The sequence below is a fragment of the Enoplosus armatus genome, chromosome 13 (genome assembly GCF_043641665.1).
Source record: "Enoplosus armatus isolate fEnoArm2 chromosome 13, fEnoArm2.hap1, whole genome shotgun sequence".
Taxonomy (NCBI): domain Eukaryota; kingdom Metazoa; phylum Chordata; class Actinopteri; order Centrarchiformes; family Enoplosidae; genus Enoplosus; species Enoplosus armatus.
This window is the reverse complement of record NC_092192.1, coordinates 10,585,150-10,720,720: the sequence shown is the minus strand read 5'-3', so window position 1 is coordinate 10,720,720 and position 135,571 is coordinate 10,585,150. Positions and strand designations below refer to the sequence as shown.

Genomic DNA, 135,571 nt, shown 5'->3' with positions numbered 1-135,571 from the left:
TTAATAAAGTAGTTAAAACAGAGCATAAGATGCTGAGAAATAAAGGGTCTGTCCAAATAACCACACTTGCTGTCTTGAGCGCTGAAGTGCTGAACACAACCACTACACAGGGGTATACTGTGAGTGAGTACTGTGAGTGTGAATCACAAATCACCATGGTCTACTGCACCACACCAATCCAGCTGTTGATGATATGAACTTGGTTTAAGTCTGACAATAATCAACAGACATCAAGAAGTTGAAGTTTATGACATGTTGAGTAAGCACTACTCACACGCATCGCTAGTACTTGGGTGAAATATTGGAACAGATCCGAAATACTGTGAGTGGGTTTCGAAGCTTAAAGTTTAAAAAACATTTTATTTTGTAAACTATTAAACTATAAAGACTCACATGATGTGTGTGGCTGCCACCTCATCAAGCCTTTGTGTGCATTTCTTAAAAATATGGTTAGTATTTTAAGAGAAGCTAAATCAGCTGTCGAGGACTGTACCAAGATGTTTGAATCTTTCTGCAGTTCAAGTGAGTTGGTCATCAAGTTTAACAGGCCCTGTTGTTAAATCCTGCTTGGCACAAGTAATAATGTCCTTAGTCTTATCAATTTGAATCTCCAGCGGGGATACTAAAGGGGAACTCCACCGATTTTACACATCAAAGTCTGTTCACAGGTTTTGGGGAGTGCTACAGCATATGTGAAAAAAGTTGTATAAAGCCCTTTGTGGCGGCAGAGGGAGCTGTGTGAAGTCTGATAAATTGCCTCAGGCGATGTCACTTGAGTCCGCGTTGGTTGGGGCTGAAGACTACAAATTCGAAAAATGAAAAAATCTATAATCTATAAAAAATCTGTAGCCCGCCCCTCCTCTCTGCTTGAGGCTACGTTAGCTGTTACTAACATCAACACATCTGAATCTCTGTGTCGGTGGTCGAGTTGCATTGTGGGTAACGTAGGCGTCAGGTTTTGACAAGGAGGAAGAATCCGTGGAATAAAAAAAAGATGATGTCTCCGGTTCTGCTGCATTGATTTTGATACTTTAAAAATTTCTAAATTGATGGAGTACCCTTTTATTCACTATGTTGACACGGTCCAGGTACTACGCTGGGTCCTTGAATTATTATTGGGAGACACTGGGAAGATATAGAAGACTTAAATGCTACTAATATTTCTATTGCTAGACACTGGCACTATCTATCCCCACTGTTACTTCCCCATGTCTAGCCGAACTTGTCCTCTTTCATATAAACATCTGCCTGAGCTGTAATGCTCTAGTATTTATGGATCCTTAACATAGACGTTTAGCAATCTCTGGGTTCACATGTATGATGAGTCCTACCAGAGTTAGTATTTGGTTGAGTCAGAAGTGAGAGTTCTAACGGTTACTACTCTCCACTCAGACAGTGTGACACTGTCAAAACACATGACATCCTGTCTTTTCCTTGGCCTTCACACCACACTTCCGTCATACAGAGCATTACAAAGTGCAGTTGCAATATGTTCTCACTCTCCTGCCTCTAACTACATTTGTTGTCACGGCTAATGATAGCGACTGTTTATTCCATATTTTTCATGCGAGTGAAAGTGAGGTGAGTGTGTCACTGTGCTCTGTTTATGCTCATGTGCACAGGCCTCCATCTGTGCCCTGACAGACGCAAAGCTATTACATCAACACTGGGTGCTCAGGGAGAGGGGCATTAATCATCAGTCTAATTCCCCCCCGGGGATCAATAAAGTATTTCTGATTCTGATCTAGTATTTACCAAAATAATATCCAGCTCTTCTGGATGTCATGCTGAGAAATGAGCCATGCTGTCTGTCTCTTTGTCTATCTGTATCTCTGTGATGATGGGAGAGGCACTGCATGTATGATTAATCTTCAGAAACACTGACATCTCTGAATGCCATATATACAGGATGTAGTGGGAATGTTAATATAGTGTACCTGTGTTGACTCCCACAGGTACAACTTATTTTATCATAAATGCTCCCCGCGACCCACTAAGGATAAGCGGTAATAGATAATGGATGGATGGATTACGAATGCTACATTTGTGCAAGATTAGACATAAAAAGGAAAAAAAGGACTGAAAGGACATAAGTTACATCATGACTTATATTGTCTGGCTGCAGGCAACAGTGTTTTGGACATTGGTGAAAGATGTACTCTGATCCTTCAGGCTACTTAATAGTTACTTGCATAGAAGATGTAATACCACAATGTACAAATACTGCATTTAATTAGTATTATCAGCAAACTGTACTTCAGTGTAAAAAGTACTGATTATGCGGAATGAGCCCTATCAGAGTATATTGCTGGGTAGCTTCATGTATAACAATGCATCATGTTGTATGAGCTAATGATTATTCATGTTTTGCTTTTAAAGTCCCAATCTGCAAAATAAATGTAGTGGAGTAAAATTACAATATTTCCTGAAATGTTTCCATTCCTGTTAAATGTGGAAGAATATTAGCACAACATGAAAATATGTGATTAAAGTATAAGTGAGGTGTTCTGTGGCCTAGTGGTTAAGATGCACAAAATAAAACTTCAACTTTCCTGGTTTGATTCTGGCTGGAGACCTTCGTTTGTTTTCAATATTGTACTTGAGTAAATGTACTTTCTCCCGCTGGTATTAGGTTGGTTAACCTTTGAAAACCTTTTGAAAAGGTTTGGCTGGCCATCCTGCACCCACTTTGCAACTGAAGCCAAAACAGCATTTCTATTTGGTCAGTACTGGTTACAAGTTGTTGTAGTTGTGGCGTCTTGGAGGCTGAGGGGTTTAGGATGCTGAGCATGTACTCGCAAATTCCCCAGTCTGAGTGGACCTTTGTTGCATGTCAAAAAAGCATGTTTCATATACAGTGCGTTGGCTACAAGCTGGGGTTGAGTGGAAGGTGTGACACAGAGGCAGCTGAGTTATGTCCCCCTGCATGTAGCGGCACCAGAGTCATGTTTAGTGCCATATGTTCTACCACAAACACACACTGAACATTAAAGTAGGTCATAGGTAACAATATGGTATCACTTTGGCTAATGTGCTGTAAATTAAACATCCAAGTCGGGGAGGGATTCAGAGATATTCCCCGGGCAGTGACATCATCTCTTCCTGTCTCCGCTGCCAGCCCCCTGACCTTGTACAGTGCGTGTTGTAAGCGAATACTCTCTCTAAATGGAGCGTCAAACTGTTGGCCCTCTCCAGGTTTCATAATGGGACTCTGTGGTTTGACGTAGGTGATATCCTTGTCAATACCTGTGGCAGAAACACATGAGGTATTCCTGCTTTTGCTGTGTGTCATACTTCTGAGAAGGGCAGACAGAGCGTGTGAAGGAGGCATGTTATCGTAAATCCCTCCGTTATAAGATGTCGTGCCGACAATATGGTTCATATTTACAAATTCATGGCTCACGGTCAAACAATTTGATTGGGTTTATGAAGTCTTTTCCCCCAGAAATCCAGGCTATATCGTTAATACAAACATTGTGATCTCACAAACACTGACAGACAAAATTGTAGGGCAGAATAACATTTGGTCTTCCCATGCACGCAGTTAGGGAACAAAATAACAATAAAAAGCAAAGGGCTAAAAAGGGACCACAGACTTCAATCAACATCCCTCTGATACAGTGTTGACAGAAAACGTAACTCTGTGACCTGAATTCCAGTTGTACCTCATCAGTCCAAGTCTTTGTCAAATGCCAAACTGGAGGTTAACCAAAAAGTCTGAACTGTTTATAAGAAACTATGTACAAACCATATGTGAACATTTCACCATTCTGGGCAACTTGGAAAACGTAAATTTTACTGAATACAAAGAAGGCTGTGAATGGTTTGATTCTTGGCGTATTTGTTGAAAAAACAAAAGCTTATTTCATCAATCATGTCCTTTTGTCTTCCTGACTTTCATTTCTGTTGCCTCCTCTTGTGCTAGATGTCTGTAACATTTTTCTGTTTAGATTCAAAGTGGGGTGCGTTGTAAATCAATGGAAAATCATTTTTAATAAACTTTCTTTAGAGGTTAAATTGGTAGTGTTCCAAAACTGCAGTTTGATTGACATCTATTAGTGCATGCCTTGTACAATTTCCTGTTAGAACAAAACAGTATCGACTTTATTTAAACCTGTAATAACAGATTGTTTTGGCCACCTGGGGGCAGTGGAAACAAGATGTGAACATCACCTCTTAACCTTTTCTTTCAGGCCACCTGGAGAATGCAAGTTCAATATTCCCTCTCTTTTAGCTCTGTTTTTGGTCTCTACCAACTCCTGAGGGACATATCTGGCTCTTTAGCTGCTAAATGCTCCTCTGTGTTCACCAGCTAGTCACTAACTGTGTCTGTCTGCTGTTTGGTGCTGAGCAGGTATGAGAGCTATGAGAGCAGTGAGAGGCCGGACAGCTAAACAATGAGCTGAAAGTCTATAAAGCTCTGTAAAGCTGAGGGGAGCTGCAGATTTGGGTGATAATTGTCTGTAGGTTCATCACCAAGAGCAACCCCTTTCACAGTCACATTGTTCTCACATTGTCATTTGATACATTATTATTATAAAAAAAATAATTAATTAAAGCTGCTGCTTTACTCTACCAGGATTGAGTATTTGATACTCAAAAGATAGTTTTCAGAGGAGTGGTCCTTTAAGAGACACTGGGAATCCCAGCCACATCCACGTGAATCCCAATTACACTGACAGAGGAGAAACATGATTGAATTAAACAGCGATGGAGGTCGAACGCCACGGACATTTCCCACAGTGCACTGAGGTCATGGTTTTGGCTGAAGTCTGCTGGGACCTCTGCAGATAATTGAGCTCTATCTCTGAACACATGATGAACTTCAAGTCTGGCTTGTCTGTTCTACAAACTCAAGCCGAAAAAAATACTCATGGAGTAAATACGGAGCGCATTTACAGAGGCAGCCTGTTAGACCCGAATGAGCAATGATTGCTACAGAAACATTTAAATGTTTTAAATATGTGCCAACAGCTGGGTCGAATCGAGCTGTGTAGATATTTCCATTCTGGGGAGCATGAACTGAACTTGATAACCCACTCATAATGTGTTCATTCAAAAAAGATTTCATAAATCTCTACCTGACGTGAAGAACTTTCTGATTACATCACGCCAGACAAATGTTTCAGTGTTCTATCACTTTTCTCATTTTTGAGCTACATCAGATAACTTCCACAAATTAAAAAAAAAGCTTCCCAAGAAAAAAGCACACATAATACAACATCAATTGTTTTTTCTTTCCAATAACTGCTGTTGAATCACTGCTCTTTTTTCCAGCTTTTTTAAGTATAATTTCTAGTATTCTGGCCACTGCATTCATAACAATGAGGGTAGGCTAAATATTAGAAACACCTGTCAGAATAACACAATACAATTCAACAGCATCACAAACACCAGCCTCTAAAATGACCTTAAAGTTGAATCAACATCTCTCTGCAATGGTACTAAGTACTGTTGTATTAGACTGCATTAGCTAGGTGTACCTAATAAACTGGCAACTGAGAGTATTTTCCAGTATAAAGGAACAACATACTCAAAATAGGATTGCAGTTTAGTACAAAGTATGCTGTTGAGACACAGCTCCTTCTTACAAAGTAAGAAAAAGAAATGTCTCCAGGAAACCAAAGGATAAAAGCAATAATAGAAAAGCATCTCCATGGCCACTGTTGCCTATCAGAATCCCCCCCAAAAAACTTCCCGGTGTATACTTACAACACTGTACATCAAACTGAAGTTTCCAGCCAGCGAAGGCGTTCTGTCACCATCTATGATTAATGGCACAGCCAGATAGTCTATAAAAAGATTACAGTAACTTCATTAGTTTTATTTTCTCTCTTGCCTCCTAGAAACACCCTCATAGTTTCAGCATTTAGGTCACAGTTTCAGCTGCCAAAATGTCTCAACTCAATATTTTTATCATGGCTGCCTGATTGTGGCTGATTCTATGTATGGTCAGGAGGAGAGGACGTATTGCAGGTATGCACCACAAGCAGAGCTCATAAATCCTGCTGCCAAAGGGCTTGAGTGGCTGCTCGGTCCACTTGTCTCAAGTCTTTCTCTCTCTCTCTCTGCAAAGTGATTAAATTGTCCTGTTGCAGTTTGGATGTGATTCAAACATCAGACACTTTACAGTCATGGCTGTGGCATGCACAGGCAACACACACACACACACACACACACACACACAGTTCTGCACAGCACAGACATCCATGTGCAGAAGACAAGTGAGTTTTATGTTTATGCTCTCAATCTCATGCCGTCCAAGGCTCAGGCCATCAGACTGAAAAGAGATAATTGTAATTGCTGCATTAAGTCATCTGACAAGCTATGAATCTAGTCTGGAACAGTACAGCACAGATTTAAGTCAGTTTTTTCATGACATCATTAGGTACATGACTGCCTTTGCCCGTTGGCCCTCTGGGTAAAAGACAAACTTTCTCAACTCAGAACTCTGGACAAATAACAGCATTGTAAGCTGAATTTCCTGTATTTGTCACCTGGTCGTCTGCTTATGTATATGACATTTGTTTCTTATTGATTTATTTCTTATTGAGACAACACATCCCTCTCTGCTCTGCATAATCCCAGTAATGACTGTAATTACTGTGTTTGCAGTGGTGTAGTCAGTGCACAGGTGAGTGGTGTTGTTCTCTCACACACACAAACACAGCAGCATCCTTTCAGTGTAGCAGTCAGACGCTGTCTGACTCAACACAAAGACGTTAAAGTTATGAGGCCTGTAAGGGGGGCATCCCAAATAAAAAAAGTCATAGGTTGGAGCTGAGACTGGAACTGAGAGAACACGTTTCCATTTAATTCACTTTTATTGTAATTCAGTTAGTCTATTAGACCTTTATGTAAAGCTATACTTATTTATTTCACTCGATTAACCAAATCTACTTATACTGCAGCCTGAATTGTGCGTGCAAATGTAAAATTGTGCGTGGCCAGGGGAACGTTTCTGAAAGACATGATAGCACATGTCAAACATAGACAAGCTGCATCAAAAAGGAGCCACAGTAACAGGATAGCTGCTCACTGCCACAAAACGGAATAACCACAATATGTTGTCAGCTACACAGTTGGTAAATATGGCAGGGTTTAACATGGACACGAGGCACAGCATTTGCTAACAGTGTAGCTTTTAGGCTTTACCATTTTAGAGTTTACCATTCTGACACCAGCTGATTGCATGTCCTGTTGAATGTGCAAACAGTGAAAAAGTTAACCGGTCAGATGGTATTCTGTCACCCGTTCTCCAACATCTACACAATATAACCTACAATATATTCTGCCAACAAGAGCTCACGATACCACCGTGTTTTGTACACAGTTTATTTCAAGATTTTGGGTTCTGTCCTGTGCACAAATAAATTCAATAGTTAATAAATGTTGGTATGATGACACAGCAAATGAATATGAGGAATTCTGCTAAATGATATCGTACAACTTCACTCAAAAGGAATTGTAGTTCAGTCATTTTGTGTTTGTTAGGGGGTTAGGGTTAAAAATCACATGCAGTTTCATAGAGGTATATTAGAGTTGCAGTTTTTGTAAAAAAAATGATGCACTAATGTATTATGAGCTATAGCCGCCAGTTTAGGCAGCAGTAATGAAACCTATTCACTCATTAAAGAATAAAAGATGACTGTAATGATTAAGGATACAAGTAAAATGTTACCCAAAGTCGTGTTTCATGTTAATCTCTTCTTAGTGTCTTTTTGACTCACGTATATAAAAGTAAGCATGCATGGAGGCACATATATCCCACAGCGCACACTTATATGTATGTATGTAATATATAACATATATAACATGTGAGGCATTCCTTTTGTGCGATCACATTTCATCTGCACTCTGTCTGCCAAGATGGCAAGAGGGACTCAAGCTGTGGTGGTCCTGTTCCATATTAGCTCCGTAAGAGTTTCTCACTTCGGTCACGTCTCGCCTCGTTCACTCTAGCCTCTTTCTTTAACGTGTTCCTATCAAAAGTAAAGTCTTATCATATCTTTCTCACAGTAGTTAAGACAACAATAAAACAGAAAGCGAAACAGGTTTCAGTGCCAACTAAAATGTCTCAGCCCAAACGATGCATGTGCTGTATGTGAGTAATGTGGACAAGATATGAGAGCCTGTGAGACTGTGTAACGTCACATGTGACGGACCCACAGGCCCTGCCACCTGTCCACTGCAGCAGTGGCGTTCAGATGACATTAATCATGGCGATAAGAAGCTGACACTTGCAGGCCACTTGGTTAGTGTACAGTCAGAATACAGGACAGTGTGAACATGTAGGATTTGGCCAAGTTACTTTTCAAAGTTGAGGAGATGGTGATGCTATATGGTACCGCTGTAGCCAATCAGTCAGTCGCTAAGAGCCAAAGACGTTCTTGACCACATTGAGCATCGAGTGACGTGAAATGGCCGTAGAGATTGGGAGCATTAAACTGCAGTATATCAGGCATTGCATTTAATAAAAAAAACAGTCACTCTGTTAAAAAACGTTCTGTGCTTGTCCTCATATTTACACTTTTCTGTCCATGTCATGATGATGAAGTGATTCCAGACACTAAAATTGTTGGAGGAAGTTTAAACAAACTTTATAGTTACAAGGTTCCAGATATGTGAGTGGTCCTCTGTGAGGTGTGCATTTTTTTCTTCCATAGGCAACAATTTTGATTTGAAATTAAATAAATAAATAAACAACAGGATGTGAATAGAAGAGAAACATATATGCTGGGACCTCAGACGCCATTTTTTTCATCTTCGCTCTTTCATAAAGTGCACTCACACTCACACCTTGTTGCTCTCAAACCGGCATGAAAACACTACTTGTCTACATTTTTGTGTCGCAAACAAAGCTGGACTTGCATGTTCATTTTCTGGTGTTGGTAATCCTGCAGCAACCTCTCTGACCTCTTTATGATATTTTACCTTCCTTTGTGTTTGTACCCTGTAAAAACATGTGGCAAAAAAAAGATTAATATGTGCATCATGAATCTTTTTTACACTAGACTTTCCAGCATGAGTAATAACCGGCTATCAGATGTCAGAGTCTGCCTCCTTATGCCTGTAAAACGGTGCGTTTGAGGGCAATTTCCTGTAGCTATTACAATTATGTTCTCACTGCTCATGAAGTGCACCACAGTTCACTTGGAAAAGGACCAAGAGCTATGTTTTCAGGTGGTGTGGATACAGATTGATTGGCATTTTTAGCACCTGACCAAATGAAGAGAGCCGAGGGATGAACTAATGTAAACCATTTCAAACGGGCTTGTTGTGAGAAAGGCCTCAGACACAAGCACACACACTGTTTGCCCTCACAAGACACACACACACACACACACACACACAAACGCCGACTGAACGTTGTCATTGCAGACCTGAACAAAGCCCTGGAATTGCACTCCTCCTCATCGTCACATCACCATACTCATCATCATATCTTAGACTGTGACCAATCACAGAGCAGCTGCAGAAAACTCCATAAAACAATTGAAGGAGGTGAACTGCATCGTCTGAGGTCGCATCAGGTTTTCACATTCAGAAGTGTAAAACGCTATCTGATCAGGTAAGAGGATGGATGAGCCTGCTGTCTAATTGGCCCCCTCTTATGATGTCTGCAGGAGAATGAGATGATTTCCGCGTCCAAATTGCCTCCATCTGGTTGCCTCGGTCCTGACGTTGTGGTGATGACAGCGATGGACTCATCATCAGGGTCCTCGGTCGGGTGATCCTCGCTAAAAGGGGGGCTGCATGACCTCAGATTGCATGACGGGGGTTCCTATTGCTGGGATGTAATGTTACATTTCAATCAGTTGGGACTTCATGTCTGCTATAGGCCTGACCCATGCATGACTCTGGATGGATTACAGTCCTGGCACTGGGTGTATCTCTGCTGTATAAACATCTGCCACTGAATGTGGTGAAACAGGGAAAAGGGCAGGAGGTTAAAAAGTGAAAGCTAAGGAAGAAGGGAGAAAAGTAAGGCAATATGTGACAGGCTGTGTTGAGCATTTGAGGAGAGTTACTCATTAACTACAAGATATTTTCAAGTAGAATTCATGAATTTGTTAAAGGTCTAGTTTAATTAACTTTTTAGAGGTTTGGTCCTGTAGCCACCCTTCCCTGTATCTGATGAGATAGATGAAAAAACCATCCTTTTTTCAAGGCCTTGAAGCTCTCTGACGGTATTTTCTTGCTGAGCTGCAGTGGAATCAAGAAGGTCGTGAAACGTACTGCAAAAGGCCCTAAAATCTATTTAGTATTTACAGTATGAATAAAATTGCCTCTGCATGTGCAAACACACATTAGTTTACATTAGAGTGATGTTTTCTATGAATATGTGAGGGTTTACATTACGTGTGGCGTGTGTGTGTCATGTCAGAGGACGTCTGGCATGAAGTGAAGTACTGACCTCATCATTCCTCTTACATCAGTCTGCCTGAAGAAAGTGCAACACAAAACATCTGAGAGTGACACACACACACACTCCATCGTTCACTTAAGTGAAGAAACTTGGCAGGAAATAAGATTGTCTCGTTTTCATGTCCCGGTATCTGATATCCTATCTCTGACATCACAGAGAAATTACCTTCTGATTTATGCTGAGTTCACAGCCTCGCTGCAGAGCATGTGTGACTCTGACACTCCCGCACAATCACTCTCTGAATCTCAGCTCAAGTATTCACAGTTGACACAGGACGCTGCTGCTGATCCCTTGCACGCACGCACACACACACACACACACACACACACACAAAGTGATATGACCACTCAGGCCTCTCTCCTCTCTGCATGACCTCCTAACACAGCTAATAACTCTTTTTCCTGAATCCCTCACGTCTTTCAGTCTCTTTTTTTCCCTCGCTGCACACTGATGGATGGTCCCCTCTGTATGTTACAGTACAGCAGTGTTTATGTAAGGCGCTGCTCTTTTGGTGTTGTTTCAACCCTCCAGGGAAAAGAACCCCCACAGAGATGGTCGTTATGAGTCATGGGAAGGGGCCTGCCATACTGCATAACTCATCTGATGTGTGCGATTATGTGCCTTTGTCTACTTGTGTGTGTGTGTGTACACATACACTATTCGTATATATTCTCCTTTGTCTGTGTGCATCTGTGTGAAAGCAAGAGGAGAAAACAGTTTTGGGGATTGTAAGTGTTCCCATGCTATCATGATGTAATTCTACCTCAATGACTTAATTAAGTCACTTAAGCAAATGCTTACTGTCTTCAGTTTAAATGCTCTGCCACATGAGGGATCACTACTAACTGGGGCATGCCCCCAATTTCTGTTTCTGTGTTTTTCTCCTAAATGTAGTCATTGCCAATACATCTTTGTCAGTCTCTGTCATTGCGGACCCATCTGTTGTCCTGGGCAGGGTGTAGGCTTTTATGCGCCCCCCGATAACACATGGTAGTCTACAGCCACAAGCACCACACCGCAAGCTGAGCTGTTCTTTTTAATGGCACGAGGAGGAGTTTCACTGAGAGAGCATAATGTCATCAATAAGATTAATGTTATAAGATGGCCTGTAGTGTTGAACAAGCATCCTGAAAACTATTACAAGGACAAACTTCTCTCTTCCCCCACAGTTTAACCAGTTCTTTGTTTTGGGCGAGAGCTTCATTGCTCACTAGAGAGCGTTCATTAGGACGTACCATGTTTTGGAAAAACTGGCTGGGCGGTTGTGCCTGAACTGGAGATGAGCTCTCTGGTGTCCAACTGTTGTTTGTTTGGCCTGATTTTAGCGCTGTACATGAATCCACTGGGAGGGTTATTTGCCTTTAAAAGTCATCGATTACAGTATTTATGCTACTTTCTACTCTTGAATGGGAGCACCGGTACTGTACAATTTCCCCCCGGGGATCAATAAAGTATTTCTGATTCTGATTCTGATTCTGATTCTGATCACCATGCCAAGTAAGACAAATAAAAGTTTGTGCTTGTCTTGAGACCAGCCTTTTCTTAAAGAAATATCCTGCTAACAGACAGACAGATACACAGAATGGGGTGAAAAACATCTGACACACAGCAACACCGGAGTACTTAAGAATGCTGTTATTAGTTTGACATCTTAAGTAGTTTCTCATGTCAGCCTCTTCATGCCGCCCTGCGTTACACAGTCCAACGCTGCCTCGTCACTCATATTGCTAACAGCTGCTAATGGAGCAGTGGTGAATCAGCTCACCCACTCTACACCAGCAGAGACCTGCATCAGCGTTGCCAGGTGCAGAAAACCAAAAAATCGTACAAAGACTGACTCAATCAGTGCAGTGGCTCACAATGAATCTATGGGTTCACAAAGTTGACTGCAACAGGCTCCAACTACAGGCTAGTGTTTTTTATGCACGCTACAGGACACACTATCCCAGCATGTAACGTAAGCAAATAAGCTACGGGAAGACAGTGACAGTAGCTGTTTTGCAAGATCTAATCACAGATGTGATTGGATCACTTAGGGCAGATCTAGGGTCTGTGCTGTAACAAATTATTGACATAGTTAATGTATGATGAGTAATTTGGCTCGTTCCAAAATCAGCTCCAAACCATTTCAGTTGAAAATAAAATATATATATAGACGAAACAATGTCTTGTGGTAATTATCTTACATTTAGCTGTTTTGAGAGTTACCGATTGTACATCTTACAAAGGTCAAAATGATTGTATATATCATAAATCTCGTACACCTGGCAACACTGGCCTGCGTTGCCAAACCTCTGTTAAACCAGTCAGACAGCCTCACTGGTGATGCAACACTGTGGACAGTAAGGCCACAAGCTGACTAAAACTAATTCGTCATGTTAAGCTTTTACAAGGAGACAAATGATTCCCAGTTGGACCCATCATGTACTTGACTGCATCCCACTGTGCGGCGAAAGATGAATTATTTCCATGGTTCCATTTTAAGGGGTGTGTGCGGCCTGTGGACTTGCCAAGAGATTTGCAGATGTAATTCTTTGGCACAGATCAGTAGTGAAAGTCAATCCTACCCAGACCTTTAGCCTGATATTCACCAGCACTGCGGCCAGTTTATCAAATCAAACAAGTGCACGTCTGAGCGTGCATGTCTCTCTGTTTTTCTGTCTGTCTGGGTCACGCCTTTTCTGTCTCCCTCTCTTTCTCCTTCTCTGCCTTTACCTCCCTTATTTTCCTCTCTATCGCTTGCTTTCTTTCCCTCCGTCACCCAGAGGGGTAAATTACCAGTCTGGTAGGAGGGAGTGAGCAGCCCTCCACTACACACACGCCCATATATAGGCAGCAGACGTTAGGTAAACGCTAGGTAGACATTAGGTAAACTCAAAACAGGCACTACTCAGTCGGCTACTTTATTTGTAACACCGATACGCTTCTCAGAGCTGGCAGAGATGAGGGCACTGCAGGTTGTGTGGATGGATGTGGGAAGTGGACAGCAGGTGTATGAGAAAGAATGTGTGTGTGTGTGTGTGTGTGTAGTACGTGTCTATGAATCACACTATTTACACATATTACCACACTGATGGCCATATTCATTTAAGGAATAACACCTTAACTTTGGTTTAAAAAAAAAAACTCTTGGCAATAGGACCTGCATTTCTGTGCCCTTTTTTTTGTTGAGGGGTATTTTTTTGGCCAGATGCAGACAACATGATGTCATGTCTACATGTTTCCACTGTAACTACAGTACAATAGAATTTGATATAATAATAGTAATCCATTTAAATCGATCCAGACTTTGTCCCAAAGTTAAACCCGAGGAGGCAGAAATCCTTTGTAGAAGAAGCAGGAATCAGTTCTTCCACCTTAGGTGTGTATGCCTATGCTCACTTTTCTTAACTGGAAATATTTTTGCCGTCTTACTCTTAGTATGCCATCACTATTCCTGTGTCCCACATGTGTGACCCATAACTAAATGCATGAAGTCTAAACTCTCAGCGCATTGCATAAATATCACAGACTGGAGATCTGTTTGCACTATCTAACAGTGAAAGATATTTTATCCTTTGCTGTCTTGTGTTCTTGTGTATGTGATGATTTTTTATAAATAATAGCTACTCCTATTCAGTCCAAAAGAAGAGGAGGGGAGTTTTGAAAGCTGAAATACCTCTTTGGTTCGTCACTGTTTCCAACATTGTGCTGTATTATATGACAGTTATGGCTTTGTTTTGGTCATTACTCTGTTTTTTGTGTAAGACATGTTTGACTTTGAGGATATGAACGGCTGCCTGTGAGAAAGTCGGCTGCCATTTTCAAAATGTTCAAATGTGACGACACTCTCCCATCTTCAACCATAGGTCAAGGTCAAGGGCAGCACAGGCGTATCCCAGCATGCATTTGAAATGATGTAGGATGATGCAGAGAATTAATAAGCTCACATTTACAGTTTCACACTCTTAATTGAATCAGATTTGGGGCATAAACACACATTAACATCGGGACAACGTGCACATGTTTGTTAATGTTTCTCTCTGTGTTTACATGTGCAGGTGTGAGTATGATTATGTCACTGCGGAGGATGTAGCTGGAGTGGAAAGTTGCACTCAGAATGAATAAACAGGTCTGATTTTCTCATTATACAAACTAACTCTGTAACATGCTGGTTCCTCTGACTACTTCCACTGTTAGAGGCTCTTTGGGACTCATTTTGTTACTTTCAGATATCACTCTGAGGGAATGATCTGACATTTTACTTCTGGCACAAGGAAATCAATTCATCTTTTAAGTGTTTCTTCTTTTAAACTGTTATAAAAGCCGGAAAAGACGGTCTATGTAAGCAATACACTCAAATGTTATGTTACAGTTATGGAAAACGAACATCAATTAAATATCACACGCAACAATGACATATTGAGAATTATGTCTCAGAGTGTACTATGTTTATCAAGTCTTGACTTCACACCTGTATTAATGACCACAAGACTTAAAAATGTATATGGCTCTAAGCATATAGTTTTCATTTTTCCCTTCATTCTTCGATCTTTTTACCCCAGTATTAGTTCACTGCATAACTATGTAGTTCCATCAAAGCTGAACACAAAGCATACCAGGTCTGAAAACAGAGCAATAAAACTACACTTTAAGACCAATTATGGGTGCTCAGGTAGCACTGCCTCTCTCCTTCTTTCTCTCCAACACACACACATACAAATGTACATACACAGCTAAGCAGTGCAGGCACACACTCCTGCAGAAATACAAATATACAATACACTGCTTCTCTAATTGAGCCATTTTGGACAAAATTCAGAGCCAAAGGTTTCTACGTGATCACATCTCAGAAACATGCGCCACATTCCAGGCTGGTGTAACTCACGTCAGCCTCTGCTGCTGGTTCAGTCAGTCACTTGTGATAAAGTATTTATCATTTCATGCTAGAATCTCATGACTGAGGCAGCGGCCATTGTACAAGACTGAAAACTGCACTGCAAGTGGGGTTGATAATGAGATCCCTTTTACTGGCCACTTCTAGCCCTGTTTGTCTTACCCAGGTGGCCATGAGGTCATAGAGGTGAATAGGATTTATAAAAAGAATTGATATTCATGTCGTCCTCCCAGAGATCGGTACAAAGGTCAGGCTACATTCTTCGGCCAAAGGATGAGCAAAGAACTCTCTGTAAAAGGCTTCAAGTGTTTCTCACAACCTCAGCCTCTCAGTGTTTAGGTGCCATTAGCTCATATACTTCATCTGTTTCCAGGCCCATTACCTCCAGACAAGGAATATGTTTCAGAATCTTGCCAGGTTCAGACATCGACCCTCAGGAGCTGGGACCAGGACCAGCCAGCCCAAACATGGAGAAAAAGCCCAGCGATACCTCTGGTCTGAATAAAAACACTGATTGTTTCCAGGTATGCTGACTGATGTGTCTCTGCTGGACGAGGCTTTGTGGATACATGTCCTCAAGTCCAGAGGTGACTCACAGGGCAGGTGACATCTCTGAAGATGATGCAACATTTTCTTACTAAGGCATAACCCCCACATGATGGCCCCATGGTGTAAGTCATTAATAAGAGCCTGGCACTGCAATGCTGAGAGGAAGGTACATCACATTATTTTAGCTTTTCCTTTTTTTGCTTGCCTATTCTTTGTCTATACCTTAATTTTCTTCCTTCCCTTTCCTGTCTCTCCTATACTTTCTTGTACTTCTTCTTCTTCTCCCCTCCTAGAAGATGGTATGATCTGACTTCACAGGGATTCACTTGTTTCAGGTATTCTTTTATTTGACCAGTCTATGAAGAGCAGGTTTACATTTTAGGTTTTATTTCTATTGACATGACTTAATTTTTTCTGTGAGCTCTGATGTGTGGACGCTTGCCAGACTACCACCACCCCCCTTTGTGTGCGCACACACACACACACACACACACACACACACACGTTTCAGATAATAGGCTACAACTATAATGTTTGTGTCTCTGTCCATCATCCACGTTTATATTTACATGTCAGTCTCACAATATTTATGTTATCATTATAAGTTCATTTTTTGTACCATGCAGACTAAGTTGTTCACATATGGACCGTTTAAATTAGCCAGTTAGCTGGAGAAACCCTGGCTGATGAGAAAAAAGCCCTTTATCAGGATAAACTGTAGGCATGTAGCAGTTCTTCTCAGTGAAAACTTTCCACATGAATATGTTACATGAAAGAATATAGAAATACTTTTAATGTTGCAATGTTTTTGCTCTTTTGTTTTTGTATAGATATTACCAGAAGATTTTGTATAGCAGTATCTTGTAATGCCATGTGGGATGGGCCAGATGTTTGGCAGGACACAGAAATAAAAATTAAGCTAAGCTAAACTAAACCATGCAGAGGAGCGTTTATGTAAGCAACGCATGCATTTTTCAGCTACATTTCATAAATATATATCTAAGATTCATAATATATGCCTTATTGAGTCACTATAGTTAGTGTTTCCCCTCCACTTAGACATGTTTTGAAATCCATAAGGAACTTCTGGCACAGTTCCTTTTTCTTTTTGATGTGTCTGGAAGGAATGAATAACAGGGACCCCAATTTTTACAATTCATAGACTCTTGCCTCTCACACATGTTCTCTCTGTCTCTCTCTCTCTCTCTCTATGTCTCTCTCAGCCCCCCACCCACCCTTCATACTCCCTCTTTTTGGCAGTAGAGAACCAAATAAATGCAGCCCAACAGTCGTTGGGGGGTTAGAACAACCCATTTGGTTTAATGAGGTGATCCAGTGTGTTTTCTCAACGCCCCCACCCCCCACCCCCCACCCCCCTCTCCTCGTCTATCTTTCTCAGTGTGTCTCTTAGCCAATTACACAGTGTCCTGTCTTGCATCCTGTCCCCCTTTTTTTCTGCTCTCACTCATTTTCCCTCCTTCTTTCTTAAGGCCTTATTGAGTCCTGATAGGCTTGCAGGGGATAAAACCTGGAGCTTGGGAGAGGAGAGGGACATTTGTGAGCGAGATGGCGAGAGGGATGGTGGCCACGTACCTGCATGGAGTCCTTCTCCTGGCTCTGTGGAAACCTTCACTGCAAGGAGGTGGGTCCCCTTCACTGCATGTGTGCGGCGCTCAGCAGTGCAGCACCTGTGGATCAGGTGTCACATTAAGTTTATGTAGCAGAGTTGGCAGGAGAGGGATGCATGCACTCAGGTCCTCTTTTCTTTACTGGTAGTTTAGTGCATTTTCTATGAGATTTATGGTTTGAGAGATCTTGTGAGCTGCAGCAACTATGGTAATGATGATGATGATGATGTAGAAATTGGCTGCTGCAGATTATTGATGATGATAAAAATGACCTATTGCAGATTTGCAAACATCTGCCAAAGTGTTGGCAGATATGAACTTGTTTCAATGTCGTTTCACTGAAGAGAAGTGACAATATATTTCTTTGCAGTATTACAAACAGTATCACTGACATCATCACTATCATTCCTGCAGTCCGTTTTCATCTCGTCTTCAAGTCTCTGAGGATGTTATGAGGTTGAATAATGTGTGAATGAATCTGTAATATCTGAAGCAAAGGTCAAACTGATCGTGGAGAATATTGGACTGAGCTTGTGTTGGACATACATTACCTTTCTCGTATCAAAAAGAGTACTGTCACCTCCTCTCAGTGGAGCGCTTTTTTTTCTTTGTGATAAACCAAACTTGTCTTTGTTGACATTTTTGTTGAATGATTCAAAAACCTTGTTGCCGTAACTTTCCATAGACTTTTTTTCTTAAAGATGTACAGAGAGCTACGTAGTATTCAATTCCCAGATGTTTGACTGGATGACAAACCACAGTGTAATAACATTGCTTGTTCTCTGTGACTTCACAAAGCCCAGGTGTATTTTTCAGCTCTTCCTCCTTTTTAGGCATGAGGTCTGGACAACAGGGTTATAGTTAAAGGTTTTAATGAGGTGCTTCACCTTATTGAAAGCTTTAACTATTAACTGTGTGCTCCAGACCTCATCCCTCCAGATCCTGTCTCATTGTCTTGTCTGTTTAAGCTCATCCTCTTCCTCGTCTCGTTAGAGGAGAGAACAGGTGGTTTAAAAGGCTGTTCCAGGCTGTTGTGTAATTTGAATTCATATAAGGGTCAGGCTGAACCACTGCACACTTTTTGTGCTTAGTTTAGTTTCTGTGTTTTGGTTTTACTGAAGCGGACAGGATGAGTATTTGTACTTACGTCTCTATATTTCTGAACAGCAAGCTTGTATCATAAGTAAACTGAAAACCTTGCAGCACAGAATATTCAGCAACGGTCAAACTGTCTGAAACAACAGACTGTGTGATGAAGATGCAAAGTGCCTTTATTAGATAGGACTCAAATAGGTAACGTTGCGATTTGATGGGCAGTGTCTTGGACCCTAGGCCACCAGGATGTATAACGTGACTTTTACATTTATTTATCAACATTAGAAACAATGCCGGTGCAGCTTCAACAAAATTAAGAGTGTACAGTCGAGCTAGCGGCTCTATGAGGCTGTATGGCTCACTGTAAAGAAAACCAAACTGTTCGATAGATAAACCAAAGAATTGGACACATTTAGATTTTTACCCTAGATGGCGGCCCTAGATTAAAAGTCAGAGAAGTAAAGTTCACCAAAACCATGAATGTTTCATCCTCTGGGAACCATGAATGAATGTCTGTAACACAATTTGTGCCATTCCATCCAGTAGATGTTTATTTCGCTAGATAGATGAAAAGTTTGACCTGATGGTGGCACTAGAGGAAAAATCAGGGGATCACCAAAGCCAGTAGAGTTCCCTGGGGATCATGCATGTCTGTACAAAGTTTCATGGCAATCCATCCAACAGAGTGGAGATATTTCAGTCTGGACCAAAGTTGTGGGCCGACTAGAGCTGCACCACAGAGTGGCTTTAAACAATAATAGTTACAGTATGATATCATGGACAGAGTAATAAAATGAGATAAACATTAATAATTTAGTAATGAGATATTAATGTCACTGTCTTTTCCAAACAGTGAACACTGGAAAATCTCTGTCTAATGAAAAATATCATCTTTATTTGAATACACTGTTCTAGTGTAACACATCTCTGCAGAATCCAGCAGGCAGAGCTGAATGACTGAACACCTCAGTTATTTACTGCATGTTGTTAACGTGCTGTACATGGCATTACTGTGAGATTAGTAACTCACATTCTTTAGGAATCCCTAAAGACCACATCTGGACTGTGGGATCTTAAAAAACCTTTCCTTTTATAGTTGTTCGCTCTCTGTGTTTCTATTTTTGGCTATCAAGTTTTGTGGAACAAAACATAGGTGCAGAAAAGTGTGAGAATTATGACCAAAGAAGCATGCCTTTTGGATGAAGGGGCGTTTGTTATCACCTACAGAGAAACTCAAGACACTGAGCGCAGGGCTGATAATCGCTGTACACGAGCGCACACACACATACTGAACGTAAGGACACACACACATTATTTTTCCTCTCAGCTTGTGTGGCAGCTGATCCTAACTGTAAAAGGAGATCCTTGTTATTTGGACACATTAAATGGGTTTTATTAAGTGCTGGCAAAGAGGAGAAAATTATGCATCATTAGCTTCGAATGATGACTCACAAATTCCACAAATTCTGTCATCTGTTAGGAGTCCAAAACAATGAAAACACCTCTCACCATTAATCTGTTTTGTGTATATTTTATAAAAACAATAGTGTCATTTTTAAATTCATAATACCAACTATTTGTTTTCTTTAACAGAAAACTATGAATAACTTCAAACCATTACAAAATCATATTGGTTCTGTGCATCAGGTGTTTATATACCTGCTGGCGGCGCAGCAGGAGGAGCTGGAGCCGGCATAGGAGCTGGTGCAGGACCTGGAGCTGGATTCGGACCAGGTGGGACTGGAACAGGATTTGGCCCTGGAGGAGCTGGGACTGGATTTCAACCTGGTGGAGGAGCTGGACCAGGAGCTGGTGCTGGTCTAGGAGGCTTTGGACCAGGAGCTGGTGGCGGTGAATGCCATTTGTGTTTTCAGTTAAATGTTATAAACATTGATTATGACTTCAGTTTGAAGTTGTGAATATGAGGACTGACATGTTTAACTGAGAACACAGTGAATTATATCGCAACTAACATACATGCACCAGCTTACAGATGCAGTTGTGCTCATAAAAAAATGAAACTTAAACATTTAAGACTGAGTCATCACTTACAGAAGTGCTATATTTTAAATTTTCAATATGTTAAATATGTTTAAAATGTAGTTTAAGTTCAGGTTACAAGGCAGGCAAAACAGAAGGTGTGTTTTTATATCACAAATAATAAATCCCACATGTTGATTTCAACTACAAGAAACAAATCTGTCTATAAATAAATTTGTATACAATGTGTTGCTGCTTTCACTTTCTGTGCCAAGATCTGGTTTGTACATGTTTTCAACTCACAACTGCATTCCTCAGGGGGCTATGGTGGTCAAGGACCAGGAGGAGTCGGACCGGGAGGACTTGGACTGGGAGGAGTTGGACCGGGAGGAGTTGGACCAGGAGGAGTTGGACTAGGAGGAGTCGGACCAGGAGGAGTTGGACCGGGAGGAGTCGGACCAGGAGGAGTTGGACCGGGTGGTTTCAGGCCCAGTACCTTTGGTCCAGGCAGTGGTGGACTGGGAGTCGTACCTGGAGGTGTTGGGGCTGGTAAGACAAATATAGCTGACATGTGGATGATCTATTTATTCCACCATCTGTAGAGCAAAGTCTTTCCATTCTGCTGCTGTTGATTTAATTGTTATGATTGCTTTCTTCTTACAGGTGGAAAGCCTCCAAAAACAGGTAAGAGTTTCAAGTCTGCCTGTTGTGTGAACAGTGATTTAAGATTGTGTTTTGTAGGATCCCCAAGAATAACATTTTTGTATTTTATTAGGAAAAAAAGAGGCTTCTCAAAGACAGTAGAGCTCAAATGTCATGAACTATATTCACGGAAAATGTCCAGTTGTTTATATGAGGTGTGTAGGAACAAACCTACAGACCATCATGATGGCTCTAACCTCTTAAAACAGAGCAAGTAGTTCTGGTTTTTCTTTTCTTTTCTTTACGTTGGTCGTGGAGGAGTGACCGGAGGGTTTGGAGCAGGACAGGGACCAGGCGGAGTCAGGCCAGGTGATGTTGGTCCTGGAGGCTACGGAACTGGGCCTGGAGGAGTTGGTCCAGGTGGGCGCATTGGTCCGGGTGGCCAAGGCACAGGTTTTGTTTCTCTTTGGCCCATAAACATATTTAATCATAAATATTAGATCTTCAGTTTCCTGGAAGGATTAAGTTGTAAGGTTTTGTCTTTCTTGTGCACAGGAGCTGATATAAAAGACAGTCAAATAAAATACAAAACACTCACTGAGCACATACTCAGCTACATCAAAATTTCAGTTAAAGTGACATAATTAATAATAGCTAGTACTGTTTCACCCTTGTACCAGTTACAGTGCACACAGCCAGCCTGATCCCTCATGAGCACCAGAAAAATGCTGGTAACTTTTGATACCTGGTCATTTGTTCTATGGAAAGACTCATGCACAAAACAGCCTTTAAAGATAGTACTATATTATTAAAATCTTAGTAAGCTCGTTACCTACAAACAGATCACCTGCTAAGGTTTACTTGTATCATGTGACTTTCACAGTAAGAGGAAGTTCCCTGCTCTGAACACATGGATCAGTGGTCAGCCCCTGTACTGTAAATATTGTTCCTCTGGTCAACTCAATGCCGCTGGATAAGGATTGCATACATGTACCATTATTTCATTTCCTCATTACCTCAAGGTTATAAGCTATTGTTGAGGGGCCACCCACCCTCGTGCACACATACAGTGATTAAGGCTAATGCATTAGGCATGGCAGGTCCCTGATAAAGGACGGAAGTCATCACGTCAGTCAGAAAGACTGATGTGCTTTGGAATTTCAGGCCTCTCTGTTTTTCATCCTCCAAACATGCGAGTTGCCTGAGCAGGATGAGGAATGTTGGTGATAATATCCAAACGACTCTTAGAGGTTAAGCCTCGGGTTTGTGGAACCTTTTGAATTCAACTTATTATGCTGGTGGGTAGAAAATGGGTCAGTGTAAGCACAGGAAACAGACTCATATGTCACACTTTCCAGTTTACCAAAAGTCTGGCCGCCTCAGCCGAGCACATTTTTTCATCTATGCTTCACAATAATGCCCACAAAGTGTGTTTGTGTTGCCCTGCTCCACCCTGAAGAGTAAGACGCAAACATCCTGGTTCACCTGAACAAGCAATGAGAGGCATGCATTTATAAACCCTGTGCTGTAATTTCAAGCAAAAATCCACAAAAACTGTGCAAACTGTTACATGAACACAGTTAATTAAGACAACATCTCAGGAAGAAATGGATTTATTCAACCAAATGTGCAAAATTGAGTTAAAATCCTGTATTTCAATATGAAGCATCAAGTGGACCAGCTCTCTGTTAACAGGGAGTGAGAGAATTCAGTCTATAGCTTGATGTGGCAACAGTTTCTATTAGAAAGAAAGAGTCATCTTGGTCTCCCAGTGGTTTTTCTCAGTCATCTCCCCACACAGGCTTCAGTTCCCTCTCTGCAGACTTGTAATTGTTACTGACCCGTCTACAGCCAAACCCTATAAGAGATTTAGTTTTAAAGTCAAACATGCACACTTCAAACAAATGTTCAAAATCTTTCCGGAGAACAAGTTAATCCTTGAGAGGTTTCTCTCGGGCAGCCATCATACATGTATAACATTACTTTAGGGTGGAGTCGCACAGGGACACGCTGAATTCATTAATGTATGATGTAGTGTATTGTAGTCACTAAAGCAACTATAGGAAGTCCTAAGTACTGTTTCTCTTTTATCTGCTCATTAGGCCTTGGGGCAGGGGGTTTGGGTGGAGGAGTGCTTGGAGCAGGAGGCCTCGGGACTGGCAGAGGTCAGGGAGCTGGAGGGCTTGGAGCTGGAACAGGCTACGTACCTGGAGGTGAGTGGTTTTCATTTGTCTACATCTGTATCTTTATATGACACCTATTCCTATTAGGTGTCATGTAATAGGTATTCCACCTAGTCTATTTATTCTTATAAGCAAAACATGCATGGATTAATAAATGCATTAATTAATTTAGTCGATCTCCAAGTGTTTTTGATACTTTGTGGCACAAAGCAAATGAACCTGTCAAGCTGCCACAGAGCTGCTCCCCAACACCCAATAATATGGCTGAAAAATGGTTCATTTCTCCTTAACTGGTTACACACCCTACATTTCTATTCTGCTTACCTTGAAGGACATGTGTATTAAACAAACCTCTGTCTTGACCCAGGTGGCTATGGAGGCTACGGAGGTGGTTATGGTGGAACTGGTCAATACCCAGGAACTGGTCCCAAACCTCCTAAAACGGGTATTTGCTGTTTACAAATGAACATTACACAGTTTTAATCACTGAAATATGACTGAATGTTTTTTTTACTTTAGGTGGGGCTGGAACATCACTTGGAGGAACAGGTTATGGGCCTGGTGGTGTTGGATTTGGGCCTGGCGGTGTTGCATTTGGGCCTGGTGGTGCAGGGTTTGGGCCTGGTGGTGCAGGAGTTGGGCCTGGTGGTGCAGGGTTTGGGCCTGGTGGTGCAGGAGTTGGGCCTGGTGGTGCAGGGTTTGGGCCTGGTGGTGCAGGGGTTGGGCCTGGAGGAACAGGATTTGGGCCTGGTGGTGCAGGAGTGGGGCCTGGAGGAATGGGATTTGGGCCTGGTGGTGCAGGAGTGGGGCCTGGCGGAATGGGATTTGGGTCTGGTGGTGCAGGGTTTGGGCCTGGTGGTGCAGGAGTTGGGCCTGGTGGTGCAGGGGTTGGGCCTGGCGGAACAGGATTTGGGCCTGGTGGTGCAGGAGTTGGACCTGGAGGAGCAGGAGGAGTCAGTCCTGGTGGCGCTGCTGTGCCAGGAGGAGGTAGATAACATGATTTACATGATACTATACTGTATAAAACAACATATAGATATACTGAATTAAATCTACAATACAGAACAAGTTTCACATAAAAATCAATAAAGATTAAATGTATGCTGTTTTGCTATTTCACTTCTGTGTAAAAGTTCTATTTTATCTACTAAAGTGACTTTTTACTTCATTCCTGTTTCAGTTCCAGTGCTGCCACAGACTGGTACCACTGGGGGAGGACCTGGAGGAAAGAGCGGTGGTAAAGCATCAAAACAGGTTCCAGGTAAACTCCAAAAGAAGACAACCTGTTTGTTACTAAAGAATGTACAACATCAGTTCATAGTTTATAAGAACCACTGAAATAATTTTAATCTGTGCGTATAATCACACAGGAGTTGGGGTGCCTGGACTCTATCAAGGTGGATTTGTACCAGGCCAAGGTATGTTGTAACACAATAAACATATAACAAACACATAAAAACATGTATTGAACAATACAATAATATATCATTGTGAGGGATTCTGTGTGTTTACAGAAGAAGTTGTAACATTTGAGTGATTTTTATGTCTTTAATCTTTAAAACTCTAGGTTTTGGAGGTCGTGGTGTTCTCCCTGGAGTGGCCACAGGATCTGGACTTGGGCCTCAGACTGGTATGTAAATCTGGTGTAAGAAATCTTGGAACATCATATCTTGGTGTGGCCCACGTGCCTAAAAATAAAACTATTGCCTCATTCCTCGCAGGGGCCGGAACACTTGGCCAGGGGGGTGCTGGACCAGGAGGAGCAGGCAGTAAGTGTCACAAAGTCCTAAACTGACAAACTGTGTTATATTACAAGCTCATTTTTTAATGGCTCACTTGATCTTAAGTTTTAAAAGATTAATTAGCAGAACTAAATGTTATCCCAGGCTGCAATTCAGAGGATGAGCATCTATGTAATGTATTTCTCACCTTAGATGGTCGTGGACAGCAGTTGCCTGGGGTTTTTCGTGGTTACCCTCTTATAACACCAAAATCAGGTACACAGGAACCAGCAATGCAGTAAACTCTGCAGCTGCATGTAGAGTTACATAGATGTCAATGATAAATGTAAAGGAAGAAATTCCCTAAAATAGAAAATGATTTACTCCTTCAATTACAGGGGCCGGCAAATCGAAGAATCCAGCCAAAGCTTCAGCTAAATATGGTAAAGACACATTAGTTGAAGTGTCAACAACAATTAGATTATAATTCAATGTGTTGTAAATATAACTGGCATGAGGAATTAGTATGCTGTAATTATTACATACTCTGTCTTGACATTTCTGTAAGTTCACCTGTTTTTTTGACTAGGTGGAGCTGGAGCTGGAGGAGGTGCACTTGGTCAAGGAGGCGCTTTGGGGGTTGGGGCTGGAAGACTCCCTGGAGGAGGAGCAGGAGTCGCACCTGGATTTGGAGGTGGAGTTGGAACAGGAGGTGGACCCGGATTTGGAGGTGGAGTTGGAACAGGAGGTGGACCTGGATTTGGAGGTGGAGTTGGAACAGGAGCTGTACCTGGATTTGGAGGTGGAGTTGGAACAGCTGGTTTAGGTAAATCCTTTTGTTGGAGACCAAAGTGCATGATGTACCCATCACCATTTTTTTCATAAAATGTAATTTACCATTCTTGGAATATTTTCAACAAATATGTCAACAATAAAATCAATCAAGAACCTTTTACATATTAAGTATGATTTCCTAAGTAAGTTAAGAGGTAACTGTGTTTCATTTCTCGTTGTTTTGTGCCATAGGTTTTGGACCTGGCTCAGCCAAAGCACGCAAATATGGTGATATATTTGCACATTTCTATAAAATATCAAAATAACATGATGAATATGTAGTGTGTGCACTTAACAACCTCTTTTAGTCTATAGCTGAAACACACTCAAAATTCCTTTAATCTCTCCAGGTCTGCCAGGCGGTGCAGGCACTGGTGCAGCTGGAGGCCTTGGGAGGGGAGGACCAGGTGGAGGAGCTGGAGGTCTCGGCACAGGAGGGGGGCCTACCTCTGGTTTTGGTCCAGGCGGTGCAGCCACTGGTGCAGCTGGAGGCCTTGGAGGCAGAGGCATGGGAGTGGGATCTGGCTCTGGGGTTGGTTTTGGTCCAGGTGGTGCCGGCACCGGGTCAGGTGGTCTTGGTTATGGTCCTGGTGGTGCTGGCACTGGCCCTGGAGGAGCGGGTTATGGGCCAGGTAGAACTGGGTACGGGCCAGGTAGGACTGGAACTGGATTAGGAGGAGCAGGAACAGGACCTGGAGGTAATTATGAATCAGTAAACAACAGTTACAGCTCAAGATGCAATATTAACAGGAATAGTTTAAGATGCAGTACACAGTAATTCAACACACTGTATTGCATTAGCAAAGACAAATGTATAACTACTATACTTATATTCCAGTGTATGATGCCAGTGCCAAAGCTCGTAAATATGGTAAGAATAGTTATACAACTGACAATATGCAACTGTATTATAAATACATATATATATATATTTATATTTAACAAAGAATATCAAAGCAAAAAAATATGACCGTTCTTCTCATAGGCATGTTAAGTGGAGCACTTGGAGGTACAGGAACAAGTACTGGAGGAGTCAGGCTTGGTGCTGGTACTGGCTATGGACCAGGAGGAGTGGGACCTGGTGGTGCTGGTACTGGCTATGGACCAGGTGGAGGTGTTGGACCGGGTGGTGCTGGTACAGGCTATGGACCAGGAGGAGTTGGACCTGGTGGTGCTGGTACTGGCTATGGACCAGGAGGAGCTGGACCAGGCTATGGACCAGGAGGAGTTGGACCTGGTGGTGCAGGTACTGGCTATGGTCCAGGTGGAGTTGGACCAGGTGGTGCTGGTACTGGCTATGGACCAGGAGGAGTGGGACCTGGTGGTGCTGGTACTGGCTATGGACCAGGTGGAGGTGTTGGACCGGGTGGTGCTGGTACAGGCTATGGACCAGGAGGAGTTGGACCTGGTGGTGCTGGTACTGGCTATGGACCAGGAGGAGCTGGACCAGGCTATGGACCAGGAGGAGTGGGACCTGGTGGTGCTGGTATTGGCCCTGGAGGAGCGGGTTATGGGCCAGGTGGAACTGGGTACGGGCCAGGTGGGACTGGAACTGGATTAGGAGGAGCAGGAACTGGACCTGGAGGTAATTATGAATCAGTAGATTTAAGGTTTTGGAAAGCGTTGCCTATAATTATGCAACAGTTACAGCTCAAGATGCAGTATTAACAGGAATAGTTTAAGATGCAGTACACAGTAATTCAACATACTGTATTACATTAGCAAAGACAAATGTATAACTACTATATTTACATTCCAGTGTATGATGCCAGTGCCAAAGCTCGTAAATATGGTAAGAATAGTTATACAACTATATGCAACCGTATTATTATTGTATGATTGTAAAAAGAAATTGTAAAAAAAACATGACTTTTCTTCTCATAGGCATGTTAAGTGGAGCACTTGGTACAGGAACACGAACTGGAGGAGTTGGACCAGGTGGTGCTGGCTATGGACCAGGTGGAGGTGTTGGACCTGGCGGTGCTGGTACAGGCTATGGACCAGGAGGAGTTGGGCCAGGTGGTGCTGGCTATGGACCTGGAGGAGTTGGACCAGGTGGTGCTGGTACTGGCTATGGACCTGGAGGAGTTGGACCAGGTGGTGCTGGCTATGGACCTGGAGGAGTTGGACCAGGTGGTGCTGGTACTGGCTATGGACCTGGAGGAGTTGGACCCGGTGGTGTGGGCACAGGCTATGGACCAGGTGGAGGAGTTGGACCTGGTGGTGCTGGTACAGGCTATGGACCAAGTGGAGGAGTTGGACCTGGTGGTGCTGGTATAGGCTATGGACCAGGTGGAGGAGTTGGACCTGGTGGTGCTGGTACAGGCTATGGACCAAGTGGAGGAGTTGGACCTGGTGGTGCTGGTATAGGCTATGGACCAGGTGGAGGAGTTGGACCTGGTGGTGCTGGTACAGGCTATGGACCAGGTGGAGGAGTTGGACCTGGCGGTACAGGCTATGGACCAGGTGGTGCTGGCTATGGACCTGGAGGTAGGATGAAAGATAAAGATATATTTAAATAAGGAGGCATGTCTGGTTTCAATTAGCTCCATTGACTAATATAGTGCTCTTAGAAGATCTTGATGTGTTTTGCAGGTTATGCTGGAGCCAAAGCCCGAAAATATGGTAAGAATTTTTTATTTTATTTACTAAATTCAGATTTATCTGTTCATCATCACCAGTCTTGTGGTCTTTACAGTAAATCTGTGATTTCATGTAATTTGTCTCATCAAACAAAAATCAAATTAAATACGTTTATTATTAATTGTACTTATACGTCTAAACAAAATGCTTTTAACTATTATTAATGTCACTAATTATACCTATTATTGTGTATTGTATTGTGGGCTCTAAGTGCCATGTTTAGTGCTAGTTCATATTTTGTGATAAAATGCTGCTCTCTGCAGGTCTGCCTGGAGGTGTTGGAGGTGCCCTGGGTGCAGGAGGACTTGGTGGTGGAGCCGGGCCTGGTTCTGGGCTTGGAGTAGGAGGAGTGGTCCCAGGTCGAGGTGTTGGACTAACAACTGGTGGTGGACCTGGAGCAGAACAGGGGACAGGCGGGATACCTGGTTCTGGTGTTGGAACAGGAGGTGGACCGGGTGGTTTTGGACCAGGCAGTGCTGGAGGTATGAACAGAAGAACCTCAAAAATAAACAAACACAAAGATTATTAAACATATTATGCACATGTACATAAATAAACTACTCAATTACAGTTTTACACTTGCCTCTTGCTGTTCCTTTTCTTACAAGAAACAACTTTGTCAGAACAACAAACATTTTGAATACATTTCAAACCTTTATTACAGCTAAAATCCTTACCCATTTCCTCCTCCAGCACTAGGAGGAGCACTAGGGACAGGAAGAACAGGATTTGGACCTGTTGGATATGGACCTGCCGTTGGTTACGGACCAGGTATTGGCTATGGTGCAGGACCAGGAGCTGGATATGGAACAGGTTCAGGGGACATTTTTAATTTTGTCCAGTATAAATTTTGTCAAATTCAAACTAAGCTAAATCCTAATTTGCCAGAATCCCTACTAAATGATTTCTTATATTATTATGTTATTTACAGGCTATGGAGCTGGAGCAAAGCCTGCCAAATACGGTATTTTTTGTTTCTTTAAAACATGATAATGATGGATGTTTCATCCAAATTCCAGTGTGTCTGTGTAGTAATGTGTACCTTTCCCAGTGATTAGAAATGAATCACTTTGAAAGTGTAAATCATATTTAAGTATGAACTATTCCTTTATTGACCTCTTTTGTTGGTTAGTAGGAATTGCAGCAACTGGTCCCTTGCATTTCACCTGCACTGTAACTGAAACAAATGATGAGGTTACATACATGGTACCAGAAACACATTATCACTCACTAAAAAGCTGAATACCAACAGCAGCAAGGCGTTATGATGTAATAATTGATGCTAATAACCCATATTAGTTGATCCACCATTTTGCTGTAGTTGAAGGGTGACAATGTTTGTGCCAAGTTACATATTTTAGCTTTAATTAAAAAAGCAGTATTTTTGTTTCAAAGTTGTTCTGTTTAAAAGTCCAACTTCATAATGCAAAGTGAAATTAGTCAGCCAGAAATCTCAGTCAGGAAAAGTGATAACTAGTGTAACTAGCAGTAGTCAGTAACTCTACTGGCCACCTTTAAAAGATTATTTTTCTAATCACTGTTTTTATCACCTGAGTGGTTAATACTTATACCACATCTTATTTGTTGTGATCCTCAGGCTATGGCACAGCTGGATCTAAAGCTGCTAAGTACGGTAAGGTGTAGTTTAATAAGACTCTGTATATTATATAGTTGTTTGAACTGAGGAACAGAGCTGTTTATAAAAACCTCTTGAATTTACCAGATTATCTTTTTTATAAACTGTAGGGCAACCTGGTGGAGTTGTACCTGGGCCAGGAGCAGGCACTGGCACTGCAGGAGCTGGTACAGGGACAGTCACTGCAGGGGCAGGTACAGGGACTGGCACTGCAGGTGCAGGTACAGGGACTGGCACTGGTGTTTCAGTGAATGGCACCAGCACTGGCCATGGTGCAGGGACCACAGCTGAACCCAGTGGTAAGCTTCTGTTTTGAGGATAAACACTACATATTCAATTATTAATTATTAATTAGAAAGTCTATGTGTGATAATCTATGTCTGCTGGATCAGGAGGAGGACTTGGAGCCACAGGAGGCACGTCAGCTCCAACATCAGAAGGTATCTGTATAGCGTTAGCACAAAGTAGTTGGTGGCAAAAACACACCGCACCCCCCTTTACATACAGTACTATAATCTCAGTCCTTTTAATATTTTGCACTTATTCCAGGTGACGGTGGTGCTGGCAGTGTGATAGAGGGGTCTGGAAGTTCTGGAGGAGAAGGTGTGTTTAAATTTGCTGGATTCTTGAGAATCTGTCTTTTCTCACATTGAAATCATGCACAAATGTTGTGCATAGATGACAACAATTATCACAAACATAGACTCCATGGCAAACACCTGTGAAAATGAAGGAATAAAACTCCTGAAATTGTTCCTCATTGTTCTTTTATAGTTACACGTATTTTCTTCAATATTGCACTGTATATCCTGTTAAAGAGGGTATCCACATGTGAAAAGGCAATTACATCAATATTAAACAGGAGGTACTGGTGTAGCTGGCAGACCAGTGGGTGCAGGAGGTGATGGAGACGGCCTGGGTGGAACAGGAATCCCCATCATTGGAGCAAAACCAGGTATTTTGGCCATTTATGCCACAAAAGACATATTAATGCAAGTTTGAGCTGTTAATATGTTCTGCTACCAATTAATTCAGCAGTGTTTTGAAGTAGTAGTAAGTCATATTCGTAAAAATGTCATGTTTAATATCTCTCGATTTAGTCTTCTAGGTGTTGTCTCAGCTGTGTTCCCACTTTTATGTTTTTTAAATTTTCTTTATAAAACAGGACTCAATGGAACAGAATTTCCAGGTCAGTGTCAAGTACTGCATGTTCCTCCGTTCATGTCAGAATGCATCTGTTATGATGTAGGCCAAGGAGGCCATGTTTCAGTCCTGTATCTTCTTTGCTTGCAGTCAGTCGGACATCCCAAAAACCATTATGCAGATTTCAATTAAATTTGGTGGAAAGCAAAGGGACAGTGTTTCTTATATTTTGGTGTGGACAGTGCCATCATGTGGCCATGAATACGTACTTCACGTTTTCACTCATAACTCTGAAAAATGTATTGATTCGTTTTTTGATATGCTTCAATGTGAATTAGTTGCCAAGTCATTGTTGCTAGAATTTTCATGACATTTGTCATTGTCACCATGCTTCTAACTGGCCTAACTACTGCATGTAACATCTACAAGGGATCAACACATTCACTTGTTTCCTTTGCATTAGGAATGAGACTGACAACACTGACAATTTTGTTCTCATATCCTACAGGTTCCACAGGAGCCACCCCTGGTAAGTTGGCACGAAGTATTCTGAACACTGAGATGTTACTTGTGAGAAGTTACTAGAGTTTATTACACAGCAAAGGACTATGGATTTTGAAATAGCATGGGCATAATTTGAAATCTGACTAATATAATATAGTAACATATCACAAGATCACAAGTGCTTTTAATTTTGATGCAGATCACAATGTTTCTCCACTTGAATGCTTTCACAGTTGTCACTGGTTTGCCTGTAACTGAGAGTGAGAGTTTATCTTAAACTTCCTATCACACAACTGGCACCACAGAATACTGCATGGCAGACTGACACTAGCTAACGACTGAAGCTGGCTATTTAAAGAGGACTTTTTGAAAATGTATTGCAAAACTGTTTCTGATAAATAGCTTCCCAAGTTAATCTATATTTCTGTCATTACAGCTGGAGGTGGAGCTGTACAACCAAGTGGTACGTAAATCTCCATTAACTGTTCAGTAAAGTACACATATTGATTTTTAGGATTTCTCTTACCAGTTTTCTCTTCTTGTTTCAAACAGCTGGGACAGGTGTTGGTAAGTAGGCCTACGTGGCTCACATACTTCTATAAGATATATGAGATGCTAGTGATGCATGCACTTCCTGTAATGTTAATTGAACGGACTCAGAGGTTGTCACTCTGGTATCTCTCTTGATTTTCTCTCTCTCTAAAATTCAGGTGGTGCAGGACTTCCCTCTGGAGGTGAGATTTCCCACTAGACGCCACTATTACACCTGATTGTGCTCATGAGATATTATATATATTATATATTATATATTATAATTGTCTCCTCAGTTTCTACATCCTCTCAGCAGAGATCTTGTGGCTGAAATCAAGGAATATATTCCCTGACTTTTCTTTTAAATTTCACTATATAATTTTGCAGGTTCTGGTGGTGATCTCTCAAGTGGGACACTGCCTGGAGCCAAACCTCTCAAACCCCCAGGTGAATAAAACAAAATCCAATTTACCATTAAACTCAAGTTTTTACAACTCAAGTTTCCAGATAACTTACTTTTACCTATTACCAAACAACAAAGCAACAAGTAAAATACTGTATGAACTCCAATGAGTGGTAACCATCAGCCACCTATCAAAATCTGTTATACATTCAGAACAGCATTCAAGTCTTTTCCCCCTTTAAGGACCCATTTGTCAAAGCTGATACCACTCATAATGTTTCAGAAGAGATTATTAAGATGTAGTTTTGGCAGTTACTGACTTTGTTCTTGGTTCCAGTTTTAATTCTACATTGAAATACAGGTCTGGTGTCTTTCTGTGCTCTGTCTGCAGGTGTCCCCAGAGGTGACACGCCAGGTGAAGGAGATGGAGAGGGGGGTCCTGATGGAGAGAGAGGTGGTACAGGAGGCACAGGTGGAGGACCGGCAGGAGGTGCTTCAGGTGGCGTAACAGGAGTGGGAAGAGGAGACAGTCCTGCTACTGGAACTGGAGTTGGACCAGGAGGTGCAGCTGGTGGAGTAGGAGGAACACCAAAACCGCCCAAAGGTGCCATTTATTCCATCTGAATGTACACTCCTGTCTTACTTCTACCACCATCCAATATACACCACTGTGTATCAAACTTCCAATCTAGCCACTAGGCATGACTAACATACAGTATGTAACAAGAAAATGATCAAAAATCTCATATTTACTGAAGAAAAAAGATCTATTATATCTGTTTATTTCTTAAATGTAGCATACAGACCTGATGGGACTGTAGCAGGAGGCGCAAGTGGTGGACCTGGTGGAGTGGGTGCGGTGGCAGGAGGAGGCACTGGGGCAGTTGGCGGAGGTCCAGGAGGAGTTGGAAGAGGTCCTGGTGGAGCAGGCTTGGTACCTGGGTCTGGAGTAGGAACCGGAGCCCTTAAACCTGGAAAAAGTGAGATGCTACTATGTTTTGGTTCTGAAATGTGTATATTCATCCCAAACCTACATGACTTTATTACAATGACACAAAGATTTGTTATTTATACATTTCACATATTATCCATCATAGGCTACGGTGCTGGAGCTGGAGTTTCACCAGGTGGAGGTATGCTAACTAACACTATCCTTACCATCTAAGTTACAGCAAACAGATGACTGAAACATACCCAGTACAGTATATCTCTATTTTTACCTCTCAGGCATCCGTTACCCGACTGGAGCTGGAGTAGGACAGGGAGCAGGAAAAACAGGCAAAGGTTCCATAAACTACTTTCCCCTCTCTTTAATAAGGATTTATTTTAGCTTCAGCAATGAAAGAAGCTACATGATACATTTAATGTTTTTACCTTTCTATCAGTATATGGAACTCTTGGAGCAGGAGGCAGAGGTGGGATTGGGCCTGGCGGTCATGGAGCTGGGCTGGGTGGCTACGGTACTGGTCCAGGAGGTTATGGTGCAGGACCCGGAGGTTACGGGGCTGGCCCAGGTGGCTATGGTGCTGGGCCTGGTGGGTATGGAGCTGGGCCTGGAGGTGTGGGAGGAGGAGTAGGAGCAGGCCCCGGTGGAGTTGGTGGTGGACTGGGGGGATATGGTGGTGGTGTGGGTCCAAGTGGTAAGTTGACCTCTATGAAAATAAACTCAATTTTAATAATTAAGTTTAATTTTTATGGAAAAAGAACACATCTCATTTAAATAGCATGTAATTGAAATATTGGTTAACTGCTTGTTTTATATGCTCTGTTATCCAGGTTCAAGATATGGCACTGGTCCAGGACTGGGTACCGGTACTGGCAAACCACCAAAAAGTATGATAAGAATTGGGAGAGAGAGTTAACATATAGATACATATAGAGAATGTGAACTGAAACAATATTTGTTTTTAGGTTATGGTACTGGGGTTGGGCCTGGTGGCTATGGGATTGGACCAGGTGGAGTTGGTTCTGGTCCAGGAGGTTTTGGACCAGGCGGCATAGGGCAAGGCACTGGACCAGGTGGATATGGGCCAAGCACTGCTGGGACAGGACTGGGTGGTGTCGGAACCAGGCCAGGTAGCGTTGGCGCAGGACCAGGCAGCTATGGACCTGGTGTTTATACTGCTGGAGGTCAAGGACTGGGGACAAGAAAGCCACCCAAATCAGGTACAATGGTTATGTATTTTAACACATTTAATAAAGTATTATGTTTAAGGACGTACTCAGGCTGTTAACTCCTTCTGACAGGCTATGGATCATCCTCACTGGGTGGAGCTGGCTATGGGCAAGGTGAGAACCTTCTTTATTCTAATACTTTAACATCTTTAAAATGTACAGATGACACATGACACAGCTATGCATGCCAGTGTAAAAACCAGGTTGGGGTTTTTAAAAATCCATGCCTGTTTTCTGGGTCCAGGGGTTGGACCTGGTGGAACAGGTACTGGCCCTGGAAGATATGGGCCTGGTGGTTTCGGGCCTGGGGCTGTTGGACCAGGTGGTGCTGGTACAGGAACAGGAGGCTTCAGTCCAGGTGGTGCTGGTACAGGAACCGGTGGCTTCGGACCAGGAACCGGTGGCTTCGGACCAGGTGGTGCCAGTACAGGAACAGGTGGCTTCGGACCAGGTGGTGCTGGCACAGGAACTGATGGCTTCGGACCAGGTGGAAGCGGTACAGGAACAGGTGGCTTCGGACCAGGTGGTGCTGGCACAGGAACTGGTGGCTTCGGACCAGGTGGTGCTGGCACAGGAACTGGTGGCTTCGGACCAGGTGGCTTTGGACCAGGGGGCCAAGGATTAGGGAAAAGAAAACCTTCTAAATCTGGTAGGTAATCATCATACATGTAAAACTGTAAGGAAGGTGATAAACAAATAGTCATTGTGGTGATGGACACACTTATTTAATGTTATTGTTTCATAATAAAAGTAATTAGCAGAACTTTGACCATATCCTTTCTCATCTTTCTTTCAGGTTATGGAGGGGCTGGGTATGGATCAGGTGAGGTTTGGGATGGTACATATATTTTTATACATTTATATCATATATAGTTGTGCTTATATATTAAGAACTGTTTCCCAGCAGGAGGATTGGGAGGAGGAACAGGAGGTGGTCCTGTTGGAGTTGGAGGATATGGTCCAACTGGAACTGGGACAGGCCCTTTTGGTTATGGGCCTGGAGGTGCTGGAACTGGTGGTTATGGCCCAGGAGGTGCTGGTACTGGTGGTTATGGCCCAGGAGGTGCTGGAACTGGGCCAGGGGGTTTCAGACCTGGTGGTACAGGTGGCTATGGACCTGGTGGCCAAGCATTTGGGAAAAGGAAGGCTCCTAAATCAGGTTACGGCTCAGCGCTTGGTGGAACTGGCTATAGACCAGGTAAGATTCTCTACTGATGCATTTAAATATAGTTCAGATAATAACTAATGCAAGTTCATATTGTCACTGGATATTGGCCATACCGTGCTATTTTCAAGCAAATGTTAAAAAAAAGGAAAAGCAAACAAATTAACAATGAAATAAAACAATTGACAATTTCCATATTTTATTGTATGAGGAACAATTTTATATGACAACATATAATAAACTTGAAGCCTTGTCCCCATGATAACTGTCCTGGAAACCAGTCTCCATCTTTTAGTTTATTCATTTGTTGCAGTGAGGTAATTAACTTACTGAGACCGATTATGCTACTTGCCATTTATGTATAGTCTAATAATCTAATTTACTTCTACCCCACCTATGTTCATCAGGTGGTGGAGTGGGCGGGCTTCCTGGTGCAGGAACAGGAGGTATCATTGGAGGTGCAGGTGGGTTTCTTGTTTACAAAGGAAAATAGTGACTAAAAGATGAGTTACTTTAGGTGTTGCAGAGCACATAGTGTACAAGCACAACTTCATATTCCTCTCCAATGTACTGGTGATACAAGTCTGTCAAATCTAAACTAGTAAAGCATTTTCTCTGATAACAGTATACTGTGTGTCATGGTTATCCTCATGGGATTTTAAAGTGCTTGAATGATTTCTACACCTTTATACTCACTTACCTGTCCAGGTAGTGTAGCAGGAGGGACAGGAAGTCCTGCAGGAACAGGCCAGGGAGTAGGAGGAGGAGTGGGCGGCCTACCAGGTCAGTTTAAATGGAGTACTGATACAATACAGAACAATAAAGTAAGAGTATAAACATTTGCATATGAATATTTTGAGATTAAAACCACTGCACAGTAAGTACCTTGCCTGCCTGCTGGTGAGACTAGCCTATTCAGTACATTGTGTAAGTGATCCAGGCTGTAATGTGTCCATTATTCCAGCAGGGGGTGTTGGCCCTGGCTATGGTGGGGCGGCTGGTGGAGGCTACACAGGTAAGACACTTTGTCACATTTGAGACTCAGCATATTCTTTGTAAAGACTTAATGAATGATAAGCAATACATTCAAAATATTGATAAAACTTGTAGATACCCGAAAGGGGACCAACACACATGCACATTAAGTAGGGAAAAGAAAATGAGTCAGGCTGTGCATGGTGAGTGATTGTTTTGGCATATTTTCATTCATGTCATCACTGAGATAACAAACTGGGTAAATGAGACCATTGTAAAGATCATTGCTTGCTTATTATGACTTTGTCTTTCCTGTTATTGCCCTCTAGGATATACAGGGGCCGGGCAAAAATGTAAGAAAACTCACTGTGTCCCCTGGGATAAGCATGCTCTAATTAGCTTCAATCTCTTAACACACATATGTTGCATATTAACAAATAGATATACTATAGACACACAGTACACACTGACACATAATGACGTAAATGAAGAAAAACACTCATTTCTAGTTTCTTAAAGTAACTTTTTAATATTAGTTTAGAGGTTTTTTGACATAAGGTCAAAGGAAAAAATCTTTCATCTGAGTTTCTGATGTCTTGTAATTATCTTGTCAATTAAATAAATGAAATAAAAAAAGTAATCATTTTGAAATTTCTCATGTATGCTTTTATAATCTCTAGTGCTGGGTGTTACTGTAGCCTGAGAGCCTGTATATATCTGCAAAATAACTATCCTTTTTCATATATACACACCTGTTTCCATGTCCATTAGCCAAGGCCCAGAAGGCAGCCAAATATGCAGCCATGCAGGCCTTACTGGGAGCTGGGGGCTACAGAGGTAAAACTCATACACATTGTATTGCTTTACAGTAAGTCGTATATGTAGACTATAAAATATTGTACTGGAATTCCGTGAAATCCAGTCGAGTCAACTCAAAAGTTCTCATCATTTAGACCCACATAACTCACATTCATGAGTTCTTACGACTTTAAGTGTTGTAACTAGCATATTAGCACACTTCCCTGGCTGCACTATGATGATTAAAATTCTCCAGTCATGTCCCTTCTAGTTTAAAGAAAAGTTACATGACAGAAACGTTAACACTGGTACAAATGGTTTCTACAGAACTGGCATGTTTAAGACTTGCTAGTCTTAGTCATAGTCTAGCCACAAATACAGGAACAAAAACTGACCCTTCTGACTGAGATAATGTCACTGGGAAGCTATTCTGACAATATTTACTTTACATAAGTTGAACTAGCTAAACATGTTTTACAGTGTAATTTCTACCTATACAATATGCATGTTTATGTCAAGTGAAGAATAATTTTCTCTGTTCTGGTATTTAGGCGCTGGCTGTCAGGGTAAATACTGTGGCAGAAGGAGGAAGTGAGAGACCAAGAGACAGGAAGTGACCTCATTAAAACAACAGTGGTGCTATTGCATGATCCCAGATTGTAAATGTCTTACTTGCCATAAAAGCTAAAGCTTCAACACATCCATGTTAAACTTTTATTTTCTTAGATTTCATACAAATGTCTCTTTCAAAAAGAGCAAAAAGCAATGGTTCTCAGCCTGTTAGGGTCGCGATTCCTTCAAACAAGGCAATGTCTCTATTGTGGGTTGCTATGCAGAGTGGTGTAATTTGTCCTTGTAGTGCAGTTTTTTGAATAATTAAGCGATTTGACATTAAAAGTATTCACCATTTCACAAGAAAAAGCATAAGTTAGAGTTAGTCTGGAGGATACATTTGTTATAATAGTAATTTTCCCCCCATGAATCACCTTGTGCCTCTCTGGGGATCCTGACTACCAGGCTGAGAACCACTGAAATAAAGGATCAAGATTTCTGCTTAAATTGTGAGGCCAAGCTGTACTATAATACCGTTTTTGTTTATTGTTGTTACGTTGAACATCATTTGTGTTCCTGTGCAAGTATCACCACAAATCCTCTGGGTGAAGACTGATACCAAGGACACCCTCAGGGCAGCTCCTTCAGACCTGTCTGCATGCTGACACACAATGTTTTAAAAATATATCTCCAAGGCCACACTTGCATCCAGTTAGACTGGATTTTCCTCTGGTCTGCAGAGTGTAATGTTTGTTTTATTAATTCACTGTTTTTTGCTTTTACATCAAAGTGCAAACACTTGGATAATCTGTACAGACAAAGAAACAGACGACTGCTATTTTGGGGGAACTGTGAACAAAAATGACTCCAAGTGGAATCTCTTATGGTGTGGTGTTTTGACTGGTCATTATCTGATCCCTGAAAGCAGCTTGTGTTTAGGCCTCAGCAGTATCAACAAATGTGTAGGCTGAAGGTCTTCAGCTGTTAACACTCATGAGATTCTTCCACTCCATTCACAACGTTAAAGGCGCTGTTTTATAGCTACATAACACTAATTGGTATTGGTTAACATGCATATTTTTAATTATTAGAAGGATGTATTTGTTATGATATTATGGTGTGGCTTAGATTTGGCTTTTATATTTGCTGTTGAGGAAAGCATTCAAACCAAATGTGACATAATAGATTAGAATACATGATCATCTGAGGAGCATTGATTACTGTGTTTTTCTTTTTTTTTTTGATGTACCTCCTTTAACACTGTTGGAAAATTGTTCACGCCAGAAAAGGCGAACAGCTTTATCTATTTTGTCTCATTTTTACGAATTGAAGTGCATTAATACAGTATTAAATATTTGAGTTATTTTGTGCGTGGGTTTTAACAGTCTTTAAACTTGTACTACTATGATAAATATAAGTGCTTTTGTTTTCTACATTGTCCTTGAATATGTGCTGAATCACAATGTAGTCTGTGATGTCACTTGGATAAAAAGTGTAATTGAGTCTCATCTTGCATTTGAGTTTAGGTTTGTGTCATGTAGCTCAACATGTGTTTTTCTAACATCTGTGTTCTTTATGTGGCCTATGAAGAAAATGATGCACTTTTGTACACTTTCAGACAATGCTCTCTGAAATAAAGAAATGACAGTTGTTTCAGGTGTTTGTTGTTTTAAAGCAGCTAGAATATTTGACTATGTCACACATGCACACAGTGTGAAACCTTAAGGAGGGTTATAGGTAAAAGGTATGAGGAGGACGTTGCATATTCAGAGGCAGATGTTGGTTGGATGTGTTAATCTCTTGTGGCATTCTGATAACCACAAGTTAGGCTAAAATGAGAAAAAGGAAACAACAACCTACTAACTGGGCAGGCTAAAACAGTCAGAGCAGCAGTCAAGCTTTGTCTTTATGGTGACTCATATTGAAACTCATCCAATACTGACCAAGTGCTCACTATAGCGCATTATATTGTATTGTTCAAAATAACACACAGTACATTTTGTAATCTACAGCAGAGGTGCAAGAAATGACCCAATCAATAAGTCCTAAAACAAGTGATAAGGCTGACTAAACCATTGAAGACATATAACAAAGAATAACAGAACTGGTCCTCGCTGTGACAGAAACAAGGTGTCACAGCAGACAAATGACCTTGTCAGTTTCGTAATACCCCCTCCACACACATATATACACACCTGTTTCTGTCTTTCAGTTTGGAGGACCTGCACTACACAATGACAAAATACATCTGCTGACATGAAATACCACTACTATAAATTATAGTCTGAAGCTATAAACTTAGTGGCTGGACTAATTGTAGAAAATATACTTTTAAACAAAATATTACATATACCCTACAAGAAAACTACAGTGCCATCAACTGACTTATTACTACATTACTGTGGTGTCTTATGCTTTTCAAGCAAAATAAACAGCAGCAGAGCAGCACTCACATGGATATAAACTTCATACTGAATTATATAAATGGTTTCCTTCTCCTAGTCCTGAACTGTTTCCCATTCTTGTGCTTTAACTGAACTCTCCCTCTTTGTTGTGTGTGATGAATAAAGAGCCTTACTGAAGGATCAGGACAGTGCAGTAATTGGGGCATTCATAAAGAGATTATGCCTGTGCTGATGGGAACAGAGCTCATTTCAAAACACAACAGACCAGCTGACTCTCTCACACCACTTCTGAGAAAAACACACATATCTTAACTAATTTTCACATTGTAGACTCTAGAGCTTAACTCTAAGACACTCTGTGGGCTCTGCAGAGGAGTGTAACTGTATCTTGCAGAAGTCTACATGCTCTAAGTAACAGGAGAGGGACGGTGGAGCAGAACTTCTATACTGGGATAGGTCTGTTTCTCGGGAGCCAGCAGAGGGAGACTGGCCAGCTGGTGTCAGTGGGTCAGAGTTTTTTCTCACACAGCTACTCTGCACATTAGAGAGGGAACTCATACGCACAGGAAGCCGCAGAGTGCATGGGGAGAGAGGCAGAGAGAGAGTAAAAAAAAATTTAAAAAGACAACGCCTGCCACCGTTCACAGCAGAATACGTGAAGGATCCGCTCATGAACACATGCAGCTAATGAGCTCCTTTCTTAACTGGGAGGATTGTTTCTGAGTGACCGTTGTCTGTCGGTGAACTGAGAGGGCAGAATGTCACGACGGGACCAGAGGTTTCGGAGAGGAATGAAAGGACGGTAAGAGCTACTTACATTAGTTGGAGAGATGTGTATGTGCAAGTGAGAGTGAGAGGAAAAGAGAGAGAAAGAGTATGAAAGAGGGAGCAAAAGGGAGAGAAAGAGAATCTAAGCAAATTCATCAACATCTGCGATACTTCCTCAAACTGCGACAAACAGACACACGAGTAACCTGTCCTCCGATATTCTTTCTACTTTCACATCAACTATGAGTGTGTGTATGTGTATGAGAAGTTAATGAAACCATAACAATAACCAGGTATCCAAGCAGCCAACAGTGCAATCCATGACTAAGGTTTTTTTGGATCCCCATTTGTTTTGCTCCATCAACAACTACTCTTCCTCAGGTCTATATCAAAGCATACATACAGAATAAGCTAGAAATGCTCACACATATACTACTGTACATATATAATACCATATAGACAATATCCCTGTCACATCCAATACAATACAATTAGATCAAAGACAAATGTATCCTTTTAAGAACTACTGTTTTTTAAAGGAAATCCAGCAGGGCGACACAGACAGAACAGGGAGGAAACCATGGCAGGAGAATACGTCATCAGATTCCTAACATTTGACCTAGGTTAATGTCCTGACCTCATGTGTATTTTATGTACAGCAGGTGCTGGTGTGTCCCACTTTTAGTGATACAGGAACAGATCTTAGACCAGAAAGGAAGTTTATGAGTGGCTAAAGATAAGAGGCAACATGAGCCAGATGAGGGGAATACTTTCATGTGAAGGAATAGAGATATGTGATATGTGTGGCAGTAGAATACAGAGAGAGGATAAACTATCTGGTTATATCTTAGCGCTGATTCCAGGGTTTTCTCGGGACCAGATGTGTAGGTGGAACAGCAGATGTGAAGCTGGAAGGTTCCACATCCGTTGCCAGCAGCACAATAACAAAGACAGGAGGTCAAAAATAAACTTGCAGCTGTCTGATGGTTTTATTGCTTCATTATTTCCTCAGCAATGAATGACATGCAGGTCTAAGCTGATCTGATCTCTGACATTACATAGTGCACTACATCCCCAGCAGACATAGGATCAGTTAGGACTAGAGAGTCCTGTTAGTAACTGTATTTACCTTACTCAAGTCCTTCTGAATGAAACAACCAGGTATAGTAGTCACACCAGTGACACTGAAGCAATGTAATTAATACCAACATTTAAAAGTAGACAAGATTTAAGACTGCACTGATGATATAATTACCTATTTTCCTAACGTCATAAAGAAAAGCTTTTGATCAAATAAAACAGTGAAATACTGTCATGAAATGTCTCTTACATTGGAGGAAAGTTGAGTCTTTCCCTCCCCAGTTACTTCATTGTCAACAGAAAGGCAACCTTTGGATTCTCTATTGTAAGAACAGCATGGCATTTACAATTGAGGTTTGGAGAGAGGAAACATGGAGCTATTCTCTGTCCAGGAAGTCACCTCCCACTCCGATTGTAGTGTTGGAGAGATAAGGAAGCCGGCTTTTATTGTACATAGGTATTATTCTACATTCAGTTTAAGCCAGAATGCCACTGAAAGTTTTATTTTTACAAGACTGAAAGTGAAAATGCTGCACTGCATTTAAGGAACAAGTGGTTTTTAAGAAGCAGTAATGTTTGCACTTTTGCAATCTTTGAGTGGGCGTGCCCATGGGAAATTATCATTAAGTCACAGTGTTTTTGTGAAGACATGTGACTGCCCAGTGACCCTCCTGCATGAGTAGTCCTTTTGTAAGAAGCAAGAAGTTTTTGTAAGAAGTTTGGCAATGTGCTCACTGTCACGGTGACATCAGCAGTTCAAGATCTATAATGCATCATTTCAACACCATCCCTGCAGTGTAAGATAACTGTAGAAACACCAGCAGCTTGATGTCTCAGCTTCAGCTGAGTGACTAATAAAGGCATCATGCAGGGTCCAGGCAGGAAAGGAGTTTGGTATCAGTGACATAGAATACTAAAAAAAAAATAGGCTAAACTGAAGACAATAATTATGGTCCAACCGCCCTGGAAGTGATCTACCTGATCCCATGTGTGGCGATCTTGCAGGTCGACTTTCCTCGCAAGTGTCATGTGTTCCATCACTGATTGGGCTCACGTTACTTTGCTCGAACACACCTCTGAAGTATCTATCGTCTTACAGTCTAAATCTAAACCTAAATCTGCATCTTCTCTAGTTTCATCTTTCTGCCATCTCATGTTTCACCATCCCATTCTCCCTCTCTCTCTCTCTTCCCTGATTCCCTCTTTTCTTTAGGTGTTGTGAATGTGGCTGTATCCTGTCTCACTGGTACTATGAAAGAGAGGGACAGCTCTACTGTAAGAAGCACTACTGGGCCCGTTATGGAGAGCACTGCCACGGCTGCAAGGAGACCATCGCAACAGGACTCATTATGGTAACATGACAATCACTGAAAATAAGAAAAGCAATCTCTCCACCGTTGATATCTAAAATTAGGGCATTCTTATTCTTATTATGAAATAATCCCACTTTTAAATATTTAAAATGCTAGATAATGAAAAAGGAGGGTTAAAGCTTTGTACCATAAAGCAATAAAAAGCACAAATTCATTGTGCGTTATTTCGATTATTAGTACTGTAAAACCTTGGTAAACATGTTTTGTCTATGCAGGCCTCAAACTTTACTGTACATGCACTTCTAGACCACTTCCAGTAAGAGGAAAGCCCAATTTCCTGACCATTTTTTCCCCCCTCTGATCTTATTTTGTGATGCTGACCAACATGTCATCATAACTAGTCACAACATCACAGTTAAAGACCCAACAAACAGCAAACATCACCTTAGCAGATAATCCTCCTCTCTGTTTTTCTACTTACTCCCTGCAAAACAATTTGAACTCAGCCAGCAACAAATTGATTGATAGTTGGTGAACTAGTTTAAAAATAGCTGCTTTATTGATCATTCAAAGCCACCATTTGTTCAGACTTACAAGTGGCCACACAAATATCAAATATGTACATCATGTCCAGTAAGTACAGAATGGCAACAATATGGCTGGATCAAATATCGAAACAAGAAATACAGAATCTCAGCATGCTATGTCAACTATTCAAAGCCTTCCTGCCTCTTGGTTTCCTCCTGGTATGAAAGTACATGCTTTTTTTCTTTCAACACTCAAACCAGAGGATATCCTCTGAAAACATCCTGACACTACAAGGCCCTGATGTAGGAATGCACAGAAAGAACCCCTGAAGCCTGACCCCAACAAATGTCATCTTGTAAAAACCAAAATTATCCCCCCTGGCCTGTATTGCGTTTTAACAAACTGCCTCCCTGTATAAACAGGTTGCTGGAGAGCAGAAGTACCACCCTGAATGTTTCACTTGTATGAGCTGTGAAATGTTCATTGGAGATGGGGACACCTACACGCTCGTCGAACGCACAAAACTCTACTGGTAAGTTTGAAGTTCAAAAGAAAGAAATAAAGCAAGTACTCTTTGTAATTGCATGTGGGAAACTAACAAAATTGTAAGCTGAAAAAAGTGACTGAAGTGGTCTTTATTCTGTCTCTTGCTTTGTCTATTCTGCAGCGGCCACTGTTTCTGTCAGGGTGTAGGATCAACTGTGAGGTCAGCTTCTCCACTCACCAAGAGTCCCCACATGGTGGCGCTGGTGTCTCTTCCTCCCCATGCAGGTGGCCGACGTGGCCTGACTGTTGCCACTGACGTCAGCCAAGAGAAAGGCCCTCTTGTCACTGTGACAGCGTGAGTCTCTGAATCTGAGACATAGTGAAATTTGCATTTAATTAGTGTTAAACTCCAACTAAACCCAAAAACTGATGCAACACTGTCTTTTCTGCCCCATCTTTCCTCGACCCCTTCACTCATTGTAATTCTCCCTCAGGTTAGACTCAGCTGCCCTCAGCCCTGACCTGCTGTCCTCTGTCCACACTGGTGACAGAGTACTGGAGGTCAACGGCATCCCTGTCCGCAATGTCTCCCCGGATGAGGTAGGCCTCAAACCACCCACTGGCTCAGCAATAATATCGTTACTAAATGAAAAGTATTACACTTCCTGGCATCCTAAAAAAACAATACTTACAAGTATTGTGGTAAGACGGAAAAACAAATACAAAGTCACCAAAGGTCAACACCAAATCCTTTCCTCTAGATAAACTGTGTGATCCAGGACACAAGCAGACCACTGCAGCTAACCATTGAACACAACCCGCAGTCTCCTGACAACCTCCTTCGCACAAACAATCCCCAGGACGACATCAGCTGTCCTGACCCCTGTGTCTGCGACAAACTTGCTTCAACCCGCAAACTCCCGAGTGTAGAGGAAGAACCAAATCCAGGGGAGGAGACAGATGAACCAATCAGGATGAGCCTCTCGTCGCCTCAGCACCAAGGAACCACGGGAATGCGATCCAGACACATTCTGTAAGCGCTGACTCTCGGCTTACTTTGATTCATTACTCCCTTCTTTCTCTTTGTCTAAGTCTTTCTTTTCCGTCTCAGGCGCAGCTGTAGTATAGATAAGTGTCGTCCGTCTCCGGGGGCACTGCCGCTTTTATCTCAAAGGAGAGACATGGTTCGCTCAGAGTCTCTTCGCGTGGACCCTGGCGATCGGACCCATCGCATCTTCAGACCGTCAGACCTCATCCATGGAGAAGTGCTTGGCAAGGGCTTCTTTGGACAAGCTGTCAAGGTACCGCAGTTACTTTTTTCCATCACTTTCACTATCACATGGTCCCTTTCATTATTACGGCCGACTTTGTTGTCAGTTCTTCGTCACATTGATTTTAATCATCATTGTGATTAACCTGTTGCTGTCAAGGTAACACATCAGGAGACAGGGGAGGTGATGGTGATGAAAGAGTTGATAAGGTTTGACGAAGAGACACAGAAGACTTTCTTAAAGGAGGTAAGTGGTAAGCAGGGAGTTAACCTCAGCAAGTCAACCTCCCACAGCACACTCATATTTACCAACCCCACTAGTGACTTCAGTATACTAGAGATACACAAGCCATAGTACATATTAAATCTGAGGGGTTAAGGAAGATGGGTGCTCTTCACAATTGACTCTCAGTTGGTAAGAAAGCTGCATGTTATCAATGAATGTCTTAAATTTAACACCATCAAGAGGGTTACTAGGTTACATATGAGCTATTTTCATGTTCCTACAAAGACATGAGGCTTTTGTTTAACCACATTTCTTCTCAATTCGTCCAGGTGAAGGTGATGCGCTGTCTGGACCATCCCAATGTTCTTAAATTCATTGGACTGTTTTATAAAGACAAACGCATAAACTTCGTCTCTGAATACATCCAGGGAGGAACTCTCAGAGAGACCATCATAAAAATGGTGAGTTTAAAAAGGCTCTAATGTTTCTCAATGTGTTTTGTCAGAGTACACAAACATAATATGTTGGTCTTGTTGTTGTAGGACAAGGACTTTCCCTGGAGTATAAGAGTGGGTTATGCAAAAGACATTGCAGCTGGAATGGTGAGTCTTTCCGATCAATCTTCTAAAAGTAAAAAGTTAATATACAAAATTATTCCTTAATCTGGTACCAATATTCACTAATGTATACAACATCTCTCCTTCTAAGGCCTATCTACACTCCATGAATGTTATCCACCGAGATCTCAACACACACAACTGCCTAGTCAGAGAGGTAAACAAGTGGTTTCATCACACACATCAGCAAACATCAGATGTTGAACAAACAAGACTATGGTTAGGTTTTAAAAGCCGGATCCAATCCCAAATCGGTAAAATAACCAGATTTGTTCCAGGTAGTCATCTAGTTAAAAATCAATTATGTAGCCTATCTGGAAATTGATTGTCAATGTTTGACTTTTACTTTTAAATTATTATATAATATTTTTTATCATATTAAACATTTATATAATATATAACTTTTGTTTGTTAAAGTTGTTGAAAGCGATTCAAAAGGATTCAAAAGTCTTCATAAACAAGACCACCTTCCAGCTATTATGGGAAATCTGTATTTTGAGAAACACAAATGCTACACATAGCACATTTTACATCTAAAAACAGCAAAGTATAACTCCTTCATTAAACATTCTTAACATTTCTTTGTCTCTCTCATTGTTTAGAATCAGTCTGTGGTGGTGGCAGATTTTGGACTAGCCAGGCTGGTGATGAAGGAGAGGAATCAGGGCAGAACTTCCTCTTTGGACCGGCCTGGGAAAGGGACATTGTCAGAGCTCCGCAGGCCTGACCGGAGGAAGCGGTACACCGTGGTAGGAAACCCCTATTGGATGGCTCCTGAGATGATCCATGGTAAGTACACAATGTTCCAGGCTATCAGTTATAGCTTTAGCAAGAATTGTCTGAATCAAACATAAACCCAAGTGTTATCTCTAGGAGCCCACAAGTGAGGAGTCTGTAGTGGGGTTAAAGAGATGACAGTTAGATCTAACTAATTCTAACACCTTTCTAAATTCTATATCAGAGGAGACAATTAGAAAAATCATTATGCATAAAGGACTTTGGGAGTCATGTAAGACCTCACAACATAGGTGTGAAGATTCACAGGATGTGTACTTGCATTCCTTGAACAACCTAACCTCAACTTGCCTCTTGATACCATAACTGTTGCACTATGGTAAAATATAAAAAAAGGGGGGTCAACTGTGTAGGAGACCTGATATTACTCTAAGGTCTCATAGCAGATCTAATATGAATACAGTGAAAACAGGATCTCCATCATGGGTCAGTATGGGACAGTAAAGATTTCCAATCTTTCCTCTGCACCTCTCAGGGAAAAGCTATGACGAACGGGTGGACATCTTTTCCTTTGGTATCATGATATGTGAGGTAAGAACATCTAGGCAGAATAAAATATTACTAAAAATATTAAGTATTTGATTTCTAAGAATTGAAAAGATGTGGTGTTGACTGAACAATCTGAGGAGTTAAAATGTTGTGTAAATGTCAAATAAACAAACCTATTACCCATCCTTTTTTATTAATCAAGTATCTTATCAATTTTAAATCTGAGTATGTATCTACCTCTGTCTTTCTTAAGATAATAGGTAGAGTGAGTGCCGACCCTGACTACCTTCCCCGGTCGAATGACTTTGGGCTAAATGTAGCCGGTTTCCTGCAGCAGTACTACCCTCCACAGTGCCCCTGGGCCTTCCTGCCGCTGGCTGTCCTCTGCTGTGACATGGACGCTGAGAAACGGTATGATTGCACAAATCCAATACAACTGCAGACCTAAATTTCTGTAAAGCACAACATGAGCTATATGTAAATATTACAGCCCAAACAGTGACTACTATACTAAGCAATGCATTACACCAACCCCATATGTTTTATATCTGTATTTATTATATGTATATATATATATTTTTTTTTTTTTAATACTTCTGGTTTTTATTGACACAGTGCTTGTCTGCTGTGTGTTTCTGCACCTTTCTGCCTTTGCTGCTGTGACTTGTAAATTTCCCCGCTGTGGGATAAATAAAGTCTAAGTCTAAGTCTAACAAATTGTGCAGACTACTAAATATTTAATCAATGCACTAATGAAGTGGAGCATGTAAGGTCCAACAACATCCCATCACTACAACTCTTTGTCTTTCAGTCCTTCCTTTTCAAAGCTGGAGGAGTGGCTGGAGAACCTGCTGATGCACCTGGACATCGGTCTGCCTCAGCTCTCTGAGTTAGGGCAGCTCAGCAGAGCCTTCTGGCAGAATCACAACCACCAAAACCACTCACACAACCAGGACAAGAGCCTTGATTCTCATGATCAAACCCACCGTTCACAGCCACAGACACAGAGCCCCGACTCCAAGCGAAGTCCGGACAATGCTAATAACCACTTAGAGTCTAATCACCTCACTCCGAGCCAAGACCAAAATAGCACACCGGACGGAGAGCAACACACGCATGACAACCATGACATGAGTACAGAGCATGACCACTCCTGTTTGGGCAGGGAATATAACGACCACTCACAAGACAAGAGCCAGATGTGTTGCAGGTCTACTAGCAAAGACTCAGGCAAGAATGAGTCTGAAACCTATGAACACAATAACCCCTCAGGACAACAAAAAGCCCAGCACGAGCCTTCACAACCGCTGCAGGTCAACAACTCTCTGCTATGTCGGTCTATCAGGCCCAGACGGACATGCAGAGCGCTGTGGGACACATCTACAGAGGACAGCTCTTTTCTCTGACTGCATAATCTGCAAAACCCCAGTTATGAGGGATAAAAACACTTTATATTTGTGCCTTTTCAAACAATTGGGAGAGAAGTGAAGGAGTCACAAAGCTATACGTGGAGGTGGAAAACCTGCATAGGCATAAAACCAACCAATACAGATTGATATGGGATATTTTGCATGAAAAGAAGTAAAGATTTGTATGCAGCTTGATAACAATTGCTTACATTTGCCTCATATTGCTATGTGAACCAGTATTTATGTGGTTTCAACTAGAGCCCGACTGATACTGGATTTAGTTGATACCCATATTGACATTTCAGAGTTCAATATTAATTCAATAGAGGTATATTGGCCAGTGTACAATTTTGATAAGGATTCCTTAAACTCCCCAAAATTTGTCAGTGCTCTATGGTGGACAGACTGTTACCTCAAACACATCTTTAGCATTTTCGTACTACAATTTCTCTTTACTTATCGGCCAACATCTATGATGATTTAAGTATATCTGTAATAAGCTAAAATTGGCCGGCCAGTATATCAGTTGGGCTCTAGTGCCAACTTTGTCCAGAAGCTGTGAAACATATGGCACTTTATACTTTAAGCTACATTGCATGGGTCAATTCAGAATGCCTTATGTATTTTCTGTTAAAAAATGTCAGTCCACATACAACACACTGAGCTGTGAACACATAAAACTCCCACTGTATTTAACTTAATAAAGAGAAATATAAATGTGACTACATTTAAACCACTGTTTAGCATTAAACTGTTTAACGTACCTTAGTAAACATTTACAACTACTTGATTATTAAATGCAGTCCTTTTCTAAAGCCGTTCTTTATAATTTATCAGGGCAGGTTGCCAACAATTTGTGACACTTTTGGTATTATGAGATTTCACATATAAGGCTAGCTAGAGTATCACATAAAACTTTTATTTTTCATTAAACGTAAAGCAATACTTGTGACAGAAAACCTATGAATGAACCAGGAATCAAACACTTACTCAAAATGTAGCTAATTAAATTGCTCTGTTGCAAGGAAAGTAGTTGCAGCCAACTTAGGTTAGCCATTTGTACATTATCATTAACCTAGTTAGATCCAAGTCAGTCTGCTAATGCTAACGTTAAGCATCCTTTTTCCGAAAGACAGCATTATATTCTTGCTCAATTTGTAAGAGAACCAAAATTAAAAGGTTTTACGTCAGTTAAATGTGTCTATTCTAAAGTTCTTTTAATTATTTAGCAATTTTATACACAAAATGTATGTACGATATTTTTATTGTACTGTGCAAAACAACGGTTTGCTTGGTGTCTCCAATGTAGCTAACGTTAGCTAAGCTAGCTACTGAAGTAGCTACAACAAGGGATTCCGAGGTCATGAAATATCAAATATCAAATATCAAAACATAACATACAACTGTTGAAACTTGGCTTCAGCATCCACGTTGGTATGTAGTAAATACTAATATATTTTCACCAAAATGTGGCTCAGCGCGTTACTCCGCACTTGGCCCCTTCTTCGACTTGGATAAGCAACACAAAGGTGAAATTCATGGTTTATCGGAAGTGTATTCAAACTGCATTTCGGTGTTACAAGAGAAAATACTTCGAGGATGAAGACTAAGTGGTTGGTCTGGTTAGCCGCCCTACCTCCGTTAAAGCGCAGCTTCCCTGAGCTTGTCTATGGGACCGGACAGACGGTCTTGAGCAGGGCTAACGCTACACGACAGTCACAAACTAGCTTAAGTTCGGTATGATCATTATGTTCATCATAATCATGAAAAACGCAGTTATAGTAGTTTTGGGTAAAATTTTATTATCAGTAGTTTTATTAGTAGCTGTTGTTGTTTACATCCTGCACTGAAGTCATATCCCTGAACTGAGGGGAATATCAGCCTGCCTGGTTTCAGTCTCCGACTGTCTGTTGTACTTAAAACCACGTCAGAGCGGCAGGACCCGGAGCTCAGTCTGCATGGACACACACACACACACACACACACACACACCCCATATGCATCAACACACTGTATCAGTTCTTGTATAGTTTGGTCTTTCGCCGCCATCACTAACATTGTAGTTTATCCATTTTCTGCCTCTGATCTGGGGACAGTTTGAGAAGCCAGCCAGCAGCAGCAGCAGCATCATGGAGCACATGTCCTCTCCGGTCAGGTTCCGCAGCAGTAAAAAAGGTACGTCTATAATAACACTGAACACCTGCAGTTATACACAAGGTTGCATTACCGATTTATTCACATAACCGATAGTTTCTGCAATATAAGTTGCTCAGTCAACTGAAAAATCACTATAGCAGCCTATAATATTCCTGCAGGGATTTGGATTTGTGTATGGTACTTGTATTCATGGTGATGTTTTTGCACCTTATTTACTATATTTTTATCACCTCACTACTGTCATTATAGACCTGCACATATACCTAGACCATAGACATATAACAAACTATGGGAGAAAATGCTGTTATAGGCGATTCAGTGTTCTGTTTCTACTGGTTTAAACGTATTGTGCTGCATTTTATTTTAAAGCTTTGTTTATTGATATTAACAGGGTAAAGTAAAGCTACCTACTTTTTTAATCATGTGTTTATTTCCAATGGACCAATAGCCATAGTTTTCTGTTTTCATTATCCAGCTTATACAACAAGTCTGTCTGCATTTATATTTTCTTGTTTACGAACTATACATTGTTTCCAACATTTATGATTGCTATCGTCTCTGCTCAAAAAAAGCTGCAACTTTCTCAGAAAAGGAGGTAGGACAAGTTTGTAGAATAGTCTTTAGTGATAGTGTGTAAAGGTTGTGTGTGTGTGTGTGTGTGTGTGTGTGTGTGTGTGTGTGTGTGTGTGTTAAATCTCCAACCCCCCACCCTGTCAGAGCATTAGAAGCTGGGTTAAGCCTGCTGCAAAGCTTTGTGGGTAATGAGAGTTGACAAGTAGACGGACGCCAGATGAACCCTGCTCAGGCCAGCAGCTCTGTGGGCTGTGTTGTTCTGTTGCCTGTAGAGCGGGTCAACAGGACGATGTGAGTTGAGAAATATGTATCTCCTGTAAAGCAGGTGTGGAGGCTCGGCTGATGTAGCTGCTCATGATAACGAGTAAAGGCACTCAGTGAAGTGACCAAAGCAGGTGTGGACTGCATTGTCAGCCATATAGCCCTGATTAACATCCAACCACTAGCTATGTGTGCGTAAGTTGCACACTGAAAGATGCTCCTTAAAAATGATAAAAGCTATTACTTTAGTCCAGTTAGTATATTCAGTTTGAACCTAGTGTTTACTAACTTCCAACTCCAGACTGTCTGTCCCTGCCTGGACAGATGGATGAGGGCTGCTGTAATGGTATAATGGGATCACAGGTCAGGGCTAATCAGTGGAGAAAGGGTGGTAGTCAACCACTACAACAGAAGACACACGCTCATCACGTCATGTACTCAAGAGAGCATGGACCTGACTGAGGCCATCAGCAGCCCGTTAGCCAGTCAGTGTTATCTTAGTGCCATGTCAACGATCTAATATACATGCATAGGTCTCATACTCAAACAATTTAGGGGAAAAGGACTCGAGATCTTACTGGAATTGACTTTTTAGTGTCCTGCATGGAATAATAATCCTTTCTAACTGCAATGATTTGTAACTGTTCATAAAGGAAGAGACCATGCCTGATGGTTTCCTCTGATAACCTGTTTAATTAACTGCAGATTTGAAGGTTTCTATGCTCTTGTTAGCTTTCTGTCTGTCCTTCAGTTTGGACTCGAAGTACGTCTTGTGGTCAGAACCCCTTGACTGGTACAACAGGTGGCAAACTGCAGCAGCATTGTTTTTGTTATAAATCAAGTGTTGCCACTGCAGAATTTGACATTTCCTCAGCTTGTCAATCCCTCTCCTACCTGAAACGTGATGAAACAGTAGGACAATGGTCCTATCAGTTAAGGCTTGTTCATCTTCAGCTGATATTTTGAAAATACTAAATAGTCAAAATAGTTTTGATGAGGATTAGTTCTTCAGTTAATAGGAAAGAAAGATCCCTTCCTTTTTAGTTTTGATTAAAAGTAAGTTATATTTTTGAGATCTTCCATATAAAACCATGTGTAACTCTGCTGCCTTTTGTTCTACCGAAGTTGTCCAGCCTGTCCATTGAGGACCAGGAGGACACTCAGTTTCCTTTCGCCATGAGGGATCTGCCTCCCGTCTCTCAGCCTGGCGAGCAGCACCAAGCACCGGGACACCAGGCACCAGTCAACCATGAGGCAGAGGGAGCTGAGACAGCAACCAACGGGAGACTCCCCAGCCTTCCCGGGACTCCACCTCTGCCCCGTCCCATCCCCTGCCACCCTGTCGGCTCTCCGTCAGTCCCTCGCAGACCAAATCGCGTGAGACCAGACCCAGCGTTTCAGCCCCTGAGGAGGCAGCTCGTCTCTCAGGTGTCTATGGACTGTCCACTCAGCCCGGCCTCGCGTCCACACAGCCCCTGGGGACGCTTTGACCCCTACGACTCTCCAGAGGTGTGTTTCTGTGTGCTTTTGTTACATGTGGATCTTTATGAGTGTATGTGCAAGTTGTTTTCTGTTACTGTCTGTTGTCATGTTGTCTGCTTTTGTGATGTAGTTCTTTTTGAGTGTTTGGAGATTGAAAAGATGGAAGTGGAAAAATGAACAAGGAACAAGGCAAATAACAATATTTTCCACAGTTTCCACAGCAAATGTCACAATAAGTTACATAATGTCTGATTTATACATTTCCTAACCTCTGTACAGGATTCTGAACTCATACTTTTATGTTCTAACACATATTTCTAAGAAAAGACTTTACTTCCTAGTACATACCTTTACCCCTTCTGCCAGATATCCTTGCTGCTGTTTGCAGCTGCTTCATGTACGCATATATCAACATAAGACATCAACTTTCATGTTCAAAACAGAGCTGTATGTTGATGTCAGTATCTATACTATATGATGAAAACTTGAAAGAGAAAATAATTGCAATAATAACCCATTATTTACCATAATATTTGAACAAATAATTTCAGTTCACCTATTAAATACTAACTTACAAATAACATGCACATACATACATGTTATGTATGTCTTTTCTGTCTGCAGGATCAGGAGAAAGAGTATGTGGGTTTTGCCACATTGCCCAACCAGGTTCATAGAAAGACAGTGAAGAAAGGTTTCACATTCACGCTTATGGTGGCAGGTGAGTCCTCCCATATGTCTGCTAACTGGGACCTTCACAGATTTGATTGAGGCTGTTAACACGACTGAATGTTGCATCTCTTCAATAAGTAATATACAAACATTAAGACATTAAACGTTTCCGCTAATAACATCAGAGTGGATGTCAATAAACTGACATCTTGTTTTATGTGTGAAGAAGTACTTTCTTTTTTGGTAAAGGTCTTGCGACTATTTGTGTTGAGGTAAATTATTTTGGGGAATGCAGACGTTACACCATTGGATGTGATATTTTATTCTCTCTGTCTCTCTGTAGGGGAGTCTGGCCTCGGTAAATCCACACTAATCAACAGTTTGTTCCTCACGGACCTCTACAAAGACAGGAAGGTTCCTAATGCACAAGGTGAGATTAGTTCTATTGTTTATGTGCATGCTGTCCGTGTAAATGCAGTAGGAAAGCACCTGGAATCAGGCTATGTAGACGGTCTTGTATGGTCTTACATTATTAGCTGTCATTTTTCCAGTGCAAAATTTGATGCTGCTGCTACTCTCTGATCTCAAAGTGTGTGTGTGTTTGCACACACTGTTAACGTGGTGCCCGTGTAGATTTAGTTACTTTACACATGTATGTTTCTGCAGAACGGATCAATCAAACGGTTGACATTGTCAAACATGCCATTAGCATTGAGGAGAAAGGAATCAAATTGAGGCTCACCATCATAGACACACCAGGATTCGGAGACGCAATCAACAATACTGAAAGGTGAGGTCATCAACATGCGCCCGCAGCGTTGTTCTCCTCCTGCAAACTCCAAACCAGCTTGACCCAGACATGACACACTGCTGTTTTGGTGGCACTCCTGCTCTGTTGGACATATTTGAACATTAGAGCAGAGTCAGGTTCCAAAGTCATTCCAGAGTCTTCAACTCATGGCATCACAAGCACACTGTATACGCTTTTATTTAGAAATAGCTCACGTTATAAGTTCTCTGCCAGGGTCGTCATTTGACTCACAGAGATTTTATATGTTTGCATCAGCTGGAAGCCAATAGAAGACTACATCGACCAGCAGTTCGAACAGTACTTCAGAGATGAGAGCGGGTTGAACAGAAGGAACATCCAGGACAACAGAGTCCACTGCTGCCTCTACTTCATCTCCCCATTTGGCCACGGGTACGCTGACAACATGTTTTACTTCTGCACATGACACTAAACTGGTACAACCATACTGCAACAGTCTCACTTTAAAGTTGTTCAAACTGTGGGGCATATTTCTGTGTATGTGTTTTTGTCCTGTCAGTCTTCGACCTCTGGATGTAGAGTGTATGAAGGCCTTGCATGAAAAAGTTAACATAGTTCCCATATTGGCCAAAGCTGACAGCATGACACAAGCAGAGGTCTACAAAAAGAAGATGAAGGTATGAGATCATAAACACACACACGCACACACACACACACACACACACGCACACAAACAAACACCACTGCCCTGAGCTGAGTACTTCAGTGATTTAGCAGAGCAGTTCCATAACGTTTGGGTACTCATAAGAGATTAAACAAGAGTCTACAGCCATGCTAGCAGCGGTGCTTTGAGCTAAATGGTAATGTCAGCATGCTAACATGCTCACAATGACAATGCTAACATGCGAATAGTTGTTGAGATATTTCTGTCTGGACTAAAGTGGTGGACACAGAACACAAAAATCACCGGATCTGCTTCCCGTAATGCAACTTGATGTGTCTCAACAAAGATCAGTCACTGAAAGTGACTTAGTGACATTTAGAAGCTCCAGAAAAAGGACTTGACATCAGAATACAACCTAATAACACACCATTGTAATGGTGTTTTTGCTGTTTGCGAAAACATTTTTAGTTAGTCACCTCAGCGTTTCTATGGATTCTTCAAGGAGAGTTGAGGCATTGAGGCCTACCTATCTCTGTCAAAAGATACATTTTATTTTTATTTTCGTTTCATGTCTATTTCTCTCAAACATTGTTTCAATGTGCTCATGTTCTCTAGATCAGAGAGGAGATCAAGCAGTTTGGGATCAACATCTACCAGTTTCCCGAGTGTGATTCAGATGAGGATGAAGACTTTAAGAAACAGGACCAGATACTCAAGGTTGTTCAGTTGACTCATTCATTTCTCACGGCTGAAATGTGCTGTCTCATTCACATTAACACTGACTATTTGTTGTTTTTACTTCTCTGCAGGACAGCATCCCGTTTGCAGTAATTGGGAGTAATGTTCAGGTGGAGAGTACCAGTCGCAAGTTCAGGGGTCGTGTCTATTCCTGGGGTGTGGTGGAAGGTATTACACACAAACACACAATATTTATAGTTTTTAATTAGCTTTTACTGTGGCTTTGGCAATTTTTTGCTTGGGTTTTTTTATATTTTTATTTATTTCACAAGGATAGTTTCCTCAGTAGATCAGTTGTCCAATTTTACTTCACAGACTATCAATGCATTTATTATTATCTGTTTTTAGTGCCTTGATTTTGTATCAATTTTATACAGAGCTGTTTGATAACAAAGAAAACCCACTCTGACCCAGTAACACGTTGTCGTTGCATGGTCAGTGGAGGACCCGGCTCACTCTGACTTCCTGCTGCTGAGGAACATGCTGGTGAGGACGCACATGCAGGATCTGAAGGACGTGACGCGGGAGACGCACTACGAAAACTACAGAGCTCAGTGCATCCAGAACATGACGCGCATGGTGGTGCAGGAGAGGAAACGCAGGTGGGCGGAGCCAGGATTTGTGGGTTGATTGAACACACTTACCTCTTATGTTCTTGCACACTGATGTCAGATATGTTCTGTGATGATTGACATAAATGGGGTACTTCTTTGTGTGTGAATCTGGGTTTTAGTTTGCGTGAGAAGTATCGAGAGGTGAGCGAGGCAGAATTTCCTCTGCCGCTGGCCGTCGTTGACACCGAGACAGAAAGACAAATCTTTGAGAAGGACGAAGAGGTAAGTTTCTCTCACTGCCTCACTTGTTCATTCACTCGGTTGCAGAGGTAATCACCGCTCCTTCATTTATTCCCCTCTGCAGCTGAGGAGGATGCAGGAGGTGCTGGAGAGGATTCAGGAGCAGATGCAGCACAGCCAGAGAGGTGGCTGCTGATTCCTCCCATAATTCCCTGGGAGAGGAGACAAACGAGGAGCACCCAGGAACACAGAGGAGGGCCCTGTTTATGAAGCCTGATGATCAAAAAGAGATAGGACTTGTATAAAAAGGAACTCAGCCATATTGCTTTCAGGCCCTTGTCTGATTGCTGTTCCAATGAACTTCAGGCTCAAACTCTGTACAAGTATAAAAGACACAGTCCCGCACGTGTCTTGCACATTTGCTTACATGCAGCCAGGGGAAGCATGTTCCAGCCTTCAGCAGTCACAGGCTCAGTGTTGTGTTCAAGAGCATGTCAGCAGGTCACCGGTGGATTCATTTTCAGGTCACTTCCTCCAAAAACAGAGTTGCTCTGCTGCTACAATTTATTACTTTTAATCCATTTGTTTTATTAACGTGTTCCAGGACGTCTTCCTTGATAAGTAACCTCGACCATGGTGTAACACTGCCATCTAGGGGTCATTGTAGTGATGTTGACGTTGGGTTTTAAATATGTAAACCACATTTTTCAGTTTTATTACTTGCGAGTCAAAGATTTCTTTTTTTTTTTGTATTTTTAATTTTGCTGTTTCGTAAGGACAAAAAAGTGAAAACATAAATAAAAAACGCTTTTAACTGCTGTCTGTTTATATTTTTACACAAGAGCATTTAACACAGGAGCAAGATGTGTTGTAAATGTAATAAGATTTATTAAGAATCTTTATTATTTCATCAGCATAATTCTTCATCATTAATATGTTTTATCCATCATCATCATTGTTATCTTAAACAGTGGACAGATCGATCTAAAAGGCAGCCCAAAGTGTACAGGCGATATATAACTTAAAACTTTCTCCATAGGGAAAACATGTTTTTATATTCATATATAATATCAATGTAGCATGAGGTCCAAGATCCTGCCCACGTTATACAGTATTGTACATGGTCCCAAAAATAAACAGAAAAACAGAAACTAAACTGCAATCTACATGCAAAACAAAACCAAAAAGAAACGAGCATTTAAAATTTGAAGGTACATACACTCATATGCCAAAACGTGCATACAATCACAAATTTACAAAACTTCCATACGTACATACAAATATTACAAAACTCAAATTGAATATTAGACATTATTATGTTATCAGGAAAAGAGCAACAACTTTTTTTTTGTTTTTTTTACTTTTTCCACTCCAGTCCAACTCACAAAATGGAAAAAATTTAAAAACATAAAAAACAAAACAAAACAAAAAAAAACAATTAGGACAGTAAATCTTTGTCTCTTCCATTCGCTCAATGTGTACGTGTTTTGCCAGAGTTGTCACAGTGTTCAGGAAAACTGAGTATAGGCACACACGATAGCACCCAAACAGGCTCATACCATAAATCACCTCTGTGTAAAAAAATTGCCTGCTTGCCACACACACACACACACACACACACACACACACACACACACACACACACACACACACATGCACGCACACACACACACTCCATCATGCATGGGGCAAACTGTGTAACCAAAAAACAGAGCCATGCTACAGGTACAGTAGGATTAACTATAGTACAGAATATAAAACATGTTCACACACAGTCACATATACAGACAGAAGACACAGAAACAGCAGAAGAGGAGCAGATCCACGCAACTTTGACTACATACACAGACGGGAGATTTTATGGTGTGACATGTATAGGCTGGCAAGAAGGCTGTGAAGCCATGAACGTTTTGAGTATGTGCACATAAACACACAGACATACACACATAAAAGACACACACATAAACAAAGAAAAGTGGGGTGTCACAACACATTTTCCATTTTGAAACTGGTTTTCTCAAACTGATTTTCTGGACTGGAGCAGAGGATATAGGCTTGATGCTCAATTGGACGTCACGCGTCGCTGCAAAATTATTCTTCACAAAACTGCAATAAAATGCAAACTGAGCTTAGGCCTGAACAATACTCTTTCCAGTCTTTTTAATATCTTTTGTGCTGTATCCAAACTTTTCAAGACCTTTCAGTGAGAAAAATGTATCTCAACTAGTTTGACAAAGAAGAATCTCAACTCAATCTCTAGCTTTTCTGGAGCTTTCATCTACATCTCACGATCTTCTCAGCAGTTGTAAAAGTTCCATACTGTATGTAATATAATGCAGTACGAAACTTCAGTCAGGATTATTTCTCAAGTTAAGATTTATTTTTGTCAAACTGCTGTTTTCAAGGTCACGAGTGAAGCTTTTGCACTCTTTTCCAGATTTTAAAAGCCTGTACGGGAAGTTTGTGTTGCGTGTGAGTAACATCAGTATGTGGCAGCAGAGGGAGCTGTTGCATTAGAGTGAAGAGGATGAAAACCTGTACTGCCCTACAGTGCGTTAAGGGAACGTCACCCATGACAGTGCACAAGAGGAAAACCACTGGATGTGTTGAGAGCAGAAACAGGATGTCAACATAAACACACATTTCAGGCATCTGCAAGAAAGCAAGAAGCTTTCCATGTTGATTCTTGTTCAGAATGATGTGCGACATTACTACCTGCAGACCAAGCAGTCTATAACAGGCCGTGATTAGTTTGAAAACATGAATTGCAATGTAATGCACACGATAACACCGCTGGGAGATTTGGAATGATTCTGGCTGGTTTACTGAAAACGTATAGAGCCTCTTTGCCTCAAAAATCACCCATGAGTAAATAACGCGTGATAGGAATCAGTCTCCTCAAATCACAAATCTGTAGGTGTACGAGGAACTTTGATTTCTCACAGTGAAATCATCTCGTCAGGTCTTACGTTGAGTGCACAAATCAAGAATAATCAAATCAATGACAGCTTGAATTACTTTTTCAAACTGATTTAACTCCAGTCTGTTTCTGACTGCCAAGCTCAAACTTGTTGCTCTACTTTAAATCTGTGGTTTGGTGGTTTCCAACAAGGAAATCCAACGTCTGTGCAACAATCAACAGGCAAAGGTCATGCTGTCTCCAGACATTACTTCTCCACAAGGCCAGTAAAAACAGATGCTACTGTATGTTTGGAAAACCAAGCAATCACTGCTCTAATTCTTCCCCTTTAACGTTGCCCCATATTTCTGGACTTGCTTTTGGAGGGACACTGTTGTTTTGGAGTCCCCCTCAAGAAAGAAAGCCATAAGGGGGAGTGGATAAATAACTCCACTGTTGAATGGGGTAATGGGGAACAGACCTCACATATAAAAAAATGATGGGGTTCTTTCCTTCTTTTTGTCTTTTTTAACTGCAGATTGGATCTGGTTTTGTTATTGCACTGTTCATTCTTTCTCTTAAAACTACTTGCAAGGTGTTTGGTGCCAAGTGCAGTGGTGAGGAACCTTCGTTTGGACGAAGATGGAGAGGGCTTAACTTAACTTCATGGAGCAAGTTTTGTACTAAGATCGGGGGCAAAAGTGAAGGGTGGGGAAAAAAAACTAGAAGCAATATAAATGAGGAACTTTCCTGTCATGGAACTACAGTGTTCCTGAGGACAAAAAGTGAAGAACTGCATCAGTAAGTGACTGGCTGACTATGTAATGTGGTCTCCTTCACACTCGGTCAAAGTCCTGTGTGTAACTCATTCGGACCAGTGAAGCCACTCGGCTCCCTCCTCCTGCTCTCAAACACATCAGTGACATTATTCCACCAGAATGTCCCACATGACATCATGATTATATGAATAAAAAACGGGCACATACTGTATCACCACGGCAACAGCCTAACAACAAACAACAAACTCTCTCTCTCTCTCTCATGCGTTTTCCCTCAATGAGTGAATGAATAGTTAAGGTAAGTCCTTGATGCCTGAGTGTGAACTGAGCTTATCATGTTAGTGCTTCTGGTTGTAAAGGAAGGAGAGAAGGAAGGAAGAAGGGAAGGAAGGAAGGAGAGAAGAAGGCAAGGAAGGAAGGTAAAACAGAGTTCCTGTCTTTGCAGCGCAGACAAATGTCACAGTCTTATTTTCACAAACAATGGCCTGACCCACTGACTCTGCTTTAATGTTATTGTTCACAAACTAACAGAGCTGTAACCAAAATATCTCTGGAGATATTCATCACAAGTTGTCCAAAAAACAGTTGATGTTTTTTTTTGTAAATTTTCATGTGTCTGTCACAGATTCTCTGCTATTGATTATTGATAGGAGTGTGAAAACTCATCCAGAAGTTCTCCTGTCTTCAATCCATCCCATCTTTTTTTTTTACTCTTTCAGGCTAGTTTGAGTGTGCTGACTGGGAAGGTTGGGACTGTAACCATGGTGACAGGGTTGAGGACGGCAGCCTGCCCAACCAGCTGTGGGTGGGGGGCCAGCACTGCTGTGGGTTTCCCTAGTGACGGACTCCCCTGAGTCATCATGGCTGCGCTGTTCACCTGGGCTCCATTAGTGTTAGCTTGAGGATTAGCCTGGACGTGCGGTAGGGTGTGATGGGTGAAGGTGTGAGTGATGTGGCCCACCATGGTGGGCTGAGAGACAGACACGCCCTGCGGGTAGAGAGTCGGGAGGTGGGATTGCAGGGGACCTCCCAGGTGAGCCACCGGGTGGACGGTGATGTGTCCGATGGGCTGCGCGGCTATCGGCTGGTGAGTGGCAGTGGCAGCTGGAGCCGCTGCGATTGCCTGAGGGGTGGGGCCAGGTGATGGGGCGATGTGCGTTAGGTGTTTGTGATTCGCTGGCAGAGCGTGATTGACGGCCTGGATGACTGAAGGGTGGGAGACGGCGGCGTGAGCGATGACGGTGGGCTGGACCTGCACAGCCGTGGGCTGAATGGGATGAGCCGGTGGCAGACCTGGGGCTGGAGCAGGGGCGATGGCTTGGGGTGGGGCAGAGGGGGAGGCCGTGGTCAGGACTCCGGAGAGAGGCAGTGTGGTGTGCTGGATGGACAGGTGAGGGGTGAGGAGCGGCTGGGCTTGTAAGATGGGAGGTGTTGGTTTGGGCAGGGACGTGGGAGCAGGAATGGGAGCGGGAGCATCCTCGTCTACGTCCTGCTCAAAGTTGTCTTCTCCTTCTGTAGACCGAAAAGGAAACTGTTAGTCATCATGATACGACCCAAGAAACAGTGCTATGTGTACTTAACCACTACTTACACCCCCGTGCCTCCCTTACAATAAAAAAAGCTTCATCTGCTGTGGCACTTCTTGTGATTAGTTCTGTATAAGAGTATCAGGTACCCAGGTAATACATAATGTATGCCCGGGAGTCACTGCATCTCATCCCTGTACCTGAGGCGGTGGACGTGGAGGCCTGGTCGTCCTCCGGCTGGATGGTCTGCCGTAGGAGTCTGTCGATCTCGATGACATCCATGCACTGGCTGAGCTCGTTCTTCAGCTCGGCCAGGCGCTGCTGCGTAGCGATCTTCTCTCTGGCCAAACGCTCCATCTCATGCTCATACTCCTTCTCTTTCCGCTTCAGAGTCTTCAAGGGGAAACACACAAACAGCAGAGCAGATGAGGATCACTAGTTAAAACACTGTAAAACACTTCTAACTTATAATTATGGTATAAGTAAGAAAATGTGAATGGTGTGTTGACATGTACATTTTTAGATAAAAGCCTGGATTCAAACAAGGCTGCAGTCTGTATAAACATATGAAGGCCAGAAAACAAATGTGGAAAAACAATATTACAATGGTTCTCTGACCATTACTGTTAAGTTGTTTTTTTCCCTATGTTAAGCTGCTGTTAAAGAAGGTCAAACCTGCCTGCAGAAGTTTTCAATAAAGGCCTTTGAGGGAAGTAGAGGGATTATTCCCCCTGGCATACTGGAAATGTGTTAATATAAAACAGATGGAGGAAGTGTTGAGTTTGCATTAATGGCTAACAGCAAATTAATAAACAGTAGCCGATCATAAAAAAGGAAAACTTCTTAACAATAATAAAATATACTTTTAAAAGCAGGGGAAAATAGAAACAAAGACATTGTTCTTTCTCTAGTAGATAAAGACCATAGCCACTATTTGACAACATACCGTATGTGCACGCTGTGAGGCTAGAATTAGTTTTAAATATCTGCCGTTCAAAGTCCTGGCATTGCAACAGAAAAAGGAATTAAGGCCAACTTTCTTTCTCTGTACGGTCTTGGCCACTCCCACATTTCTCCCAGCTTGCACAATCCTGAAACACAATGTTCTCCGTGCGATCCCTGTTTCAAACGCCAGCAGGAAGCCATGCATGCAAATTCAAGCATGTTCACACTGCTTTTGTTGGCGTCATCTACTTCAGCTCCTCCCATTTCCTGGGTGTCATGCTTGTTTTTCAAGAGAACAGGTCAGAGTGGGAGTAAACGTCCTGCCATGTTTTATTTCCACCAATCGCTCAAGTTCATCATCATCCCACCAATTCTGATGTCACTGGATTACTGCAGCCCGGACATTACAGTCAGATGTGCCTGAATGACAGTATTAATTCCTAGCACAGCACAGTCATGCCCTGAGTAATAAGCTGCATGTGTGTTTGTAGACTGACAAATGACATGAGGAAGAAAAACACAGCACGAGACGCAGAAAGAAAAAGTTAACAGAAAGATTTAGAAAGAAGGAGCACAGCTTTTCAGGCCCCACCACGATGTCTCTGTGACCCAGTTTGAGTGTGGGTCAGCTGACACATGAACACCAAACAGTGCAGGCTAAGGACATTAACACAGATTACTAGGGAGGAATGAGGGAGAGGGGGGAGGAGGGAGAGGGGAGGGACAGGAGGGAAATGGGTGAGTAAAGGAGGGCAGAGGATGGAGAGGTGGGTAAGGGATTATATGTTGGTAAACAGAAACCAGAAAACTGCTGGTAGGTTTCTGCTGTGTGCAGCTGGTTGATTTCATTGCATTACTGGAAATTAAATATCCAGTTTACTTAAATAGTTAAATAGTCAACATAAACTCAAATACAAGCGAGAGCACAGAAGATAAGCACATGGGGACACATGATCTTACTACAGGACACAGGAAAGCTGTTTACTCTCTGCAGGAATGTGATGGCCTAACGCGCATGCTTTCCTCACCGCTCCCATCCTAATTCACAGCCCTCTATGTAACAGCTACCAGTCCAGACATGGTGAACTTTGCCATCTTATAAACAGCTCTCTTCCAACACCCTCCCCCTCTATGTGCTTCCACACATGCAGCCTTTTCCCATAATTGTAGGGGCAGTTTTTACAGGTCATGCGTGAAGAGGAGGTGGTTTTGGAAATGACAGCAAATCAGATCACGTCCTAATAGTCCAAACATCTGAACACAGACTTTAACAAGATTGGTGGTTCTGTGTGCAAGTTTCTGTCTTTACTAGAAAAGTTATTCCAGCTGATTCATGCCTGTAATTTCATTTCTGACTATAACTGCTATTATATACTGTCTGCTGCATATGCACACTCACTGAATACACTCCTTCTACAAGACTTCAAGACTAAGCATGACACTACTGACACACATACAGTCACACAGCCAACAGATATTCTTTGAAACACAAACATTATCTAGCACAAGCGGGCCACAGAGGAACGGCTCATGTACGTGCGCATGTGCATCCATGAACATCACTTCAAGGTCTTTCTATACAAAACCAGACACCATTAGGCCTGCAGCAAATCACCAAGGAAACAGCTGTCACCCATAGCAGTTTCCTTGGCAACCTCATCCGTGAGGATTTGGCTGCTTGAGCAGCAGTTTGTAGAAAAACATAAGGAGACATCTAATTGGGTGAAGCTTTGGGGTAATTACATATAAGGAGTGATGTGACTGGACGTTTGCCAGTCGGGTGGCTTCAGATCACTCCCAACCCCCGCCCCCTCCTCCTCCTTCTCGACACTTCCGTCCCACACTCACTCTCCTTCTACTCCCCCATCCATCGCTCCCTCGACACCCCCCCCCCCCTTTTCCCCTCCTCCTCCTCCGCCTCATCTATGCCTCCTTTATCCTTCCTCCTTCAACACATCCCCTCAAATAAAACAGATGAAAATAAAAGATGTGATGATATTTTAGCTTGACAGGTGTCTTTGCCTTAATCACATATACATGTGTGATTTCCACAAGGTTGATGTGAGGACAAGGGATTTCCGATAGGCGTGACTGGAAGCGCTTGAGATCCTGAAAGCTCACATTGGTGCTCCATCATCTACAACCATTGACAAAAAGACCAATATAAGCAGAATTTGATTGGAGTAGTCTTTACATCACACACACCCTCACGCACACTCTCCCATGCAGACAGACATGGAGGAACAGACTGACTACAGTGCCCTGGCCACCTGCTGCCCGTTGCTATGGTTACCAAGTGTTCTAGAGACAGCAGGGGGACAGAGGACGCGACGGACAGAGATGAAGAAAAGGTTGAGACAGATGAGGGTTAAAAGACAAAGAAAATCTGACGCAACTGTTGCAATTCTGTACCTATTTCCACTGTTATAACCATGGAAACACTGCCGTACCCGGTACCCGACACTGTCTCTCTCTGCAATCTAGCGGCACAGAGCAGATCGGAGTGGGTGAGCTGCGGTGACGTCACCAGGCTTGCGCTAGCCATGTGCTCAGATCTCACATGGCTCAGGGAGAGGGAGGGAGGCTGAGGTTTACTTGAGGAGAGGAACTGAGAGAGAAGGAGGGGGGGAAAAGGAGGGGGCGAGTCTCTCGTCTACAATAAAAACCCAGCGGTTATATTATAGATCAGAGGAGAAGGTGCCAAAACAGTAACATGGGGGATAGTGCAGCTGTGTTAGGTTGCCTTGGTAAATGGGAAATAATTCAATATTATTGATATTGACTTTAAGTAGAATCATATTGTGTTGATATCAACAAATTAAAGATTACAGGTTAATTTTGCTTTGACACGAACAAAAAAAGGTATCTTGGTTTAGGTTTTACATGTGTCAAGAGTCAAATGTGAAAGTTTTATCATTTTAATCATTCATCATGTATTTTCCATATATTAGCCATCTCATAAAATTGTAAATGCTTGTAATATGTTTCAACCATATTGCTCTATTAACTGGTCTCACATATCAGTGTGGGCTGAGGAAAACACTGTAAGCAACTATTATTTGTACTAGTATTGATTATTCTGCTGATCATATTTTTGATTTATCAATTTTCTTTAGTCTATAAAAAACAGAAAATAATGAAAAATGCCCTTGATAAATTCCCAAAGCTTAAAGGAACATCTTTAAATTGCTTGCTATGTCTGAGTCCAACACCCACATTTGAGTAGCTGAAACTGTGAATACTTTATATTTTTGCATGATACGTTATTAACGTTTTTGCTGTCGATTTACTTTCTGTTGACCGACTAACTGATTCATTAACTGTTTCAGCACTAGTAGTTACTACCATTATATATATATATATATATATATATATATATATATATATATATATATACACAGACCTAGTGAATGGAGTGACCTTTTTTTTTTATTTGAAAACTAGTAAGTAAGCTGTGCAGTATGGACTTCCTCCCCAGCAGCTTGGCTCTGCCTCACATCAAAACATCATCATCATCATCATCATCATCTCCTGTCAAAGAAATGCCTCCAATCCCTCTGTGTTGTGCTCCCTGAAGGCTGGCCCCAAGATCTCACAAGGATCTTACAGCCACAGTCTTGCTCTTCCATCCCACAGCCTAATATCGCTCATTCCACTGACTCCTGTCGCATTTTCCATTGAACTCAAAATCATGAAGCTTCAACTCCACCAAAAAAGGAACCACTGCATCTAGCTCCAGGCTGCAATTAATTTCTGCCACTGTGCAGAAAACCTCCCTAGTCTACTTTTGCAGACTGAAAACTCACCTCTTCAGGCTATACAGTCCCCTCCCCCACACCACCCTCAGCTCCATCCACTTCTTCTCTACACAACTATAATATGCTACAAATCCTTCCTCACTAAGTTCTTGGGACAACCAGTTCCTGTTCAATTTCATACTGCATGACACTACATGACTACAGGATGGACGGCATTATACACACACACACACACACACACACACACACACACAACATCTCACCTGGATAAGAATCTCTGAAATGCTTAAAATGCAAACTGATGTTCTCAAGAAAAGTAAACTCCATCGTATGGACTTGGGACAACATTGGATTTATTGACCACTTTCTTATAGGCAATATCATAGTCAAAAGAGACTAACCAACACAAAACAGGCAATGTATATCTATTACACTGGACCAAAGCCTGTGCTGTTCCCAGAGCTGAACCAATCAATTCAAGACCGGAGAAAGATGAAAACAATAAGTTGAAAAACAAGAAGCGAGTAGTGCCAGAATATTGTGTCAGACCACACTAGTATGTAAAGGCTTACAGTCTCACCATGCAGGGAAAGCTGAGAAAAAGTGTTCAAACTCTACCTGTATGTAGCGCAAAGCACTGCGGAGAACGCTGAGGTTGGAGGTTTTCTTCTCGTCAACATTTGGAACGTTCTTCTTCAGTGTCTCAAAACACTCTTTGAGGTGCGCTCGCCTACGGATTCAGAAACAACAAAGAGTCACACTCACAACATGGTTATTAGCTTACTGTGAAGAATATTCACCATTAGCAAGTCGATTTGTTTGAGAGCTTAACCAAGTTGTTGTCATTAAAAGAGACCTCATAACTCCAATTTTGCATGCCTACAAAGGATTGGTAGAGGAAATGCCTGTTGTAACTCTTTCACAACACATTTGATAAACACAAAATGTGTGTCTGCAACAACAAGAAGTTCACATGAATATGACTAACCTGTTCTTCTCCAGTTTATTATGCACCTCTCTGGTCCCCGCTCTGGAAACACAAAATAAACAATCAAATACAACCATACACCCATCTACACTCTTATATCAACTTTAACACACACACACACACACACACACAAACTGACCCTCCTGGTCTCCTCTTCCCATCCATCGTCCTCATGTCCTCCATCGTCACTCCATTGGGCCGCGGCTGAGATGTGGGTGGAGCTTGATGGGGAACCAGTGCATGTTGAGATCCAGCGCCATTAGTGCTGATGGAGGTTGGGTACTGAATCTGCACCTGAGGCTTAGTTTCTACCTTTATCTGGGGGGCACACAACAGGTGTGGAGAGGCCGGCTGCTGCTGCTGTGGAGGGGAGGACGAGTTCTTCACTGGCGGGGAGCATTTGAGCGACGGCGCTGCCACCGCAATCTGCGTCGTAAGCGGAAGTGTTGGGACTGAAGGTGTCGCTGTGACAACTGGGACCATTGGGATTACAGCAATGGGGACTTGAGGAGGTGGGAGAGAGGGAGGCGGAGGGGCGGGGGGGTGATGCGGCTGTAGACGGTGAGCGTCATCGCCCCACGTGATGTGGTTGGCTCTGACTGGCTGAGACGACGAGGTCACAAGTTCCACAAGCCTCGACTCCGCCTCCCTGTTGATGAGCTCCTTCTCTTTGCGCTGCTCCTCCTCTGTAGGAGGAAAAGTGAGCAAAGGGAAACACATCCAACAAGTTAGAAGGATGGAGGATAAGGGTGGACGTAAGAGGAGACAAACAAGAGAGTCGATTGTACATTGAATAAAACACTGGACAACCTGCCGTCATGATAGACTATTTCCAGGGGTTAAATCTGCCTTTCATGCCCCAACACTGATGGATGGACACACTCACGTCCATACTGAATGTAGACAATATAGACAATGAATTTATCAACCAACATCAAACAAATGACGGAAGTTACCCTCCGGTAATCTTTTTCATTGTTGTGCTACAGATTCCTTTGTCAGAGTGGATGTCACTTTGTTTGTATAGTGAACATCTCAACACACACAAAGAATGATGTCATCAGGGTATCAAGACGTGGGGGGGGTAAATAACCCCAGAAATTGTGTCTGCATCTGTGTCCTGACTGGAGACAGCCCTCCCCTCTGTCTGCCCTGTGATTGGGCCGTTCCAGCACTGAGCGTGCTTCTACCCCTGGGCTACGTCATGGCTGTCTGACCAACAGCAGCGGACTGTTGTTAAGGAGCCACCCTGCTGGGTCAAGTAGAGCTGGCGCCATGACAACATATAAATGAAGTGTCGTTGTATCGCAAAAAGCAAAAAAATGAATTCAAAAATCCCATCGTAGGATGGGAATGTTCCCACGCTGTGCTCATGTGGAGTATGCAGAGGCGCACACACACTTAACGATATGAGTGAGTAGTTACTGCACACCGTAGCAGGCAGACTCAAAGCAATGTGGAAAGCCCTCCGTTACCATGGAAACAGCAACATTAGAAACAGAAGATCCCAGGGATTCCTCAAACCTGCACAACGCCAACACACAGCCCAGCCATTTCCCACCATTATGAAACAAAATAGAAACACCACATGCCAACATGCCTGTCTGTGTGTTAAGTAACACTTTCGGTTTTTTTCTCCACGTGAAACTGCACACGAAACACACAATGACGCAATTTCCTTTCCCAGGGCAATAGTTCATGCACAGTTGCACACTGTCATCATATTGATAACAACACTATTTCTCTCTGCACTTGTTATTTTTTAATTTTAGATTTGACAACAATCCAATCACGACACTGTTAATAGTGCTACCTTGGAGTAACACTGTTTAATTATTCATGTGTTCACATCTCCTCTGACTCCTGCTGAGCAGTGGAAGACAGACACACAACTCCCTCTCTCTGTGAGCATCATGCTTCGTTTTAAGTAAGACGGGACAAGATTTTATCATTGTATCTAGAGCCGAAACGATTAGTCCATTGACAAGAAATAAATCTGCAACAATTTCGATAATCGGTTAATAATTTTAGTCAGTTTTCAAGAAAAAAATGCCAATCATTCTCTGGTTTCAGATTCTCCAGTGTGAGGATTTGCTTCTTTTCTCTGTCATATATGATAACCAACTGAATATTTCTGTTCAAACAAAACAAGCTATTTGAAGAGTCACCTTGGGCTCTGACTGTTCGTCAATTAAATGGAGAAAATCATCATAAGTTGCAGCCCTAATAGTATCGTTCCAGAAATGTATTTTATCCAGCTTCTGAAATAAAATAGTTATCAAAGTTGCTGTTTTACAAGGTTTGTCTCCAACAATGTATAACAGAGGAACACTGTTGATTGCTTTGGACATCAGTTAGATTTTACATGCATTTGCATTTTGGTGATATAGATAAATATTGGAAAATATCCTTTATAACATCATGATTATGATTTCCATGTTGCTGTGCCTTAGTTTTAAGGGATACACTGGTGTCATTTAGGAACATCTAGGAGCAAAATGCAGTAGTGCAACTCGTCAATAATTTCTAATATCTTTTCCGTTTGCTAATACAACACATAATAAATGGCTAATTCCACAAAGGTAAAAGTAAAAATAATGTCCGAAATACAGAGATAGAAGTTGATATCAGCTGAGAGAAATCGTTTTTCTAGCTTTTGTAGTACAATCCACATACACACACACACACACACACACACACACACACACAATGCTCCAAATTGTCAAGTGCATGCAAAACTAAATTACATAACTTCTGCATTGAGAGGCTGGGCTGGGGTGGGGGTGAGCAGGGAGGCTGCCCTACTTACCCCCCTTTCTCTCTCTGACCCGCCACTGTCAGTAGGCTGAATGGGAAGGGCGGGGACAGCAGTGTGAGTGCGTGCATGTATGTGTGTGCGCTCGGTGTGTAACCAGGGGAGGAGGGGGCAGTGTGCACGTGGTCGGTGTGGGCGGTTCCTAGCACGCGGTAGGGTAAGTATGCGGGGGGGAGGGGGTTGATTTGTCTGACACGTCATCAGAGAGGAGAAACACAAAAAGCAGCACCCCCCCACCCCCGTCTCTTTTACCAAGTCATTGATCATTATGTCGATTGACAACTCATCAAACAAATAAGAGAGACAAGGCAATTATTTTATATGCTCGCGCGCAGATATACAAATGGGACGGGGTGAGCGCGTGAGGACCCGCCCCAGTGTGTGTCATAAGATAGCTGAGCAATGTCAGGGTATTATGTAAAGAGCAGCCTCTGCTCGCCACCGCCCTGCCGGTGCTCGACGGACAAAAAACTGGGGCAAATCGATTCTGAGGAGGCTCTTTTATAACACAGATGTGACATGTGAAACTCTTTTGAAAATGACACTTTAATCACCGATTTTAAACAGATTTAGGAAAATATATTTGAGCTTTCAGGATGTATGTACAGCAACTAAGTGCACACTCTACAGCCAGTTGCTTCATAGAAAAGATACAAAACGAAATGAACCACGGTTACTGACAGGAACTCCTCTGCTATGTCTCTCCCTCTCTCTCTCTCTCTCACACACACACACACGCATGCACTCACGCGCCTACTGTGAGTCACTTGAGTGTTGAAACTGTCACACACACACAAGCCGAGAGCGCGCAAAGTAGTTAGCAAAACAACTTTGGCCGTTTCCGCATTAAGGGAAGACAAATGTGTGCAGTAATTAACCACTCGGGAATCGCCGATAGTTTGCAGTGACTTCAGTCTCTTTTTTTTGGCATGAACCCAGGGCGATAAACTAAAACTACAAACGCTTCCGTTCATCACAGGCGGGTCGGTTGAAAATGCAAGCCCCGCCGTTGATAGTAACGGGATACCGTCCCCCAAAAGGCAGTTTAGGATGTAGCACACACTGTTATTTGGTGTCATGCACGTTCAGCGTGATGCACCAGTCTGCTGTTCAACTTACCACGTGTGATCTGTTGTTGCTGGGCTTGCCATTCCAGATATCTGGCCGCCTCCAAAAGTGTATCGATGCTCATTGCGCGTAAAACCCTCACGGCAGGCGACCCGGTGGCCCGGGACGGAAGGAGGAAAAAGACCGAGGGGGTATGTGGTAGTGTCCCGGTAGGAAGCGCCGTGTGCACGGTTCACGCCCGAGCTTTTCGTCCCCTGTGTTTCTCCCGAAAGCAGACGGGCGATTTTTAATCCGGCCGAACGTAAAGTAGATCCTCGCATACGTAAAAAATAGGATTGCAACAAGATGGCGATGCGAGCACGGGAATACACACAACAAGGCGAGTCGTGTTCTCGTTAAGGCCCGCCCCTCCCGGATTCCTGCCCCGCCCTGTTACTACGGCCCCCGACAAAACCCGGCGTCTGCGGCACCCCCTCCTACCCTGCGCTGTCAGTCTTGGCGGCCATTAGCCTCCCGTCGTCAAATCACAACACTGACATTACAATTATCACAACCTCTACTTAAAAGCTCCTGGAGCTAAACGGGCTCACGGTGCGCTCGCGTATTTCTGTGGCATTCGTTCAAAGGGAAGTCCCGCGGATGTCAGCAGCCCTCCATGTTTTCGTTCTCGCAGCTGGCCCGCAGCGCGTGAAGAACAATCGGGAGCCAGCGAGCCAATCAGCGCTCAGAACAACAAGGCATGGTGCTGGTCCACATGGGCACCCGCCCGGCCCGAGCGAGGCTCATTTGCATGGCGAGAGCGTGACTGGCCACCCTGCTGTCTCGGGATCAGAGCTGTCAATCAAACGGCGAGGGGCGGGGTTTACTAGTGTATCTGAGTTAATACTGACGAGATGCACCTGACCAAAATGTACTATTATTATTATTATTATTATTATTATTAATCAGTAGGTTGATGTTTAAGGCTTCGACAGTAGCCATTAACACTAAGTTTTCCCAATTAAATACTAATGAGGATCTATTTTACTCCATGGGTACGGCATCATTACAATTAGAATGAGGTGTGGGGTAATGGCAATAAAGTTGTTTTATTAAATTGTTAATAGAAATCCCAGATAATGTGTTTTGGAAGCACATATTGAGATTAACACTTAGATGAACAACTATTATGTGACTCGGCTACTGTCATTTACCAAACACAAATAGATATATTTTTGTTTCCCCCAACTAAAATGTTGTTGCCACTTTATGGAAGAAAACCATTAATAAATTAATTAATTGTCACATTTCTACAGAATTTATTTTTTATAATATTAAGTGGCAGACAAAAGACCTTAAGGATATGTCTAATCAATGTATCAACTTAAAAAAACTAAATATGTTGGTATGTTTTGTTCATGAGGGGTTGTAATTCCTGTTTGAATGTCTGTCTTCAAGTTAGTTTATTAGTTATTATTTGACCATTATCCCTCTTTTACATTGTATTTCATTTCATTGCCTTTCTTGCCAGTTGTCTGCATGTCTTCCAGATTTTTTAGTCTCCTACCCACTGTTTCTCTCTCTCTCTCACACACACACACACACACACACACACACACACACACACACACACACACACACACACACACACACACACACACACACACACACACACACACAAATCTTTGTGATTTACTGCATCAACAAGGATTTCCATGTGGTATGGTGCATTTAAGTACAGCCTCTAATGTTGGATATTGTGTTTTGTATGCTGTGACTAATGTTGGATGTGTGATATGTTATGATGTGTAATATGTGATGTAACAGCAGTGGTGGTTTATGCAATACATTTTATTTCAGTGTTATGATTAATGGTTTATGTTACAGTGGTGTGTTTGTCTGTATACATGCATGTACGTAGTTTATGCAGGGTTGCATGGTAACAGTCTTTGATTGGGCACCACTCAGTCGTATATATCCTCCACCGCATCACAGGGTCTGACTGTCTCAGCCAATCAAAACAGCAACTCAGAAGTATATAAGAGCTGTATTCGTCAAGCCATGTGTCCTGCCTGCACATACAAACCCACTAACACCATTACTATCTGAAAAAAACGATGATAAGAAACAAATACAAGTGAGTGTGTGTGTGTGTGTGTGAGAGAGAGAGAGAGAGAGAGAGAGAGAGAGAGAGAGAGAGAGAGAGAGAGGGTGGGGGTCATTTTGCAACAGGCTGAGACACCATGACAGGATGCATGACAGAAAATGAATCAGGCAGAAAAGGGGGAGGAGGGGAGAGCTGCTGCACATGGTAAGCACATGAGCTGCATGAAAAAAAACTTCTATAAGATGTATGCATATACAGAGGAAAAAGGGGAGGCGTGGGGAGGGGGTGGCTTGGAGAGACAGGGAGGGTGGGAGGGATGTGAGGCAGGGACGGCTGACCCAGTTAGAAGTGCTGCATCACTAGTGGATCTACAGAGCAGAGACAAAGAGGAAGCAATGCAATACAGGAGAAGTTAAACAGAGAAAGTGTTCAAAGATCAAGTGGACTTGGCGAAGAATGTGTTGAGCCACAGACATAAGGGGGAAAAGTAAAAAGAATATCTTAATTGTTTGGCTTTGATCAAACTAAACTTGAGGATTTGTTGCTTGCATTGTATGTGACGAAAGTGCAAAACAATTGTGCAGCTAAATAGCAGGTTCTAACGTTCCTCACACACAAAACAGGGAGGACCAAAAATGTAAGAAAACTTAACACCAAACCTAATCAATACCCTAAAAGTATCCATATTTCAAACCCTACACTTATTTAACTTAATGTCAAAGGATGAGAAGCATCAATTAAAGGTGGTATATATTATCTCCACTAGCGCATGCATTTGTTCAATTTCCTTAGGTGAAAAGTTGAAAATGTAAACTTCTTGGATCCCTACAAACGATCAGATTCATTCTGAACAAAAGTAAGACAAAAAAACTTATTCTTACCCTAACCACAACTCCAATTACAACCCTAGTCCAGGACTTGGAAAACATGACTGAGTCAGACAAAAATGTCCTCACTTTGAAGGTTTTTCTTGATCTTGACAAAATACAAAAAAACAAATTCACACTAATGTTTCTCCTCTGTTGCCAGCCATGAGACACAAGGTGTTCATGGATATTATCTTTTCCATGACATCCATGTGACCACTGCTTACTTGTCCACAGTGCAGGGAAGTGGCTGTTTTTTTCCTTATAGGGACATTGGACCTTTCAATACATGCTGCCACTAGAGGGTGCCACATCCTGTAATATCCCTTGTCCAAAGCTACTCCAAACCTCCCCATCGTCCTCCTCAGGCTTTGCAGGGATTAGAACGCTGCTCACGTAAACTATAGTGGGACTCACATAAACTACACTGGGATGACACACAAACCTATATATTAACACAGACCCTGCAGCTGTCTGCGCCTCTACTAGTAGCCTATCTGTCTGAATATGATAATAAAGAAAAGCCAGTCGGCTATATAAAAATGTTCAATCCACTCTGAGAGAATCGATACTGCTGCATCTGACAGAGACAGGTCTGTTGTATACACTGACCTTGAATCCTCTCAACACTTCCATATCATGCCAGCTTATCTGAATCAATGCTGGCTTAAACCTCTCTGCAGCTCATTTCACTTTCTCTCTTTGCCATAAAACTGTATCAACAGTTCTGCCAGAAGGAAAGAAATGGGTGACCTAGAAGCAATATAAATTAGAAAGTGAGCTTCTTCTACCCTGTTTTGATGTCTTTAGCTTGCATGAGGGGGAAAGTGTGTGCAAGGCATGAGAGAGTGGTGGTGGTGGTGGTGGCGGGCGGATGTAGGCCAATGTTTCTACTCCATTGCCTCTGTTGAGAAACAGGAGTTTCAGACTGAGACAGGTTTATTATCCTTTCATTAAGTCCCAAGCAGCCACTTCTCGGTGCACACGTCTGGCTCGCTCAGTTGTCTATGTCCCTTTACTACATGAAGCTTGTGCTGCAATAACTTTCCTTTTTGGCACCTGCATTTGTCCTTGCGCTTTACTCCACCACTCCCAGTTTCTCCACCCTCACAGACCTGCAGGACAGAGCAAGGTGTGGTGTGTGCACGCTTGCCATCCTGGCAACTGTTGCCAGGATACCGCAGAGCGCAGAGAAAGAGTAATTGCTGTGTGGGTGAGTGAGCAGGTGTGTGTGCGAGCGCAGAAGTAGGCTGGGGTACCGTACATAATTGATAAGGGGGCCTGAACTGTCCCTGCTGCCTCCTGATGTCTTTGCCTCTCCAGTCTGAGCTTGCAGTGTAAGTAACTGGGCTGTACCTGAGGAATAAATGTCAAACGTTATTATACTTTCTCTTATACAAGTCTGAGTACCATATCCTCCCCATCTCCTCCCCATCTCCCAACTCATCTTTCATTAAAAACAAACTACTAGGTCGGGACTGATCTGTTCCCCCTTTATCTGCATCAATAACAGCAGACAGTCAGCATCTGACCCCTACTCAGATGAAAGTTGCCTAAAGATGCAAAGAGGCCGCAGCATAGCAGCAGACCTACATCTGTGCACCAGAGCCTGATAGTTATACATAAATAATATTGGCTGTCTAGAGAAGTAGTTTTCCAGTTTTTGTCTAGTGACCCACTTCTTTTTGAACGCTTTACTTTGATGATTTAAAGTTATCAGACCCACATTTCTTTATTAAAATTAACACTTAATTTTTGTCATTGTCAACTGTCAGCACCACAAGCAAAATGCTTTACACAGTAACACTGATTAAATGGTTGAGAGTATGCTTTGAGCCAAGAGGAAAATAGAAAAAAAAACACACCAGACTGGCTTGATTGCTGTGCCACTGCGTTCACAGCTGTCCTGGCAAGCATGGGTACATTTAATGTATTTAATGTGGGATGAACTGGTGCAGTATCTGACTCACTATGAAACTTTGCGGTGGTAAAATCTTGTCTGACTCCCAGAAGTTCTCCTTCATCTCATTTCACCTCCTTCCCTCAAAAGAAAGCACACACATAGATAACATATATTTACAGAATTTTATTTCATTATGTTGCAAACAATGACATCCAGATATATTGATACACAATTTTTACTGTGCGTGTATGTGCATTTGTGAGTGTATGTGCATGTGTGTGTAAAGAGAGCAGTGAGACCACAGAAAGCAGAATGAAAATCCCGTGTGAGGGAGCCCTCAATGGGTTAACAAGGCAGAGATAGCGAGCAAGAGGGCACTGGGCGATTCTCTGGGCCGACATACACACACAGACAAACCTCATAAAAGGTGAGCAGACTTTTTCCTCTGTAAAACACACTTTTGCTATGGGGTGTGTGCCTGTGCTCTCAGCAGCTTAGGGATCATTAAGGTCCTGTGAGTGTCTACTAGAAAGCAAGTTTGTTAAAAGAGATGAAGTAGTATGAATGAACACAGTGGGTGAGAAGCTTTGCCTCCTCTCTCTCCTCTGACCATCAGAGCAGAGACGGCGGAGAGATTCTCCTGTCATAATATACAAACACACACACACTCACACAATGTATACACACATGTACATGTGCACTCGCCCGAAGAATCTCATGTGATTCAACTAGGGAGCTGCATCCGGCTTAATTTTTTTTCTTCAACTTGTTATCATCTTCTCCTGGACAGCCTCCACTCATTCTCTTTCTTTTATGCTTACTTTCCTCACACTTTCTCGATCACCATCCACGGAGTGACAGACCGCAACAATGTAGTCATGGAGTAAAACAAAACAAAGCCTAAACCTCTTCAACAAGGGGTGCAGTCAGTCAGTAAACCGAAATCCACCTGCGCCAGCACACAAGGATATTTACCCTTTGACCCGACAGGAAGTCATGACAGTATGCAAATTCGGCAAATTTAACAGTATACAATTTTTTTGTTTGATTCACCATGCAAGGAATACTTCTTATCTTTTGAGTGTGTTTATGTGTCAGAGATTGCGTGACATTTATTAAGCGTACCCTACATCCAGAATAATTTACATAAAAGGACAATAGTCATCTTAATAGGGCTGGATCGATGTAGGGGAGGAAGGAAGGAGGGGGGAGCAAGGGGAGGGGACGGGGAGAAGGTAAAGCGCCATTGGTCAACTATGGTTTGGAGTGCGAGAGGTGAGGGACTGGGCTGGGTTTCAGGACAGAGGGAAGAAGGCTGAGGTGCAAGAGAGGGGTGGGGTAAGGTGGGGCTTCAGGGCTGCTTTTGGAGTTGGGAGGGGGGCAGGACAGGGCAAGAGATGGAGGCGGTCTCAGCGGCACTCCCACACTTTGACTGTCTGATCGACACTGCCCGTCACCACGTAGGGAGCAGTCTTGTGGAAATCTGCAAGAGAGGTAAACATTGGTTGAAATACGCTGCATTAAAACATGAGCTCAATCATTTCAGCGAGTTCATAATAAGTTTAATCTGAAGTACAAAGTGGGCATTTCAGTTTGGGTTTAGGTTCTGTATTTTTACAGGTTCAGTGCAGGTTAATGTTTGAGGCTTAAGAGGCAGGAGATGCTAAATGAATGCCACTAATAACTGTGTCTTACCCAGAGAGGTAACAAAGTGTTCATGGGCACACAAGGTCTTCATGCAGCGTTTGTTCTTGTAGTCCCAGATCCTAATGGTCTTGTCATCAGCACAGCTCACTATGAATCTTCCTCCAGGATGAACCAATACCCCGCGCACCCAGTTGTCATGTCCCACCTGAAAAAAACAAGACCGATTACCCACAATTCCCCTCATTCATAAGCTGTAACATAGAGACATAGAAACCATCACTCACCAGAGTCATAAGGCAGATGCCAATGCTGACGTCCCACATCTTAATTGTTTTATCTCTGGATCCAGAGAGAAGGAAGGGGCCAGGTTTTCCACTCTTCTTGCTCTGAAAAACAGAGACCCAGGGAAGATGTAAGAAACAGTGATTAGCTACATGAAAGACAACAATGCATCGAAAAGATGCCTTCTTAGGTATCAAGTGGCAATTTTCATCTAGCACCAACATCAGGTCAAAATCTTAATTTGTCCAATACTTTGCTATATGACTAAAACGAATGACATTCCCTTCAGCCTTAACTGCACTTTGTGTTTACTGCTAATTAGCAATTGATAGCATGCTAAGACACTAAACTAAGATCACGAAGATGGTAAACCTTAAACCTGCAGAACATCAGCATGTTAGCATTGTCATTGTGAGCATGTTAGCATGCTGATGTTAGCATTTAGCTCATAGCAACGCTGTGCCTAAGTACAGTCTCACAGAAGATTGGGCTATAAGCACGGATGCAGATACGTAAATGCCATGCCATGTTTTAAAAAAACTTAAAGATAAATATAAGTGTGATGAGTTCCTCTTCTCATCCCCAGCCGTTTGTGAGAGACTGATCATAAACATGTGATGTGAAAACCTGACCAATGACAGTAATCTGCTGAGCTAAGCCTGAAAGATCCTGTCGGCATCTAATCTTTTGTGATAAATTCAATTACTAGCTCGGTGGCCGTCTTCACAAAAGCCTCACTGACCTCACTGAAATAGTGCCTCTTCTGTTTTATTCAATAAAGGTGCATTAATGTCTTATGAAGTAGTCATTATTTCAGTGCACATGGTTCATCTTTGCTATAAACAATTGTGGGAAACGCTGCAGCTGAACCAAACATACACAAACATCCTCTGTAGGTAAATGGCAGATCCTGCAGCAGCTGTACATACCTCGGAGCCTGTGGCCTCCAGGATGGTGGGGTGAGCACTGTCAGGGGCCCAGGCGATACACTCCACCACATGTTCATGCTCCCGCAACTCGGCTTTACACTCCTTCGAGGCGACCACCCAGACACGCACCGTCTGGTCGTTGGAGCAGCTGGCAATCAAAGAGCCGTCCTGGTTGGGACGCACCATCCTCACCCACTCCCTGTGGCCTGTAAATGTCTTCACGCAGTAACTGTAGATGGAAATAGTGAAAAAGCAAAAACATAAACGAATGCAATGTTATCAGGGATAAAATCATGGCAAGGAAGAATGGAGAAAAAAACTATGCTCACAATGTAAAATTACATCAATCGAAGTCTCAATGAGAACTTGTGGTATTGAGAGTTGAAACAAGGCCCCCCTCACTCACCCAGTGGCCACCTCCCACATCTTGATGGTCTTGTCTCTGGAGGCAGACACTATGTGGTCCCCATTTGGCATGATGGCTACAGACGACACATTGTGATCGTGACCTGGACGACAAAGTCAAGAGTTTAGTTGTGTCACTGGTCTGGAGTTCATCTTAATACTAAAATCACCAAGCCAGATGTGCCTACAGTCCAGAAACATTCAAGATTTCTAAAATAAAACAAACCCTTCATTTGAAAAGACTGAGTTCAGTTTCTAAAAATAAACTGAAAATAACCTGAGTGACAGTGAAACCCAGAATCAGAAGTCATTCACACGCATCGTCTTGTTATTTCTAGTGAACTCTGGTGAAATTGATTGTTTTTTCTATACTCATATTGAGAGCCCCTATAAGAAAGTAAAACTTCAGGATCTTTACATCATGTACTCTGAAAGTTGATCTTTAGTGATATACAACCAGAACACTGTATACACTGATTTTGCTTACACCAAATCAAACACTTTAATTAAGTAGTTAAGAAATTGTAATATTTCTGCAGGTGCTCATGTACTGTAACCACTGTTATTTCTGTAAATATCGCTTACCATGCATTGTTCGGATGCACTCAAACCCCTGAAAGTCCCAAAGTTTGATGCTCATGTCAGCTGAACATGAAGCCAGCAGCTTTCCCGTCTGGTCAAAGGAGATGTCTTGCACAGAGTCCGTGTGGCCCTTCAGGGTTCGCTCAAAGTCCCCTGCCTCATAGTCCCACACCTAAAATCAGAGACAGCGATAGTCAGCAAGGCACTTCAGTCTCACCCTCCCCAATTATCAAACAGGTGCAGGTTAGATGTTGTTTTGACATTAAACTAAATTATGAATGCTGAAAATTGTGTAGGTAGACATGTAGGTTAAACAGTTTAAACACAGTTTAAAGTTGAGAATTTGCTTATAGCTAAAATCAAGTTATATAAATTATAAACAATCTGCTGACACTGTTAAATCAATGAAAAGGAAAGAAGGGAGATGGGTTGAAAGAGAAACAGAGTTGCATGCTTCCTAAGGTGCAGTGCTCTGGGAGTGTTGCCTCTGACAACACGAGCATCAGCCCATCTCCACATAGATGAGCAGTGACAAAGCAGAAAAAAGAAACAGAGTGAGGAAGGAAGGGAAGCAGGGAGGGAGGGAGGGAGGAGGATAAAGGGAGGAGGTGGGGCTGGAGGGGTGGGGGGGTGTTGAAGCAGAAGCACTGAGGATAAAAAGGGAGAACTGCCTCAGATCTGCAGTACAGCTTTGATCTGAAGGGTCAGAGCTGCAGAGGCTATGTTGTGGTGTGCTGCAACACTCACTGATTTTGCTTATAAATGCTGCTGCACGCAGTCATCACTGGGCTTTAATATTCCTGCTAGACACATGTTCAAAGCAGTGCTTACTTTAGAAGAGACATCTCAAAGATATTACGTTATGTGAACATGTGAAACGCTAAAGGAGTCTTGACAATCCCAGAGAGTACACATGGGACCCCTCGATGGACTCATTGATGCACAATATATAAGTGTGACAATGATTTTGCAACAAATCAATGTCAAGAATGAACAACACTTTTTAACCCTGAATTTTTAGGGTTGTCCCCTTAGTTTTCTTCTACTTGAAATATATCAATATAATTTCTCGCAGTGTACTTTCATTCATTCATTGAGTCTAATATAACAGCCCCACACTAAACCCCAGTGTTTGTTGGTACTGTGTAAGGAAGGTATCGACGTAACTCTGGAGGCTGTAGTGATGTGGATTATATTGCATCAGATTGAATCGGGTTTGGTTTTTTGTCATCCCCTAGAGACTCAACAAAAACTGAATATGATAAGACTGAGATGGCAGGGCTGTTGTATCGGATTGCATCATATGTAGCTGTACCTAATAAAGAGCTCAGTGTGTAAACCCTGGTTATAAAAACACACACACCTTGATGGTAGCATCCTCAGAGGCTGTGACCATGACAGAGAAGACGGGGTGGAATATGACACGCGTGACTGGAGCACGGTGCCCGCTCAGGGCGTATCTCTCCGGGGGACGGGGGATCCACTCCTTGGGGTCTCTCTTCTGACCCACAGATCCTCCGTGTGTCATCTCCTCCTTCGCCTCGTTCAACTTTGACTCCAACTCCATCACCTGAGGCAGAGCAATGAGTTAAGGAGCAGAGGAGTCAGACTCTGAGATCAGCAAATGCTTACCCCAAGAAAAAAAATGGAATGGAATTATTTGATTTAGACTATTTTATATCATCACGTTGTCCATCTGGTAGATTTGATTTCTTGTTTTTGTGTTGACATTTTTCTAGGTAGGTGAGCATGGCCGTAGAGATTGAGCTTTACATTACATGATGTATGCCCACATGATTAGTCTGCATTACAAAGGTGAAATGTACAGCATCTATCACACATGTCAGGGAAATTTAAAATGCACTCAAATACATCAGCTAGCACGAAAACATTCCTTACCTTCTTCTGTAATCTGATGACTGAGGTCCATTTCTTTTCCAAAAGGCCTGCATACTTTTTATCTACCTCTTCATTCTATGAATGGAGAAAAGACAAGACACTGAGAAAGGTAATCCACAGTCCTCTTAGTAAACACGACTGTACAAATTTCTTTTGACATTTTGTGCACCTGTCTTTCCTTACCATATCTAACTCTGCCTCTTTCTTGAAGGTGGAATAGGCCTCCTCATATCCATTGGAACGGAGATAGTCAGCTATAGCCCGGTTTCTGGGAAAAGGTAGAATAAAATTGATTTTTTTTACAGGTTTCAGGTGTTAACTTGTCACCAATTACACATTAGGTCCTCACAGATGCTACTTGTGCTAAATTAATTACATATCAATCAAGACAAAGTGAGGTTGTCATTTATTAAATATTAGCTCCACCTTAACAGACAGGCTAGTTCCTCCTTAAAAGAGAGGAGACCACACCCTGTCTAACAGATGGGATTCATATTTCACAGTTCCACCTTAAATGGCAGCAAATTTGAGCAAGTTCCATAAGAAATTACAACAAAACAAAACGCAAGGACCGACTCGCTGGGAAACTGTGTTTTGTGCTGCTATGGAAACCCGAGGCTCGCCACAAAGAGAGAACACTGAGCACAGACGACGCAAGGAAGTCCGGGCAACCACAAGCACAAGGAAACACAACCTTAAACACACATAAAGACCTGCAAACAAATACACACAGATGTACACACACACAGTTATATAAATGAGTGGAATAGCTCTTTTATGAGATGAAGGGTGAATATTTCATGAGTAACTGCTAAATTTAGGGTGCAGCTTCAGGGTTACTTTGAACAGCTGATAATTGTAACCCTGATACAACTGTCTGTTATAGACTTTGATCACCAGGACATCACTAGCAGTGGGATTTCCACTAAATTCTCCCAATCGAATCCTTTTTAAAATTCACCAGTCCAGATTTTCTTGACTGACAAGGCTTACACCACGATAAGATCAAATATCTGTATTTGCATTGAACTGGGGTGCATACCATATGATCAGCCAGGCAGATGTCACTGCACAGAGCTGCTCACATTAACCAGCCATCATTTTGTTAAGTTCCTCCTCCTTCCCCATCCCCCCTCACTTCTTTGCTCCTGTCATGTGGGTTATGAAATATTCACTAAGCAGCTATCAAGTGAAGCACCTTGAAGCTCACATCTCTACACATTTCCTCAATGATTACATATTCTTGTGAAGGAATGCACTTTCTCATAACATTAACCTCTTCTGGTTGACTTGGCCCAAACAGCTGACCACATTCCACTCTGCTTTCTATCAAGAGAGGAAAACATGTGATGTACGTCTGTGGTTGTGGTCGAACTTCAAGGTATTGCTAAAAAGCAAGCAAGCACACCTCTTCATGAGCACTACATGTGTGTTTGTCTACATGTCTGCTCTTGTTTGCATGTATAATGAGCCTGCACACCCACATATTTACACCCAGGCACTCACAGTTCATCTCTTTGTCTCTGTGACAGCACCATGGCGGCTGCTGTTCTCTCCCTCTTGGGGAGGTGAGGGTGAGGTGATGTGCTGGGGGAGTCTGGCTGGGAGGTGCGCGGTGGGGAGGTGTCCAATCCCACAGTGATGTTCTTCCTTCAGAGACTCGGAGGTGGCGAAAAGAGTGCCACGCAGAGGGAGGTGAACTGGAGATACTGCTGTCAATCAACTGTCGGGACAAGGCTCCCCAAGTATTCACTGGCCCAAATATCACTCACCAATCAGACGTGCCCATCACCTGATGAAGAGGGAAGGGAGAGAGGAAAACACAGGAAAAGTGTCACAGCACAGTACAACTACAACGTTTAATTAAACAATGCTGGGAAGTAGGGAAAAGGCCATTTTAGGGGTTCTTTGTCATCCTCTTATTCATTCATTGATGCACTGATGCATCAATGAATGAATAAGCATCTTCAGACCATTCATTGCTTCCACAAACTTTACTACATTACATCAATTTCAAGGTTCAAGGGTCCAATTCCAAAGAAAATATTTATTGTACAATGTACTTGACTAGCAACTCTGTCTTCTGCACACTTGATCTGAACCTCTGGATGTTGCCAGAGCAGCTGACTATGCTGACTTTACCTGCATGATGTTGTACCAATGATCTTATCAATAATCTTTAGGCTCCATCAAGAGTGCCACTGGTAAATGCTGGCTTTGACTGTGGGAGTTAGAAACGTTTCTTCTTGATTTTAGTTTTAAATCTTGGGACTGTGTGACCATCCCAATAGAGGAGCACAGATCAACAGCACACGCTGACAAATCAAAACACACCACTCAGGGATTGTGAAGCTAATAAGAGTATTCACTTCCTGAGCTTCAACACTGCTGGCACCTGAGGCCACAATAGCACTAAGCTGCTTAGCGGCTAGACCAGACAACCAAGACTGTGTGTGCGTGTGTTTCAAAGTGATAGAGACCACAAGTCCTCCATACAGCTGACAGTGCAATGTAAAGAAGGGACTGGACGGTAGCTAACAGGATTAACCCCAGACATGGAGAGAGGACCTTAACTGAAAGCCGCCCTTGCCTGTATTATTGTCTGTTGCAGCGTTTCACTGTCTGCTGCCAGTTGCTGCTTCTAAACACAAAAGACTACTTCAAGAAAATAAATAATTGAATGAAACTCATAACATTCAGATTTCTTTCTGCATATATTTCTACTTCACACATGAGCACTTGTGCATTTTCTTTTAGTGAAAGCATGGCAGCCGCAGCGGACAACAAAACATTCAGCCAGGGATGCACCTGAAGTGTCCTAGAAAGAACTCCTTTTTCCTGCCTGCAAACCTGAAGAGTGCTCTGAGCTGACTGGACGGAGCTAGTGATTTTAGCTGAGCAGCTCTCAGCGTGGTTCAAAAATAGCCATTTGACCAAACAGACCAACCTTCAAACTATTACGTAACCAAGGCAATCTTGGTAGCTTCTGCCTGAGACTCCTGAGCTTCACCAGCAACTTACTTTGGAGAGAAATGTTTTACAAGGAACACATGGATAAAGGGCTGTGTAAAATAAATAAGTGACCGTATGAGGCCTGGTTTCAGTCAGTAAAGAGTATTTTTAAGTCCTGCAGTTATCGCATTGAAAGGCAAATGTACAATCATCTAAGCTTAGTGCCAAACAGTGGGAACATGGCCAGAGTCGTAAATCAAGAAGGGTCCAAGGTCCTGTCTTTGTATCAGGCTACTTTTCTCTTTTATCATCATAGTAAACCGAGTATCTCTTGGCTTTCACACTGTAAAGCAAAACAGGACCTTTGGAGACGTCACCCTGGACTACTAAATTGCGATGGACAATTTTCACCCTTTCCTGACATTTTATGGATTAATTGTGAAAAATAAACAGTTTCATGAATTAATAATAAAAAGCATTGTTAGTTGCAGCCCTAATTCAGATATAAAGTAACAGTTCATAAGATCATAAAACTGTAAGATCATGAAAATGATCTTCAATGATCAATTATGTTTCAGTAAAAGAGTTCAACAGACGACAAGCCCCTGCTCAAAGAACCACCCAGAGTACAGACAAGGGATTGCAGAGAGGACACACACACTCTCTGCCATGTTTCAAGTCACACTGGATTTAACATTAATTAGCGACTACTGATAAGACGTACTGTCGCTGAGGTTTGTCATTTTAACCAGTGAATGTAATGGCTAAAATGAGAAGCTGCTTACTGAATGTTTTGTACACTGATCTTTGTTAATAAGAAAGAAAGGAGTGATAACAGCTTTATTACTGACGGAGTTTAGCAAATCTGTGTATATCACGGATGTATTAGGGGGGTGTATATTGCCAATCCGAGTGTCAGAACGGAGTCAATCACTAGTGTCACCAAGTAATCGTAATGAGAGCCCGGCTGTGATTAAGGAGAGCAAAACAGTGATGGTGAGGTGGACAAAACACAGTGGAGTTCAGTAAAGAAAGGATCCGTAGTTATATGTTTTTCGTGGGATAAAAAAAAGATCAAGTGTTTCCAAAATAGACCGGCTATAAAATGATGGCCTAGTGGCAGGGAGGGTACACCCCCAACTGAATGGCCTCAGTTTGATCTCTAGTGTGTTCATGCAATAAAGTGAAGTATCCTTGAGCTAGATAATGAACTGACCCATTCCTACACCTGTGGCACCATGACCGGGGTGACCTTGTAAGGGGAAAAGACAACTTTCCTCCTCCTTTTCAAGCTAGAGAACGTCCGTATGAAGTATAACAGGGTTTATTATTATTATTATTATTATTTTATGGAAATGCCAGTTAGGGCCTGTTGAAATTACATCACTGTACAAATACGAGTGGACTGTGTTTCTGTAGTTCCAACAAATCCAACAGTAACACATCTTCTCTCTAGTGGATCACTTCACGTCAACTTCAGGAGTCGCATTCTCCCAACTAAATTATTCATATGACATGGATGAAAGTTTAAGCTCATCAACTTGACAGTTTGGAACCAGAACCGTCTGTATTTGGATCGAGAAGCTTGTGAAAAATAAGGCGTGCCAAATTTAGACGGCTACAGCAATGTGTAAGATAAATATGTAATCAACATTTAGATAAATATATACATATCAGACTGGAATCAATATCGGCAAATACGTAATATTAAAATAATTTGATCTGGATCAGGGCCAAAAGGGCTTGATTAGGACATATCTAATATAAATCATAAAAAGAAACACCTCAAAAACTGAAAATTCACATTTGAGCTGCAATAATAAATTTTAGATGGAGAAACAATCCTACTACGACATGTGACTGACTCATTGCATCCATATGGAGGCCACTAAGAGCATAGGCAGCATGACGACCACATTTCATTGAAGAAAACTGAGACGTCACTAGGAGACGGAGCAGCCTCCCATCTCTCTTCATCCACTCATAACCACAACATAGATGTAACAACGTACATGCCTCACATCCTGCTCCCTTGAGAACTACAAAATGTTACCATACCATATCGTCTTGGTTTAAACTGTAAAAAGGTGAACAGATGACGTGACTGAGCTCCCATTAGGCTACAATATCAGACTGTGACGTCAATAATGCCTCATCGGTCTTTCTCAGAGCACTGAAAATGTCCCTTCAACACAGGGTGATGTGACACATTATCTCTCTATCAATACAATAGTCTCTAAAATTATGTAGAAATTTTATTTGCAAATGTAAAGTAATGCTTATATGACCTGAAGACAATTTGACTCCATCTACAGGGCTTTCCCCCAGGATTTTTGTGAACTGTGATGTGACTGTGAAGACCTGCTTCCTGAGTTACATATCATTATAAACTGAATACCTTTGGGTTGTTTGACTGATTGTCTGAAAATTAAGTAAGAAAGTGCTTTGTAAGTAAGAAACATTGCTTTAGGCTATGGTAACATATGATGGACACTAAGTCTACAACTACTGACACTTTCCATTTTCAAATAATCTATTTATCATTCTTTCAATAAATTGATTAGTCTATAAAATTGTGAAAAATGTCCATCACAATTTCCTAAAGCCCGGAGAGACATCTTTATATATCTATCAAAGATATTCAATTTACAATGATATACATGAAAACAGAAAAGCAGAAAATCCTCACACCAGAGAAGCTGGGACCAGAGAATGGTTGTCATTCTCATTTGATAATTGATTAAAACAATAGATTCATTAAAACTGTCAATCAACTCATTGATTAATCAACTAATTGCTATATGAGCACTTGTCATTGCATGTTTTGAGAGCATGTCAATTAAATCATTCAAAATAAATTGATAATTTGAATAAAAGTTTCAGTTCTTGGGTAGTGTTACCATTTTTTAATGATTACAGGTAGAGCCAGAGGGTGTACATGTTCTGACTCAATTTTATGAGTGAGTCATCAAGGCTCTTGTCAAAGCTGCCTTAATGAACAAAACAAATACAAAATGAAATTTCTAGAATGCTAAATTGTTTTGTTGCAGTTTCAATATCATTTTTAAAAGTGGGGATGATTTACAAAAGAAAGTGGCACAGAATGTATCAATGTAATCAATCAATGTAAACCAAACCAAACAAAAAGGCAATAAAACCAACCACAAGCATGAATTCTGGCAGCATATCAATCTTTTAGTCATCATGTTCTGTTTGTGTCAAGCTGCTGTACAAAGCACCTCCTTCTGGGTGACCTTCAGGCCAAACAAGTCCCTGCTGGCATAAAGTGAACCACAAGGCAATGTTTGATTACAAATCAAACATCATGGCATCCACTTTAACTGGCAGCCTTCAGTAGTCCATTTTCTTAATCAATGATTCCCTCCATAGCAGGATTTATTGTGAAATTAGTCTATTGCCCTACAATAAAAACAGTTCAAAAGTTACTCAACCTTTACCTAAAACACAATGCCTGTGTTATTAACGCCATAGTGAAGATTTAAATGTGACAAAACAGTGCCAGAATATCAAATACAACTGTGACAGAATATCAAAACACAATACTTGTTTGATTTTACACTAAATTAAGTTTACGAAGTAAACCTTCATTGCACTTTAAACAACACCTTCTTAATGTATTTGAAAACATGTAATGGGTAAAATCTTGAGATGCTGGAGCACACACGAGATGCATAGCCTATTCTACAGGCATGGGCCTTCACATTCAATGATTTGCAATAGCAGCTACTTGACAATTACTGGGCATTCAATTAGCTAGTAAAATGTAGCTCATGAGACAGTTTTGTTAATCTCAAGTGAAGTCTGTATAGCCTTGTTCATCATCAATATTTCGTACTGATCCTTAGTCTCCATCCTGATTGTTATTCCTCACAACATCACCATGGTAGATTACCTTGAGGGAGCTTGTAGTATGCACGAAAAACAACCCAAATTAGCTAAAGACTGCTTTATTCTTTGGAGAAACAGGTTTGAGTTCAAAATCTTGCTCGGGTGACGTCTTTCCAAGCTTCGATGGCCACAAGGGCAAAGTTGCAGCAATGGCTCAGCAACGCCCTTTCCAGCTAACGTTAGCTTAGCATGATAACGTAGACGTTAACTAGAGCTGTCAGTTTGAGCAGACTAGATTTACATTACCACACAACCACCACACCAAAACACACAAAGGGCGTTGGTCTAACATTACGCCGACCAGTATCTAATCAACAAAGCCACTTACTGCAAATAAAATAACAGCTACCTAGCCGTTAACATGTATAGGGGAATGGGATATGTAACACAAGTTTGATTATGGGGCTATTAGCTGATATTCCTCAGTGCAAGATAACACTGGTTTAACTCTTAGACTGTAACGTTATTCACACAAATTAAAGGGGTTCTACAAGAAATAAGGTCAACTTTATCAAATTTCGCATTTGATTTATGCATTTTCTAGTAACATCAGAATATTTTTACCCGGCTGTAGAAAATATGGCAGCAAGCTGACAGCACCTAAGTTAGCTTAGCCGGCTAACGTACCACGTTAGCTCATCCCCACAGAACTTCCATAAATAGACGCAGCTAACGTTAGCCAAATGTTTAGCTAGGTTTCACAACAAGTGTCTTAGGTTCGAATCACTCACTGACCGAAAAGCGCAGAACTGGTTTTAAGACAACAATCACATTCAGCATAGTTGATTAATATCACCGTTACATTATCTTGACGCCCGGTCTCTAAATCGATGCTCCTGTGAATGCCAACTTTGCCACTTAGCTTAGCTTAGCTCTCGGCCTCTCCGCCATTTTGAGATCGGAACGGGAAAGCGCAGACACTGCAGGCAATTCGTCGTCAAAAATAACAAGTCTTTCTAAGTGCCAAAACAAAAACATAGACGCGTGTAAAAACTACTAACTTACCCTCTAACGAATGGTGACTCTCATATCCCCTTGACTGGTCTAAGCGTGCGATCGGAAAGCCTGGTTTTGATGTGGTATTGTGACTTTTCACATCACCCGGCACGGTCAGTCAGATTTTTTCTCCTCTTTGGTACCACCGCATTCGCCCGGCCCCAGCTAACGGTCGCGATTGGATGTCGGCTGCGCGCACGTTGAGGTGAGCGGCGGCGCGCAGCGTGCATATCGTTCGCTCTTGGAATTAAAGTGAAAATACACCTTACATTTAAATTTTATATAGGTTGTTTTTATTATGTACAGCCATGTTTTAATTCACTTGAATAGTTTGATTTGTAAACAAGTTTCTCATTGAGATGAGCAGCAGTAGGACAGACAGTAGTGATGATGCCACCTAGAGACATAACATGCAGCTGCTCCATAGATGGTGAATCATGGAATAACTCTCGGGAAACTATAACAGAACCCAAAATAATTGTACTATATGGGTTATGGGTATATTTTCAGATTAACAGTACACCATACATTGAAATAGCAGTTGTTTAGGGTAATATCTAAAATGAAATTCACTAAGCTCACTGTCTGCCACTAATTTGGTGTCAGTGGACCAACTCCACAAAATGTCACTCAATTCAAAGTGCAATGCTCTCTTTTCCGCCTCAGATACAACTAATTTGACTTTGATCTTATAGAATACGTAATACATAAGATGCTCAAATTCTTTATTGTTTCCCAACAATCACCAGGATGTTAATGACAACAACGTGATTTCAATTATAATAGACTGCTAGTACACATCCAAAACAGTCATAGAGATTATTTTGATATTCGGGCATAAACAAATTATCTATTATGTTCTGGGAGGTGTTCATGGCACAAGTGTGAAACCCAGTGGACACACAGGGGGTTGCAAGACGACGTTTAAAAATCAGAGAAATTTGGACTTTTAGTACACTTACTATATTTTATTTTAATTTTTTTTAGAAGTAGGCCTAACATACTGTGCTTATTCATTCATCTAGCAGTAGAATCAGTATACATTTTATTTAGCGTGTAGGGTTTATGCATTTTTCTGACAAAAAGGAGGAGAGTTATACATATTTGCCATCAAAGTCACAGCCAAGTTCATTCATGGATCCCAAATATTTCAACAAGAGCTATATCATGGCTGCAGGTAGGCCTGCATTAGAGACGACTCTCTTCACCATCCAGTCCTCCACAGACAACAGCAGAACACACTCCTCTTCCAAAAGGAGACTACTGCACCCGTCTGTTACATGGATACTTATCAACACCAGTAAACTTCCCGGCTTTCATTTGCCGTTGTTGTTCATTGTCCATGGTCATTTTAGGAGTCTGACTGACTACACAGATGTTCTATTGTAACTTGTTCTTTAGTCCATAGTTCAGTGTTGTTGTCTGCAGTTCTTAAGTCTTTTTTTCCAGCTCTTCCACTTGAACCTTTTCCTTTCCTTTCAACTTAGTCCTCAGCTCTGCAATTTCTTTTGCACTAGAGAGAAAGACATAGTACATCCAGTCTGTGTGAGGAAATCACCATTTACATTCACCCTTCATCAGAATCAGAATAATCATCAGGTGAGATGAACATTACAACCCCCACATTAGCAGTTATTTTTTATTTCTTTAAAACTGGGGCCGTATCAGTGTTCACCTGAGGGGAATGAGAATGATTCCACATGTCAGGTTGAGCTGCTGAAGGATTGTGGGAAGGCTGAGTGTGGAAAACTGCAGAGAAACACAGATGAGATAAAGTGTCACACAATCAGAAACGCTTGCATGCATGTGTTCATTTATTCTCAGAAATGTACAGACCTGTGGAGGTGGAATACAGGCACTAGGTGTGTTGCTGTAAATGTGGTTGATGGCTCTCTGAAGGATCACCGCCTGCTGAGTGAGGCTCTTCAGGTACTCTGAGCTTTCCTTTGTACTGTCATGGTCCTCGCCAACCTTCAGGTGTGCAGCAAAGAAGTCTCTTAGTTTAAATTATGAGCATAAACATAACACCAGCAAATAGTATTCCAGTATTTTAAAGCACACCTGGCTCTTATATATTGAATAAGCCTCTTTCTCGTGCTGCAGAGCTGATCGAAACTCTCCTTTACTCTCGTACACAGTGGCGAGCAGATGATGACTGCACAGAAGATAGAAATGGAGAGGCAGAGAGGTAAAGACAACTTTTATATATAGGGTGTGAATAGGAATATCACAGCAACCTGTATTTTAAAGTGTTTCTATCATTTCCTCAGATTATCTGTAACTGTAATGTGTTGCAATCTGTGTTTTTTTGTCTTTCCGTCAGCTTCTGAATACAAGACGTACGTCAAACTGTCGTACCTGTGTGCATGCTTCAGGGATGTGGCACCGTGGTATTTTGAGGTTGAAATGAAGGCATTCTGTAGGAACTTCAGGGAAAGCTCATACTCCATCAGTCCATGAAGCACAAGACCCAGCATAGTCTAATGTAGTGGAGCACAACAGGTACATTAACTGATGGTTTTCAACACATGCGAGATGTAATTATACCTTCTAGCAAAAAAGTGACAATATCAAGAAGCCTTGCCTGAATGTTCACAAGCTTAGAATACCAACTGGTTATAGTGACAGAGTTGCGTTCAGTGATTTCTTATGACCTGGCGAGGCTTCAAGTTGCCTATTGGCATTTCCCAGTATCTTATTTACCTGAAATTTTTTGGTTTGTTTGTAGAATATCTTGCCTCAGGTTTGGCTCCTGATCCAACACTTTCATAATCTTAAAAGTCTCTCCAACAGGGAATTTTTTCCTTGAATTTTTAAAATGTCTTTGTTTTTTTGTGTTTCTTCCCTCTTGTCAGTAATCGTATTATTATGTTTTGAAATGGGATGATTGTCATTATTTTTGCACCTTTATTATTCTGACTTTCTTAACAAACCAAATACTCAAATTTACTCAAAAGAATGTGTATAAACAACTTTTTATCAATTAGAAAAACAGAAAGCAACACTTTGTAAGTGAGGTATCACTTACATCCAGCAGTGCGACGTGTGGATGGTCCTCTCCAATCACAATCAGGGTGAGGTACCGAGCGCGATACAGCAGCTGTAGGGAGGTCGAAAGCCGGCCTCCAGCAAAGCAGTACAGGGCCAGGTAAGTCTGGATCACAAGTGGAGTATTACATTAATAGAGTTAAGTAAGAAGAACAACAGGATTAACATGTTACGGTCCAACAATCTGTTTGTGGATCAATGAGAAGGTAAAGGAACTCACGTAGTCTTGTATGGTCTGTGGATGGTCTATACCTTGTACTCTCTCACTACTCATAACAGCCTTTTCCTGGTGGCTAAGGGCCTGTGAGACGTGGAGAAATGAGGGGGACATTACTTTAGCTCACACATATTTCTGTCAGTTTGTATCATAACGCTGGTCAAAGACTGTTTGATATCACTTGAGATGCAGGTGATGATTCAGAAGTCTGGGACCAGGCTCGGTAAAAGGTCATGGCAGAAATGAATTGCGATGCATATTTACATCTGCATAATCCCCCAAGATGTAGCTGAGTCGTCCCAGGAGACGCAGGCACATGCACACGTCCTCATGCAGGACCCCACACACGCTGCTGAACAGAGTCAGGGCCTGGCTGATCAATTCACAGCCGTCTTTGAGAAGCCCTGAAAGCAAACATAAAACACTGTTGATGAGCCTTGAATGCACAAAAATTAATAACATCTTAATCACCCAGTAAATGATTTAACATAGGCTTCAGCAGTCCATTTTGTGACCAAAAGACTGCAACATTGGAAGATACCTGCTTGATTTTTCTGACTCTACTGTGGCCTCATATTAGCTTTTGCTGAGCTTAAGAATGTAATTTTACACATACCTTCATCCCAGTAAAGCATATTGTTAACTTGACTTCTTACATTGAGAATATGACCTCATATGGGCCCTCCACCATGCTGCCCTCAATGTCAATATATACACTGTATTTCATGCAGTGTTTGTATTTGTGTCTCTCACCTTGCTGTACTGCCACCTGTGCGTGTTGCACAAGTCGCGTGGCATCCGTTCCCGTAGGTTTGAGATGTTTGACCACGGGGAACATGTTGACAACATCTTCCTCACCAAACGCTGGCCTGTGTCGAGACTCAAAAACGTACTCCCTCAGCTGCACCTAAATACAGAGGAAAGGAAGAAGGGGAACAGCTGCATCTTAAAGCTGCACTAGATGACTTTGAATGACTTTGGCAGCCCCAAGTAAATGCTGGGGGTAATTTCAGTTTTTAAGGGATTGTTGGACTTCAGCAACCAAAAATCCTGTGGCATAATCTCAGCCGTCAATGTATGTATCCAGACGTCTGTCTTATTACGCAATCCAAATATGAGCATACATGTTTTTTTTTCTCAAGATAGAGGTGTGGCTAAAAAAAGATTAGGTCAGACCTAAATCTCATCTTGACTTCTGTAAGGGGTGGAAATGGTGAAAAAAACATTACCACCAGGTAAGCACAGCAACTTTTATCTATCGCAGCTCCAGATATGATTTTTAGTGATACAAAAGCTGTGGTTTCAGCTACAATTCTTGTGCAGCTGGGATTCAGAATTCATTCCATTTCTTAGGTATTATGAAGAGAAGCACGGTAGATGTCTGACCTGGATGCCCGTCTTGATGGCAATCTCTCTCAGTAGGGAGATCCTCTGAAGGCTGTGCTTTTCTATTACTTCCTCTATACTTTCACTGAACACAGAGAGGATGACAGTGTAAAAATCCTGTTGCACATATCCAACCACAGACACACACATGCACAGACACATAGTCCTGTTCCATCACTTCAGAGGACATTACATTGACTTACATTTGTTTCCTGGAGACTTATCCTAACCATAACCATTACCACTACTTGCCTAACCCTAACCTTAAAAGAAGTCTTAACCCTAAAATTGAATGATCGACGTTATGGGCGAGTCCCCACTATGTGACTGGGTACACACACCTGTCTATTGTGTAGTGGTAATAATCTCCAGCCTCAGTCCTGATCCTGCCCCACAGCTCACTGGAGGTCAGTCTAACCCACACACAGTCTGTCAAGCTGACTCGACTTCCGTGGCTCCTGCGACGTCGGCTCCTGCGACGAGGGAGTAGCTTCTCTGAGCAGGAGTCAGGGAAACAGGAGGAGGAACTCAGGAGGCAGTTTAGGAAGTGACTAACGGCGCCGGAGAAAGCTGCAGGTTCCACATCCTGGGAGAAAATAAGATTGATATTAGAATAGTAATGCTAGATTGCAAACTATTATTTTAATATTTTACTTGTTACTTGTTATTCTAACATAATTTGAGCACTTCACCTGTAGATAGGTCCTGAAGATGTGTTTTGCACTTCTGATGATGACTTCACTGATAGAAATTCTCTGTGAGGGAACATTTGATCAGTTATTTAATGAGGAAGACTTCAGCATCCTGACAGACAGTCCTCATCCTTTATTTCCCCACTTTGAAACTCTGGGAAGTGCTATGGGTTGTCTTTGGAAACCAAAAATATCATACTAGTCACTGTGTACTATATGAAAAAGTCAGCTGGTCCTCACTAGCAACAAGTGGAGAGTACATAATCCCAGGACCGGCTAACTCTTGATACCCCATGACTAAATACTGAACGTGGCTTTGCACCATATAAATAGAATGAATTATAAAGGACAGTAAAACCTACCATTGGAAGAATTTAAACTTTTAAAACTTTTTTTTTTTTTGAGATTTCTGTGATTGTTTCTGATGCTAGCCACATTTATAAACATCTTAATCTTAATCCTTAACCAGAAAAATAATGTGAGAAAAGCAAACTCAAGAGCAAGATGTAGCTGCTATGATACACACATGTGGTATGATTAATAACAGCTGTAGTGAGTACCTGTATGTGGCTGAGTCTCCCTCGCTCCTCCACCCTGTCCAGCTCCTTCAGCAGGGTGCCAAGGTATCGTACGTTCACACCCCGCTGGTGTAGCGCTGAGGTCAGGGTCGCTCCATCCATCGGCACTGTTGTGTGGTCGAGACAGTCCCTCAGCTACCATACACACACACACACACACACACACACACACACACACACACACACACACACACACACACACACGAGCAGCAGTAGAATTATAGATATCATCTTAAACTTCATGTACATGATAGACCTGAACTCAGAGGACTCACCACTGCTGGAATCTGATTGGACAGCAGAAAAGCAGCAGCGTCCCATAACAGCTGTCTATGTCTCTGAACCGCCTCAACACACTCAGAGGGGAAACAAACACCTGCAGCAAGGACACACAGTTCAATCTTAGTCTGATTTTTAAAAAAACTTTATATACATGGCGGTGTGTGTGTGTGTGTGTGTGTGTGTGTGTGTGTGTGTGTGCACAAGTGTGGTCAATACCTGGAGAGCAAACATCAGGATTGAAGCGGATGTCAAAGCAAGAGTCACTCACTGATCCGACAGCCTTACAAGCTTCCATGATCACATTTCTTCTCTGAAATTCTTCAAAAGTAAAATATGTTTTATTAATTGACATAGCACAATCAAACAATCCTCACACTCTGTATTTCTCAGCCTAGTTTCTCGATGCAGTAACCCAATTTCTCCTGGTTTATCAATAGGTTTTATCATTTCACTTCATTTAGCTGATCTTATTCACCCATGTCAACACCGGCTGCTGCTGCATCTGTAGTTCTCAGCTCACAGACCGGCTCTTTACTCTGCTCCATGGCTTTATCCTGTTCTTCCAGTTGGACGAGCCCCTGGGACACCATTTGGACATAAAGTTCATGCCTGCAACAGAAAACACAAGAGGAATAAGATACCAAAGCTCAGTTCATCCTGTTGGTTCAATAGTTACATGGTGGCTACATTCGTGTCCAAAGGGGTTCCACATCTCCTCTTCCTCACCTGTGCTGTACGAAGGCCTCTATCAGCTCCGGCCTCAGGCTAGCCAGGCTGTGATGATGTTGCCGTGGGTAACCAAAGCTTTGACACTCCTTCGGCACCTCCCTCCTCTCCTCGGTCTCTGAGAACTGGAAATTAAGGTCAGGCGGGAAGGTGCGGAGAAGGTCCAAGATGTAGGGTCTTCCGTCATTACCCAGGATGCCTTTGGTCTCGATGCCAGAGCAAAGCTCCACCGGGCTGTTGCTGTGGTCGAGCACCAGGTGACGTTGGATTCTTAGTGGTTTACTGGTTTTATCCAAAAGCTCCAGAAACCTGTAATAATGTTGAGAAGATTAAAGATTGCCTGATTACATGTTTAGACTTAAAAAAATATAAGAGTGTGTGTGTTACCTTGGGTGTGTATAAACCGTTTTTCCATAGTCATTAGAGCCATAGACTACACTCTGCTCCTGGTTTTTCTCCAGTATCCCAGGAACGATTGTCTGAGCGATGACACGGATGCCACGATAATCCACCACAACTGTCCCAAGTGTGTGAAGCCCCTCTATGTCGACAGATGCGTATGCCTGTAGCAGAGCAACATAAGTATTTTTGTTTTGATGGTAAGAACATGAAGGGATTAGATTAGATATACACATAAACATACCCTTACAGAAGCATTGAATGTAATACTGTCCCTTCTGGAACAAACATACAATACTCATGGAGGTATCTCTGCCAGGATTTCTACCTGAGCTCCTCTCAGGTCACAGATGGCAGCAGCATGAGCAGCAGTGTTGCCCCCTAGTGGGCGGTAGTGCTCAGATATGTCGAACCCCAGGCTGAAGAAGAGGTTGTTCCAGATGAACATATGCGTATGAGGTGCCTCCCCTGGGTTTAACGGCATCACGTTACCGTCGATAATGGCTACAGCACCTTGTGTTGCAGCAGCAACAAAGTCACTGTTGGTCTGGAAGGAGGGATTCAAATCTTGGTTTTAATAAAGAGCAACATGATCTAATCCCCGAGCAGGAAGATGAAGGAATCATTTCACAGTTATTTCATTAAAAAGCTGAACAGTACAGAGGATAAGACAAGGGAGGTTTTATACATCTAAGTCCTGGTCACTACAGATGATCTCACGGTCACAAGTCTGCTTCTCTAGTCATTATTCAGGGAGAGAATTGGATTGAAGATGTTAAGAAATCTGTGGTCTCACCTTGAATATGCTCCTCTCTCTGTGCAGGCGCTGCTGGAGGGAGTTCCTGGTGAGTTCCCTGCATCCCTGCAGCTCTTCGTTCCAGTCCCGACTCTGTTGTCATAACACACAACCTAAATATCAGCATCATCATCACTATCAGTTAGCCTCACATGCAGCATCATTTGGGGTGTATATCTTTCCCCTATTTCATGTCTGCCACCTGCCCAGCGGTGTGCTCATCCTGGCCCATGCGACTGGTGTGTGTCTCCTCTGCTCTGACGCAGTCCAGGCTGTGGTCTCCATGATGGGCAATCCAGGTGAACACCTGGAAAGGTGTTGCGATCCGCTCATAAGGGTGTTGCTGGATTCTAAAAAACATTTTTCTATTAGTAGGGTTAATATGGGTGTGAGGATTTCTGTTTTATTGGGATGAAAGTATTTCATGTTACTGTCTAGTACTACCAAGACTTGTGTAAACTCTAGACATTACTGTATCTCCATCTACATAGTGGATTGATATGAACAGTGTTAAATGTCACTTTGCTCACCTCTTCTTCTGCAGGGCACTGAAGTTTTTCCTGAAAGCAGGACTGACTTGACTCAGCAGCTCGACTAAAGAGTGGCAAAGGATTTTGGGAACTGCAGGTTTGGGGTTGAATTTGAAGGCAGTTGACCTGTAGCAGTCAGAGCATAGCACAAGGTGAATCCAGGTAAGTTTCTACTCTCCTCATCGTACGTAATTGTTGTTGGTTTGTTGCTCTCTGAGGTCTGTGTTGCTCTAATAAATACTTGATTAGTTGTGGAACTTTGAGTGGAAGACATTCAATATTTAAAGGCAAATTATAATTAGAAAACCTGAATGTGAGTCTACAGCCATGCTAGTGGCTCTGTGAGACTCTAGCTAAATGCTAACATGCTAATGTTAAGCAGGCAGTAAACCCAAAGTTCAGCTGAGGCTGATTGGAAGGTTATTCGTTCTGCAGGTATTTAGTCATAAACGCTTTTAATAGTTTAGCAAACATGCAAATTGCTGAACAGTTTAACACTCACTCGTTGAGGTAGAAGCCACGTGTAGAGGAAGTAATGTTGAGTTCTTTGTCTTCCATAGTCAGGACATTGAGGTACATTAAGTCCCCATGCATCTTCCTGTTTCCTGGAGGGGGGTTCCAGCTGCTCATGGTCAGAACCCGCAGGCACTGTAATGGCTGTAATGATACTTCCATAAAATCCCACTGCTGCTTCGCTATAAATGAATCCATGTTTCATTGAATGTTATATATTTGACCAGTCATATTTGCCATCACAAAAGCTGATCTCTCACCTTCCAGTCATCTCGGACTGGCTGCAATGGAGTAAGTGGTCGGTCCTTACAACCAGGGAGGATGTATTCTGGGGGGCTGCAGTCAACAGACTCCTTTTCAGAAGCTCGCCTGTTCCCCACACTTTCAATATCTGCAGGGATGAATGTGGAGGTGAAAGGGTTGAAGGATTATTGACAGAAACTCTCAGACAAAACCCGATGTGAGGAGGTAATGAGTGAGCAACATTACCCTTGTCTCCTCTGGTGTGAAAGGTGAGGTAAGATAGTGAGCTGCAGTTCACTCCGTTGTATGCATCCGTGGGGTCAAGACTCCTCAGAAGATCACGTACATGTCTGAGATGAAGACGAGCATCACGCACTGAGTAAGAATCTGCAACAAGGTCAGAAACGATGCTTAAAAAGTGCTCAATTCAATCTCACACAAGTGCACGATGAACGGAAAGCTTTTTCTTGTTGCTATGTTGCGTTTCACGAAAGAAGACAACAAAAAAATCAGTACATGTACGGACAACACAAGATAAAACAGTACAGTGTAAAGTGACTCAAGTGGAGAAGAAGTTATCATGTTATCTTAATATCATATGATACCAAAATGACTTGATACTCAGTGATACTATGCATATATAAACCTTCAGGCATAGTCAAAGTAAGCAGCAGTTAGAATAAATTTTCTTTTCACATTTTATATATGGCGATAGCCAATGAATTTCAATGTATTATTCCAAATGACCTTTGGAAAATGAATAATACACAGTGTTTAAAAGTTGCATTTGACACTAAATGCAGCTGCAAGTGACTTTGGAGTAAGGTTTAAAGTTTTAAAGTGAGCGATACATTAGATAGAAATCGTTTTTAGTTGGAGGTGAAAACTAAACAGTGGACGGGTTGTGTGGAGTCACAAATTATGTTTTAACCCTCCAGGATGAAGTTAGGTATTTGGCCATTTTCACCACGTTTGCACAGCCTGATGATTTGAGCATGTGCAGGGAGAGCATCTGTCTGACACCTGTTGAAGTTAATAACAGTTTGGATGAGAGTCAACTTTTTCAGACAAAAAAGGGGCCTTACTGTGACAGCGTGAAGTTCTGGATGTGAGGTATAATGAATCTGGACTGATGCTGAAAATGTTGCACTCCGAAGTGAACAACACACTTAATTAGAAACACTGAAAGAAGAAAGAAAAGAACGAGGCCGTTACCCTCCACCACCTTGATCAGCGCTCCGTCCTGGATGCCCTGGATGGAGCTTAACTCTGTGAGGTTGTCGAGCGCGGTGCCTCCCAGCTGGAGAGAGAAGCATGTGCGGTGGCAGGTGATCTCGTGCTCCATCAGCACCTGATGCAGCTCCGCCACCAACAGCTGGCCCGCCACCTGAGAGTGGAGGAGAGACACAGAGTTTGGATTGGAGTGATTCAGAAAGACACGAAGTAGCAGTGAAGTGTTTTTAAGACACTAATGACAGAACCTGAAGCTCAAAACTTTCTGTTCCAGGAGGCTGAATTCTGACAGTAAAGCCGGTCTCTTGGAGATCGACTATGTCACGGATGCTAAGTTGTTTGCTTTTATCAACTTCAGACTGTTCTGGGTGATCATCCTCAGGGCTTTCTTCAGTTTGACTTGGAGGCGCTGTTGACAACAGAAGAGGCAAAATGAGTGTGTGAGGATGAAGCCTGGCTGCGTGATATGGAGGATAATAAAACACAGAATTAAAATGTTTGTTTTTAACACTTAATTACGGCCTCTTTTCATTTTCCATTTCCACCTTTAACTTAGTAAGTAATAAGTAAAATGATCTTCATAACGTGATGATCCACTGTAAATAGAGGCCTTAGGAACATGTTTGAATATCACAGTGAATAGAGAAAAACACAACAACAAAGTACAAGCAAATATAAACACAGTCAGATAAAACCACGCACCTTTGACATGTGGTGCTGCCAGAAACAGCCTGTCAACTGAAAACAAGGTCATTTGCAACATCCCAGCCCCGTCCTCTTCCTCCACCTGTGGCAGAGCTGTCTCCAACTCCAAAATATGCTGCAGACCAGTATTATTGTTGTCCTCTTCCCTCTTCGGTGGGTGCAAGTTTTTCTGGCATTGAATATGATCTGGATTTAAAATAAACTGATCTGCTGCCAGATCTGTGTGGTCCTCGGACAGATTTGTGTTGGTTTGTGTGTGGATGATGTTATATTCCCTTTCATTTACTTTCTGATCTGACGCCACAGTCGCCTGCCCCATCTGCTCATTATCCTGTTTACTTTGTTGTATCGGGTCTGCACGACACTCAGCAGGGTTAAAGTTCCCCACAATTTCAGTGTTGTTGATGCTGTATTTTATCAGCTGTACATTTGCATGTGACTCCACTGCAGCAATGTTCTCATCCATGTTGTTTACATTGTGTTCAGTCAGCATTACTGAGGTGCACTCAACGTCTTTAACCAGGTGCTCTGTCAAGATAAAATGTGTGTTTTCCTGAGCAGCAACAGTATTCTGTTGCACCTTAAAAACATTCTCGTCATCAGTGTTTAACTCCTCCATTAGCTCTGTATTTTGTTCCGTTTGAAATTTATGTTTTGTTAAAGTGGCGGTCAGTTCCTCGTGGATGTGATTGGATGTTTGTGCCGGAACTTCTGCCTGTGACTCCGTCTGAGTCTGTACCCCCATACCAATCTGTGTCTCCACTTCGGTCTGCGTCTCGACCTCAGAATATCCCCTGTTTCTCCCCCTGTTGCTCCTCTCTTGTCCTTCATCTACTTGTCCTTCATCCACCTTCGCTCCCTCCTCCTCCTCAGACACCAGCAGACACACCATCGGCTCCACCAGAGTCACGTCCCCTCCCAGGTTGCTGCTCAGGATAATGTCAGGAAACAGGAAGTGCTCTGGTTCGAGGGTTGGGTTTGTCACACCGGTGGAGACGGTTAACAGATCGTCCTCCAAGTCGTTCGGCAGGCTCGGCGAGTCACATTCACTCTCTTCGCTGGATAGCAGAGGGGATCTTTCCACCTCACCCTGGGCCAATGCATCTTTACACTTGAAGTAGTTTGACAGTGTGTGACAGCACTGGACTATGTTTCCCATGGTGCCTTTGTGCACAAAACAGTAGTACAACGGTGCAGGTGGCCTAAGGGAGCAAACACCACAGTGTTTAAGGGAAACTTAAAGGTAAACTATTGTTTATTACAAACGGGTCATATTTTTGTGGCTTCAGCCTGCGGTTTATAATAACACTGCACACATCACAGTAATGTAAGTTTTGCCAAATTAGGGAGTATGGTAGGTCAAAGCTGAACCAGGATGTAAACTGTGTAGACTCTGTTTTCTCTTCCAAATAAGTTTAACCTGGGGGTTTGTGACTGCATGTGCTTGTTGCCCCTACCTGACCTATTTTTAGCATTCGTGCTTAAGATGTAAAAAACTGTACTTTCCTGAACTTTCCTTTAACAGCAGCTGAAAATCTTGTTTTGCTGACCTCTAGTGGTTTAACCTCTCAGCTTGCTGCTGTGATGTAGAAGTGTACTCTAGGGTGTGAGTACTACGCTGTGACATCACTGTTAGATGTGGTTACAGGTGCAATAGGGCACACTTGTGACCACACCAAACCCACTGCTGTGTGTAGTCAGCGGTGAAACTGACTGGAAACCTTCATCCAGAAACTCTGCTTTTCAGCCTGGTGTTAAGTTACTCTTTAAATCTTAAATGCATGTTAGAATGAAGCTGCTCAGTATAAACTGCGAAAGGCTTTGCCACTGTCACATGTGTGTCTCTCTGTTTGTGTGTGTTGCGTGCAAACAGCTAAGAGCCTTAGACAACAGCTGATAACAGGGAGATTATGAAGTGTTCCTGCAGTGGTGTCACCTTACAGTGGAAAGAACTGGTAAATCTCGGAGACTAAATCTCATCAGATGAACTCTGGAAGGATGTTGGACATGTGGGAATCCTGGAACACAGATGAAATGGTATGCTGAGTGCAATTTTAGAGTTAAAACAATGCCTCTAAGTTACACTTTGCCGACATAAAGCAGTCTAAATCGAAACGGCAAAACAGACCCAATTTTAATGTCTTGAATCCTAATTAGAGTTTTATAAAAGCAACACCTTATTCAAGCTCATGAGAACACAAAAGGGCAGCAGAAAACATGCATGCATGTATTTCAAACAACAGAAGAATAACAGCATCAGTAGCATAACCAATCTATGGGCCCTACCAGCCAGTGTAGTGTCATCTTCTCCAGACTCCTCTGCTGTTCATCCTGCTGAAATCAGAGAGCTGAGTTTCCCAGGCTTTCCTCTAGAGCAGGAGGCTCCCCTGCCCTTGCTGCGAAACCATGTTACACAAACCGTGTGTCAGTGCATGTGTGTGTGTGTGTGTGTGTGTGTGTGTGTCTGCCCTTCATGGGTGGAAAGGAGCTGTGAGAGAGCATGTAGGCCCTCACACATACGCACACACATGCACATTCAGACACACTTAGTACCCATTCAAGTCCAGAAGAGGGCAACCTCTCTGCTATTCATGATGTAACTTCCTGTGTTCACACCGGTCCATGCACTCTCTATCAACCTTGAATGTGAGCACGTGCAGAAGGTGTATAAATAGCGGCAGCAGGAGGTGTGGCGCAGCTTCACATTTTTGGCTCCCCTTGTGAAAACACAAGGAATGACACAGCACACCGTCCCCCAAACACAAACCTCCAGCATTCGGTCTCTGTCCTCTCCGCACACTTTCAGGCATGAGCTTGAACGCAGTGCTCTGGTTGCCATGGCAGCGCTGCAGAGAGACATTAACATTCTGAGCACAGTTTCCAAGACAACTGTGGGAACGTTCTAGAATGGGACGTTTGCTAGGAGACGAGCTGCATGTGTAGTTCGGTACACTGACTACTACATGTGAGTAATACAGTATTTTGTAGTGGTTTTGTATTAAATTAATATTTAAATGACTCAACATCTCCTCATGATTGTCAGTAAATTAACCAATAAATGAATCACTCCATAAATACCAACTCACAATGCCAATTTTTCTCCACAGTGAAAGTTTCATTTAGTTTGATGTGATTTCATATGTTCATCTAAATTACATTTTCATCTGAGGCCACCACATTGGCTCACTGAAAAAAACTAGTGGCTCATGTTTATAATAATAAAAAAGTACAGCTATCTTTCAGTGGGCCGCTATGGCATGTTGCAAATAAGTCTGTATATTAGAAATCAGACTGTGAGTCATCACAATCTTCCTGCACCTCTCAGAATCCTCTGGCCTCTCCACCCCTTCTCAATTTTAATATTTCATTCGGTCAACTGTAAAGCTCAGTGATACAGGTGTTTGTGTAATTAATGGCAATGCATGTTTACCGCAGTGAATTAAATGTGATTTCTTCTTTCTTCATCTGAACTGGAAGCTGGCAGAACATGCTTTCATAGTACCTTTATTAACACATCAATATATAATGAGACTTATGAGTAAGTTTTACTTCTTTTACTTCTTTGGCACCTTCAGCAATGCAGGCAGATCTGGCCATATTTTAATCCCAGTCAAGGTTTGGTTGCACTGCCACCCAGTGTAGGACTTGACATAAAAGCTTATGCGCAGCACACTGTTGTCTGAAAAGTTGGTGAAAATGTTCCAGATCAAGAAGAGGGCTGTGAACCATTCTGACAAGGTTACGCTGATATTTGAATAGTGGTGAATGTTTGTATTATGTACAATTTAGGGCAGATTATTCTCTTGATTAATCGATTAATTGTTTGGTCTATAAAACATCAGAAAATAGTCAAAAAAATTCCATCACAACAGTCCAAACAGAGGAAAATCCTCAGATTGAAGAAGCTGTGTTTGACGTTTTTGCTTGAATAATAACTCAAATTATTTTTCTGTTGACTGACTACTCCATTAATTGATCGGTTGTTTCAGTTCTTGTACAATTTCAGTAATAATTGGGGTCTTGGGTCTTTATACAGTTGTCTTTTTCACAGCAGATATTTTGGCACGTCACAGGAGGAAAAGCACAAATAATAATAATAATAAAATTATTGATGGCTGATGGCAGTTTCCGGGTGCTGGTACTTGGTACTGTGCATGCTGGCTCACTATCACGGCTTACTGAAACAGAGCCATCGTTAATGTTAGTAGTGCTTTTCCTACAATGACAAGTCAGAATATCTGCTGTGACAAAGGCCTACTGTACTAAAAGCTTTTTAAACATTGAAAACAGACAACATGACACCAGATATACTTCTCTGCCATTATTAGGCACATTGCATGAATTTAATAAAGTGCAAATCATAAAAAATGTCCCTAAGCCTTCTAGAGCGACTTCCCGAACCTGGAATATGGCTAGTGCAGCGAAAAAGCAGGCTGCCACTTTGTACGGAGTAAGTGTTCATAGACCCCCAGAGGCAAGGCTACTAATTACAGGCAGAGGCCGTGATCGACGGTGTTAAAATCAAAATTCTGTCTTTTTTCACCCACTCATTTCTTCACATTTTCAGAGTACACGTTGTACCATCAATGTGCCACATTCAGTAAATACGTCGATGTGTAGGTTCGATCACACTCTCTTGTGCAACTAACTCTAAATATCTAACTCACTTCCTGAAATCTACAGACAATCACAAGGTTACACCTCTCTCATCTTAAACTTTTTCTAGAATAACTGCATCAGATGGTGATTGATCTTGGCCGAGACCTGCTGGAAGACAACTTTGTCTTTTGTATCTTCATCACAGAGCAGTTTCTCCCTCTCCTGCTCCCATGTCCACCCTCCTGTGTACCCTGCTGTCCTCTATATCCTCCCACTCGTCCTCCATCCCCTCTCCGTCCTGCGTTCTGATTGGTCGCCTCAAGCGGAGGAGGCGGTATCTAAGCGGCACCAAGAAGAGGGCGGGGTCAGGCATGGGGTGTGGCCTCTGTGGGGATGTCACTCTCTCCTGCGGGATGCAAGCCCTGACCCTCTCCTCCCTCACGCTGACACGCCTCTTGTGCCTTGCTTCTGGTTGGCTGGGAGAGGCTGGAGGAGGCGGAGACAGAAGCCAGTCTGATCCCTCCCCTTCATCATCTTCATCCTCCTCATCTTCATCTTCATCCTCCTCTTCCTCTTCTTCTTCTCCTTCCTTCCCTCTGGGTTCCTCCTCTCCCTCTGCAGCCGACTCTGTGCTGTGCCGTTGCTGGAACAGTTTTAAGCGTGCGGTGTGGAGCTCGTGGCAGAGGCTCGTCGTGATAACATTTTGGCGTTGCAGCTCGCGACTCAGCAGCGTGATCTTGTGGCTGCGGCGTTTCAGCTCCTCCAGGAAACACCGCTCTTCTTCCCTGAGGCTCCTTCCGAGTGCCGAGGCTCGCGCCCGGCCGGCCCTCAGCTCCCCGCGCGCAGCAACCATCATGCACTGCTGGTCCTGTAGGAGACGCTCTGCAGCCTCACAACGGGCTGCCAGCTCTGCTTCCTCCTCTGAGAAACAAACACATAGAAGAGTGAAGTATACATGCACATGAGGAGATTATTGTATCTCTTTAGTCTGTTTTTTTTCTATGCTCCATATCTCTTTCATTTCATCTGCTTGATCAATCCTCATATTACGTTTTACACATTTGTTTTTCACTGTGCCTTTCTATGCTCCTTCATTTGCTTCATCCCTCAGTGCAACCTGGCTGGAACACACAAATATACAGAAATCTTACTTCTCTTTAGAACTCATTTCATATCTTATGCAGTTCTAAATGGCAGTGCTTGAATGTTTCCTCATCCAACAAAGGCCTCATTTACTGCAAGATTTGCTTTATCAAGGACTTGCTGGGCTAAAGCACTTGAATGTGGATAAAACGATGTTGCTTGCCATAAACGCCATTCAAAACAAAAACATACAAAACCAAATAAAAGTCCAATCTTGTAGGAAGAAACAGTGCTTTGATTTCCAACAAAATGTTGCTGCATCTTTTAACTTTTTATGTATGGTGTTAGTTTTCACATAACGCAACAAAAGTAACGTAATCAAACATCTGTCTATCTAATGCAACACATAGCATGTTGTTTCTGGAGCATTGCATTTTCTAGCAGGAAACACAGAGCACATTGACGTGTCCTGTCACACATAACTAACTATGTGCTGATCCAACTGTTTCTCTCACAATACCGAATCTGATTCCTCAACTCTAACAGTGGTCTCTTTTCCCAAATTTAAAATCAGTGTACCTCAGTGCGTGGAACTCATTTTTGATTTGTCAATTGTTACTTTTTGTGTCAGGTACCATAATTCTAAGGATGCCGTGGCACTAAAAATAAGTCAGTGGGGGAAACACTGAATTTTATGATGGCATTTACAAAGAAACTTGAATCATTAAGTCAGTATTAGTCCCTATTAATAGCAAATGTAATAAAATATAAATATAAATAAAATACAGCAAATATAAATACATGTTTAAAGTAATACAAAAATATCAAAAGGTTCATCTCAGTTTACTGCAATAAAATAATAATCGTGAGGTCCTTGTGAATTCCCAGTCCTCCTCTGCACAGCCTTTGTGCTTTCCCTTCCATAATTAGGATATACAACTTCAGCATCTCCCACATATCGTCTTCCCCTTCGTCAGCAAGGAGTTGTAATGTCTTACCTTCTGTGTTTCTGTCAGGAAACCTGGAGTCCAGCTCACAGCTTAGCTCTGCAGCCGAGAGGAGTAGAAGCACAATAAGGCAGGGTGACAGACAGACAGACAGGTGGTTAAGAGACACATTAGGAGATGGAGAGCAGCAGGTCACCAGTAGACTGACCATGACAGCGCCTCTTCAGGTGTGTGATCTCCACCTGCAGGCCGGTCAACATGGCCAGGTGCTCCTGCTTCAGGAAGACGATGCCTCTCTCCACACTGGCCACCTGCAGCTCCAGCCTCCCGGCATCCATGGCTGAACCCCCACACAACCTGCACACAGATGCTGTCAGCTGGATGATTTATGATGAGGGATTTTCCAGCTGTTTACATTGAAGTAGGGTCCCAATTTGAGCTCTGACATAGAGCAGTGCCATATGTTAGGTATCAGGTCCACTGAAAACAAATAAACATCATGTCTTATATTAATTTATTTAGAGTAATAAATCACACCACTAACACTACAACGACCTGCAGTATATTACAGTGCTTTTCTGCAGCATTTCAGAGGTTTGGTAATTATCTTGTAAGCTTATTAGCGAAATGTCTGCTCTCTCTCATTTAATTCATTCAGTTTGATTTCTGGCCCATGAGAGGTTTCTGCTTTCTGCACCGTCGGTCACTGGTGCTGTGCTCAGCGTGTACCTGTAACTGTGCACTCATCTCTGGCCTACCGTGATACTGAAGCGGTGCCCTGTTCAAAGCGTTTCTCATGGATCCTCGTATCGCCCCGGAATCTCTGTCCTTGATGCAGCAGAGATGGAGAAGACAAAAGACTCGTGCAAAACGTCCAGTGTGCAAAACGGCACTTCCCCTCGTTTCCTTTCACGCCCTCAGGTGAGCTGTTTCACTGCTGCGGCAGACCGACGTTTTGCCTTAGAGTGAATGAATCCTGCTGCAGTCGAGAGTCGGAATAACCTCGTCATAACCTTCTGGTTGTACGTGCAGTACGGCGCCGCTGCTGTATTCACAACAAAGCAGCCCGGTATGAGGGGTGATTAGTGCCACGTTGCAGGAAGAGGAGGAGGTGGAGCTCGATGGAAGTGATGGTACCAGCTGCTGCCAAAACGAAAGGGAATACATTTTTTTATTCGCTAAAATGATAGTGAGCTTATCCCACCTCTGGGCCACAATGTGTATTTAGATTTGTTTTTAATTCATATTTTGGGAAAGTTTATACATCATATGAGGATATTCATTTATTTTTGAGTATTCAGATGCTTTCCTTAAGTAAAAGGTAATAGTGTAAAATATGTATAAATCCTGGATTTAAATTAGTATTATTTGCAAAATGTATTTCAAGTATCAAAAATAAAAGTACTCATTATGAAGAGTGGTCCCTTGCAATGTTAAAATTATTTTTTTACATATAATAAAATGTTGTAGTAAATAAATTAAAGCTGTACAAGATGGCCATGAGTTCCATAATATTGAATATTAGGGTAGATCATGAAGAAGAAGAAGAAGAAGAAGAAGAAGAAGAAGAAAAGTTCAGGTTGATTTTATTTCTTCTGTGTGGTGCTTTGTGACATACTGATTGTAAGACATCGTCCCTGTGCAGTGTGAAGTGTAAATAATACACAAATAAACTCTGACACAGCAGGGAGAATTAAACTTTTTTTTTCATCTGTTTCCTGTGAAATGGTTGACGAGGCTGAGCCTCTCCTGGCTGCCCCCCTGTTTCTCACTCATGCTGGGGAGGGCAACAGGCTCACTGTGCAGAGAGGTCTGGTAGTAAGGACAGACTTTTAGATGAGCAGATATAGGAGGGATGTCTGCCATACGCCATGAATCCACTGAGGAGAAGAGGTGACTGAACTCCCACACCTGGAGAGAAATCACAGTTAGTATGGGATTCGTTATTATAAAAGACTAAAATGATGGATGGATTAGATGATTTAGTATCTCACAGGTTTGGCCCTCCACTTGGCTCCTCCATGAGAGTAGGTCTTCCTCTCCCAGCGGAGGGTGACCATCCCTCTCTCCTGCAGCAGAGTGGAGCACACCTGCCTCATGAGCTGGGACACCAGAGCCAGCTGGGACAGGGACAGACTGTCCAGGAAACTGGCCATGTGGCACAGCACCTCGTAGGGCAGCGAGCTCAGAGAGTCCACCCCTCCTCCTGCCCGGCCTCCTCTCTTCCTCTGAGCCGTGGAGGAGTCCACTGGGCTCCTGGAAGGCTGGGAGGCGTCGCATGCTGAGGCTGCAAGTGTTGGGCGCAAGTTGAAAGTCCTCAGTTGCTGACTGCAGGGAAGAAATATTATATGTCAAAAGAAATGGAAGACCCAAATATTGGAATCTGGATTGATGAATGTGAGTTGTGCTCACTTGTAGGAGACGGCGGCTTCATGTGTGGAGGGATGAAACCTCCTCTGGCTGTATGTGCATCCCAGATACGCAAGGGGGCATCTCTGCATGAACCATCCACTCAGACACGTCTGGATGTCGCTGTGAACGTTCCTGGGAAGGAGATAACGATTTATACATTCATTAAACAGTGAAGTAAATTGACACTCATATCCAAGCTTTTTGCAGGTGGTTGACAAATGAAAAAGACAATGAAAATAAAAAGAGACTCTGTTCCGATTTTACAGTATTTATCCTACTAGTTGACCTTTCCAATTAGTTGCATCCTTTTGGTAATCCACAATTGCTGAATTCTCAGCGACAAATCAACATTTATTAATTTAATGTCAGTAGGTTGAGACAGGAGAGACAAACTGCTGAAAATGCCACATGTGACGGGAGTAAGAACCTGAAATGTGTGGCGAACTCTCTGCGGTGGAAGGTGTGACCGCAGAGGTAGGAGAAGACACAGCTGGCTCTGTTGTGTCTGCTGTTCACACTCTCTGCCTGCAGCTGGAGATGAAGCTTCAGTGGTCTGTCCACCATCACCTCCGCCAGAGTCATCTTCCCTTTAAACGGAGCCGAGCGAAACGTGTGCGTCTGTGTTCCCACGTCAAATAAGAGCCCATCGGCTGCCTTTGGCTTGCTGATCTGCATGGAGACCAATCGATCACAATACATAATTAATTAATAGCTAACGGACCATACCAATGTTTTTACATGTTTTAGGCCATTTAAAGAGTCATAAATCATGTATACTTGTCATTACTGACTACATTTCACAAAGCCATTGTTTTCCACTCATTTCCATAGTGCTTCACAAAGGTTGTTGTACCAAAACGTAGCTCTTTAATAAATTCACCATTAAGTGTTATGTATGCAGAAGTTGATTTCTTACTTCCACTTTCATCTCCCTCATCTGATCCAGTGTGCAGTTTATATATCTTTACTTATGCTGTCATAAATATCTGACTGACCTTGTGACCCATGACCTCCCTCTCGGCGTAGCCCAGCAGGGTGGCTGCCGCTTCATCAGTGAACCAGTCCTCTTCGTTGACTCCGAGGTCCGATGTGTCCACACTGCGAGACTCGCTCTGAGCCCGCGCAGCCGTGTCGTACAGATGAATCCGCCGCTTGTAGTGATAGCTGTCAGGGACCTTATAGGAAGAAATTCACTACATTAGAAGCCACATTGAACACGTCTTTTGTAGATTATTATTAGGTCTGGTTGACTACAGTGTGTTTTGTTGATGCTTATTTTAAAGCTGCATTGGGAATCTTTGCACATTAGTGGCTGCATTTGTCAGAACAAGGGAACTGTCTTGGTCCTATTTTAAAGGCTACTAAAAGGAGGAGAGTCAGAAAACATTTAAAGGCTGAGGCTCAGTTAGAAAAGGGTGATCACATGTGCTTTGTTGCACCAATCAAACATTGGTGTTGTTTGCTCCTATTGTCGCTCCACTGTCAATCAAATCTGAGCAAATCACACTATAGGCTGTTAAGATGGGCTGCAAGGTGTGACGTTGCCCATTAGTTTGCATTGGAGCTGGTTTGAAGGCCCGAGTTGCAGCTTTACGGTCGCCACCATCTTTTGGACCTTCGAAATAAGAAGTGTGTTGCTTCTGGAGACACTGGTCAACACACAGCTGTAATGTCACTTAATAAACCTTATGAACCTGTGGCTTTTGGCCATCACACTAATGCCACTCATCTATTAATTCTATTAATTACCTGTACTGTGAATACGTTTATGGTGACATAAAACACACCAACACAGTCCTGATGAAACAGACGAGCTGAGTTTAAGAGTTAAACTCTTAAATAATAACACCTGAGGGTTTTTTCCAAACATTAACTTTGATTGTTGCTGATTTACTCATAAATATTTAATATTTTTTAAAAATAACTTTTCAGGGGCTGTAATGTTGTTGAGTGCAGTTTCCAACTGCAGTCGTTTGTATTCTTAAAGATGTGTCAACTGCAGTTTGCATTACTTTGGTTGATGCAAACTGAAATCTAGCTTGAAATCATCACCTTGAAAGAGCGCAGGGTCTGGACTGGGATTGGCTCCAGGCTGCCGTAGACAAAGTCTTTATCCCTCGGTGTACAGGCCTGGATTTGTCCGAAGGTGAGCAGCATGCGCCCATGATGCACCACATACATGTTGTACTCCTGTGGGCTGAGATCCTGCCCCAGACGCTCCAGCACCCCCTCCTGCCACGGGGCGTGTCCTGTCTTACTTGTGTCTGGTGTGTGTGCAGCCACACCATCTTTCTCTTTGTGGTCTGCACGTGTTTTTTTCACTGTGCTGTCCTTCCTCTGGGCCTTCACCTTCTCACCAGGGTTTTGTTTGGGATTGTCTTGGTTTGCCTGAGCAACAGCACAGCCGCCTTTCTCCATGCTGAACATCATCTCACACAGGTCGTATTTCTCTTTGCTGAGGCCTAAGCCTTGATCCACACTGTTCTGTACAGACTCTTCAACAACATTATTCTCAGACAAGTTGTTTTCTGCAGGAACAGATGTGGGGAGACCAGTTGGAGAAATGTAAAGACAACAGATGAGGGAAAAGAGCAGAAATTGTATTATTGACATGGATATACTTTTGAAAGATTGGTCATTACAACAAGTTGTAACGTATATGTGCCTGTGAAGAGTTTTGTTGTAAGAATACTGTGCATTGAAAACCTTTTTCTCATTAAAATTCATCACTGTAATTCAAACCTTAAAACCTAGTTGTTGTATTCTTAAAGCCCCTGAAACCTTGGTTTTAAATCTTCCGGATTTCTCATAACATTAAATAATTATGACTAAATAAGCAACGATCAAGTAAAAACAAAAAAAAAACTTCTTTAAGTTTTATTTACAGCTAATCTGCTTCATCAGGACAGTGTGGGTGTAGTTTGATCAGATTTCATTATCATCAGATTCTGATTCAAACGTTCCTCAGTCCTGACTGGTGCATGAGAGTAAGTGACATCACTTTCAAGTTTTCAGGGCCTTTATAGTGACTCCTAACTAAGGTGGTTATCTCATGTTGGACCAAAGCAGCACTATGATTTACCTTCATTGGTATCTTTGTTTGAGACGCCATTGACAATCCCTCCAACTGCCATCTCCTCTTTCTTCTCAATCTTTATTTCCTCTTCTTCCTCCATCAGCTCTGGAAAGAGAGGCTTCATTTTCAGGCGGCTGTAAAGGTCTGACTGATCGACCAGGGCCATGGCAAGATCCAAAGCCTCCACCTGCCCCTCATTTTCCTTCATCACGTTCTCCTGCAGGGCTATGTCGCTGTGTGGGTTTGTGTCATCAGTCGGCCAGCGGAGCCACTCCATGGAGCAACACACCACGCTGGCCGGACACACCTGGAGGTGAGCTGCCTGAGAGGAGCGGGGCAGGTGGACCGGGCAGCCGTACCCAGCGTTGAGGCAGGGCACCCTCACGTTAGGACAGAGCAGCATGTGATCCTCCTCTTTGCACAGGTGGTAGAGAGCTCCACAGAGCAGGCGGCAGGGGGTGACCGCACAGCACACAGAGACCTCCACCCGAGCCCTGCAGCGCCGGCTGTAGCAGGAATCACAGTGGACATGCTGTCGCACCCTGGAGGCCCGAGAACGATGACTCTGATTGGATGAGAAAGAAAAAGAGAGGAGCCAACTAGGATTAAGGAGAAAGATTCATCACATACACCAAAGCTTTATAAAACCAACACCAACAACTGGAAAATCTGTGACTCACCATATCTACAGGACTTTGAATCAGACGTTTTGTAATCCTGCAAGAAAAATATAGAACATTGACACAGAGATTCATACCTTGATCTGTAACATCAGCCTTAAATAGTGAATCACATAGGCCTGTAATCCCAAACCTTGTTGGCTTGTGACCCCTGAAAACAAAAAAACAAAGCAACATCTACTACCCAGTAATTCACAATTATTATAAGAGTTTTGGGTAGCATGAATGTTCTTTTTTTGGTATCCCGTCCTGTCATCTCATGACCCTCAGATTTATACTGTGACCCTTTAGGGGTCAGTACCTCCCATGTTGGGAACCAATGACACAGGCCACACAACAAATCAGCAGCACAAAAAGACAGTTATTTGAAACAATTTCCAGTGAACAACTTTTGTTCTTCATGCACTGATCATAAAACAAATATTTCTTGGCTCCAAATGCATTAAAACGTACTTATTCCATGTTCTTACTGTATAAGGTAGAGCTGATATTCAAAGTAAATTGTATACGGGCCTAAATAGTAGTATTGTTCAGTTATGTGTCCTGTGGCACTGTTAATCTGACATTTCAAAATCTCAACAGTAAATCAGACGAGCTCTAAAAGCAACGGAAATATCTAACTTCTACAGCTGCATTACTTGTCTGAGTGGTTTCTCTGTTCTGCTTGCAATTTAGATAAACAAAAACAGACATTATAAATGTATTTCAACACATTCACAAGGGGATCAACCCGTTTCTAGACATCGGTCTTACCACGGAGCCTCCGCAGACGTGTTGTTTCCTCTTTGGTTTTATAACGTTGCTTTCCTTCCCCGTGCTCTTTGAACTGGCAGGTTAAAATTAGCCAAGCAGCAGCAAGCAGGTTCAGCAGGAGACATAACTCCCCTCTCAGTGTCTCACTCTGCTGCAGCGGATTCAAGCCTCCAAACTCATTCATTCTGGGGCAGGATGAATGAGCCGAGCGCCTGTTTCCAGTACAGAGTAAAGAGTTAATCTTCTGTTGGAATGACTGCAATAAAATACACAGACGAAGCTTTGGTCAATCTCCACTAGAGGACACTGTTTGGATGTGAAATAAGACTCATTTTGCTCTCTGCAGCTTGAAATCAATTCTACGCAGCACCACAATATGACTCAGGGGAAAGAAGGTGAGGGACATTTTCTGATGGAAGTGGCTGAGGACGCTGGTAACCCAAACCCTGTTTCTGACCACCTGTGTAACATTTCTCGGTCAGCGCTCAGCTCTATTTATAACACACACACACACACATAGCACAGACAAACACACGGACACTTTGGTCTTTCCAGCACAAGACGCGAGTGCAAGGAGCGTGTTTCCCTCCTTCCCAACTCTTACAGCGGTAGGCTAAAGTCTGTAATTCACAGTTCCCTTTGACTCTGCTGGTGTCCTGCCATTGTGTGTTTACATTTTTTCAAGCTGATTGTACTGTGAGACTTTGAGATTCATAGTTTCCTCTCTGTTTGCAGGACAGACCTACAGCTTCAGATAAAAAAAAAAAACTGGTGCCCGAGGATCTGAAGCATGGTACGGTTTTATTTTGCAACTGTAAGATCAAATGTTGTTGAACATTCAGCTCTGCACTTTTATTTCTCCTTAAGTTTGCCTTAAGGTTGTTAAAATCATCTTATTAAACAGTGTTTGACAGTGTCATATACAATATATTCTGTTTGATTGAAGCTGTATGATGTTTACACAAAGTGAAATATTCAAACCTGAACCATTCAATCAAATTAAAATATTGTAGGTCTCATTTTTGTTTTGCATCATTTTATAAACAAATTCAGCCCGACATATTTGGTATCTTTAGAAACTTTAGCATCTCCCCCAGATTTTGAAATAAAAGGCCTAATGATGCAACAATTTAAACTAATAAATATAAATGACCATTCAAATGTATTTGAAATGCAAAAGTAATATGGAAACATGTTACTATTCTATGAGCTCACTAAATCTGAAGTTTGAAATTGAAGAAAATGCTGATTTAGTTGCTTTTCTTGATTCTGACAATCATTTTCCTTTTTTCCTCCCTAAACCCAATCAGAGTCATCGTTCTCGGGCCTCCAGGGTGCGACAGCATGTCCACTGTGATTCCTGCTACAGCCGGCGCTGCAGGGCTCGGGTGGAGGTCTCTGTGTGCTGTGCGGTCACCCCCTGCCGCCTGCTCTGTGGAGCTCTCTTCCATCTGTGCAAAGAGGAGGATCACATGCTGCTCTGTCCTAACGTGAGGGTGCCCTGCCTCAACGCTGGGTACGGCTGCCCGGTCCACCTGCCCCGCTCCTCGCAGGCAGCTCACCTCCAGGTGTGTCCGGCCAGCGTGGTGTGTTGCTCCATGGAGTGGAACCGCTGGCCGGCCAACGACGCTCATTCTTATCCGAACACAGTGCTGCATGAAAACTTGCTCAAGGAGAGAGATCAGGGAGGATGTCTGGACCTGGCCATGGCCCTGAAAGACCAGGACCGCCTGTTTCACTCCATGAAGATGAAGAAACTGTTCCCAGAGCTGATCCAGAGTGTGGATGAGGAGGAGAAAGAGGAAGAGAGGAGGAAGGAGAAGCAGAGAAAGGCTGCCTTGAAGAAGAAGGCAGCAGAAAAGGCAGCTGCAAAGGAAGCCAGGGGTCACACCTGGATATCTTGTAACATGTTTGATATCAATACCCCTGATGAAAAAGACGAGGATGAAGATGAAGATGAAGATGAGGATGAGGTTGAATATGAGCGAGAGCTAACCCAGGAGGAGAGAGAGGCTATTGCCACGGCATCGGTGAGCGCTGATCTGTTAGAAAACTTCAGCGCCTGGGAGCGCATATTCAGTATGGAGATGGGTGGCTGCAGGGAAGCTGAAGGGTCATCTGCAGCAGGCAAAGGCAAGGAACTGGCTAAAAGGAGAGGACCAGGCCTGGGCACTCTGACAGAGGAAGATGCAGCAGATACCTGTACGGGCGCCACAGCATCAAACACCTGCAAACAGGTGAGCAGTGCGTGCATTGCTTCCTCCACCTCCACCTCCTCCTCCTCCTGTCTCGCTGGAAATCTGAAGAAGACATTTGTGTACGGACATCTGGAGCCGATGAAGATTATCACTGTGCGTACCTTTAAGATTCCAACCAGCTTCTCTGCCAGGCAGAGCCGCATCCGCAACCCTGGTTTCTACAAGAGGGAGAATCAAGCTGTGGATACCAGTGACCTGGGGGTGGCGCTAGAGGAGATGCCAGTGTGGGAGGAAGTTCAGGTGAGAGAAAGAACTTCTACGATTACAGGTACGAAGGTTAATTAAATATATATAAAAACGAACCATGGCTTCTGCTGAAAAACCAAAACAATGAGTTGGAAGACTGCTGAAGAGCTGAAGAATTTTCTTTTTACAAATTCACTTAGCTTTTAAAACAATTGAGCTGCATCTCTTGTTCTTTTAGATTGAATGTACCTTATATTCTGGTACATCACAGGCTGCTTGTGACATAGTATGTTGAGATAATAGGACTATATTGCTCTACAAGAAAACAGCATGTTAAATGTGATGATACAAAAACACAAACCATAATGTGGTGTCCCAGCATTTTGGAAATTTAGGTTGTTATCCAACATGAACAAGGCAGCAGCTAAATCCAATCATGGAGAGTAAAAGCAGCTAAACTGGCCTGCTAAAAGGTAACTAGCCTAGCTTCCAGTAGCTGTAACTGCCATATCAGCATCTGACTGTAGTGGAATTCACAATTTGCTACTTTTAAGTAACTTATTCAGTGTAAATTAATTAATTAAATTAATATCAAGTTAGAAATAAAAAAGGGAGATGGAAAGCTGGAACAGCATTGTAAAACAATGAGTCCAAAATACATAAAATGAAGGAATTACATAATAGTCATCTGCAACGGTCAACCTGAAAACTTTGAACTCCTTTTTCTCAACTGCTTAAAAATGCTTCAACGTGATCAAACTATTAATGGAAGAAATAATCCGATTTATCAATAATGAACATAATCATTATAGTTGCAGCCATATTTAGAATATGATTCTACGTTTGCTTTGCTCCTCAGGCCTCTCTGCTGTGCTCCCTGGAGAGGGAGCAAAGGGGTCACCTCATTGCAGAGAACGTATGCACAGATGGTCTGTTACAAGATGAGGGCACACAGACATACAGCTTCCTGTCTGCTCCTTTCCGGAGAAACACGTCGCTGGCCGACCTGACCGCTGCAAAACCGCTGGAGCTGCACCTTCAGCTGCAGGTGGAGAGCGTCACCAGCCGACACCACAAGGCCAGCTCCGCCTTCACCTTCCTCTGTGGATGCACCTTCCAGCGCAGAGAATATGGCAAACATTATAAGTGGGTCTATTATTCTTGCCTGCATGAGAGGCTACAAATTCCATTATAGTCCCAAAATATTTAGTTTCTTCATAGTTTCAAGATTCAAGTAAGATATGGGACCAGAAATCATTTAAAATCAATCAAATTTTGTGTTTAAACTCATACTAGAGGTATGTAAAGTAGAGAAAAGTAAAAAAGAAGTATTAGTGACTCATATTTCTATTACCATCATTATTACTTTATTCTATTCTGAAGAAACTGATCCTATATGATTTGTAATAACGCTCTAAACACCACCTGTCAGGCATAAAACTTTATCACTCAGTTCAATAGTTGTTTAGTCTTAAATGATTGTATTGGGCCAAATCAACCAAGTTTTATTTCGTTTCATTTTCTAATAATCAATATGCTCACATATGCAGGAACATCCACAGTGACATCCAGATGGGTGTGAATGGCTGGTTCGAGCAGAGATGCCCCCTGGCGTACCTGGGGTGCACCTACAGCCAGAGGAGGTTGCAGCCCTCCACACATGAAGCTACTGTCACCTACAAGTGAGATAAAACTAATAGTCCATCTTTATTATTGTGTGGTACTGATGCACGTTTCATCTTGCTTCTTTCATTTAATCTACTTTATGTTAAAGCAACATATTATGGCTGGAACAAAGGCAAACGTAAGTGTAAACAGATTAAGGTGTGAAAAGGGGCAATTTAATTTGATATATAATTGGAAGGTAGAAATAATTTAAATACAGTATGTCAGTATGTAAACCACTAAAGCTTCAGTGTCAACTTTAAAGTTGCATTTAAGAATCTACGTTGTATGTTAGCCACTACTAGCATAACATACCCAAATCTCAGACTGAACTGTCAGTGGCCGAGTTGCATTGTGGGTAATGCAGGCGCCAGGTTTTGACAGGGAAGAATAATGCATAGAATAAAAAATACTGCTTCTGCTGCATACATTTTTATCCTTATTTTTATTGTTCTTTGTGAGTCCGACAATATTATAAGAGTACAATGCTAAATCGGTGGAGTACTCTTTTAACTGTTGACCAATAGGAATTGCAACAACACTGATAAGGATCGTCTTCCTCCAAACAAAGCAGGGAAGAGCAGTGAATTAGACCTGAAGTCCTGTATCATTGTATGCCTTCACTCTTAGCACTGCCCTGCGTTACAGAGTGGAAGTAGGTGAGAGGTGAACTATTGTTGAGAAACTGTTTGCCTGACGGTGAAGCATGGGCCCGATATTAAAATTTAAAAGCCAACAAGTCTCAGCAGCAGTCATCATTAATCCCCTGCAAATAAATTACAGTCATGCAGTAAAAATCTAATGCACCTTTAAAGACCAAGGTTTCTTTTCAGCGAGGATCTGGGCTGCTTCAGTCTGCATCCCGTTGTTCCTGTCTCACTGGCTGACGTCTCCCAGCCGTCCAGGAGCACAGTGGACTCCTCCACAGCTCAGAGGAAGAGAGGAGGCCGGGCAGGAGGAGGGGAGGACTCTCTGAGCTTGCTGCCCTACGAGGTGCTGTGCCACATGGCCAGTTTCCTGGACAGTCTGTCCCTGTCCCAGCTGGCTCTGGTGTCCCAGCTCATGAGGCAGGTGTGCTCCTCTCTGCTGGAGGAGAGAGGGATGGTCACCCTGCGCTGGGAGAGACAGACCTACTCACATGGAAGAGCCAAGTGGAGGGTGAAGCAGAGGGTGAGAGCTAGTGTGAATTTATAAGGAGTGACAGTGGGTGCTGCTTTTATCAGCAACATCTGGACAGTTTAAAGTATGTCATGTACTTTAAAGGGAAAGTGATTGTTAATTTATATGAGAGATACAGTATGAGACAAGACAGAATCAGGGAGGTTTGTAGTGGTGGAAAGTAACTAAGTACATTTACTCAAGTACTGTAGTTAAGTACAATTATGAGGTACTTGTACTTTACTTGCATATCTACTTTATACTGAATATTCAGCTCTGTCTCTCTTGCCCCTCTCTCTCTGGGACTTCAGGTGTGGCAGTTCAGCACCTTGTTCTCTCCAGTGGACACTTGGTGCTTCCGAGACGTACCGTCCATGTCCGAGCACCTAAAGGTGTGTCCCTGCTATGAGAGAGAGTCCAGGACAGAGAAGATTCACCTGCCGAGGATCAGAGAAGAAGTCCAAACCAAAACGAGCTGCAAAGGTCCCACTCTGGTGAACTTGTTCCAGCTGAAGAGGATCATGATGTAGCGTAAAGCACTGACTTGCTACTGTACGCTGCTCTGATCTGTTATTATCAAACACATAGCTAGTTGCATGTTCTCCCCTCTTTTTCTCTCTCCTAAATGTTGGGCTTTAATCTTAAGAGTTATGGTAAGTCTAAATCTAACTTTAACAAAAATTGTCAGAATGGCCTTTATGTCCGAAATAAAGATAATCAGGAGCTATCTGATGTTTTGAGTCAGATGTTTCTATTGAAATGACAAATGTGTGGTTGTAGAATCAAAAATCAGGAGCCACTTTTCTTCACAGACAACTCTTCTTATACAGTGCATCTATACATTTGAAGTGTAGTTACTAATTGTCGTTGTAGACACTGAATATACATTTTTGGAGTAACACAGTGTGAATAAATACTTGTTGTATATAACAACGTCACGTTGACAACGGTGAAGTTATGAAATTGAACTGACAGTATCTTATTAAATGGTCAGTGTTACCACTGAGGTAGAAAACTGAATGAATGGAGTCATTTTTGACCAGGAGAAACTCAGCGCTGTCTCCCTCTACTGGTCCCTGCTGGTGTTGCTGGTGTTGGTGAGGACGTCTGCTCTGAGCAGTCTGTAAAACAGCCCGATGTTCATGGTGGAGATGAGACTCAGGCCTACTGTCCCCATAATCAGGACGTAGCGAGGCATACGTGCACTGTGAGCTGCCAGCCAGCGGGTCATCCAACCCATCGTACAGACGCGAAACACCAGCAACCTGCAGGTGAGACAGAAAATCAGTGAGAAGCTGTGTGAACATCTGACAACCTGAGCAGACAATCTGCCAATACAACAGGTCGACACATCAGAAATGTCCTCCTGAAAAGCTGAAATGCTTTTGAATAAACTGCATAATAAAGTAGTAAAGTAGAGTGCAGGATCCAACTCAATGCAAACACTGTGCAGCTCTTTTCATTTTAAAACAGACATTTTACATATTTTTATTGTAATTTTCTAGTTATGATTCTTGACTTCTGCACTACTTGTTTTTTTCTTTTCTCTCGCTATGTTTATTGTGACCGTTAGACACCAGAAACCTACTTGGCAATAAACCTGATTCTGTTTCAGATTATGATTCAGGTTTTCTTGGAGTCCTCCACTGGATCTGTCTGGCAACCTCACAATGTCACTGCATGTTAAGAGGTGCTGTTGGTCTCCAAATAGGAGAGGGGTATCGATCTCCTCATCTAAATCTCAATTTATTAATCATTAATCATTCATAAAATGTGATTCTCATGTGTGAGCAGATGTTTCATCTCTCATTGTGTCCAACAACATTAATTAGTTTCTCATGTGAAAGTACACAAATGCATAGGTTCACATTTGAACTGGTGTTGTAGGAACTTTCACATATGAACACTGTCCAAGAAGCAGTTTGACTGAAGCGCTGAGCCACCTACGTTCCCAGGTTGAGCCAGCTGGTTATGCTGTAGGTCACAGAGGGCCGAGGGGCTGTAATATCAGACCCTGGTCTGTTCCTCCGTCCTGACAGGAGGAGAAGCTGTCTGATGTGAAGGAAAACAGAGTTGATCTCAATCAGCAAAGACACCACAGCCAAGCCGAGATAGAGACGGGACGTCACAGCCAAAGTGAAGCAGGAGATCACCTGAGAGAAGAGTTCGAACAGCAGAATCAAAGGTTAACACCAGTGGTAACTAATTTACTCTGCGCATAAGTACAATTTTGAGATACTTGTACTTTACTGATTACTGAGTATTTCATTTTCTGCTACTTCATACTTATTCATACTCATTTCAGAGGCAAATATTGTACTTTTTACGTCACTACATTTATGTGATAACTTTAGTTATTTACAGGGTCAGATTAATAATACAAAATGTAATTATTATAATTACACTAAGAAACCTGCGGTGGTATCACTCTGTAAGGGTATAGAGCATGAATCATTATATTTTGTAATAGGCATTTAGAGGGACAAGTTTCAGGATGCTAAGTTGCAAAAAGTCCATTTGGCTGTCACTTGCAACAGCATCACATGTTTCATATTTACTTGTGTTACTTCCACACAAAACTTGCACCAAGCAGACCTTGAACTATGATATATGGTGAAATAATCCTCCACGTACAGTTTTACCACCTCTCCTGTCTAATCAGCAACTTCAAAGAGCTGCACATCAGCTCGGCTATAAGCAAACATACATTCAAGGCGGACTCAAAACGTGTCTTCTATTTTACAATGTTGTGACACTAAAGTCACACAGAGGCAATGAGCTGCTGGAGGTGAAGCAGGTCACGACCTTTGCTGCCTGAGATTAAACTGTCACACAGGTCAAGGCTGAGCACCGTTGGGGGGAAAAACAGCAGTGAAGGATGACTGTGCAGTTTCATTCACTGAACTTGTCCTTATCACAGAACACAGATATGTAAGGGGTGGACAAATTAAGAAGAACACCTCACAATATTATGATGTTATGTTATGTTGATATTAACTGCATGCCTATTGCATTAGATGACCCTACCAGCAGTGGAAGAAGTACTCAGATCCTTTACCTAAGTAAAAGTAGTAATACCATAATGGAAAAATACTCATACAGTAAGTGAAAGTACAGAAGAAGTATCAGCTAAATGCACTTAAAGTATCAAAAGTAAAAGTACTCGTTCTCACTCACTCATTTCTGATGCATTTACATGTAAGCAGGATTTTAGTGTTGTGGGTGGTCAAGATGGAGCTAAGTTTAAGTACTTTATACTTGCTCAGGTTTGCTGTTTGTCAATTAGTTGTATGTAATTTGATTAAAAGCAAATTGTAAGTTTTCGCAGCTAGTACAAGTACAAGATCAACTAAGATGGGTCTTGAATTATTACCTAACCTTTGTTTTGTAGAGGGGCTGTTTGCCAAAAGCTAGTTTTTAAGACTTTTAAGAATTCTGGTTTATACTGTGCTAACATGGTACATATTCCTAAATACAGTTGTGTATAAACAAACTTCCTCAAGCTAACACACATTAAAAAAAACACAATTTGACAGCACATACCTAGTATAAAGATGCTATAAAGAAAAGGTGTAAAGTTTATTACCACAGAGTGGTGCAGGAGCAGCTCCCAGGACTGTTTAAAGGACTGGTTCAAGGCCACATCTAAGAAGTCATGGATAAAATAACCTGGAGGAGAAAGTACGTGAGTTGTATGTAAGCATGCAACACATTTATACACAAAACATCATGAAATGTTAAATGACAAAGCAGTGACCTTAAGCTCTTTATTAGAAAGAGCCACCAGGAAGAAAGACTCTTCTTTTATTGTTTAGGTTAAAGCTTGTTTAAAGCCTTTATTAAATCTTGCAGAAAGGAAGTTTTGGTGGGTGATATTTTTATCATTTCCACACTTTAATGTCAGTATATAACCAGGTATTGTTAGTGAGGTAAATCAACTTTTACTTGATTGTTGCATGACCTCGAAGTCCTTGTTATAAAAGCTGCATGGACCCCAGACTGTAAAGAAATGATCAGCTGTTGCAGAGGACAGTTGACTTTCATTTCCTTTTTCCATTAGTTGATCTGAAGCCTAATGTGCAGATAAAGTAATCTGTCTTCTGATCTAATGTAATTCAAACTTGTGAATTGTTGTGTGTTGGTGCGAGCCTGTCACCTGTAGACACAGCTACAAGGCAGTGGGAGAACAAGGAGTGAGAGGAGATCAGGTCCTCCACCATCTGAGGTTGACGGTACAAACTGCATGGCGAAAGAAGAGTAAAAATTAAAATAAATTACAGCACTAACCCTGATGACTGTGTCTTTACGCACCATAAAACAGCCCATGCTCCTGTCAGCGAGCTGTGAGAGAAAGAAGTGCTGATGTTCCTCCACTTCCAGGTTTTCTCGCGTGCCGGCTCTGGTGTTGGCAGGAATCTGACAATCGTGTTCAGCAGTTTAAAAGAGCACACAGATCCTCCAGTGACCAGAAGTGTTGACCTCAAATCCATAACTAGACTTTACCACAGAGCCCAGTGCACTGAGTTCACTTCAAATCCCATGTGCTCGTGTATTCAGGGCACATTTCAGCTGGGAAAGCTGAAATACACTTTGAGGAAAGAGAGAATGAAACATAAACTGCTGAAGTCTCTTTAACATACAATTCCTGCCCTCTAACACACATTCCTCCCCTCACTTGAAGTCATAAACTGGTCACTGATAACAGGTGAAGGTTTGTGGTCACTCAATGACATGACAACATGACATGATTCCCTTCCTTGTAAAAAAAAAAAAAGAAGATATACATAGTTTAATCGACACACTGTTTTCTTGCTCCAGCAATATTTTTTCCTCCACTGCTGCTTCACCCAACATATAACAAGCCTCACATTATATATATATGTCTCAAAACGATGGCAATAAGAAACAGGTGTCCAGTCATAAAGAATGAAGAAAGACAATCAGCCACAGGTGGCCCACACCGCCCTATGTATTTACATTTTTTTTTATATGAAATAAAGCCTTACCTGAATGACTATTAATGGTGGTAGAGAGTAACTAAGTACATTTACTCAAGTAAGTAAGTGCTTCACAAATAAAATTAGGCAATCAACGTACATACAAACATAAAACACCATAAAACATGGAAAAATTACACAAAGGCAAGTCTAAATAAATGGGTCAAGTACTGTACTTAAGTACAATTCTGAGGTACTTGTACTTTACTTGAGCATTTTCATTTTCTGCTACTTTATACTACAACAATTCAGAGGCAAATATTGTGCTTTCTACTCTACATTTATCTGTTAACTAAAGTCACTAGTGCATCAATAATTGTAATCCAAAACTGTACAATTGCTCTGAAAAGGGCCATTTCTGCAAAATGAGTACTTTTACTTTTGGTAATTTGAGTATATCTTGATGTTAATACGTTTGGGCTTTTACTTAAGTAAAAATCTGAATGCAGGACAGAGTATTTCTACAGTTGTATCTGAATACTTCTCATTAATACTCTCAGGTTTTTAACATTTAATAAGTGAATCATTTTCCATGCCATGTTTTAAATCCTTGAGCTTTGCAGTGATGAATCTTGAAACTTGAAATGATGTGTGGATGATAGTAGGCTACCTCCGGTTTTTGTAACTTGTGCTTTTGTCTCCTGTCCATTCAGTGGCTGCTGCCTCGTCAGCCTTTCTCTATACTGCCGTTGTGAAACACAAAAGACCACGATCGCCTTTCTCTGCAACAATAACGGGGCTGAACATGACCACTGACATCACCCAAGCTGTTCATTCACAGGAGACCCAAAAGTTACTTTTTTCTGGTTGATTTTGCTTCGTCTTATCAAACCCACATCGTCCACTTTTCACAGTCTCCCAGGATCAAGGGATGAGGGTTGGGGATGGACCAGTTGCCGTGGAAACGGACTCCTACCCCATCTTTGAGCTGATGAGCAGGAAAAAAACTGTGGACACGGAAAAGTGTCTTTCAACGGACTATTTGACCAACTTTGATCAACTTGAGCCTCTGTTTCTAAAGGGGTTGTGCGTATCTTTGTGGTGTTACAATTAAATCAGAGACATGTCGGGGACCAAACCACGTGAGTAACCTGATTTTTTATTGTTTGAATATCAGAGCAGTTTGTTTGGTAGCAGATATTTTGGCGATCTGTTTTTCACAGAGGCTTGAGCTGGATTGTTTTCCGAGTGTCTGAAATGAAAGTATCATTAATTAAACTACATCTCTTGATGTTGTTTTTGTATTTAATGTGTGTGTGTGCATGTGTTCAGCCCATGAGGAGTTTCCAGAGTCTGATCCAGAGGACACATCAGAGGAGCTGACAGATGTGGTGTGTCTGGAGTCAGACCTGCAGGATGGACAGTAAGGAGGGGACGGGGGGGATGTTCACAACCTGGCAACCTAAAACCTGCTTTTATTTATACATCAGGACTGATATATAAAATCATTTATGAACCAATAATCAACAAATGATGCCACATAATTATGTAAGCATGCTTGTCTCTCAAACAACCTAAAACCGTTTTAATTCACACAACATTACTTATTATTGATATTTAAAGCAGTTCAATGGTTTATGAACCATTAATCAAACAAGAACATGAGATGTTCATGCCATGCTAGGCTGTACTGAGGCACCTTGAGCTAAATGCTAGCATTCAGTGATAATGTGATCTCAGTGATAATGTTAGCATGCTGATGTTTAGCATGTTCACTGTCTTAGTTTAGTGTGTTAGCATGCTAACATGTGCTAATTAGCACTAAACATAAAGAACTGTACAGTTCACGCTGATGGGAATGTCATTAGCTTTGCAGGTATTTTGGTTATAAATCAAAATTTTGACCTTATGGTGGCGCTAGATGAAAAGTCAGGGGATCACCAAAGATTCATCCTCTGGGGACCATGAATGTCTGTACAAAACTGTATGGCAATCAATCCAATAGTTGTTCATATATTTTAGTCGGGACCAAAGTGGTGGACTGAACGAAACCCTGACAGCCAGAATATACAGTGTACAGGTTCAAACCTAATGTACAAGTTTACAAAATGAAGATTGCAGATACAAAATCTCTACTTTCAAACACTTTTTGAATAATATGAAATCTCATTTGCATGTACAGCTTATTGCAGCATCTGAATGTGTGTATGTGTGTGTTACTTCAGGATGATGGAGGTTGAAGTGGGACATCACAGCGTGCTGTTGACACGCAGCGAGGGCAAATTCAGTGCTATTGGAAACCAGTGTACACACTACGGCGCTCCGCTCAGCAAAGGTAAAGAGACGCGAGGTGCCCGTGCGAACATAGAAGACGATGAACACACCTTCATCCCATTCACATTTTCATCTGTCACATAAAGTTTATCCACCGTACTGGTTTTAGCCACACATATTTTATATTTTATCATCGTGTCACAACTTCATTCAACATTTGGGCAAACAGATTAACTCTGTGTGACTCTATGTTTTCATCTGTTTAACTACACTTCAAGGTACACATCAAATGTTCTCCAGTTAGTTTGTCTTAAACTATTGCTACCTTTCTTAACACGTGCACTGAGTCTGTAAATGGTGTGTGTGTGTGTGTGTGTGTGTGTGTGTGTGTTCAGGGGTTATTTCAGGCCACACAGTGCGTTGCCCGTGGCACGGCGCCTGTTTCAACGTCCATACAGGAGATTTGGAGGAGTTCCCCGGGATGGACTGTTTACCCTGCCACAAGGTACAAACCAGACAGACAGACAGACATTTAGGTTGTTAGGACATTTGCTGTCATTTTAATTTGTCTTATTTTCTCTTTTGAAGGTCAAAATTCAAAACGGCAAAGTGCTTGTGTCTGTAAACACAAAGGTTAGTAGGTTAACTTTTCTTGCTGCCTGTCTCATCACATCCTTGTAAATCTGCTCTGTTCAGTGTGTAGAAATAAGGATATATGGTATATGGGTTTGTGAGGGCTGATATTTTTATATTTTAGTGAAGTATTTTGTGTTGTATATTCAATAATTTTGAATACGACTCTAAAACATTTTCAGCTGGTATTAAAACTCCCATGTGAATCCCAAACTAAAGAAATTAATTTAGCTGCTCTTTAACAGAAAAATGGATGTTTGCCTTTAAAGTTAGTAAGAAAAAAAAGTATATTCATCCAATAAATTAATCAAACAATAGTTTAATGGCACAGTTACTGGAACAGTAAAAACACCAATGGTACAAACATAAAGGACAGAAGACAACTGGAGTGTAAATAAAGTAATATAATGTAATTCTCTAATCAATAATATCGAGTACATATAGGAGTACTGTATTTGGGATTCATTGTTGGTGACCAACAACATGTGCTTTATACTTTTGATCATATTTATTTGTAAATAATTGCTAATTCTAATTCTCATCTATTGATGAGTTTATAAACTGGTGTGTTTTATACATGATTCAGACTCTCAGGCAGCAAAAAAGAATAAAGAGTATGGGAGCTGCAGTACCAGGAGTTACTCACACTGTCCTGCTGCTGGGAGGAGGTGAGTGTGGACCACTCTATATATGTCTCCGTATATGTTTGTGTGTGTGTGTCTTTTAAGCTGAAACAATTGGCTGATTGATCCATTAGTTGACTGACTGAACATTAATCAGCAACTATTTTGATAGTAATCGTTTAAATCACTTTTGAAGCAAAAAAATTGTCGTAAATTGAATATATTTGGGATTTGGATGGTTGGGGGGACAAAACAAGACATTTGAAGATGTCGCCTTGAGGTCATTACTGCATTAACTCATGAGTATTTATTGTGCAGAATTACTATTAGTTTTATGACATGTTTACCAGCCCTACTTTTAAAGTGATTATAGGTTTTGGGTATACCACTTAATTAAGGGTTCATTAGCATAAATACCTAACATTTTAACTACAAACTAAAACTAGAAATTAGGACCATACTAGATAGATCAACAGTAAGAGATTGGATAATAGGACAAACCAAAAATCCACATGATTAGAATTTGAAAGTTAACTCTCTGTAAGCGCAGGGGCAGCCTCATTGATCTGCGCTGAGACTCTGCGGCAGGAAAACTTCAACGGCAGGATCATCATGGCCACCAGAGACGACCTTCTACCTTACGACAAAACCCGACTCAGCAAGGTGCTGCAGGGGAAATGACATGATACCAACACCAACACTTTAGTGATGAATACGTGTGTGTTTTTCACTCGACTACCATTACTTACACACTCACACACACACCATCTTACAGGTAATGAATGTGGAGAGTGACAGTATTCTGCTGAGGAGGATGGAGTTTTTCCATCAGTATGACATTGAGGTGTGGCTCAGGAAAGAAGTGAGTTCCTTTTCCATCTCCTGTTTACTCACATCCTCAGTCTTATTAATTCCTCAAGGTACCTGTGACTATATTCTGCACTTGATGCTTGTGGTATTTTGAACTGATGCACAATGTTGTCTGCAAAGTAAATGTTCCTCTGGACAATGAATTACATGTTTATCTTGTCCTGCTGATCAGGACCCGAGTGTGGGTGGCTTCGTAATGCCTCAGTTTTAAAGGCCACGTTGTGTTTGCAGGCACTGTCAGTGGACACAGACAAGAAGACGGTCACATTTGATGATGGTTCAGTCCAAAGCTACGACCAGCTCCTCATCTCAACAGGCTGCAGGTACAGACAAACACGCACAGCTCAAGCCACCCCTCATCCCTTAACTACCTGTACCTTAACTTTGTATAATGAAAGTGGTCGTTGTTGCAACACCACTACACTGCACTGCATTGCTTATTAAAGAGTCATGGACTGTCCTTTAGAGCAAAGGGTCTGGATTTGCCCGGCATGAAGTTGGACAACGTCAAGATGTTGGAGACGCCAGAGGACGCCCGGCAAATCCACTCAGTCTGTCTGGGCTGCAACGTCGTCCTTGTGGGAACCTCTTTTGTTGGTACTGTGTTGTATTGTGCAAATAATGCACGTGTTTTTATGTTTTTACATCTTTCTGGACTGGCGATGTGTAGGAAATGAAGAAATAATGGCATCAAATCTATTGCAATAGTTCATTTGATTGCGAAATGTAGATAAAACATAAAGAGTTATGTTTCCTTTTTTTAATCCAGTTTTTCATTCATCAGTTTTATGAAGGCCCAAAACCTACAAAAGGCAGTAAAAGGTTATCAGATGAAGCAACAAATATGAAAATAAAACTGATTACATCAATAAATAATAGCTAGTTAAATAATTAATGGAGTGTAAAAAGAAATATAAAATGTACTTTTTCTTTTAACCTTCAATCAGCTGGTAAAAAAGAGAAAAGCTTTTTATTTTTTGCTTTTACTATAAATGGATAAGATAAATAATAACTTAATTTATTTTACTCCTCTACTTCTCACTAGCTAATTTATTACTTCACAGTTTTTCTTAAAAAGTATACATATACCATTTTAATAATCTAACAACAACAACAACAACAATATTATTTATAGATGTATTTAATGAGATTTTTGTTTTCTCTACTGCACCCTCATTAACATATTTTTTCAGGCATGGAAATAGCATCTTATTTAATAGACAAAGCCTCCAGCATCACAGTGATCGGCAGCAGTGAGCTGCCGTACCAAAACACACTGGGTCGTGAAATCGGCAGAGTCACCATGACGGTGAGAAAGAAAGAGGAAGAGTCCTGTATTGTATCCTCACATTACTTTTCTTTTCAGTTCAGCCAGTTGTAGTTTAAACTGTGTTGTTCCTGCAGATGCTTTCAGAGAAAAATGTGGCTTTCTACATGAATGATAATGTGACGGAGGTCAGAGGTGTAGACGGCAAGGTAAAGTGGGAAAATATAGAGATATTTAAACACATTCAGTTCTCCCTGTCCTCTGTCCTCACTGTCCTTTCTTCCTCAAGGTGAACGAGGTTGTGCTTAAAAGTGGAAAAGTTATCCCAGCTGATGTTTTGATTGTTGGTATTGGTGAGTTTTTTTTTTGTGATTTCACATTTTTACACATTTTAGTAAATTATCTTTATTCATTTTTCTGCTCCATTTATTTCTTTTTAGCATATTTACATAATTTCCTGTAACGCACGATCACTTCAGATGCAAACAGTGAAATGTCTTATATATTTATTAATCCAGTAACTATGTTATATCATCGATAATGGAGTTATATGAGAGTTTTTTCCAGAAAGCAACCAAAATTCTAGTCCTGAACATTATATCATCAGACTGAGAATAACGTGATTGGCATGTTGATTTTGCCGCAAAAGCTTGAGTGTCTTAAAGGAATAGTTCCACATTTTGTGAAATACCCTTTTTTACTTTCTGGTTAAATCTGTCTGTTAAATGTGAAGCTACAGCCAGCAGATGGTTAGCTTAGCTTAGCACAAAGACAGGAAACAGCTGGCCTGGCTCTGTCCAAAGGTGACAAAATCCGCCTTGAAGCTCATTAACTAGCACAGTATAGCTCGGTTGTTTAATGTGTACAAAAACTTCAATCTAAAACAATTCACCCTTTTATTCGCCGGACTATTTCTTGGCTGGGAACCTAACTTAATGATGTCTCTGCTGGTTGCCTAGCAACTGCTCAGAGCTAAGAAATAGTCTGGCACAAAACAGTCTGTAAAGCAGCGAATTGTCGTTACACTTGCACAGGTTTAAATAACGGTTAAATAAAGGTTTTATGTAATTTTATTATATTTATTAATGATGCCATGATGATGTTTCAGAGCAAACAGCTCAACAACACTAGCAGTATTCCTACAAAAGCTGCTCAACCACTTTTGTCCTCTTTCTTTCTTTCACCAGGCATCAAACCTAACTCAGAGTTCCTGCGGGGCAGCAAAATACAGATGGACTCCAAAAACTTTGTAACAGTCGACAAGGTCAGCTGATAACCTACATCTCATTCTGTGCCTTCATTCTCAACACAGAACATGTCTTCTTAAACCTTGTGTTTTGTTGAGATTTACTTCCTTGTTCTGTGTAAAACGTCCTGTCAACACTGATCAAAGATATAGAGTATATTACAACCAACTTTCTTCAATGATGTTTTACAGCTGAGGTCTCTGTGCGTTTCTTTCTCCTGCAGTACATGCGCACAAATGTCCCCGATGTGTTCTGTGGGGGCGACCTGGCCACCTTCCCCCTGGCGATGGCCAAAAACCAGCTGGTCAACATCGGACACTGGCAGATGGCACAAGCACATGGTAACGTAGTGACAATGTAAATGTAGAGACAAAGTCCTGGGGCCGTGTCCGCAAAGACTTTGACTGTAGCTTAGATCTGACTAATAATCACACTTCAGATAGACGTCTAAAATCATCCGTCGCACAAAGCTGTTTAGTTCTTGACTATCTTAAGTGGGACTACTTTCACTTGAATTCTGGGTGAATTGAAACTTTCTCCAAACTAAAAAACATTCAGTGAAGAGTGTGATAGTCCAGAAAAAACTCCAGTAGCATAAAATCTCGAGTTGAGATGCTGTGGCTTCTTAATGTGGCAGAACTCGGTACTTCTCAGGACTCAGGAAAGTTTCCTCGAACAAATGAAAACGACTGACGACGTCTTCGCTGCTGTATATTTCCAACAGGTTACTGTATTCAAATGAAAACTCTTCTTATCGCTCGACCCACAACATTGTTACCAAAACACCAAAATCATGAGATGTCATTTGACTATGGAAACAGGACTCTGGGTTCTGAGTTAGCCTGAGGCAGTCTTTATGTTTGTGAAACTGTCTGACTTTATTAGACTAATCTAAGAGCCTATCACTGCAGAAGGAAAGTAGCATCATCTTTCGTGGTAACAGCTATAGATATGAAGAAATACATAATCTGTTATGCTTATGTTATCTGTTTTTTAATATATTCTCTGTTCAATATCTGTGTCTACAGTATCCTGTCTAGTTTTTATTTCCAGCTAAATGTAAATGTTGTTGTTGTTGTTGTTGTTGTTTAGGGAGGATAGCAGCTCTGAACATGCTGAATAAATCGGCTGAACTCAGCTCAGTTCCTTTCTACTGGACCGTCCTACTGGGTACAACCATCCGATACACAGGTGCGGCCACATGCGCGCAGGCACACACACACACGCACACACACACACACACACACACACACACATATATGCATATGTTTTTTTCATTATTATCATATAAAGTTATTTTGTGTATTTTGGTATTTAAGTCAATAAATGGACCAGTGACACATTTAACATGCATGCCACCCAAACTGTGTATCCTGCTGATGTATGCGCAAACTATATACACTGATATATACACCATTAAATGTAACTCGTGTTTTTACTTTGGCTGCGTGCAGGCTATGGGGAGGGATACACTGACCTTGTAATGAAAGGGAAGTTTGAGGACAGGAAGTTCCTGGCATTGTACATCAAGTAAGTTGAGAGAAACAGCTGCTGCTGTTGTTTACAAATAAAACATCTGTAATCAGAGAAATGTAACTCCTTTAATGAATATATGTCCAAATATGTATTTTAAAAAAAAATATATATTTTACCTGTAGGAATGATGAGGTTATAGCGGCAGCAAGCCTAAACTACGACCCAGCAGTGTCTGCAGTCGCTGAGAGGTTCGCAACAGGGAAAGTCATCACGAAGAAAGAGGCTGAGTATGTAAAATCTGTCACTCTCTTTCTTTCTTTCTTTCTTTGCCTCTTTTTTCTTAATTTTGGTCAAACATAACCTTAAAGACGGAAATAAGCAACAGTTTGCTAACAAGTTAAAAGGTGCTTGTCTCTATTGTACTATTCCTTTAAGACAAAAAATCAGTTATTGCAGGTTTAAATGACCTTTTGGGTTTTTCAAACATCGTCGGGTGATAATTTTATAATCTAATGCAATATGCAAATATCTTTCCTCTTCCTGACAGATCAGATGACCTGAGCTGGCTGCAGCTGTCCTGATCTACACTTTCCTCCACTCATCCGCTCAACACATCACCTGTATGTCGACATCCAGGCAGCCAGAACGTCGCTCATCCGTCTCTCCGTCGCCACTGCTCTCACCGAGGACAAAGAGTTCGGAGAGTGGGATTAAAATGTTTGATTCAGAAGAGACAGACTTCACTGATGGCGTGGTGTCAAAAAGCAGAATCCACAGTGAAGTGTTGAAGTACTGGATTTAAACTGTGCGTCATACAGTCAGTGTTCATGTGAGGGGGACTCCAACATGCAAACAACAGATACCTCAGAGGATGCAGCTTTTTTAAT

The 135,571-nt window shown here is 42.0% G+C and overlaps 10 protein-coding genes across 10 annotated transcripts; 4 read left to right on the top strand and 6 right to left on the bottom strand.

The window, feature by feature from the left end:
* The first annotated feature begins 41,600 nt into the window (after positions 1 to 41,600).
* Positions 41,601 to 50,633, top strand: LOC139295600 (LIM domain kinase 1-like). The gene is made up of 15 exons (XM_070917814.1): positions 41,601 to 41,669; positions 43,929 to 44,067; positions 44,979 to 45,088; positions 45,224 to 45,397; positions 45,537 to 45,642; positions 45,804 to 46,075; positions 46,154 to 46,343; positions 46,473 to 46,559; positions 46,868 to 46,999; positions 47,081 to 47,140; positions 47,247 to 47,312; positions 47,758 to 47,944; positions 48,426 to 48,481; positions 48,693 to 48,850; positions 49,251 to 50,633. Exons 1-15 carry the CDS (start codon positions 41,626 to 41,628, stop codon positions 49,843 to 49,845), a joined length of 2,376 nt encoding a protein of 791 aa, XP_070773915.1. The 5' UTR covers positions 41,601 to 41,625; the 3' UTR covers positions 49,846 to 50,633.
* Positions 50,634 to 51,977: 1,344 nt separating this feature from the next.
* Positions 51,978 to 58,154, top strand: LOC139295602 (septin-5-like). The gene is made up of 13 exons (XM_070917816.1): positions 51,978 to 52,023; positions 52,578 to 52,600; positions 53,965 to 54,348; positions 54,946 to 55,042; positions 55,337 to 55,423; positions 55,660 to 55,783; positions 56,060 to 56,194; positions 56,322 to 56,439; positions 57,042 to 57,143; positions 57,236 to 57,332; positions 57,604 to 57,766; positions 57,898 to 58,000; positions 58,083 to 58,154. The coding sequence occupies exons 1-13, from the start codon at positions 51,978 to 51,980 to the stop codon at positions 58,152 to 58,154; spliced, it is 1,551 nt and encodes a 516-aa protein (XP_070773917.1).
* A 4,163-nt stretch (positions 58,155 to 62,317) lies between these two features.
* On the bottom strand, positions 62,318 to 72,981 carry mntb (MAX network transcriptional repressor b). The gene is made up of 6 exons (XM_070917815.1): positions 72,788 to 72,981; positions 68,993 to 69,539; positions 68,854 to 68,895; positions 68,484 to 68,595; positions 63,363 to 63,555; positions 62,318 to 63,148 (listed from the first exon to the last, which is right to left on the bottom strand). The coding sequence occupies exons 1-6, from the start codon at positions 72,858 to 72,860 to the stop codon at positions 62,352 to 62,354; spliced, it is 1,764 nt and encodes a 587-aa protein (XP_070773916.1). The 5' UTR covers positions 72,861 to 72,981; the 3' UTR covers positions 62,318 to 62,351.
* Positions 72,982 to 77,759: 4,778 nt separating this feature from the next.
* Positions 77,760 to 91,321, bottom strand: LOC139294997 (lissencephaly-1 homolog B). The gene is made up of 11 exons (XM_070917040.1): positions 91,202 to 91,321; positions 84,842 to 85,127; positions 83,519 to 83,603; positions 83,336 to 83,410; positions 82,800 to 83,006; positions 81,440 to 81,608; positions 80,856 to 80,958; positions 80,450 to 80,678; positions 79,523 to 79,624; positions 79,287 to 79,443; positions 77,760 to 79,074 (listed from the first exon to the last, which is right to left on the bottom strand). The coding sequence occupies exons 2-11, from the start codon at positions 84,871 to 84,873 to the stop codon at positions 79,001 to 79,003; spliced, it is 1,233 nt and encodes a 410-aa protein (XP_070773141.1). The 5' UTR covers positions 84,874 to 85,127; positions 91,202 to 91,321; the 3' UTR covers positions 77,760 to 79,000.
* Positions 91,322 to 92,569: 1,248 nt separating this feature from the next.
* On the bottom strand, positions 92,570 to 103,699 carry LOC139295315 (clustered mitochondria protein homolog). The gene is made up of 29 exons (XM_070917485.1): positions 103,121 to 103,699; positions 102,538 to 103,066; positions 102,084 to 102,244; positions 101,818 to 101,989; positions 100,849 to 100,989; positions 100,620 to 100,750; positions 100,349 to 100,503; positions 99,847 to 99,972; positions 99,519 to 99,666; positions 99,317 to 99,409; positions 98,849 to 99,067; positions 98,509 to 98,684; positions 98,122 to 98,430; positions 97,883 to 98,004; positions 97,612 to 97,713; positions 97,389 to 97,489; positions 97,096 to 97,248; positions 96,536 to 96,598; positions 96,185 to 96,429; positions 95,844 to 95,928; positions 95,211 to 95,364; positions 94,722 to 94,861; positions 94,461 to 94,541; positions 94,221 to 94,346; positions 93,551 to 93,672; positions 93,254 to 93,347; positions 93,029 to 93,163; positions 92,868 to 92,941; positions 92,570 to 92,705 (listed from the first exon to the last, which is right to left on the bottom strand). The coding sequence occupies exons 1-29, from the start codon at positions 103,697 to 103,699 to the stop codon at positions 92,624 to 92,626; spliced, it is 4,818 nt and encodes a 1,605-aa protein (XP_070773586.1). The 3' UTR covers positions 92,570 to 92,623.
* A 3,639-nt stretch (positions 103,700 to 107,338) lies between these two features.
* On the bottom strand, positions 107,339 to 109,507 carry LOC139294759 (coiled-coil domain-containing 92B-like). Its single transcript, XM_070916674.1, has 3 exons — positions 109,378 to 109,507; positions 109,221 to 109,268; positions 107,339 to 108,060 (listed from the first exon to the last, which is right to left on the bottom strand). Exons 1-3 carry the CDS (start codon positions 109,505 to 109,507, stop codon positions 107,339 to 107,341), a joined length of 900 nt encoding a protein of 299 aa, XP_070772775.1.
* A 1,369-nt stretch (positions 109,508 to 110,876) lies between these two features.
* On the bottom strand, positions 110,877 to 115,645 carry LOC139295445 (F-box only protein 40-like). The gene is made up of 9 exons (XM_070917639.1): positions 115,639 to 115,645; positions 115,415 to 115,488; positions 114,664 to 115,222; positions 113,634 to 114,109; positions 112,577 to 112,756; positions 112,009 to 112,250; positions 111,582 to 111,713; positions 111,164 to 111,497; positions 110,877 to 111,080 (listed from the first exon to the last, which is right to left on the bottom strand). Exons 1-9 carry the CDS (start codon positions 115,643 to 115,645, stop codon positions 110,877 to 110,879), a joined length of 2,208 nt encoding a protein of 735 aa, XP_070773740.1.
* A 640-nt stretch (positions 115,646 to 116,285) lies between these two features.
* LOC139295444 (F-box only protein 40-like) lies at positions 116,286 to 121,887 on the top strand. The gene is made up of 6 exons (XM_070917638.1): positions 116,286 to 116,318; positions 117,401 to 118,588; positions 119,394 to 119,680; positions 120,085 to 120,216; positions 121,033 to 121,369; positions 121,669 to 121,887. The coding sequence occupies exons 1-6, from the start codon at positions 116,286 to 116,288 to the stop codon at positions 121,885 to 121,887; spliced, it is 2,196 nt and encodes a 731-aa protein (XP_070773739.1).
* Positions 121,888 to 122,423: 536 nt separating this feature from the next.
* On the bottom strand, positions 122,424 to 125,847 carry LOC139295443 (TLC domain-containing protein 2-like). The gene is made up of 5 exons (XM_070917636.1): positions 125,669 to 125,847; positions 125,514 to 125,596; positions 124,944 to 125,026; positions 123,305 to 123,510; positions 122,424 to 122,622 (listed from the first exon to the last, which is right to left on the bottom strand). Exons 1-5 carry the CDS (start codon positions 125,845 to 125,847, stop codon positions 122,424 to 122,426), a joined length of 750 nt encoding a protein of 249 aa, XP_070773737.1.
* Positions 125,848 to 127,417: 1,570 nt separating this feature from the next.
* On the top strand, positions 127,418 to 135,265 carry LOC139295554 (apoptosis-inducing factor 3-like). Its single transcript, XM_070917755.1, has 19 exons — positions 127,418 to 127,436; positions 127,627 to 127,717; positions 128,520 to 128,629; positions 128,964 to 129,073; positions 129,157 to 129,201; positions 129,788 to 129,869; positions 130,375 to 130,487; positions 130,600 to 130,686; positions 130,926 to 131,017; positions 131,161 to 131,291; positions 131,888 to 132,003; positions 132,099 to 132,170; positions 132,251 to 132,314; positions 133,149 to 133,225; positions 133,432 to 133,549; positions 134,301 to 134,399; positions 134,663 to 134,738; positions 134,867 to 134,971; positions 135,232 to 135,265. The coding sequence occupies exons 1-19, from the start codon at positions 127,418 to 127,420 to the stop codon at positions 135,263 to 135,265; spliced, it is 1,641 nt and encodes a 546-aa protein (XP_070773856.1).
* Positions 135,266 to 135,571: the final 306 nt, after the last annotated feature.

Excerpts from the sequence above, each read along its gene's own strand:
- LOC139295600 (XM_070917814.1), top strand. The coding sequence starts at position 41,626 with ATGTCACGACGGGACCAGAGGTTTCGGAGAGGAATGAAAGGACG. Across the intron at positions 44,068-44,978 it reads TCGCAACAGGACTCATTATG|GTTGCTGGAGAGCAGAAGTA; the intron begins GTAACATGACAA and ends CTGTATAAACAG. Across the intron at positions 46,076-46,153 it reads ATGCGATCCAGACACATTCT|GCGCAGCTGTAGTATAGATA; the intron begins GTAAGCGCTGAC and ends TTTCCGTCTCAG.
- LOC139295602 (XM_070917816.1), top strand. The coding sequence starts at position 51,978 with ATGGAGCACATGTCCTCTCCGGTCAGGTTCCGCAGCAGTAAAAAAG. Across the intron at positions 55,043-55,336 it reads ATTCACGCTTATGGTGGCAG|GGGAGTCTGGCCTCGGTAAA; the intron begins GTGAGTCCTCCC and ends GTCTCTCTGTAG. Across the intron at positions 56,195-56,321 it reads ATCTCCCCATTTGGCCACGG|TCTTCGACCTCTGGATGTAG; the intron begins GTACGCTGACAA and ends TTGTCCTGTCAG.
- mntb (XM_070917815.1), bottom strand. The coding sequence starts at position 72,860 with ATGAGCATCGATACACTTTTGGAGGCGGCCAGATATCTGGAATGGCAA. Across the intron at positions 68,896-68,992 it reads GGGAAGAGGAGACCAGGAGG|AGCGGGGACCAGAGAGGTGC; the intron begins GTCAGTTTGTGT and ends TTGTGTTTCCAG. Across the intron at positions 68,596-68,853 it reads AATAAACTGGAGAAGAACAG|GCGAGCGCACCTCAAAGAGT; the intron begins GTTAGTCATATT and ends CTGAATCCGTAG.
- LOC139294997 (XM_070917040.1), bottom strand. The coding sequence starts at position 84,873 with ATGGTGCTGTCACAGAGACAAAGAGATGAACT. Across the intron at positions 83,411-83,518 it reads AAGAGGCAGAGTTAGATATG|AATGAAGAGGTAGATAAAAA; the intron begins GTAAGGAAAGAC and ends CTCCATTCATAG. Across the intron at positions 79,075-79,286 it reads ACACTTTGTTACCTCTCTGG|ATTTCCACAAGACTGCTCCC; the intron begins GTAAGACACAGT and ends CCTCTCTTGCAG.
- LOC139295315 (XM_070917485.1), bottom strand. The coding sequence starts at position 103,699 with ATGGGAAACATAGTCCAGTGCTGTCACACACTGTCAAACTACTTCAAG. Across the intron at positions 99,973-100,348 it reads CGTGGCTTCTACCTCAACGA|GTCAACTGCCTTCAAATTCA; the intron begins GTGAGTGTTAAA and ends TGACTGCTACAG. Across the intron at positions 94,347-94,460 it reads CACAGACCATACAAGACTAC|ACTTACCTGGCCCTGTACTG; the intron begins GTGAGTTCCTTT and ends CTTGTGATCCAG.
- LOC139294759 (XM_070916674.1), bottom strand. The coding sequence starts at position 109,507 with ATGGATGCCGGGAGGCTGGAGCTGCAGGTGGCCAGTGTGGAGAGAGGC. Across the intron at positions 109,269-109,377 it reads CCTGAAGAGGCGCTGTCATG|AGCTAAGCTGTGAGCTGGAC; the intron begins GTCAGTCTACTG and ends TCTCGGCTGCAG. Across the intron at positions 108,061-109,220 it reads TCCTGACAGAAACACAGAAG|AGGAGGAAGCAGAGCTGGCA; the intron begins GTAAGACATTAC and ends TTTGTTTCTCAG.
- LOC139295445 (XM_070917639.1), bottom strand. Across the intron at positions 114,110-114,663 it reads AAACAAAGATACCAATGAAG|AAAACAACTTGTCTGAGAAT; the intron begins GTAAATCATAGT and ends CTGTTCCTGCAG. Across the intron at positions 111,498-111,581 it reads GAAGCCGCCGTCTCCTACAA|TCAGCAACTGAGGACTTTCA; the intron begins GTGAGCACAACT and ends TCTTCCCTGCAG.
- LOC139295444 (XM_070917638.1), top strand. The coding sequence starts at position 116,286 with ATGAATGAGCCGAGCGCCTGTTTCCAGTACAGA. Across the intron at positions 116,319-117,400 it reads GCGCCTGTTTCCAGTACAGA|AGTCATCGTTCTCGGGCCTC; the intron begins GTAAAGAGTTAA and ends AAACCCAATCAG. Across the intron at positions 118,589-119,393 it reads CAGTGTGGGAGGAAGTTCAG|GCCTCTCTGCTGTGCTCCCT; the intron begins GTGAGAGAAAGA and ends TTTGCTCCTCAG.
- LOC139295443 (XM_070917636.1), bottom strand. The coding sequence starts at position 125,847 with ATGGATTTGAGGTCAACACTTCTGGTCACTGGAGGATCTGTGTGCTCT. Across the intron at positions 125,597-125,668 it reads GGAGCATGGGCTGTTTTATG|TTTGTACCGTCAACCTCAGA; the intron begins GTGCGTAAAGAC and ends TTCGCCATGCAG. Across the intron at positions 123,511-124,943 it reads TGCTCCTGCACCACTCTGTG|GTGATCTCCTGCTTCACTTT; the intron begins GTAATAAACTTT and ends CTCTTCTCTCAG.
- LOC139295554 (XM_070917755.1), top strand. Across the intron at positions 129,870-130,374 it reads TGTCCTGCTGCTGGGAGGAG|GGGCAGCCTCATTGATCTGC; the intron begins GTGAGTGTGGAC and ends CTGTAAGCGCAG. Across the intron at positions 132,004-132,098 it reads TCGGCAGAGTCACCATGACG|ATGCTTTCAGAGAAAAATGT; the intron begins GTGAGAAAGAAA and ends TTGTTCCTGCAG.